The sequence below is a fragment of the Papilio machaon genome, chromosome 6 (genome assembly GCF_912999745.1).
Source record: "Papilio machaon chromosome 6, ilPapMach1.1, whole genome shotgun sequence".
NCBI classification, from domain to species: domain Eukaryota; kingdom Metazoa; phylum Arthropoda; class Insecta; order Lepidoptera; family Papilionidae; genus Papilio; species Papilio machaon.
The window spans coordinates 8,486,303-8,588,956 of NC_059991.1; the positions used below are offsets into that span (position 1 = coordinate 8,486,303).

At 33.1% G+C, this 102,654-nt stretch overlaps 7 protein-coding genes and 1 pseudogene across 7 annotated transcripts; 3 read left to right on the plus strand and 5 right to left on the minus strand.

Annotated features, from left to right (window-relative positions):
- Nucleotides 1-24,984: 24,984 nt before the first annotated feature.
- LOC106709883 (proton-coupled folate transporter) lies at nucleotides 24,985-36,941 on the plus strand. Its single transcript, XM_014501790.2, has 7 exons — nucleotides 24,985-26,134; nucleotides 27,956-28,115; nucleotides 28,396-28,497; nucleotides 32,192-32,329; nucleotides 32,742-32,825; nucleotides 35,879-36,035; nucleotides 36,837-36,941. The coding sequence occupies exons 1-7, from the start codon at nucleotides 25,346-25,348 to the stop codon at nucleotides 36,907-36,909; spliced, it is 1,503 nt and encodes a 500-aa protein (XP_014357276.1). The 5' UTR covers nucleotides 24,985-25,345; the 3' UTR covers nucleotides 36,910-36,941.
- A 366-nt stretch (nucleotides 36,942-37,307) lies between these two features.
- On the plus strand, nucleotides 37,308-42,429 carry LOC106709824 (proton-coupled folate transporter). Its single transcript, XM_014501707.2, has 8 exons — nucleotides 37,308-38,113; nucleotides 38,206-38,365; nucleotides 39,651-39,752; nucleotides 40,158-40,295; nucleotides 40,475-40,558; nucleotides 41,116-41,272; nucleotides 42,086-42,210; nucleotides 42,361-42,429. The coding sequence occupies exons 1-8, from the start codon at nucleotides 37,313-37,315 to the stop codon at nucleotides 42,420-42,422; spliced, it is 1,629 nt and encodes a 542-aa protein (XP_014357193.2). The 5' UTR covers nucleotides 37,308-37,312; the 3' UTR covers nucleotides 42,423-42,429.
- An 8,147-nt stretch (nucleotides 42,430-50,576) lies between these two features.
- On the minus strand, nucleotides 50,577-56,621 carry LOC106709822 (proton-coupled folate transporter). The gene is made up of 7 exons (XM_045678348.1): nucleotides 55,650-56,621; nucleotides 54,918-55,074; nucleotides 54,577-54,678; nucleotides 54,044-54,181; nucleotides 51,338-51,421; nucleotides 50,931-51,087; nucleotides 50,577-50,660 (listed from the first exon to the last, which is right to left on the minus strand). Exons 1-7 carry the CDS (start codon nucleotides 56,508-56,510, stop codon nucleotides 50,588-50,590), a joined length of 1,572 nt encoding a protein of 523 aa, XP_045534304.1. The 5' UTR covers nucleotides 56,511-56,621; the 3' UTR covers nucleotides 50,577-50,587.
- A 1,619-nt stretch (nucleotides 56,622-58,240) lies between these two features.
- On the minus strand, nucleotides 58,241-65,424 carry LOC106709821 (solute carrier family 46 member 3). The gene is made up of 7 exons (XM_045678346.1): nucleotides 64,350-65,424; nucleotides 61,771-61,930; nucleotides 60,895-60,996; nucleotides 60,185-60,322; nucleotides 60,020-60,103; nucleotides 58,782-58,938; nucleotides 58,241-58,454 (listed from the first exon to the last, which is right to left on the minus strand). The coding sequence occupies exons 1-7, from the start codon at nucleotides 65,169-65,171 to the stop codon at nucleotides 58,385-58,387; spliced, it is 1,533 nt and encodes a 510-aa protein (XP_045534302.1). The 5' UTR covers nucleotides 65,172-65,424; the 3' UTR covers nucleotides 58,241-58,384.
- Nucleotides 65,425-66,892: 1,468 nt separating this feature from the next.
- LOC106709865 (proton-coupled folate transporter-like) lies at nucleotides 66,893-74,394 on the minus strand. The gene is made up of 8 exons (XM_045678314.1): nucleotides 74,297-74,394; nucleotides 72,290-73,372; nucleotides 69,922-70,075; nucleotides 69,561-69,662; nucleotides 69,128-69,265; nucleotides 68,125-68,208; nucleotides 67,549-67,705; nucleotides 66,893-67,290 (listed from the first exon to the last, which is right to left on the minus strand). Exons 2-8 carry the CDS (start codon nucleotides 73,103-73,105, stop codon nucleotides 67,134-67,136), a joined length of 1,608 nt encoding a protein of 535 aa, XP_045534270.1. The 5' UTR covers nucleotides 73,106-73,372; nucleotides 74,297-74,394; the 3' UTR covers nucleotides 66,893-67,133.
- Nucleotides 74,395-82,813: 8,419 nt separating this feature from the next.
- LOC123721071 lies at nucleotides 82,814-86,910 on the plus strand (annotated as a pseudogene).
- Nucleotides 86,911-88,251: 1,341 nt separating this feature from the next.
- Nucleotides 88,252-93,966, minus strand: LOC106709884 (proton-coupled folate transporter). The gene is made up of 7 exons (XM_014501792.2): nucleotides 93,097-93,966; nucleotides 92,802-92,943; nucleotides 91,941-92,042; nucleotides 90,692-90,829; nucleotides 89,146-89,229; nucleotides 88,714-88,870; nucleotides 88,252-88,409 (listed from the first exon to the last, which is right to left on the minus strand). The coding sequence occupies exons 1-7, from the start codon at nucleotides 93,901-93,903 to the stop codon at nucleotides 88,310-88,312; spliced, it is 1,530 nt and encodes a 509-aa protein (XP_014357278.2). The 5' UTR covers nucleotides 93,904-93,966; the 3' UTR covers nucleotides 88,252-88,309.
- Nucleotides 93,967-96,094: 2,128 nt separating this feature from the next.
- LOC106709899 (proton-coupled folate transporter) lies at nucleotides 96,095-99,443 on the minus strand. Its single transcript, XM_014501818.2, has 7 exons — nucleotides 98,667-99,443; nucleotides 98,178-98,337; nucleotides 97,675-97,776; nucleotides 97,391-97,528; nucleotides 97,130-97,213; nucleotides 96,662-96,818; nucleotides 96,095-96,254 (listed from the first exon to the last, which is right to left on the minus strand). Exons 1-7 carry the CDS (start codon nucleotides 99,438-99,440, stop codon nucleotides 96,101-96,103), a joined length of 1,569 nt encoding a protein of 522 aa, XP_014357304.2. The 5' UTR covers nucleotides 99,441-99,443; the 3' UTR covers nucleotides 96,095-96,100.
- Nucleotides 99,444-102,654: the final 3,211 nt, after the last annotated feature.

Here is a 102,654-nt window from a genome sequence, read left to right on the forward strand (position 1 = left end):
TTCGCACAAAATGAAGGCGATTACGCGACCCAATTTCGGCTTTTAATAGCATTTAACCTGTCATGAATGTTGAATTGGTTTAGTCTGTTACAACTTTGGATAAGTTTAAAATGAAAAAAAAAGCATAGAACTTAGATATTTAATGTTAATAATCTGTATTTGGCCCTAGAAGCTGTAAATGTGCTACGTATCAATAATTATTATAACAAATTGCTATGTACCTAATTTAGTTTGTGAATATTTTTCGATAGGCGCGGGCCACGTAACTAAAATGCGTTCGAATCATGAATTGAATTACGTTTGTTAGCGGCGCAATTCCTGCCAGAAGAAATTGCTTCGACGTGATCATGTCACTAGGATTTTTATTATTGCTGATTTCATCAGTCAAAAATGTAATCAGGTGAATGGAAAAAAGCGTGTCTTTTTTTTAATAACACGATTTATAGATAAGGAAGAAATAAAAATTAGATAATAATCAATAGAACAAAAGATTTTTTGCAGAAAAGGTAACATAGAAGTGTAAAACGGAAAGAATATAGTACAGAAGAACAATCATAATTCAATTTATAGCAATCAATTCCAATCGTGAGTTATAGTCACTTATGTTCAGAAAAATAGTCAAAGGTATCAGTAAATATACTGTCACTCTTTGTAGCTTACTTGTAACTTTTGCATTACAGAATTCGATGAGATTTTTTAAATACTGCTCGGAATTGATACTGTCCATATGCTTATTTTGAAACTAAAATCCTCATCATCATCACCAACCCGACCTTATATCCCTACGGAGGGTCGGCACAGTATGTACTCCTCCATACATCTCTATCAGCCGTCATATCTGAATTCATCCCCTAACACGCATATTCTCTTTTACACAATCCATCCATACTTTCTTTGGTCTTCCTCTACCTTTATATATAATCTCATTACGTTTTAAATAAAATCCTAAGGGTAAATATTAAGGAGTAGAATAAATAAAGTTCTTTCATAAAATCCAAAATTCACTTGCAATATTCAATCTGTAAATGGTGTTATTAAATTTAACGTGCAGTATGAATACAGGATGCTCGGTGATTTGCGTCCGGACAGTGTTGCAGTAACCATTGCTTACACTTGCGGTACTTTGCGACTCGCCATAGTAAAAATTATATTTTATACCCTCATATATATTCTATCAAATATTAGAAGAGTATTGGAGAAGTCCATATTGAAAACTATATTTAGTACAAGATTACTTTTGATCCCTTAACTAGTTTACTTTTGCGGTCTTTTCTAGTAGTACAAAGTAGTCTTATTGGTTGTTTATAATGTAAGTCATAATTTTGTCATAAGCTTAGATCTAGAATTGAAATAAACTCGAAGTCTTTCGACTATCATCAGGGTTATCTGACGTCTTCGAGCGGACGTGGACTTGCGGGTATTTCAATAAAATAACTGTTGTAATAATTACCACAACTATAATTCTTGATGACACAATCAATGTATTTATTAAAGTAATTTAGGATTGTTAAGATAAAATTGGATTTAAGTATAGTAACGTCCACCGAGCAGGTGGTTGCGCGCGCACTTTATGACGGATCAAACCGAACTGACAGATTTGTCAAGATGGCCGCCCTACCAGTGATCGGTATTCGTTATGGGTACTGCGCTAACAAACTTATTATAATTAAAGGAGTATTGAGTGTGTGACGTTTCCCCGCAGACTAAACTGCGCATGTACATGTAATGTTACGTGTAAATAAAGCATCGAGACATGTATCTTTAAGTGATATTTTTTTTAAACCGCTGATTAGGACATCTTCGTCAGGTCATACACATCGCCACTGAGGTACTCGAGTATATCTAAATTAAGGGATGGCTAGGCAAATCAACCACTGTGGCCCGGATTGTTTCACCACACACATATCTTCGGAATTCGAATTTCTTCGACAATAGGGCAGTATAGTTAATAACAAATTGAGCCGGCTCTCCGGACAGTCTTGTATAAGCGACATTATTACCGCCATCAAGCGGCGGAAAGGGGAAGAATTAATGGCACGACTATAAAGGGGATAGTTCACGAGATCGTAAATATACTTTATGAGTTGGGCTCCGCGGCACATTTGATGGACACTCGTTTACTGTTTCAGTATTTTCACTGACCTTTTTATTTTTAAGCGTCACGAAAAAGAGATTATTAAAGTGACAATATGACAAGAGTATTCAAACTGAATTAAATTCCCGTTTTATTGCAGTGTTTTGTTTTCTTAAGTGTATTTTATTTCGGAAAAAAACTGACTTGCATACTTATTGATAAGAGATTAGTAATATAAATTGTAAAAAAAATATTTTTGTACAAATGACGACGTAATGACAAATGGTTCTCTTGTCCATAAAGTTTGTTTGTGACTTTAAGTTCTAGATCAAGTTATAAGTACTTTTTTCTTGATATTGGCCAAGGATTTAGTTCTGACATACACAGTCTTACTATAAGAAACCTACCAATCTGTACAAAGTATGACCTAAGTTGTGGAATTTTACTTGTTCTATATTGAAATAATAAACCAAATATCAAATGTTTGTTAGAACATCATTTGTTACAGTTTTAGTGAAACAAATGATGTTTGCACACCGCAAGCACAAAATAATGGTGAAATTAACACGCTCAGTTTGTACTGTTAGTAGCCGAAAATGTCGATTTTGAAAGCTTTTATATTATGTGCGTAGTTTACGTTAAAACAACTACGAAGAGAAAAATGATATATTAAAAATTTCATAGCACACACAAATAAAGTTTTTTTGTGCTTAATTACTGTTTGAAAAATTATAAAAAAAAATATATACATTTTTCCTAAATGAGAATGCTTATCAACATGTGCTCCAATTTTTTAATGAAAAACTGACAAATAGTTTTTGAGTTATCTATGTAGGATTGTAAGCGCCTTAGTTTTTCTAAGTAGGTATATAGTTTATATATTTATTTGACATTATTAGATTCTGGAGGGGGGTATAGTTCTTCTTTTTTCTCACCTTGGCGACCCTCATTATGATAGGTGTTTTATATACAAAGTTAACTTTGCCACTAAGATGTATTCTGTTTAGATATTTTCTTATAAATGTATAGCGATTAATATATATATATATAATATATATATGGCTATATATATATATATATATATGGGTATGTCTCATAAAGGATAAAAGGATTAGGTGAAGGACGATATGATTACGATGGGAGCGGCAACCGAAATTTCTTATTGACTGAATTGTTGTTTAACTAGATTTCATGAAAAAACAACCGTATAAATACTCCGCCAATATTTATATTTAACTCTGTCTACCTCATTGTGAAATGTTTTTTAACCTTTTTTTATCTGTCTTTTCGTAAATATTATTAAAATTTTGATATCTCCATTTTTAATCAATGTCATTAATTTAACAAGCTTCAGGTAATTTTAATAGGGCAGTTTTTATTCCCCTGCGAACGCATCAATTAGTAACATGTGCGGGGACCTTAAATTTCAGAAGGTGCGAGGGATAAGCCGCTTCCGCCATTTTGATGCACGTCTGGGACCGGCCAGTGATGTAAACTTATACTGGAAGTGATAAAAAAATTTAATTTAAATAAATACATAACATACATAGAGCGTCGGTGGCTCAGGGGTTAAGCACTTGACTTGCAATCTGCAGGTCCTGGGTTCGAATCCCGCCATTTACCAATGTGTTGCGATTTCTGATTTACATATGTACATTTATCCGACATTCTTACGGTGAAGGAAAACATTGTGATGCAACCTTCACATATCTGAGAAGTAATTCAATGATATGTGTGAAGTCAACCAACCCGCACTTGGCCAGCGTGGTTGACTATGGCCTAGTCACCCCTAAATTGGGGTAGGCTCCGAGCCCCTCGGTGGGGACGTATAGTGAGCTGATGATGATGAAATACAGAACAAATCTTGTGTAGTGGTTGTATTTTACAAAGATGATTAGCCAAAAACAATGGATTAATAATTTAGAAGCCTGTCGTCTTTATGATTTTATTTATTTCCATATCTATAGTTCAGTCCATCCCATAGTCACAGTCACAGGTAACTTAGTTTCCTTTACTATGCGAGAGACTAACTTTTTTATTAGGTCCCATTGCGCTTGTGTCGGTTAGTTAGAACCGAATCGACTGGAAACTGTTTCCCTCAGGTCCTATTTTGTAATTCAACCTTTACTGCATCTGTTCAAATTTGGAAGGAAGTTCTGAGGTACTCATATAGTTTATATGTTTCAGAAATATATTGGTTTGATCCAAACTTTGACATGACTTCTAGTGTAAAAGTGTAAACTTCATGATGAATTTGTTCTAGAAGTAGTTAGCTGAGATAAGCTAGCAGCTAAACCGATTACAAGGGATAAAACTTATGCAAAAATATGAACAAATGAGTTACTGTTTTGTCGCCTAAAAGCTTTCCATGTTGTTTTAGTATTTACCAATCTAAATATCCACCTATTTGGTGATTTTTTTTTTCTAATTTTAAGAACAAAATTTTAATATAACTTTTGCCAAAATTAACTATCGTATTGTATTTTTAGTTTCAATTTATTTCCAACATTGAATATATTGTAAAGAGCTTTCCCAGTAATGAACAAATGGTTTCGTGTTCATATTACTGCAAATCTGAGCATTTTAAAATTTGAATAAAATTCCTCGTCATTGTATAAAAAAGGATATTTTCATTTTGTAATATAGTTCTTTGTAGTTCAATATTAAATTTATCAGATCAGAAAGTGATTTAAAGAGATTGAAATTTTATTCAAAATAAATGTAGATAATTATTAAAGAATGTAATGTAATATTTTTTAAAGATGGAGCACGTGGAGCTATAACTTTAAAACATTTTCTAACATACTCAAAATTGACTAAAACAAAATCAAATATTACTCGTACACTAGCCCTCAATCAGCTTGTTTTCCGTAGATTAATTTTTGCGTATAACTGTTCTAGTAGTTTTTATATATGTGTTCATTTCCCAACGTGCACTTAAATAGCACGTCCCGAGCCACCTTTTGTTAGAACAAGCTTAAAGCTTCGTACCACACGATACAAATTTATACATGCAATAATAATAAAAATCTCCATAATTAATATAATATCTTGGATAAAAATAATTCCGAGCTTCATTTGTTTATAGGGAATAATTTAAAAAGTAATACTAATTTGTATATAATGTGAATTTTTATTGGTTGAAAATACGTAAGTTTTCAATAAAGTTTTTTTTTTTATATAAGAAAAGGGGGCAAAGGTTTGGCGTGAACACCAAGGTGATCATCGACGCCCATGTACATCCGCAACACTTGAAGAACTGCAGATGCGTTGCCGGAGAATATAAAAATATTATAATTTTTTTTAGATATAACGCCAAATATTATACATAAAAGGCACAGATTTTTTGCACGAAAATTAATTTCATTACATATCATTTATTTACAAAATTCGCACTTGGCAAAATTGATATTATGTGCAGTTATGTAATCTTACATAAATGCACATAATAAATGCGATTGTTTAGATGGATGGATGCATTCATGTTTGTTACAAGGTATCTCCAGAATGGCTTAACTTGTTTAGATGTAGAACATAGTCTGGAAGAACATGGGCTATAAATTAAGTTTTCTTTAATCCGCGCAGACAGAGTCGCGGGAGACAGCTAGTCTTGTCATAGAATATTATTAATAGTTATCAAATTAAAGGGCCTTCTAGATAATATAGAATTGAGACTTAAAAGACATTTTGCGATCGGGTTCAATTAATCATAAAAAGATTTAATTAATTAAGAAACGGCTTAACTCACGTTTTGATCGTCCGGTGGCGGCACCGACTAGTTTCGGACCCCCGATGTCTCACGAAAGTTTAAACAACATAAAAAGATTTTATACCAGCCTTTATGAGTGTCGCTTGATTTCAAAACAATTTAAAGAAATTATTTTGTTTGCAAATAATAAGCGAAAAGTTACAAATAAAGTATAAAATAATATTACATCTATATCCTTCATTTCCTCGGCTCTGTTTGAAACTCTTATGGGATTTAGTAGCAAAACTGTGTTGTCTCCTTTGAGTCGACTGCACGTCGTGGATTCTTAGTTTGTTTGTTGTATTCCGAAATATTTTGAATAAAAATATGTATTTAGTATCAATTTAACGAAGTCCTATTCATTCGACAAGCGCCTGTGTAAAGTTTCCGACGATAATGTTAAGGAAACGAATCTTGTTTGTTGCCGCATCAAACTTCGTAGGGGCTCAGCGAACCGCTCCAGTTAACGAGATAAACCAACGTAAATAAGCTTACCCACCACATCTTCTGTTCGAATTATTTGTAACGAACTTCCTTTAAAATATGAAGATTAAAAGTGTATTAAGCGACAACGCTATTGAAAAATTTCAAACGAAAGAATTGGTTTTTGAACTAAACCATTATTATTTTTTTCTATTACAATACTTATAAAGTTTGTGAGAAAATATTACAAAGTGGTGTTCCTACTTTCTCTAATTTATTGTACACTTACAAGATTTTCTACAATAGATTTACTTCTAGATCCCTGGTGTCTTCCGTATATTCTGTCTTTCTTTGTTTTCCGTTTTCCAAGATAAAGTTTCGCTTGAAGCTCTATTTGCCATTTATTTCTTCAAGATAAGGCCATAGAATAGTACGTAGATTGAGTAATAATTAAGGTTATAGTTTTAGATATTCCACTTCTGTTTAAACTGGCTAGTAATCCAAATGGGTGAAGTAAAGGCCGCTTAAAATTATTATAAAAGATATTTTTTTAAATACGTTTTTAATTTTTTTTGTCTGTTTTAATTTACCTTTAAAATTTAACTTTTTGATCTCATCGTGTTGAAAAATCTAACATAAAATCATACTCTCTCATTTACAAAATGTAAAAAAAAATATAGTACGTGCTTATTAAAGTTACCCAATTCCGGGCGATCCTTTAAATCGGTTCCTTATTTGCAAAGGATTACGAAGCAGGAAAGGCCTGACTCTCGAATCATATAACTTGTTAAAATCCCTTTCATTTATTTCGAAAAAGATTTATACGTACACATTTCATTGGATTTGATCAAACATAACATTGATTCATTTTTGTTTAGTTAAAAATACATATATATATATATTTATCTTCCTAATTTTACCTTTTTTTGCCGACTTCAAAAAGAAGGAGGTTATCAATTCGACTGAATTTTTTTTTTTATGTGTGTTACCGCGAATCTCCGCCCCTGGTGGTCCGATTTTGATAAAAAATATTTTAATCGAAAGGAAGTGCTTGCAGATGGGTCCCATTTTTTTGGTTTTTTTTTTTTTTAAATCACTAGAAGACTAGTAGATTTTGAATATAGCTTCAAAATGTGTTGCGAAAATTAGGGACATTTTTGCTTTCAGCGCTTACGTAGGCTAAACTATAAGACCTACATCAAAATGATGTATGGCGAATTGTAGCTCTTTAAATGTGCTAAATAAAAGTCTGCGATAGCATATATCTATCTTTTATAGTTTTCTCACAATAACCATTTTTTTCTTTACGAAACATTAATTAAATTCATGCCCTATTTCCGACGCTATTATTATACTTATATATCACATTTTTCCTCTCTGTGAAAAAAAAATTCAATGTGTTTACGTTTGACCTATATACTTCTTTTAATCTTTGGAATTTTGGCAGTAAGTGAATTGAGTAAGTTAAAAATAAATAATTGTCACTTATATTTTTGTATTATGAAAAATTCATAATCGATAAATTTACTCTAAAATCGAAGTGCGTAATCCGATGAAATTATTCAGCGAACTCATTTTGTATGCAAACAATGGTGACGGCTAACCACCTTGCCTAGTCTGTTGTTACATCGTAATTAAAATAACAACCGCCAATGCCCGACATAGATTATTTAATTTACGTCAACCTTGTGCCATAATAAAACATCGTTTTAAAATGTAAATAAAGGATGGGAAGGGGACGTGGATTTGACGAAGGAGGGGATGTATATCAAGGGAAATAATCTCTGAACTACCTGTCAATTTGAGGTAGGTAACGCATCTGCAATCGCGGATGTTCATGGGCAGCGGTGGCTTCTCTATTTCGGAGAATTCAGGTGGCTGCTCACTCGTTTGCCATCATATGATTTAAAAAAAATATTTTAACTGTCAAATAATATTTTTCTACAATATGATGTTCAATTAGTCTTCTATAGCGGTATTTTTAGGTAAGAGCTGGTAAATTCCTTACGTCTATTCGTAGTAGTGATGATTTGTTGCTATTTCTTGGAAAAATTTAATTATATTTATACTTTAATTCATCTATATTGAACTTAGTACGTTAATAGTCGATATATTAACGATCTGTTTTTTATATTCTTGTTGTTAATGAACATGATTGTGTTAACTTTTAGAGCTTCGTGTGCTATCTAGTTACTTTTTAATTAATAGCGATCACTAACCATACTAATCACTAACCATAATTAAATTTCTCTTGATCGAGGCAGGATTCCCTGTATAAAATGTGACAGAAAACACTTTTAAAAACATTTCTGTGACTTTACTTCGTTTAATTATTTGAAATTATATTAACGAAGCCAAGCCAGCCAGCCAAGAGAGAGGCGCCTAGCACATCCGGTACACTAAATATTGATTGAAGTTAAAGAAAATTTATAATTAAATGTACCCGACAACAGATGGCATTGTTACTAAAAGTACACTCAAAAAATCTCACGTTAATCATTGATTATTAGCCGACTTCAAAAAGAAGGAGGTTATCAATTCGACTGTATTTTTTTTTATGTGTGTTACTGCGAATCTCCGCCCCTGGTCCGATTTTGATAAAAATATTTTAATCGAAAGGAAGTGCTTGCAAATGGGTCCCATTTTTTTTTTTAATTAATTTTATAATGATTGGCCATTGATATGCTAGTACATGTATTATATATTAATGTTTTATTAAATGACATCTGTAAATAATAACAAACTAATGGAATTAGATCACGTAGCGACCCAGTAGTCTAACAGCGGTGGAAGCGAGGTACAAATTAACTGAATCCAATTTCCACAGTTTAAATGTGTCTACGTGAGCAATGCTGGTCAATAAAACTTTTGTTGACGTTATAAAGTTGTTGAACTATAATTATTTATTGATGACAGTCATAATAATGACCACTGAAAATATGAAGTAAGCGACATATGTACATATGTACTTATACCTATCAAATTATAATAATCAGTCTTTTATTTTCAAGTATACATTTTTATTTTAGTTTTTGTAATTTACAAATACAAATTAAAGTAAGTAAGGACTATAACTGTTAGGACTAGTGTACTTTTTTTATATCATAAGGTGGCAAACGAGCAAGTGACCTCCTGATTCGCTGAAATAACGAAGCGACCGCTGCCCATAGACATCTGCAATTGTAGATGCCTACCTTTAATCGACAGAGGAGGGGACGCACAGAAAGAGAATATATCCACTAGCTATGCGTCCCCTCCTCTATCAAATTCACTTTTTCTTCCCATCATTTCCTATTAAGAAAAGTGTGGAAAGGGAAAGTGGACTGAAAAACAAATTACGTTTTGTGTTATAAATAAGCTGGTCATTCTTTTGATCGATCCCTAAAACCGTTGACCATTAGTGAATGGACTTTTTATTATATAAAGTTACTCCATTTTAACCGCTCTAAATATTCAACGTATGCAATGGGTTTCATGTAAATGCGATTCAGAAGCGGGGGCAACTTTGCAAAGTATCCACTCGCCATATCCATTTGGATATTGAAAACAAATTTCCAATAAAAATGCATTCACCTATTCAATATTTTAATGCATCACGTTTTAGAATGATGTATTATAATAATAATTTTCATATTTATAAGCTTCGTTTAACTTTAAAAATTGTAACCAAAATACTGATGACATTATCAAAGACTATCGAAGCTATAGAGGTTGCATAATAATTTAAAAAAAATAATTTAGTCAGTACAAAATTAAATCTAAGCTTAAATGTGTTGCTTGCGGTTGCAATGAATTTTTTTATTGAGAATAACAAAACATAAAAATGTAGTTAAATAATAAACAGTTTATTGATACTAAAAACTGTGGAACGAAGCCAACGTCCTTAAAACAAAGAATACTTATTAAGGCCAAGAGAGTTTGGAGCTGTTTGGAGTGTAATTGTTTTCTACGCAACACTTTGAGTAGGAAGTTCTTTACTAGCGGAAGTTTTTCTTTACTTGTCCAACTAAGGAAATGGCCCTAACATCTTAAAGGTGTTACGAAATAGTTTTTAGTGCAGACTTTCATAATAAAGTTTTCTTTGTACAAAGAATTATTGTATATCGTCCGACAAAGTGACTAAGCGAATATCGCTATAAGTTCTGTCATAAAATGTAGAAAACCTTATTAGACATAGAAAACACACAAGAAATGTGTGTTGAAGAATTTTCTTAAAAGGTAGGGATGAGAATGGGAGCAAGATTTGATACAGCAGGGGACAAATAGAAAGCATAAATATGCTCTTTCTGTTCCTTTGTCGATTATAGGTAGACAACTTATCTGCTAATGTTGTCTAAGAGCAACGGTCACATTGCTATTATTTTGACGAATTCACATGCTCACTCGTTTGCCACATTTTGCTATAAAAATGCCAAAACACGATAAGCCAGTTTTAATTTTAATATGTTTTGAATTTAATACTATATCTTAATATATATATAAATCTCGTGTCACAATGTTTGTCCTCAATGGACTCCTAAACCACTTAACCGATTATAATAAAATTCGCACACCATGTGCAGTTCGATCCAACTTGAGAGATAGGATAGTTTAAATCTCAAATTATAGTCGCAATTTTAATTTATTGCTAATTATTTGTCTGTTATTATTTGACAGTCACAATTATCTGTTAACTCCAAATGATTCTAACAGATGTCGATACCTTTCGACTGGGTTGTGTAAGTAATCAATAGATGGCGCTGCTATGGTAAATCTACGAACGTGTCATATAAGCTACATTTTAACAGCATAATTTAACCGATTTTTACCAAATTTTATATGCGTATTCAGTAAGTCTGAGAATCGGACAACATCTATTTTCCTATTAAGTTTTTTTAACTGTGAGCGGACGGAGTCGCGGGCGACAGCTAGTACTTTTATAAGAAGCTTTCTTCTTGCTGTAAAAAATACTGGGAAAATTTTATGTAGCTGTTACGAAGTTAATTAAAAAAATGATTTCATCAAATCCAGACGGCGGAGGCGTGCTTCTGGCTAATTAACATAATGTGTTAATTGTGAAATGTTTACCTTGTGAAATGTTACAGGTGTAACAACGCTTCACGTTATCATTTCAAGTTTTTATTTATTTAACTGCAGTGTTCTTTTAAAGCGTATGATACTTAACATAAGCATTTCAAATCAAATTACAAATTACTTAATATAAGTAAATCTTACTAATATTTATAAATGTGAAAGTTTAGATGGATGGATGAATGTTTGTTTGAATGTATCTCCAGAACGACTTAACGGATCTTGATGAAATTTAACACAGATGTAGAACATAGTCTAAAAGAATACAAAGGCTATTTATTATTTTAAACCCGCGCTGAAGGAGTCGCTGGCGACAGCTAGTAATTATAGAAATAAAGGCTCTGGTGGCCATAAAAAGCAACAAGTTAACGAGTAAATGGCTCCCGGATTTCGCTTAAATGGCGAAGTGGCCGTTAGTCATAAACATCTACAAGTTAAGCGGTTGCAGATGCGTCGTCTAACATGAACAAATAGAGTAGTAGTAGGAGATAGAAAGAAGATACAGGATATATATAACTTCAAACTGTCACACAAACGGGAACGAGCTCAAACAGCCTAACCGTGGTAAGAATCCCGTTTCTTACGAACATGATTCAGGATATAGGTTTATTTTTCCCAGTTATGTTACTGAATGTGTTTGAAAACTGTTCTTTTATTTCTATATCTTAGTAATACTTGTTGTGGCACCGCAGAGGTTACGTCCATGTGGCCCTTTACCTTAAAAAAATGAGCAATAATTTGCCCTGTTAAAATCACTGTACGTGTTACACTATTAATTTACGCAATAGAATTTATTAACCAAATACATTAGACAATGAGATAGGCATAAGTTAGCGTAGCGTTGGTAATACAAACACGACTGATACCGGCTATTGTTATTCCACTTTGAAACTTCATGCCGTGTTGGTACAGTATAACATAAACTTCAATGTTAACATGTTCACTTCGTTGTTATACTGTGTTAGATTAATGTATGTCAGTTTGTCAAATACACTATTACAATAATGATATTATAAAAGTACTATTTTTTAAATATAGATGGCGTTATTTTAAATTTCAAAAGGCGTAAAGTACACCAAAAATGTCATACTAATTTTGTCATAATTGACGATACCAACGCGAAAGCGACTGTCACAAATATTCGTGATAGGCACACAGACGACAAATTAATGCAGTGGTCAGAATCAGTCGCAACATAAAATATAACATAGAACAGTATTGTTGTACAACAAAGAACACAACAGTGGCGTGATCACGTAAAAGCAATTTCTTCTGGCAAGAGTCGCGCCACTAACTAACCGAATTCAATTTTTTACTCGAACGCATTTCAGTTACGTGACTAGCGTATGTCGAAAACTTTGCAATAATTAAATTCTTGTTTTTTTTTTTTGTAATTTAATAATGTACAATAGGTTACATTATTTTGTGTACATTAATATTTTAAGTTGGACTTACACTAAATTAAAAATAGAACTTAAATTGTTTAAACTTTCGTGAGACATAATAATAAATTAATTAAAAACGGCTTAAGTCACGTATAATCGTCCGGTGACGGCACCGACTAGTTTCGGACCCGTCGGGGGTCCATCTTTTAGTCGGTGCCGTCACCGGACGATCTTACGTGAGTTAAGCCGTTCTTAATTAATTTATAAAACTAGGACCTGTAAAAATGATAATTGCCTATCTGAAATATAATAATTTGATTTGTGGGCTTATAATTTAGAGTTTATAAACCAAACATAAAGTGTGCCGTTTGTACATTGTTAGTATGTTCATTAAAAGCCTATCATAATGGGTAATTGTCTCCAATTTGTGTGAACATATACTCGTTTAACGAGTCAGCGAGGTCATATAAACTGCTGGACAATGTAAATAGCAATTAAATTGTTTAAACTTTCGTGAGACAGCATAATTAAGGTCCGAAACTAGTCGGTGCCGCCACCGGACGATCAAAACGTGAGTTAAGCAGTTTCTTAATTAATTAATGTAAATAGTAAATTGTTTTTTTTTTTTTCACTTGGTAATTACAAAAGTACGTAGATACAGATGATGAAAACAAAAGAAGTTGAAGTACCAAAGAAGTAAGAAACAAAGAATTTAAAGAAGTTGTACTTTTTATATTATAAGAAACAATGATTTTTCTATTCAGAAATGGAAACATCATTAGAAATTTTTGCAACTAGTAATGGTATAAAAACAGTATTCAACTATTATTTCGTCTTTTAATGTAGCAAGTAAAGTAAACCGCGTCGCAGTATTACACTCTCTTTAGCCTCAGCTTTAGATTTCTCTTCAGTATTTTCTGTATGCATTAGATACCTCTTACTGTACCTTTCTCTTAGAAAATGTTGAAAGCAGAAATAATATCATAGAAATACGTCTTAGAATTTTACAGTGAAATAGAATGTAAGATAAACTATCTTTATATTCCTAGTTTAAGGCCAGTTTTCTACGCAGTCTTAGGAACTCCGCACACAAGGCAATTTGAATCTTCGAAACAAGAAGATTTTAGTCTTTGGTTTTTTTTATATTATAAGGTGGCAAACAAGCAAACGGTCACCTGGATTCGCCGCAATAGCGAGGCGACCGTTCCCCATAGACATCCGCAAATGCAGATGCATTGCATTGCTTACCTTTAATTAACGAAGAAGGGGACGCACAGAAAGAGGATATTTCTTCTTCCTATGCGTCCCTTCTTCCTCCAAATCCACTTCCCCTTCTCATCCTTTCCTATAAAGAATAGTATGGGAAGGGAAAGAGGACAAAAATTAGGCGTCCGGTACCACACTCATCAGACGAAACGCGGAATTGCTTCCACTTCACGCCTGTCTTCTGTGTGGTCGTTGTATTTCACCGGTCGACCCGGCCAATTCGTGCACCCAACAAATATTGTTGTAGCGGGATCTACCACTGTTAAAAATGTTATGGAGTTTGGTACACAGAGTGCGTCGTCGACATTTTTATTCTTTCGTCGCCTGCAACCCGTTCGTCAAGATGATCGCGCAAAGTCGCCGTGATTTTCAAAAGCAATTCCATACAGTTGACATGTAGTAGCTATACCTGTACTGACCGAATAGACAGCTAGCGTCGATGAGTTTTTTATCACTATCCTTCCCTATTCGTAACTGTCAAAAGATACAGCTACTCGAATCTATCTTTAAAGTTTAGGTCCAATTTGTTCGATGTTTATCGTTTAAAGAAAATGACGTAAAAAATCTAATAAGAAGCAGGTGGGTTGCCAACTTTTTAATAGGAAAGCACAGATAAGGTTAAAAAGCGGTTGCCCTATCTAAATTTCACACACTGGTGCCAAAGCTTAAAGTAATTCAAACTGTTATTTTTATTTAAATTATATAGATTTTTTATTATATCTAACCTAGATGATTCTGAATATGATTTAAAATCGAAGACGAAGCTAACATTTATATAATTCTATTAACTAGGTTTACGAAATATTCTTTATGTTATTAATAATATTTAGCCAACTTAAATAAATTTAACCAATCGAAATTATGATACCAAATCAAACATTTTGCTCTTCAGATTTGTATAGGAATTAAACTACTGTATTGTTTTTTTAATATCTGGGCCAGGTTCGTATCTTAACTGGAAAGTTTAATATTTTTAATTGTTTTCATGGAATATTAATTTCACAATTGTTTGATTGATTTAATAAAGCTTAAATTTTTATTTTACTCACAACTTATATTTAATACATAAATAAATTAAAATCCATTCTTAAAAATCTGTTGTATTATAAGACACCGTTTTCCATCTTTTATAAAAAAATATTTTTAATTACATCCAGTACTAACGAATATATATAACTATCACCCGCGATTTCGCGAAAATGTAAAAAAAAACGTATTAAGTAGCCTATGTCTTCCAGACTTCCAGACTATGTTCTACATCTGTGCCAAATTTCATCAAGATCCGTTGAGCCGTTCCGGAGTTACTTTCAAACATTCATCCATCCATCTAAACTTTCGCATTTATAATATTAGTAAGATTGATTAGAAATAGGAATTTCATAGTTATTTGATAAAAGTAATCTTAACTTAATATATTGAAATTTACAGACATAATAATTAAGGAACGATAATTAAGGAAATTCACAGAAATAAGACTTGAAAGTTCTACGGAAAGCTCAAGCTCTTATGGAAATGGGAATTAAGTTCAGCAGCTGTACAAAGACTCACGAGTCACTCTATCCGAGTGACTAATTTCCAATACTTTTTAATATCCAACTCAAAGTTGAAATGTGTTTAACGCTAACTCCAAAATCTTACATAATTATAACTCAAATGGCAAATGTTAACGTAAAAAAAATTACAAAAGTTGAGAATAGTATACAACATGCGTTTCATAATTCATTATTTTTATAGTAGTAATAAATTTAATAAAGGAAAAGAGGACGACAAATAAAAAGATGGACAGATGAGTTACCAAAGGGATAGAGTGGTGTGGAAGAAACTAGGGGAGGCTATGTCGAAGGACATCCTGACACGCAACTGGATGCGGAATAGTAAAACTGTCCAAACATCTATATAAATAAAAGAAAGTCGTGTTAGTTACACTATTTATAACTCAAGATCGGTCGAACTGATTTACCTGAAAATTGATGGGGAGGTAGCTTAGAACTAGGAGACGGACATAGGAACTTTTTTGTTTTGTGTGATTTTTTTTATTCCGCGCGGACGGAGTCGCGGGTAAAAGCTAGTTGTTATATATATTTTATGTGTATAATATTGTTAGAAAATAAGTTGTAAATATTATAGAAGTGTACTATTGTCAGAGAATAAAGGTTTTATCTATCTATCTAGGTATTACTTTATAAGGAGCGTTGGTGTTAGAAATGTTATCTGTTTTTAGCTTTGGAATTCCAGCTTTTTTTCAGCGAAGCATAAAAGAATGTTACAAACTAGCTAAACAAGAATATCTGAATACTATTTTGTAGCAGTTCTCCGTAGAAAAGTTTTATCATTTCCGCTACAAACAAGTTTTAATGAGATATCCTTTGTAAGATAGTCAACGCATCAACCTAGGCGCATACAACACGACAATAGTCACAAGAACAAGTAGAAAACTCTTAATGAATTATCTAATTAATGAAAAAAGGAAAAATAACATACTCTATGGTCTATATAAACTAAATAGTATGCATACTAAAATAATATTTTAGTATTATACAGAATTATTACGTGCAGTGTACTTCGCTCAGGAACCTCACATTATTATATGTACAACGCCATCTAACTACAATTTATGTAACTACATACGCACAGCTTTACGTAACATAACAAATTGTTTTTGATTCATTTAAAAATATTATGAACATTTTCTTATCGTGAAAATCGAAAGTTGCTCACAAAGCACCGTTATTGGTGCTTCAATAAATATTCGAGTGGAAGATCTTTCTGTTACTTTGCCAGAGCTTTTTAAGAGGCTGTTACTTGAGTGTTATTGTTCTCCTCGCTTTTAATCTGCATTCATCTTTACAACGCCTATTTAATACGAATGATGTTAACTTCTTATGGACGTAGTTATTACAATTGATTGATAAGTTCTGTATTTGTTATATTAATTAAGTTTTAATGTTCTAATACGTTTAATTAGTATGTAAAGAAACACATTAATTTATTATTAAAGTTAACCAATACGAAGTATATCAAATGACTGACCAACCCAACTAAACTTGAACAGAAGTTTAAATGAAAAAACTTCTAGAGCGGTAAATTTAGTGAAGAAATAATTTATAGAAGCAAAGCTGCGATACTTAGCCTTCCAATGCCTTTAAGTAAAGCATTTATTTTAAAATCAAAGGGTGAAGTTTGTTTTCATTTATTAATAAGTTATAGTGTATAATGATTACATGTTTAATTCGTAGTGACAAATATAATAGGACTAGTATTCTAATGATGTTGAGCTCCTCAAATAAAACATACGTAAAGCAATCGTATATGTCCACTGATATATAAGAGAGGGTTTTCACTGTTAAGAAAAAAGAAAAAACATTCTTTATCTCAGTTTACTGTATGCAATAAAAATCGTATTTCGCGAATATGTTGTTCCTTATAACAAAAAATCATTTTTTAATTTTTGTCTATCTGTCTGTCCGCAAGTCCGTGTTTGTTCGGCTAATACTCTAAAAGACTTGAAAGATTTGGACCGGACTTTGAACGGAAGGCAGCTGTGAATGCTGGTATATTATAGGCTACTTTTTTAATTCTGTGCTGACGAAGTCGCAGGCAACCTTTAGTCTTGCTCTGAAATACGCAGATGTGTATAACATAATGCTTAAGAGCGCATTTTGTGTCTTTAGAAATTAATAAAATGAAAGGGTTAATCTACGAAACGTGTGAAATGAAGTGTAACAATTGGTCGGTAGAGTTTGCAGTAAAGAGTTGCATTGCGAGTGCATCTGGGGACCGTGCAATATGGCGCTTCGCAAACATTTGCCAACGTCGGCTTGTGTACAAATGTGAGATGAGTTTTTACTAGACGACCACTAAGAGCGAACATTTTGTTTTGCTTAGCTCACTTATAAGACTAGTATTTATGATAATATAAATATATATAATAAGACATATTTGTTAATGATAAAATTATTAAAATTTTATATCTTTTTACATAATTTATAATAATATGATTTTTCCTGTCGTATTCAGCGTCGTATAGAGCGTCGGTGGTGTAGTTGTTAAGCGGTTATCCAGGTTCGATTCTTGTCATGTACCAATATTTTTGGATTTTCGAATTTCATATGAACATTTATATGGATGGTAGGAAAACATCGTACTGCAATCTTCACATATTGTGGTGTGCGTGATCAATTCAAAGATATGTGTGAAGTCAACCAACCCGCACTGTGCCAACGTACGAGTATATGGCCTAGTCTCTTTAAATTTGGTAGCTCGTCACTAAGAGTAGATTAAACGACTGTTTTTTATTTTTTTGAATTACAAATCTCTGAGTGCTGCAGTAAATTGTTTCGTTTCGTTTGTTAATATTTTTGTAAATAAGAAAATAAATACTTACATATCTTATATATTGTATAAAAACGCCGGAAGAAAATCCTTTACTTGAAATTAGCTAAGATTCATAATGAAAACGCAAATGCGTGGTGTAGTAACGCATTTGTATGCGGAAGTACTCTGGCTTACATTTTATTTCGTCTCTACGATTGTATATTTGGTTATTAATTCGTATTAAAATCCTAAGGGTTTTGAGATACATTGGTAGTTCAGTTAGTAAAAATAGTTGTGGAAGTTAGTACATGACAAGTGAAGAATTTGTTTTAAGGTAACATACTTATTTTTTTTTACACATATAATTTGTCTTTTGTATTTGATTCTTCCAGCATCTAGAAAAAGATGTACTTGTGGTTTAAAACGTTGAACATATTAAAATACAGATCGTGTAGTGGGAGTCGAGTGTTGGAAACGAGGCTCGGGCGTCCCGCTGCGCCACCGCCGCGTCGCCTACAGAATTAATATCTTCTGTAAATACATGATCGCACTTTAAAAACGATCCTTTAGGATTATAAGGGTTAAGCTTGGGATATGAATTTAAATTACCGCCAGATTACTAGAGGTGCATCCATTTAATTCTTTTAAATATACTGCCCTTTTCGTATTTAAATAAATATTTGAATGTTTAACTTGAGAAATGCACGCGTAGATGTATGAATTTTATAGTTTTATAGTGTTTAAATGTTCACAAAAAACTAAATCCCTTACCAAAATAATCACAACATTAATTATGACATACTTATCAGAGATTCAAAAAAAAAAATTCAGTTAAGTTCATGCAGATCGAGTTCATTTTATGTTATATAAAATAAAAATATTAATTTATATTAAATGCTATTCGAGTATTCATATCGTTCAACTATTATTTTAATATAATGCTGTAAATATTTCAGAATAAATATAACTCAAATATTGGACTTAATATTAAATTAATGAAGCGAATGATTTCATTAACTTATAAATGTGAAGGAAAATATTTAAATTTCTGATAATTTACAATATGATAACACGTTGTTATGATATTTGTTATATCGGTAACTCTGTCTGTCTGTCGCGATTTCACGCCAAAACTACTGAACCGAAAATTGGTACACAGATAGTCTAGACTCTAAAGCCCGAGAAAGGACAAAGGCTACTTTTTAATACGAAAAAAGTGTTGAAAGGGGTTGATTGGATGGATAAAAAGTTATATAGAAGTATCATTTTTACAGTTACAAGATTATTTGTAAAAATTTTAAATAGAAGATGAAAATTTGTATGTAAATATGTATGGTTTGTGTCAATGAAATTCAATAAGTTTAATCATCTTCTACTTCTGCTTTTCCGCCACGTGACGACGGCTGCTGGGCAGATGTTTCCCCCACAGATCGCCACGATGATCGATCCTGTGCTACTCGAATCCAGAATACTCCCACAACCTTATTCTATTTTTTTAACTTACACATTTTAAAATTAACAGCCTCATTGTTTTTGCGACCTAATTAAGGAAAATTGTTCTTTAAATTACCTTCTTACATGAAGCAAGTTTCCTCATTAAAGTTAGCGCTGGCGCTTGCATTATCTGCACTAAATTAAGAAAACTTGTTGTTTAAGAATACCATTGAGAAGCGAGCTCGGTCACAACTGTTCTTTTGACTTACATTTTATTATGACTTAATTTGGTTAAAGTTTTGTGCTTTGCGAAATTTAGGTATTAGTTAGTACCTTACTAATATTATAAATGCGAATGTTTAGATGGATGGATGGATGTTTGTTTGTTTGAATGTATCTCCAGAACTGCTGCATGGACCTTGATGAAATTTGGTATAAAGATAGATCATGGTCTGGAAGAACACATAGGCTACCTTTGATACTGAAAATAGTTACTGTTCCTGTGGGATAGGTTTATTTTGTTTTTAAGTATTTACTCGATAATTCTGCAACGGTTCAACAGATCTTTTTGTAACAGATATATAACATAGTCTGGGCTAAAAACATAGGATAGTTTTTATTCCCGAAAAACGTTCCCGTGGGATATTTAGATTTTTGTTATTCATGTATTTATTCGATCAGACTACAAGGGTTTAACAATAAATTAAAATAGTATCGATATAATGTATAAAGAAAGCCGCATAATTGTTTACATACCAGCGAAACAAACCACACTCGTGTCACGAGCAATTCTGTTTAACAATAATTATAAAAGACTAAGTAAACCAAGTTACGCAAACATGAAAACAAAAGTGCAAAGAACCTCATGCTTGATTTCTTTGGAATGGAGGACTTAATTCAGCAAACTTGACATGTTCCAAACACATTTAATCAACGACTATTCACTTCATAATTTTAGATAACTAACAATATTTTGTTATTCTTAAGACATTTATGTTTTTCTTCATTTATGTAATGATGATGCTATGATGATGAAGGATTGATGACGATGAAGGGTTGATGATGATGCAGCTGTTGCTTTAGTATTCAATACCTTTGTGATTAATATATAATATTTTAATATAATTTACTAGATTATAAACTAAGATATTGTTTAATTTTTAAACGAGGAAGTTTCCGTTTTAGTTAATGCAAATATTTCTTTGAATGTTGAAATAATATTCTCACCATGTTCGAAGTATTTGGGATTTGTAAAGTAAATATTAATTTGAAAGAATCATCGTTTTGTAATTATTTGCACTATGTCAATATAGATATTAAATACTAGCTGTCGCCCGCGACTCCATCCGCGCGGAATAAGTAAAAACCTAATAAGTAGTCTATGTGTTCTTCCAGACTATGTTCTACATCTGTGATAAATTTCATTAAGTTCAGGAGAAACCAAATCAAACAAACATTCATCCATCCATCCGTATCCATATAAACATTCGATTTTATAATATTAGTAAGATAAGGCATTTCAAATTATTTATTACCAAACACTTTTAGCGCTATAATATAATATGCCTGATTTAAATTTAAATTTATACATTACATTAGAATACCATCATGTATAAAGTCGGTTTTAGATTTAAAAATATATTCTTGCTATATTTTTTTTTTACTTTTATTATTTGATATACTTACTGTTGTGAACTGAGCATTTGTAAGATGTTTAAAGAGCCGGGTTGTGTTACTCGTTTTATTTTTGCTTTAATTTGCACAATGGCGAGTTTATTTGATGACATGTGGATGAGTTACAACTTTTTTTTTCATTCTAACTTTTATTATTAAAGATATATAATATTTGATAACGTACTAGTTTTATGTAGTAACTTACTCGTGTTTTGTTTTTGAGAACAATCACAGGTTATTTTTAGACCAAGACCTTCAAGTTACTTGGTTCGCATTCAAGGTAAAAAAATTTTTACTTAAATAACATCTTACTTGTTAATGACGTGTAATGTAATTGTAGGGTCAACTTTATTATCTGGGGAAGATAGCAACAAGGCGTGGTCCCGTGTTGCCAATTGTTTGAAGGCGCGAGGAAGTATATCCTGGGGTAGTGCAGAAGCTTAGTGTAGGTTTCGGTGCGTTCCATTGGAGATCCCGGGTACCTCGCAGTTGCACTTGAGATCTCACATAACACTGTCTTTGCCCTGAAAAGGCAAGGCATCTTTTTGAAGATTTCCCCCTCGATAAAAAAGGTATATACATATATATATATGATACCACCATTGCATTTCTAGGTATAAATACATTAAATTAATACTGTAATAGATATTGAATTTCCTACGTAAGACTTAATAGAATATACGGATTCCTTCCTTCATATTACATAGGCATAAAATGCAAACAGTGGACGTAAAAAATAAATTCTAAATTAGTAAAAGTGGGCTATAATCTCAATCGGTATAACTTCTTTAAATTGTTCTGTAATGCAGCCAATAGATAGCGTTTTTGGTTTTTGTATATTATGGTTAGGTTATTTGAGTAAAAACTTTGCCAAATAATAATTTTTTCAACTTACAGTCCGAGCGCTAAATAAAATAATTTAATGGTATATTTTCTTGTAAAGGAATTGGGAGAGAGCTGTAAAAAGAGCTTTTGAAAGCTTTTCTAACTGAATAGTAATAATAAAAGCCAAGTTTTTAAAGTAAAAAAGCAATCTGATGACCCGATTAGAACTTGCAAACGTTTAGCATACCTACTTAGGTGAGGTGAGTGTTTTGATGAATAACCGTAAATAATTTAATTCCCGATTAGCTTTTAAATTCTTAATACATACATGTAAATGTTAATAAAATAATCTTTAGAACTCTATTTTCTATTTGTTTACTGATATACAATAAAAAAAACTTCAAGTACGTTTACGTTTATTGTGGTTTAAAAAAAATCTGTAAATAAACTAAAAAATCTGTAATTGTAGACCAAGAGTTGCGTCAATAACATAATTAGTAATTATAAAGACAGAAATAACTTACTGTATGTAGTGAAAGGTTTTATTTTTTAAGGATTTCGTTTGCGAAATCCTTAAAAAAAAAAACGTTTTGACGTGCACTTCGCTTTTAAATACCTCACACGTGCACTACAACAGCGGGCAATATTATTTTTATCTGAAATTACACTATTATTACTAGTCCGGTATTCGCGCATATCGCCCCGAAACAAATACATCGACTTCAGGTGATTCAGAATAGATTCATGCGTAGAGCCACGGGAGCCCCGTGGTACATGCGCAACAGCGATCTCCATATAGACTTGGACTTGCCCACCATTGCCCAACACCTGAAGTTGGCGTCGCGTCGTTATTTTGACTCTGCCGTCGGTCATCCTAATCCGCTTGTTGTAGGTGCCGCCACCTACAATCCAATCGCGCTCGGTAAGTTTCGTCGGGATTATCGTAGACCTAGGCACGCTCTTGACTTTCAAGACGATGCAATAACTATAGCTCAGACTAAGGCTAAACATCACAGACAGATCACACGTCGCAGTCGCTGTCGGCTGCGACAATCATTCTCGCGATACGGCCTCATAGCAGGCAGGTTTTCACCTATTAATAGTAGAAGCGTTGCTGGAGTTTCTTCCGCCACTTCTTCTCCCAGCGCTAACGCTTTCCGAAGTGGTAGTAATGTTAGCTGTATTAATAATAGCAATCAGATAATAGCAACCGATCAAGCCGAGGTTCGGCCCTCTCGGGCACCCTTGAATCGGAATGCTAAACGCGTAATGAGTGACAGCCCAAGCCGAGGTCCCCTCTCGGGGGCCCTTGCGCCCAGTCACTCCATGGAGCGTCCACCGAAGCGACCTAAGAGCTCGGTGACCTCCCAATCCGGTAATAATAACGAAGTAACAGCCCGAGCCGAGGCTCCTGAGGGAGCCCTCGAGCCCAGTTACTCATAAACGAGGTTTAGGCTAAGCGCCATCTGCGCCCGGCCACCTCAAGCCCGGTGAAGCTGTAAATGCCTCTTCAAGGCAAACAGTGACGATTCAGTCACAAAAAAAAAAAAAAAACACTATTATTATTAAATTAATGTTGAATAGAATAATATAAAATTATCTAGATTCGAGATCCTGCCTGATTCTTTCTGTCCCAATCTCACTCTACGTAGGATCTGCCGAAAAGTGGGCCTAGCACGATTATTTGTGACAATCGTCATCGTATCGTCAACGTCAAATTTTGTACTAAAATTCGTGCAGCCTCCATCGGGAGTAAAGTACGTCAAAAAACTCATACTAATTTTGACATAATTGACGATTTCTTAAATATTCATGCTAGGATTACAGGTTCTCATCCTCCAAATCGGCCTATCATTCCTCATTTCAGTCGTCAAATTCTTCTTTATTATGTCACCTTTCACGCAATGTATCCATATCTTCCTAGGCCTACCCTTACCGGTGTACTGCTACATTCGAGATACTAGTACATAATTATTTAGATGATGGTACTACAAACTAGTAAGAACCAGAATAGGTCAACAAGGTAATCGGTGCCCAGTATATCATCATCGTGTCCTACTTATGAATTGATTAAATGCAATTTGTTAGTCATTTTAGATTAAATCGTTATGACTGTTTAAATAATTATTGGCTCATCGGTTGACTGATTTGCTTCTCCATTTTCTTAAAGTTATACATTGTTCAGTAAGATTTCTTTAGGTACTAAGAAAAACATACTGTAATATTAAACAATATTAACCTTTTTCTCGTTCTGGAATGATGGCACTGGAATTGGTTAAAGGAATGAATGAAATATCGAGAAACTAAATTAGTTAAATGAATGACGAAACGAATGAAAGAATAAATTATCATACGTTTCCCTAGGAGCAGGATGTAGACGTTAGAAATTAAATGATGTTAAACAATAGGAACACTAGCGATGATCAAATTATCAAAGTTATATGTCAGAAGTATAATATAGACTGAAGATTACCAAGATAAGATATAAGATAATATAGACCAAGTATCTTGAAGAATAACAGCACTTTTCTAACCAGACCAAATTAATGATGCCTATCTTTTAGAAGTCAGCTCCACTGTCGTAGGTAACCACTAATATTAGAGATAAATCGTACCTTGACCGTGTACTAATAATCAGGAAAGCTGCCGTACTCACTGTTTCACGGCATAATGGCATTGCTCTAATGGGATAAACGGCTGCTTAGTGCAAGGTTGTGACGCGCTGAGCTCGGCGATCCTGCGGGCTCCGGGCCACTCCGCCGTCGCGAGCCGACACTACGGCCGTCCAATTGCCGCTAATGGCACCACTCCAACGCGTATCCGCTTAATCATCTCTTAAGACAAGAACAGGTCCCAGTTTATCTCGTGCTCTGTGAGGTATTGGTATGCTTATCCAGTGACAAGTTTAAAGACATAATTTCAAGTAATTGTGACGAAATTCCAAAATGCGGTTAAGTTGCCATCGAAATGTTACAAAGCTTTATTAATAAACAGGAAGCCCAGTGTTGTGTAAAATAAATTAAGCAAAGAAACCAAGATGGACTATAACAGCAAATTCATAATAAATATTTCACGTCCAAATACTCGATGCCTTTAACCTGTATACAGATACAAATATAAATATTAATTATAATGAACGGAATCAGTGTAACCTCAGATAAAGTTGGCGTGGAAGTGGAGACCAAGGAGAAATCGAAACCGAAGAGAGCAAGCATAAGGGAGAAGCTGATGCAGATAAAATCAAACATAACAGTAGAACCGATTATAGCTTGTTACATTATGTCAAATGTGTTCTCTGGACTTGCAGTTCAAAATTTAAATTTGGAGAAGGCATGTCGAGTCAATTTGGGCTACAGCGACGAAATATGCTCCGCTTTGAACAGAAGGCAAACAGAAAATTACACAATGGAGGAGGCGGAAGTGCAAAAGTTAACAGCATCAGTACAAGCTTGGAAAAATATCGTTCAAACCGCGTTTCCTTGTATTTTAGTGTTATTTGTTGGCTCGTGGAGTGACAAAACAGGAAGACGGAAAGCGTGCATTCTTTTACCGATCGTCGGTGAAGTCCTTTGTTGCACTAGTTTCATTCTGAACACATACTTCTTTTACGAATTGCCGTTGGAGGTCACGGCTCTCTCAGATTTATTTCCGTCGTTAACCGGAGGCTGGATTACCGTCTGCGTTGGTGTATTCAGCTACATCGGTGACGTAACGACGAAAGAAATGAGGACATTCAGAGTGGGAGTAGCCAATTTATGTATGTCCCTCGGAATACCGATCGGAATGTCTCTGAGTGGCATACTTTTGCAACAGATTGGATATTATGGTATCTTCCTGATATCGAATTGCCTTTATGTAACTAGCCTTATCTACGGATATATACGCTTAAAGGACCCGGTCATATCTCAAGATCGTCAAATTGTAAGTTGATTGTATTCTATTGTCCGCAAAAATGTGGAAGATTTTCTATTTTAAATTGTAATATTACTCGACAGCGCATTGTTTCGATAATAAAAACGGCAGATTGAATGTGAACAATTTGTATTGTCAATGCTCGATTGGTCCTACTACGAGTAAGTGATAAATTGCTACGTGCTCACAACGCAAATTCGATTGAAGGGGAACTTCGTAACGCCCTGTAGTTGTTTTACGCGAGGCTCAAATAGGTGTCGGGTACATTGGAAATATCGTGCCAGGACATTGTCTTCTCGCGGATGTCATGTCTGGCGCGATCATTGAATTTAATTGACTTGCTAGCAATACACGCCTATTCACGCGTGAATGTTTTATTAGGTTTAATGGTAGGGTAATAAAAAAATTTAAAGTCAAAAATTTTGAAAACTTTTACTTAGCGTAAACTGATAAAAAAAGAAGCCAAACATTGATGATGATGATATTTATTAACAAATAGCCAATTCCATATATTTTGCAAATGTATGCAATTAAAATATCGAATTCGGGTAATTCAGTAATGCAATAATATAAACGTGTGTAATTATAATGAATTTAATAATTATAATTATGTTATTAGCATTCATTCACAGATATAAATAATTCAAGTAATTGACATTCATGAACAAAGTCGTTAGAATGATCAGAAATCAAAGGGGATATAATCCCAGATGAATGACATAATGAATTTTTGATTTTTGGTTCTTTTATAGAAACGGTTCGCAGATTTTTTGATTTATCATCGTTAAAATGCAAATTTTATCACAATACCCTGAAGTTAATCTACTATTGGACAGTGTTTAAAATCTGTAACGTACTAGGCCAGGAAATCTTGTTGGTGGTAAAATAAATTTTCTAATAAATCCGCATTATTCGATTCGATATACATTACGTTTTACTTATACAGTGAAATCTCTATAACTCGAACCTTGTGTCGAAGAAAAATGCCTTTCTCTTCCGCAGAACCCTCAAATACTAGGTATTTCAAATTGTTTAGATTTTGTACCAGAAACAAAATGTTATTTCTCTGTGTAAGCATTTTTTTACCTATTTATAATCGATACCTCGTATTTCAAAAATCAGACTCTAGAAGTCAAAGTTAGTAAAATGTAGGTAATGACGTCTTTCTAGGAAATCCCTACCACATACTATATCTTGAAGTCAAAGACTCAATATGTCGACATTTTTTTGCATTTGACATTCGAGATATCGAGATCGTACTGTACTTTCAAAGAACTAGATATTGCTATAGTTAGCAATGGGAGAAATATTCTTATATTTGCATACAAAAGCTTTCAGCATTTTATTCATTATTAAGCTGCACGTATTGGGACTTATCGTTCCATTTCGAGCTGGATTACTCGCTTACGATGTTAAGCTTATTATCAGAGAAATTGTCTCATATGCACATATTCCTACAATATATTTAACATTACAGTTAAAACCGTATTCATTTATGCTTAATATTTTCTGCCCAATAAAAAGAAGAATTACACTGTATAAGAAATATTTTATTTGAATTTTTGATTTTAAATGGAAAATTATCAAAAAATTAAATCGTGTATATCAAAAAAGGATTATGAATGTAAAATTAGAACAATTTTAAGATAATTCACATATAATCCTGGCTGTACCGGCTAAAGAACTCGTGTCAGTGGTTCGAAATAACCGTTCGTAATTCAGAGTTGCGGTATCTAAAGTCCGATTCGATTGCCTTTAAATTCGCCGTCCCCTGAAAAAAGATGAGAGTTTAAGAAGAAAAAGAAGATTTACATTTTAATATTGTTTTAGGAACAACCAGTAGGTTGCCGGGGATGGGTGTGCTCATTCTTCGACGCGCGTCACGTCAGGGAAACGCTGACTGTTGCATTCAGGAGTGGACCCCGCCGGAGACGGCTTAGAGTTTCGCTCTTGATTGTTGTCGTTTGCGTTATATTTGGACCATTACATGGCAAGTTAAATTCTTTTATTCATTTCTACATATTTCAAATCCATACTTACATATATTACATGCACACCTTCACTATTGTCAAAATTGTAAGCAATCTAATAGTTCTATTTTTGAGGTTCCTCATCTATTATGATTTTATTTATTCCCAAGATACAGTTCAATCTCTGAATCAGCCTTCAGTAAGGATATAAGTTATTCATAGCTCTTGTTTATTGGCTCTTATCAGACTTCTTGACACATGTATCTTTTAGTTTAATTTTCAATGTCTCTTTTTCCGTAGGTGAAATGAACGTACTGTATCTCTTCATGAGGTACAGATTCAACTGGGATGAGGTGCAGTTCAGCATGTTCTGCACCTACAGCATCATCACAAACTTAGTCGGTATGTGTATTATACAGTTGATCATTACTTATTTTACATTTGGCGCAATAAAGAATAAGAATAGGTAAAGGTAATTTTGCAGCATCAAAACATTTTAGTTTGTCTAAGTTTAGTTGATGAGTTGGAACCTTGAATTGTGCATATTTGGGACGGTTAAGTAGCCAATCGGAGTCCAGTTCCAGGTATCGTTACAAAAATGTGGAGAACAACAAACGTGAACTTTAAATTTGAGGTTAAGCCTTGCTAGAGTCAGACTAAGAAACGTGGATTTTCTTGTTATTGAAGGCTAAGGTTAACTTTAAATATAGCTGCGCCATTCTAACTGGTAGATTGGGTTAACGTGGAAATATATAGCACATCAGTTATGCTACCAAGATTCTCGATGTATTTTTTACATCGATTTTAATAATTAAAATGAGAGGCTATAATTATTATAGGCTGGCTGCCTGGCTGGCCTGGCTCATTACCATTTTTATGACATTATAACTGATATTTTTAAAATATGTTTTTAAAGTGTAAATGTAATTTATGATGTTTGATTGAAATATTCTGTTCTTAATAGAAACTCATAATTAAAGTAATAACATTGTCTTTACTATTTTACAGTTGTATAATAACGAAATTAGTGTGGTGTTCAATCACAGACAAGACAAAATATTGCACAAGAATTATAAGTCGACACAAACATACACTTCCAGTTTTTTCTTTCTAAAAAATTCTTAAGCTATATTTGCGTTGATTTTAAAGTTTCAAGGTCTTTTCTTGATTTTTATAAGACGTTTAGAATTTCATACGATAAAATAATAAGTATTCTAGGATTTTTTGCACTCACAGATTTATTTATTTCAAATTATTTTAATACCCTACAAATATAAATTTGCATCAAATATTATTTAGAAAAGCGAACCATCTGTACAAAACGTTATCTTTGTTATCTTTTTTATTCAGTATGGGAGAGATGACAATCTTCTGTCTTTTGTTTTGTCCAAGAGTTATGACAATGGTCACTGACAGTAAAAGTTATAATTCACTAGCTGTTGCCCGCGACTACGTCCGCGCGCATTTAAAAAAAAAACTAAATGGGGGGGGGGTTATGAAAAATAGATGTTGGCCGATTCTCAGACCTACTGAATATGCTCACAAATTTTCATGAGAATCGGTCAAGCCGTTTCGGAGGAGGTCAAGTTCGAACCCCGTGACACGAGAATTTAATATATTAGAAGATGTTGTGTTGATATTAACAATTACTACATCTTGGCTGGAATTCGAAAGGAAAATTATGACGTCACAGCGTAACTAGACAAGCTATAAATCAATAATTCTGTATTATCCTTGAAAGTTATAAATAAAAATGAATAATAAAATTAATCCTTTTTAATTTAGTCATCTCTCCTTCATTGCCGTGTTGAGGTAGAAACACTTGTGACTAGAGCTTTAAATATGTATGTGGAGAGTAAACACTGGTATGGGTAGGTTTAAAAGATTTAGACGGATTGCGTGAAAGGTGACATGATTAATAAGGAAGTTAAGACTGAAATGACGGAAGACAGATCTGGAGTTCAAAGACTGGTTCATTTACCCTATGTGTATGGTATAAGGACAAAGAGATGATAATATTAATTTCAGATTGGATGCCTTTAGAAAAAGAATGCAATAATTATTTTATCACTTTTTTTGATTCTTATCTATTACATACATCTAGATTTTTTGAAGTATATAAAAAGTTTGGTTATCAATTTCGATTTCTAAAACATATTTTTCAGTATCGCATCTGTTAAATTAGTAATAAATCGTACTTAATTAATATTTATTCACTGACAAACTGAAGTGTCTCGCGCAAATAATTCAAAACGAAGGCCGCCTAATAAATAAAATTAATTATAACCCAGATTATGTTCTGAAGTATTAAAATTATTATACCTTTTATGATTAACTCTAAATTTACAGAATTATTAGTAAAGTTTTGAGTTATCGTACACAGATTTATACGGGAATATTTTACTGTTAAAAAAGTGTCAAAATTGAAAATTTAAAGCATGTTCCATAAAACTCACGAATACCTACCCAAATCGCTATAAAAGACATGAGTTAGTGCCAAGTCTCAGACGAAGATGTTCAGGACAGAGCGATGTGGAAGACCCAGATTAGGAAAGCCGACCACACCACTATGTGGGATACGAGCTAGACAAATAGATATAGAGAGATAGTACATCGCTAAATTTACTACATTTACGCTCATCGCTCTAATGCTAGTTTATGCAAGAAATATATATTTAATGTTTGAATGAAAATTTAATGTTCACTAAATCAACGACGGTTACATACTTTCAACTTTACTTTTAGATTCTTTAGAAATCAACTGAGATAGAAGCGAGTCTGAAAACGAGTAACACAACAAAAACATTTAGTCTACGTCCTCAAATTACTATCATAAAATAAAAGTTAACATAAATACGTACCTTTTAATAACAGTATTTCTTAGTTTCGTAAATCTTACCTACCTACATGCTAAGTAAGATTTAGTGGCTAATTTAGATTTAGAGGTACCACTCACATAGAAGCTCGGCGTATGTTACTGCGCTAATGAAATTCGGCTGTCGCTGTGTCGTAGTCGAAACATTAATCATGACTATTCCTTCCACCTTTAGTTGCGGTAAATTCTGCCGGAAATGTTGTTATTGTGACATACAATATATTGTTTAGTTGCCTCGTATATTATGAGAATTACATTTTAGCTTTACGGGGACATTTTTTAATATTTTGTGTATACTTTTTTTGCATGATTTATATTTACCTTAAGGTAAGGTAGGTAGGTAAGGTAGTGCATACCCAAATGACTTTAGAATATTTATTTAAGAATTAACAGTAAGCCCAATTTATTATACTATAATGAAATTGTGGCAGTTTTTAACACATCGTGTTATTCCTTAATAAACTTGTAATTATTAGCAAATTAATTATTAAACTGCACTATCACTGTAAAAGTTGTAGAAATTAAATGAAAGAGAATTTTCCTTTGTATAAAAATGAAAGATTACGCCAACGAAAAGATTATCATTTAACTTCAAAGAATTAACCAATAAAGTCCTCTGTAGCCGGAACTAATCTCTTGTTCTGCCGCTGCTGAAGGAAATTATGAAATAAAACGAGTTCCGCTCGCGACTTAATTTATTTCCAGGTTAGGCAATTTAGCTGCGTAAGAAGAATTTGTACGTTTTATAGTGCTTTTGAAATTATTAATGACGTAACCAATCGTAATAAAATAATTTTATCTTTTAGTAAATGCCTACTTAAAATATTTTACGTTTCATGACCACTAAGATTTCTTCGCGTGGTTTTCAATAGAAAGCATGATTGTAAGAGAAGTTTGTATAAATTAAAAAAAAGCATCACGGCAGCCAAAAATGCTTTTATTCGTTGTTAAATACTTATACTACCACTCATTTACATATTTACATTAACTATTCCATAAAACTCTGTTTACGACAACATTTCGTTGTTAGCTTCCCGCGCCATTTTTTTACCTATCTTTTTCTAATACGAAAGGCAAAGGTCTTGGTGCCCGGTATGCCACCTCTTTGGCAGAACGTAAACTCATTGTCTGCCAAAAAGATGGGATACATCATTCTTCACACAACAAAGTTGTCTGTTTGATTTTTGCAATTTTATATCAGGTTTTATTTTTTATTGCCAGGTACATTGTTCTCTATCAGTATATTTAGTGACTTCATGAAGCTTGATGACACCGTGGTTGGTATCATCTCCTGCACCAGTAAGATCCTCGCCTCCTTTATCTTCGCTTTCGCATCAACTACTACTGAGATATACATCGGTTAGTTTTGCACTTTCTTATTTTTTATTACAATTAGCGTGTGAGGGGGAAAAAATCAATAGACCTTTATAACAACTAAGAATCGCCAAATTTCTGATCTATTTTGTTTATAATTTTTATTGTTAAATTGAATGGCCTGAATCTTGATTTATAGGATTGGAAATTTAATTGAAAAAGGAAAAAGATTAAGTAACTGTATTATTAAAAGCATGAACAAGTTATTCCTCAGTAATATTTATGATGAATAAAATTTTAAAAGTAAAAAAAACAGTCTTTACTACATTAGTTTTGTCTAATTTTTCTTTCAAAGTTTATTTAATGATCTCAATAATTTGTGTCTAAAATTCTGGTAAATTAAATTAATTGTACAAATTTAATCCTCTCTCAATGTTATTGGTTATTTATTTTGCAGCGCCCCTCGTAGAAATATTCAACGGAACTTCGTTCATTGCGATGCGGTCTATTGCATCAAAGTTGGTTACGAGTGAAGAGTTGGGTGAGTACGATTGCTGAGTTGTAAGAAAAGGTTTTTTTTTGTGACTGCGGACTCTTGCTGCTTAGGTTGCAACAACCTTAGTTTCCGTAAGGTCTTTGTTCGATAACTTACGCTCTTCTTCGCAAGTAATATAATATATGGAATTGCCGACGCGAATCGTCTATTCGATTAGTACAGTTAGATGAAAATTATCTACTTTACAGGTGAAAACAAAGGTATAAAACACCTGCATATTCCTGTGTTTTAAATTACGTGACGCACAAACGTATATTAATATATTAAGGTTCACGAAGTGGCACGTAGAGTATTGTGTTTTAAATGAACCTCGTCATACCGCAGATAAGATTAGTAATGACGCGACGCGTGTACTTATGTCATCTAAACATTGTTACAACTTATTATCATTTTATTTATTAGTTTATAATTATATTTACTAGATGTCTAGTCTCTACTAATATTTGTGTCTTGTCTATAATTTATCGATGTTTACTTTTCACTACCTTATTTTATTTTAATATAATAGTACTAGCTGTCGCCCGCGACTACGTCCGCGTGCAGTTAAAAAAAAATGAAAAACAGATGTTGGCCGATTCTCAGACCTACTGAATATGCTCACAAAATTTTTTGAGAATCGGTCAAGCCGTTTCGGAGGAGTACGGGAACGAAAACTGTGACACGAGAATTTTATATATTAGATTTGTTATGTTTGTTATTATAAATTAATAGATGTCGTAATTTGTAGTTTGAAAATTTTGTCCTAATTATAATTTACAAATTACTATAATTTTTAAAATAACGTCTGATCGCTTAAAACAAGTTTTTCGTTTGCTTTTGCAATTTTTATCAAGATAACATTCGAAAATACATTACATTAGTTTTGCATTTAAAAATACTATTGCCGTAAAATTTTATAAAAATATTTGTTAAACAAATATTATTTATCAATATTAATTTTGTTAACTCCTATTAACTTTCCAGAATTAAGCATTGAATTAAATAAAGCAAATAATGATTGTGCATTAAAATGAATGCTAAATAGCTTGATAGATTATGACTAAAATTTAACCTTACTAATATAAATGCGAATGTTTAGATGGATGGATGGATGTTTGTTTGAAGGTATCTCTAGAACGGCTTAACGGATAACAATTAAATTTGGCACAAATGTACAGCATAGTCTGGAAGAACACATAGGCTACTAATTAATTTTTTTTAATTCCGGGCGGACAGAGTCGCGGGCGACATCTATTTTTTAATGAATAAATATTTATGAAATTCCAAAGGTTATTTCTATTCTTAAATTTTCTTTATAAGTAATGTTTTTGTGACGGTATATATTTAATTTAAAATCCTTTCAGTTTCAACGGCTTGATACATCTTGAATAGTCTACAGATTTTTCCATGGAGTCTCTTTAGTAAATTGGGCAAAAATTGGTTAAATTGCTAGATCTAAGCCAACTTTAAGCTAATTTTATCTTTAAATATCATATCATTTACATAGCAAACTAATTCAGATCTAAAAATATCTTTAGGATCGTAAAAATTATACTTACTAATTGGTATTTTAAATAAATATATTTTTGGAATAAAATATCAATGTAATTAATTTTAAATTTAAATTGTTTTGATAATAAAAGCTTTTTTAATGTAGCTTTGATATACTGGATTGATTGACAAATTAAATTTTGTATATAAATACATATATATGTTTAATACATGTTACCAAATATAAACTATTCTCTAATTCTTCGACAAAAGGTCATAGCTTTTATTTTTGCTAAGAATTCATTTGTCGTGTGCATAATTTTACATCATTAGTATTGCAGTTCTTTTAAAGTAACAGGTTTTGTTTGCCGAGTGTCCTGCTAGGTTATTTAATTAGCGACGGAATTAAAATAAATCCAAAGCCAAAAATATTAAAAAAAAATCATTCAAAAATTTCATTACACTGACATAATTACGCTGAACTGCATGAACTAAGTATATTGTAAATTATTGTTTTCCATTAAAATAACAACTATCTGGCATTTTATAGGTGGTTTTAAAAATAAAAATAATTTCTACGCTGTTTGGCCGTCAAACAGACGACAATCGTTTTACCTTGTCAGGTGTGCGACATAAACAGTCTTAGTAAAATGTTTCTTGTAAACATTCTTTAGCCTTTATATACAAAAAAAAAAAAAAAAACAAAACAATATTTTTTCTTTTACTAAAGTCTTTTGACGTAGGTAATTTGAGTTTTATTTGTATTGAACCCATTCCAATTAGTTGTAAGGTGTGTTCATTTAATACGAATAAACTTGTATTACGATGTTTTGTCAATCAACTGGTGCTAGTCCAGACTATAGCCTAGTCACCTCTAACATAGGGTAGGCTCCGAATCCCTAAGTGAGATTGATATGAGTTAAAATGACAGAAGTTTAACCGCAGCCTTCCATTGCCGAAAAACCTATTTGAAAACAAATGGTATATATCCGATTTTTCTAAAACAATGATTAATAGGATAAAAGGTTTAATTAAGTTAGATAGAGCACCCAGTAACATCTTTTGCACGAATGGACTGGCTCGACCTGTGAAATACCACGACCACGCAGAAGATAGACGTGAAGTGCAAGTAATTCCGCGTTTCGTCTGATCAGTTTCCTTGATGGAGGCCTAATTTTAGTCTTCTTCCTCATCTCTTCCTTTTTATACATGGAAAGAATGGGAAGGGGATGTGACTTTGTGTAAATATACTTTCTCTGTTGATTAAATGTAGACAATGCACTTGCAAATACGGTTGTCTATGGACAGTAGTCAAGTCACAATTTCCGCGGATAGCGATGGCCGCTTATTCATTTATTAAATTACAAAATCAAAAAAAGGTTTGTAGTTGTTTTCGGCAGTGAAAGCTAACAGTTAGATACTCCTGACGTATACACTTCACTCAATTTGGAAATAGGTCGAGCAATTTAAGTATTTTAAAACATTAGGTCACATTGAATCCGATAGATTTTATACCCGCGAAAAATTCGCCTTAAATTTCGGTATAAAATTGAAATTTTGATTTCCAGGTAAAGTAAACTCGTTATTCGGGTTAGCAGAGGCTATGATGCCATTGGTATATGGCCCGCTGTACTCAAGAGTGTATATGGCAACGTTGAACGTATTACCTGGAGCGGTGTTTCTACTGGGCGCTGCTATGACGGTCCCAGCTGTTGCTATTTTTGGGTAAGAAAAAATACACACTTGGAGGTCAAATACTACTATTATCACTACATTTGTCTAAATCAAATCTTTGTATGTTTAAAAAATTCCTAAATTTCAGGATTTTCCAAAAAAATATGGTTACTCAAATTTCATCTGCCTTCTTTTGTTATTTGTTAATTTAATATGCAAAAGCACGTAAGGATTAAAATTATATACCGATGTTTAACCAAATTTGTGATATCAGCTTATACGTTTAACCATAATAATGGTTTGCGTGTCTCTTATCTTGTATAGCTCTTGTAATCAAATCATTGAATGGAAAAAAATCAGTATGACTTCTAAAGCCGAATTACCAAAAACCGGATCAAAAAAATTGTGTTGAGTAAAAGTAATAAAATATCAAACCTCGAGCCGCATAAAAACTTTGCAGTCAAAAACTTTTTTGAGAATTACAAATGTATTTTCAAGGTGACCAAGAAATAAAATCGGTTTGGACAGCATTTAAATAATATGGAATACTTTTAACTAATAGCCTTTAAAATTGAAAAAAATAAAAGTATTTATAACCTGTGATAATTTGTATTTGAACGATGCGAGCATCCTTATTAAGCTAGTTAGTTTGATTAAGATGTTTTATTATGTTATGCAACTACAATACTCTCCGGTTTCATTTCGAGTTATCTCAAGTGAATAACTTTCATTAACGACGGCAAATTCAATTCATTTAAATTATTTAAAAACTTTAACACATGGTCAGTCTTCAGCGAACAGGCGTCACGACGTAATGTTACAATTTATATTAAGTTAATATTAATTTTCCAGGTGGATGTATTTCGAACAAAGAGAAGATAATAAATCAGTGGATGAAGTTGACAATTTGAATAAAGAAGTTTAGTGATGGCTCTTACTGTGTGATTTAATTGTGTAACAAAAGCTATTTTATGAATTTTAAGAAATGTAATAAAGTTTTGCAAATAGTGTTATTCGATTTAATTTTTCATTAGTTTAATTAATCGTTTATGTTGATATATCGTAGTGAATTAAACATCAATTACGTGTTCCGATACGTTGATACAACAAACAAAAGAGATCTTCCTCGCATAAAATCAAACAATAGACCGCTAGTTTTGATTTGTCGTCGACAGCTGTCCGACACACTTTACGTTTGAATCGAACAAATATCGTTTTACAATACAGTGGAAATGTGATTTTTAAAATACACAAACTACATTCGAAGAAATATTCACTGAAATTTACAAAATTTTATATCAAGAAGTTAGTGACAAATTAAAAAAAAAATGGATAAAGTAAAACCAAATAATAATGAAGGTGCAGTAGAGGAGACGCTTGTTAAATCAACAGATGAAATAAATATAAATGTAATGACACAGAAACAGAAAATGCAATATCTAAGATCTAATATTACAGTGGAACCAATATTAACGTTATTTATGGTGCCAAGTGTACTTTCATTGCTGGCAGCACAAAACCTTTACATTGATAAAGCATGTCGCGTGAACCTGGAATATGGAGATGAAGTGTGCCTGGACTTACGACTTCGGAAAACAGCAAATCACACGATCGAAGAGTTAGGAGTACAAAAGCTAATAGCATCCGTTCAAGCTTGGAGGAGCGTTATTTACACGATTGTACCAACTGTGCTCATGCTATTCGTAGGCGCGTGGAGTGATAAAACGGGAAGAAGGAAAATCTGCATGTTAATGCCAATCTTTGCAGAATTCATGACTTGCATGATCAATTTAATAAACACTTATTTTTTCTATGAAATATCTGTGGAATGGACTGTGATCTTGGACATTCTTTTTCCATCTCTCACGGGCGGTTGGTACACTATGTTCCTAGGTACATTTAGTTATTTATGCGACATAACTTCTAAAGAGACGAGGACATTCCGCTTAGGAATTCTTAGTCTGTGTTTAACGATAGGTTTTCCCATCGGTATGGGATTCAGTGGTGTACTATTAAAGTATCTCGGATTCTATGGTGTATTTAGTATTGCGGGTGGAATTCATTTGTTTAATTTTTGTTATCTCTACTTTAATATAGAAGATCACACTTGGCTAGAAGATAAGGACAAGGTGAGATTATAACAAATACATACATATATTACTTGTACCTCATATTGCAACATGTAACATATGTTTATTATGGCATATTTTTTTTTTTTTAGAAAAAGCGCAGAGGATTTCTTGGATTCCTATTAGAGTTTTTTGATTTCAATAGCCTGAAAGAAACTATGGGTATTGTTTTTAAGAAGGGAAGAAATAATCGAAGACTTCAACTGTGTCTTATTCTCACCTGCGTTTGTTTACATTTTGGTCCACTGATGGGTAAGTTAGATTAATATTCTAAATATTTTGATATTATAATTAAGATTTTCTCTTAAATGTCGATTAAATTAAATTAAAGACTTTAAATTATTTCACTTTTGCTTTAATATATAGCTCATAGCGTAAGTATTTGGCTTTGATAACTTTTTTTTTTAATTACGAGTAACTCAATGTCTATTATCTCAATTTTATATCCTTAAACTAAAAAATAATCAGTCCACAGCTAAGCATTTCCTCTTCCTGGCTAAAAAACTAGTATTAAAATACGTGTGGTAATACATATTATATTAATACTATTTAATATTATCTTATTGTCTAGGATCTCTGTCTCAAGGTTGAATCATAACGACCACAATTCTATATGCAAGCTTTCGCTTTTCGAATGAATTTAAAAAACCGTACAAAGCACACGAAGTGAATGTTTCTGTATATTTAATACATATTTTAAATAGAATTCATGGAATAATTTGTTTTAACAACATAAAGAATTCTAAGTTTATATTAAGTAAATGTAAAGTAAGGAGAATATGTTGATATAACATTCTTTGTTAGAACAATCTTTATGAACATAGACAAAAGAAAAAAATCTTTTGTATCATTCTATCGGCATTTGCGGTAACTAGAGACACGCTACGATTTCAGGCGAATACAACTAGTTTTCCTTAGTACTATTCAAACATTTCAAAACATTTACAAAATTAAATTCAAAATAATATTCAAAAAAAAAAATTAACAGTGGTAGACGCCAGTAAAACATCAGTTGCAAGAATTGGCCGGCTCGCCCGGAAATACTACGACCACACAGAAGACAGGCGAAAAGTAAAGCAATTCCGCGTTTCGTCTGATGTGTGTGTGCCGGCGGCCTAATTTTAGTCCTCTTCCCCTTCACAATCTTTTCTTAATAGAAAAGGATGGCAAGGGGAAGTGGATTTGGCGGAGGAGGGGACGCATAGGGAAGGGAAATATCCTCTTACTGTGCTTCCCCTTCTCCGTTGATTAAAGGAAGGCAACGCATCTGCATTTGCGGATGTCCATGGGCAACGGTCGCCTCGTTATTTCAGCGAATTCAGGTGTCCGTTTGCTCGTTTGCCACATTTTTATATAAGAAAAAATCAAAGCATTTTATTTGGATTTCAAAATCGATATCCGTATCATAGGAACTCTTTTGTTTAATGTATATAAAATGCAAATCTTTCAAACCAAGATAGCATAAATACTAAACCACATTAGTATTTATTTTGGTATTTAATTATTATTTGTAACAATTATTATTCATTTGTTTAAGGTGAATTAAGCGTGATGTATATTTTTGTACGCTATCGCTTCAATTGGGACGAAGTGAAGTACAGTATATATTCGACTTATAGTCTTATCATGCACTTGATTGGTAAGTTGCTTTATCAGAAGTCATAATAAAAAAAAATAGTGTTAATATACTGTTCGTAAGAAACGGGATTCTTACCACGACGTCAATCCGTGATCATGGCGCTTGCAACTATGCCGAAATATCGGGAGCTCAAACAACCTAATCGTGATAAGAATCCCGTTTATTACGAACAGTATATTAGAAAAATCTACGAAAGTTTGAAGTTATAAATATAAAATTGTGTTTCTTCAGTGGAATTCAAATGGGAAGATATTTAAAAAAAAAGAATTTAATTGTTTTTAATTCAATATCATAAAAGCTGGTGATACGAACTTTCCACATATGATTTGTGTAATATTTTATTTAAATATTTAATACATTTAATAAAAATATATTAAAAATATAATTATATATCTCTGATTACAGGTACGGTATTCTCGATAAGTATTTTCAGTAAGAAAATGAAAGCCCACGATTCTGTATTGGGAATAATTTCAGCGTCAAGTAAGATCGCCGGCGCTCTGGTTTTAACATTCGCTGTCAAAGACTATCAAGCTTACTTGTGTAAGTGATAATGAATTATTTGTTTACACTTTCCATCTTTGTAATAATTTAAAAGATCTACTTACTAGAAATCTCTTATTGTAGTCAAATTTTGACTACTATACCTCTTTTTGTATATATCAAGACTAGAAGGCGTCGTTCGTAACTAACAAAAAAAACTTTTTTCTTTTGTTTCGCAGGTCCATTAGTCGAAATATTAAATGGTACAGCGGCTATAGCTTTAAGATCACTATCATCTAAACTTGTCTCCTATCAAGAATTAGGTAATGTATTTTTATCATTATTACATTAGTTTAGTTTTCTGTAATTCAATAACTAGTGCATTTTGCAAATGTATTCATTCCAGATAGCCCAGCTCTCGAAAGAACCGAAGCAATCCTTTAAATTTGCTGGTGATCTCATGTATGGAATTCTATTGTCATGATTATGTGACAACAGTTAATCCCATATTTTGTTTGTGACAGATTTATTCATTGTATGCATAACCTTAAAAATATTAGAGTCATCATCATCAACATCCTCAGCCTTTGTCTGCCCACAGCTGGACATAGGCCTTCTCCAATGTCCACAGTATGCAGTTCTCCGCTTATACTCGTAGTCACTTCGGTTAATTCAAATATAAAGTATATTGGTGCAAGATTTGAATTCTTATACAGGTTTACAGTCCATGTAGTTGTTGACCTTCAAATATTTGGCTATATTTATACGTCCTTATTTTATTCGGTTATTTTTTGTTCACTAAAATAGCTTAATTAATTACTGTCAGTTGTAAAGCTTGACTCAATGACTAAATATAGAATTAAACTTGTTTTTGTTTCAGGTAAATTGAATTCGTTATTCGGAATGGTTGAAACTATCATGCCCTTGATCTATGCACCCATATATACCAAGGTGTATGTGGCATCGCTTCATATATTACCAGGAACTGTGTTCCTACTTAGTATTGCGTCTACGATACCCGTATTGGTAATTTTTAGGTGAGATTTTATTGCTATTTAGTTAATTTTAAAACTAGTTTAGATAGTTTTGACAGTGGTAGACGCCAGCAACTACAATATCTGCTGCACGAATGGTCCGGATCGACCGGTGAAATATCACGACCACGCAGAAGACAGGAGTTAATCCTCATGTCGTCTGATAAGTGTGTGTGCCGGAGGCCTAATTATTGTCCCCTTTCCCTTCCCATCCTTTTTGTATGAGTAAAGGATGGAAAGGGGAAGTGAATTTGATAGAGGAAGGGACGTTTAGGAAGGGGAAATATCGTTTCTGTGCGTCCTCTCTTCCGTCGATTATCCTTCCGGTCTCTTGCTCGTTTGCCACCTTATGATATAAAAAAGACTGGTTTTCATAAATCGAGCAAAACTTCAGCTTGATTTTCACCATTACGAAGCGTCAGATGGTAACTTAGCATCGTTTTTTTCATTAGTTTTAACTAAAATCATTTACATTATTATTTATGGTAATCTTAAGAACAACATGTTCTAGTCATAGATTAATATGCAATAAGAATTAGACGTGTTTTTTCTTAGTTTTTTTTCTATTAATGCTCAGTATAGCGATGTACAAAACTAGATTTTAATATCAAATTTCTTTACTGTGCTAAAAATTTATGCGGTCTCCAAATGTCAAAATGTAATTTTGACCTTAGTCAAACCGGTACCGAATGGCGATATTTTGAAAAACATTATTTTGGATAAATTTGATATTTAAATTAAATTAATTAATTTCGTTGTTCGTTAATGTTTTGTTTAAATGAGTTTTTAGTGAATAGAGATATGTTTATATTCTAGTTGGTTTTATCACGAACATCGGAAGAGTGTGAAAGAAAAACAAATGCAGATTTTAACAAAACCAGAAGAATCTGATGAAAAAAATGAAAATGATGCAATGCTCGTGAAGAATTCTCAAATTGAATGTAAGTAACAATTAAAATTATTTCTAAATAACGATTCAGTTGTCACTTTGTGTAAGAAAGAGGGAGTAAAGAGTAAGTAAGACATGGCAAGAGAATGCACAATTTTTAAACATTTTTAAACATTTTTAATTTTTATTTCTTTACTTTTAGGTTTGCTCCATGATGTTAAAACAACAGAACAATCGAATGGCCACGAAAGTAATAACGTTTAAAGAAAAAAAATGTATTTTTTGAAAAATACAATAATTATTTTTTTAAATAGCGAAAGAAATATACCATGTGAAATATTATACACATACCCTAGATATTAGGATTTCAGATGTATTGTTTTTATACTTTTGTCAAATAAACACTTGCATAAACATATATTTTAACTATAATTTTCATAACTTAATTACCAGAAAAAGTTTTTTTAAAAAAAAAACTCAATAAATAATTAATACAAAATATTTTTTTTAAATTTCCGATGAATAAATATTGATTTAATTTAATAATTTAACTATACATAGATACAAACATGAATATGATAGAACAGATTTTTTAACATATAATATAAATATATTATTGAAAAACTTTCCTCATGGATTGATCAAGATGTTCACTACAATTGTACGTCGCACATGTCATCAACCTGCCCTTATCCCTATGGAGTGTCGGCACAGTATGTACTACTCCTCCATACATCTCTATCAGCCGTCATATCTTAATTTACCCCCTTCTTACGCATTCTTCAATTGTACGTATTACATGTAATTTTAATTAAAAAAAATTAACAAAAGACGCACGTAATTATAAACTGAAGACTTGTACAAAATTGCCTAACAACACCCGGAAGGTAAATGAAAGCCGAAATCCATATTTCATTAAGAAAATCCTATAAATTAGAAAACGAGTGACATCACGCTGTTACTAAATACTTGCCGCTTACCCGTTAATTTAATTCTTGAGCCACATCAGTAGCGCCCCTTTTTTAATTACCAACGTTTAATGAATAAGCGAAAATTATCTTTTGTTTGATTCAAAAACCTTTTATGTAACGTTGTCGCTTATCTTAATGAGCTTTTATAATTTTATACATAACTTTGTTAATTGATTGACACTGGTTATACAAAAGTAACTTTCTGATCAAATAAATATTCTTAGTTGATTTATCGTTGGTTTCTGAGATCAAATTCTCTGTATAAAACATATATTATTTTTGTTTTTAGCCGACTTCAAAAAGAAGAAGATTATCAATTCGACTGTATTTTTTTTCTTATTTGTGTTACCGCGAAACTCCGCCCCTGGTGGTCCGATTTTGATAAAAAATATTTTAATCGAATGGAAGTGCTTGCAGATGGAACCCATTTTTTTTTTTAAATAATTAGAAGACTAGTAGATTTTGAATTTAGCTTCAAAATTTGTTGCAAAAATTAGGGACAATTTTGCTTTCAGCGCTTACGTAGGCTAAACTATAAGACCTACATAAAAATGATGTATGGGCGAATTGTAGCTCTTTAAATGTCCTAAATAAAAGTTGGCGATAGCATATATCTATATTTTATAGTTTTCTCACAATAACCACTTTTTTCTTCAGAAATATCAATTATTGTCCAAGATAATAGGAGCGATGTCGATGTGCTTTATACAGTGATTTTGGTCTCAAAAACCAACGATGAGTAAATTTGGTTATTTTCCCTACTATGAAGTTTTCATAAACCGTCACCTTTGAAATTTTATAAGTGTTTTATCTAGAACTTTCGCTAGTATTTTCACTAGATTAAATTTGGGCACTTTTTAAATAATTTCATAACAGTTTTTCAAAGTCCGTACACTCTAAATTAAATGTTTCCTTCTTTTATAGTTCTGTTAAAAGCTGCACTCGAAAATGGTACTTATTTACATGTAGTAAAGCGCATAAATTCAATTTACATACGATGGAATTTAGTACGCGACTGAGAGTATAAATAAGATTTAAAATTATCCGCAAGTTATTTCACTGGCTCTTTAACTCGTTGTGTAAGATAAAATAAAATTTTCTAAATAGTAAACAGTTAATTTTAGTAACACATTTTTACACTGTTTATTTTAAGTGGAAATAATGATATAAATCATAAGACTTTTAAAACAAATTGATCAATTAACAACAATCAACACAGATAATAAAATTCTCTTTCCTGTATCGCTCGTGGAAATTGAATTGCAAGTTAAATTGAATGAAAAATTCAATTGGAAAGCAACAAGGAACAAATAAATAAAGTATTTATAAATTTTACTAGTTTTTTTCTACGATATAAGACAAATTTTGATTTTCCTTATATGCGCCTGTGATAAAAATTGCAGCAAATCCTTAAAAAAAAATTATTGTCACCCTACTATGTCCGCTCATTTGGTCAAAGCTTAGCAACTAACCAAAGGATTACTGTGCGGTTTTTATTCTAAAGCTTAGGTTTCTTGCAGACACCGGGTTTAAATTTAATCTAAATGACGCAAGGGACTATATTATAAAATATAAATTGCGGATATTCCATGCTTGAATTAATAGTTGGTCGAAGATTTTTTCATGAAGTTTTGGATTACGACATTTTCAATTATTTTTATAAATACGTGTGAGATAAGTAACTTTTTGAGGTAATCTCAGGAAGGTAGTAACATATAATAACACAAATAAATGGAATATTCTAGAAAAATCTAATACTAAGTATCGCAACGAATAGTATTGTCGTGGGAAAATCGCACGAATTCAAGGGTTGAGTAAAATAAACCTTATTTCAACGAAATAAAAGGTTACACTAGCCAAGATTGTTACGGGGCTACTGGGACTATAAATAAGAGTTAAAATTATCCACAAGTTATTTTACTAGCACTTGAAGTCTTAACTCTCTATTCCGGTTACCATAAACTGTAACGAAAATCTATTTACGCGTAATTTTATCTTATTTTGATGCGAGTCTTTACTTTTATGTAAGACACTGAATTCGAATCTTTTGCGTTTAGACAAACGGGTTATTTAAACATAGGTTTTACTGTCTATCTCTTTCCTACAACCTAATAATTTTATTAATATTATAAATGCGAAAGTTTAGATGAATGGATTATATATGTATATTTGTTTGAAGATATCTTCGGAAAGGCTAAACGGATCTTGATGAAATTTGGCAAACATGTAGAACGGAGTGAGAACTGTTACGCGCGAACGGAGTCGCGGGTAACAGCTAGTCCCATAGTAAATTCAAAACATTAATTATATTTTCTAATCCACATTCCTTGCAGTTTTCATCACTGATGAACTCATTTAATTACGATTAATGACTAAGCAAAAATTGTCTTTTGTTCGATTCTAAAAACCCTTTTGAGCGACGCCCGCGCGTGTCTTAATGAGGTTTTCGTATTTTAAACACTGTTCTGAAAATAATTAATGACCTCTAGTGAAAGGAGCAAAGTTTAATATCAAACGACCTCCAGTATTCATGAGAGATATTTTAATTACGAAAATTATACTTGTAATTTAATATAGACATAAAATTTTGTGGTTTTACTGTGTCTATACTTGGCGGCAGCACAGTTCGATATTCTTTGCTAGTACTAAATTCTGACGTCTTATGTAAATTAATTGGACAACTTATTACTTCTAATTTTAATTTTTAAAGTACTCTTTTAGCCAACTTCAAAAAGAAGGAGGTTATCAAGTCGGCTGTTTTTTTTTAATGTATGTTACCGCGATGCTCCGCTCCTGGTGCTCCGATTTTGATAAAAAATATTTTAATCGGAAGGAAGTGCTTGCAGATGGGTCCCGTTTTTTTTATTTTTTTTTAAATAACTATAAGACTGGTATATAGGTTTTCAATGATTTAGACATCGTACCCTAAAATTACTATGACGCAGTGTTACATAATTACCTATTTTACTAGATGAACGTGCTGCAAATAGTGTCGTTAAAAACAAAAAATATACATTTTTTTAATTTGAAATACATACTTCGTAGTCTTCAGAACACCGTACCAAAGTTTCATCACAATCTTTGTAGGAGTAGTGTTTCATCTTAAATTGTATAACGTATCTGAAAATGAGCTCGGAAACGTATCAACAATCTCATGTCACAAGTTTCCGAAGCTGAAAGACAAATGAGGAGGAGTGGAAGTGAAAAGCAATGTTTTGCTCTGTGTGATTTACCTCCGTCCTTAATTACGGTCTGCGTTGCGTAAAATTATAAATTCAGCCCGTTTTGCATACGTAATGAATACAGGCAACTTCCAAAATGTTGAACTTTACTCTGACACACGAAACAGTAATTAGCAAGTGCGAATTAAGCAAAGGAATGATTTAAGACTTTTTGTCGCAACTGTTTTTCCTTTTTGATTTCTATTTACTCAAAATTAATAGAATGATTACTGATTATTTCATGTAAAAAAACAAATTCCTTTCAGTCATTTACGCTATTGCTATACTAAATATAAAAAATCTTACTTTTACATTTTTTTTATCTCTGCAATTCACAAAATTCACTTACATGTATTTATGAAATGAAGCCTACGATTTTTTATTTTTTTTCCAATTTTTTTGCCAAAAAATTTTCAGTAAAAGGTCAGAAAAATTGTAAAATAAATGACAATACATTTTTGAGATTAAATCGATGTAGAAATCATGCTTTTGGCTTAATTGCCATCCAATCGGATTGTCCGGTTGCCTTGTTTTTCTGAGGTACGTTCATATTTTATTTTTTTAAACTCTAGACTAATTGGATTGCTTTAAGTGGATTTGCCCTCTTCTGAAAAACGTTGAACGTTTCCAATATTTCTTCCTTAGCATTCGAGATCGAGGAAACGAATGTTTATTGCTAGGATTTTTTAACGATTCGGAAATAGGTTAAGCTTTACTTTCTTGATATTGGAGAGATTTAATACATTGTAGATTAAATAACTTTATCATTAAAGTAATTTGTCACGTGTATTTTTATTATTTTTTAAACTGAGAACTCTGAGGTTAAAACTTCAATTAACTGCGGAGTCCAATAATTGATCCTTGAGATCGATCCGATGATTGTTTCGATTGCTATTGTGCTGTTTAAATTGGTTAAATTTGAAGCAAATAAAATTATTCTACCGTTGGTTTCTGAGACCCAAATCTCAGTTTAAAACATAAAGGCATCCCTCTCATTTTCTTTGACACTCATTCACACTCACATTTTGGTCTCAAAAACTTACAATTAGTTAAGCAAGTGTTTCGTGATAAAAGATAGTTAATCAGTGAACTTTTCGCTTATTTTTTAATAAATAAATAAAGAACTTTTACGTGAAATGTAATTTCATTTAATTTTCCTTTACACAAATAGATATATTGAATTCTTAAGGTAAGGTAAGTCCCCAAGCCTCTGGTAGATCGCATTTTATCGCCGCAAAGGACCCGCGCCGAGGAAAATAACTTTAAGTTACTTAATGTAAAATTGTGACTTACAATTTAAGCTTCACACAAATTCTGTTAGGATGTTATAAAAATTAAAAGCTTTATGAAATATTATCGCCTGACATAACTTAAGTAGAGCTTTCAGAAATTGTATCGCCTTCAATCTTTGAAGTAATCAATACTGAAGTATTTAATGCTACTGTTTAATCTAAGTATTCTGTGGCGACGCTACCGTTTTATTTGGTGTTGTGAATGACAAAACACTCGTTTGTTAATTTATCCCATTAGTTACTACTAAATATAAAAACTTGAGAGGTGTCAAGGGACACCCGGATGGAACGAAGTTCCTTTCGATAAATTAGTGAAGGAACCAATGTTTATTCTATGATTAAAAAACTTAAGTCTTCACAAGAAGTACATTTTATTTCTATGCATTTTCGTTATATATTGTCACGTCGTTGCCATGGTGAAGTAGCGTTCATTCGTCGTTAACATACTTACTATAGCAAAAAGTGTCGTGACAACTTTTCGTAAGATTTTTTTCCGTCTAGCCCCCTTTCACAACGCGCGATAAGGAACTTCGTTCCAAAACTCAAAAAGCTTTGAATATAATATTCTGACACTGATATATGGAATACAAAACGAACACACATCGATCTTTTAAAATCCTCCTAGACGTTTATTTTACAGGTCACAATTGAAGTGACATACGTACCCTATAAAATAATTCAGACTGATTTAACAAGAAAAGAGTTTATATTTTGGAACGAAGTTCCTTATCGCGCGTTGTGAAAGGGGGCTAGACGGAAAAAATTCTTACGAAAAGTTGTTACGACACTTTTTGCTATAGTATGGGCGTCTCATGTTTCTCTGTCTCTCTCTCTCTCTCTCTCTCTTATAGAAAGCAAGCTAGATATTTTCATTTCTATTTCGCATTGAACAGTGTGGTGTCGCGACGATTATCTATATATATAAAAGAAAGTTGTGTTAGTTACACCATTTATAACTCAAGAACGGTTAAATCGATTTAACTGAAAATTGGTGGGCATGTAGCTTAGAACCAGGAATAGGACATAGGATAATTTTTACCCCGTTTTCTTTTCTTTTTTTTTTATTCCGCGCGGACGGAGTCGCGGGAAAAAGCTAGTTAATAATAAAAAAAAATATTATTATAACTTAAAAAAAAAATATTACAATTCCTTCACTAATTAATCGAAAGGAACTTCGTTCCATCCGGGTGTCCCTTGACACATCTCAAGTTTTTTTTCAATATGATTATGACACTTTTAGCAAAGCCCATAGATGTGTTAATTATGACAGTAACAATCGCTGTCATGGCGTACTCAACAAAATAAGGGCGTGTATAATAATAATATTATTAGTTACCCTCTTTCCTTATTACTTTGCGAGCTTCATCCTTATCGCGGCAATTTCATTACGATTAATGAGTAAACGAAACTTGCCTATTATCTCGCAGTAAAATCCTTTCGTTGAGAGCCAGCGTGTATCTTTATCAACTTTTAATATTAAACCTGTTAAGAGAATTTTAATTAATGAATGTTGAACGATGAGGGAATATTTTATAACATCATGTATCATCTACTTTTTTAAGATCACGTTTTGTTTGTTTTAAAACAGAAAAAAACCATGATGAAGTAGATATCCTGGCTTATTTTTCATTTGATGTTTCATTATGAAATTCGATCAACAAAAACGTATGTTCTTCTTTTATATTTACTTTCCTTAAGATACTAAGGGCCGCATACACGGAAGCGGTCGGCGTGGTTGCATACCGGCGCGGTAGTGTGCATTTTGTAGAAAACTGCAAACCGCGACCCGTGTACAGCATCCATCAATTGCTGATCGGCCAATACCGACTACTTGAAACTGTTAGTAACACTCTTGTGGACGACAAAGAACGATCTTTTTAACCGAATCTGTGTCGCTCTGTTCCTTAAAGCGGCAAAGGAATCATTACTCTAGAAAGCTATATTTATAACTCTGTGGTCGAGGTGATATTACGAGTGTTTTAAGTTATAAAATAATTTAATCTATATATATAAAAGAAAGTCGTGTTAGTTACACTATTTATAACTCAAGAACGGCTGAATCGATTTGACTGAAAATTGGTGGGCAGGTAGCTTAGAACCAGGAAACGGACATAGGATAATTTTTACTCCGTTTTCTATTTTTTTTATTCCGCGCGGACGGAGTCGAGGGTAAAAGCTAGTTAGATTTATTTAAAAAAAAAACCATCGCATATCACCGCAACTAGAATTAAAAAAATAATAATGCAAATCAAAGCTATTGAACATACAGCTAAATTACATTTGCAATGTTTTTTTAACCGCGAAAAATATAACCTGTTTCTGTAATAATTAAATCTGATTTTATACATTTGTAGTAACATTTGCTGCCAACTAATTGCGTAGTTTGTTTTCGCGTTCAGTATATTTAACCGAGGGTCTACTATGCGATGAAAGCTTTAGTTGAAGTTATTTTGTTTATAAACTCCCAGCTGTTTATAATTTAAAACAGTGCTAGACGCCAAGTGAATTTTAGTCCTCCATACTTTCCTTATGTGAAGTGGATTTGACGGAAAAGTCGAGAAATATTCCTTTACAGTGCGTCTCCTCCTTCATTGACTAAAGGTAACGCACCTGCAATTGCAAGCAGTGGTCGCTTCATTCGACGAAATTAAGTTGCCACTTGCCACCGTATCATATTTTTTTATCAAGCCTGGTAGTATGGTGTTTGTGGACATTAAATACGAAAACAAATCCTTAAAAGTACATATTTTAAATGGAAAGTTCCGAGGTCACATAGTCAAGGAGGTCACGATTTGGATGACAAAAACGTTTTGTGCCGACTCCACTTAGAGCACAATAAGGTCTGTCTGTGATTTTTACTGTATTTTTTTTATACATTTTTTATTTAAATCTGCATAAAATAAAATAACATCAATCAATGAATTAATTTTCTTTACATGTACAGTTTAATTTTTTTCAGCGTCTGATAAATTTTGTGCCGCCTTTCGTTTGTCCTTTTGATGTTCGAAATAAAGCCATCTGGAATATACATACAATATTACAGTGAGTTAACACGTTCATGTGACTTGTATGGACAATTATTGCTCTCTCTGTTTTTTTAAAGAGAATTTAAGATATTACAATTCAAATGTTTAAACATTAATTAAATTAAATTTAAAAAAATAGACTATAATAGAATATACAATTAAAGAATATCCACACATTTTAATTCGCACTGCTGGTAGTATATTTGATAAAAAAAGAAAATGTTTGCTAAGTATCAATAAAATAGATCGATAGTCATCTTACCCAAATATACCTATCGCTGGTAAAGTTAATAAAGCTCCCAAAAGGAAGACCGCCCCGGGCAAAATATTTAAAGTTGCCATGTACGTCCTAGAATATAAAGGTCCGTACACAATAGGAGTCATTGCTTCAGCCAGTCCAAATAACGAGTTTACTTTACCTGGAAAAATAGAATCGAATTTAAATGTCATTTTTTGTAGACGTACTTCTGATGATAATTTCTTCTTTCATGAAGATAAATGAAAAGAGTGATTTAAAGTTATTACATTCACATAATGTAAAACAGGCGGAAATGATTACTTTTTAATTATTTGATAATTAATAGCAACACATAGGGAGACAGCTCTACTACAAAAATTATACTGTCTCAGTTTTTTTTTTTCTTACTAAATGTGTAAAAAAATGCTTACCAAATTCCTGTCCACTGACAAGTTTCGAAGCTATGGATCTCATCGCTATAAATGATGTCCCATTTAGTATTTCCAGAAGTGGGGCTACGTTAAAAAAGAAACAAAAAATATTAATGAGTAAAGTTGAATAAATTAATTAGGAATATCTTAACTCACGTATGATCGTCCGGTGACGGCACCGACTGATCTCGGAACCGTCTACGGTCCATCTTCTAGCGAGTGTTTTTTTTTTTGTTTTCTTTGCGGTCGCGTCGCCAAACTAGTCGGTGCCATTATCGGATGATCATACGTGAGCCGTTTCTAATTAATTTACTAAAATATATAATTAAATATATATCGCTACTGTATAATAACGAGTAATTAACAATAACTTTATCTTACTGTTATCTAATGAAAGTTTAAACGAATACAATTAAACAGAAATAACTGATGACGATTCATATACAGACGAAATTTATATGTTATTGTCTAAATTCCTATAGTTTAATAATAATAATAATAATTTATTATAGAGGTTTATTTAAGTTCTGAACAGGTTCATAAGTTCAGCTAACATAAATTTAAACCGTTGAGCTACGGCTCAACAACTAAACTTTTAGCTCACAGCTAATCGTGATGTACTATAAATATGTGAGTCTACAAGCCATGAGCTGCATAGTGACTCGCAGTTCACAACTCAACAACAACAAATCATAACTCTACACAGGTACAAATTGAATTGAGCTGCAAGCCAGTTCACTGATGAGCGGTGAGCTGAGAGTTACTTACATCTCACTAGAAAGAATGGTCAAATAAATGACTCATTTGTAGTTGGTAGTTACAATTGTAACAAAAATCCAGATATACGAGTGTGTGGAAACTTTACACTATATTTGAAATTAAAACTATTTTTGGTATAATTATTAATGTTCCGTACAATAAAAAACAAACAACAATATAAATTTATCAAACTTTAATAATTTTTTAACCATGACATCATTTTACTACATTTATCGATATTATCAATTATGTGGATTTATGGTGACTGATTTAATTTATAATTTTTACTTAAAGTATTATTAACGATTATATCTAACTAATATTATAAATGCGAATGTTTAGATGGATGGATGTTTGTTTGAAGGTATCTCGGGAACAGCTCAACGGATCTTGATGAAATTTGTCAAATATGTAGAACATAGTCTGGAAGAACACATAGGATACTTATTAAGTTTTTTTTAAATTCCGAGCAGACGGAGTCGCGAGTGACAACTAGTAAAATAATAAATTTAGAAAAATAAAATAGATAATGAGTTATCATATAAAAATAAAGAATGAATATAGAAATATCAAATTCAAATAGATTAGGTTCATGCAAGCTTTAAAACGTTTGCCGGTATATTAAGTTAATACATAGTACCGTTTGTTTATATATATAACAACATATATATAACAGCAAGCTTTTGTAATCTATATCTACGCCAAATTTTATCTAAATATGTTTAGCCGTTTTGAAGTTATCAGCCAACAAACATCCATCCATCCATGTATTCATCTTAACTTTCGAATTTACAATATTCGTTAAAAATATTAGATAAAAGTACTCAGTAATTTAATATACTAGCTGTCACCCGCGACTCTATACGTGCGGAATTAAAAGAAAACGTAACAAGTAGCCTATGTGTTCTTCAAGACTATGTTCTACATCTGTGTTACATTAAGATCTGTTGAACCGTTCCATCCATCCAAACATTCGCATTTATAATATTAGTAAAATTATCATAACTATTTTATAAAAATTCAATAATGTTTCCAATTTAAACGGAACGTACCATGTATTATTTTATATATATGTTGATAATACATGTCAGAGTTATAATAATAATAATTCTGTGCTATGAGTTACTTCTTTTGTTTCGAACACACACACATCATACTTTCCTTCATTATTATATAGGTTAGTCTTTGTTATCAATAGATTAGAATCACGCAATATGTTTTAAAAGATATACTATTTCACGCTCAAAGCACGAACAAATGAATATCTAAATATTACATTTTGCCAGACATATTACATATATAACCTTATTAGATGTTGCCAGCGACTCCGTCCGCGCGGAATTAAAAAAACATACTAATGTATATATCTTTTATGTATCTTTGTATTGGGGTGACATTCATTATCTATAAAAGGGGAGGGGTGTTATGTATGGGCGGTCGGCTGTGCCCGACCTCTATGTCGAAGTGGCGTCAATAAAGCAGTCTGCACTAAACAAGCGTTGTTTTAGTTACTCCTCCACATACTTATCAATAAGTAAGCCTATGTATTCTCCCAGACTATGTTATACATCTGTGCTAACATTCCGGAGATACGTTACAACAAACATCCATCCATCCATCTAAACTTTCGCATTAATTAATAGCTGTCACCCGCGACTCCGTCAATGCCGAATTAAAAAAAATATATGATTAGCAGCCTATGTGTTCTTTCAGTTTATGTTCTACATCTATGCCAACTTTCCGCGAGATCCATTGAACTGTTCTGGGGATACCTTGTAACAAACGTCCATCCATCCAAACATTTGCATTTATAAAACCAGTAAGATAAGGAAAAAAAATTCCCTCTTGTTTTTGGATGTGATGCATTTATCCTCTTCAGTTACTTCAAAGTGATGAATAAACTGTCTTTTGTTTTTTAAGAACCTTGTTGTAAATATAAGTACTTACCTAAATATATTTCTAAATCATTTCTTGCAAATGCATATGCAAATGAAGCCACAATTTTACTCGTACATGAAATTATTCCCAATAATGTATCGTCCAATTTCAAATAGTTACTAAACAAACTAATTGAAAACAATGTTCCTGGAAAAGATATTTCAATTAAAAACATTCCATTGAATCACGACTATTATAAAGATACTAGAAAATATCCTCATCAGCTCTGAGGGGCTCGGAGCCTACCCAAGTTAGGGGTGACTAGGCCATAGTCAACAACGCTGGCCCAGTACCGGTTGATTGACTTCACACATATTATTGAATTTCTTCGCAGATATTTAGAGGTTGCATCACGATGTTTTCCTTCACAGTAAGAACGTCGGATAAATTATGTAAATCGATAGTCGAGAAACACATTGTTACATGACGGGATTCGAACCCAGGACCTACAGATTACAAGTCAAGAGCTTATCCCCTGAGCCACCGACACTTACTACGACTTACTTGTTTTATAGAAAGTATATTGATGAAATTGCACTCACCAAATAGATTCGTAACTATACAGTACGTTGTCCACATGCTGTACTGTATTTCATCCCAGTTAAATCTATATCTTGTAAACAGATACAAAATACTAAATTCACCTGCAATTAAAAGAAATGGAAATCTCTTTAAAATGCAATCCCTTTTATCTATCAACATAAAGTAAACACAACTTTGGATAGTCCGTTGTAGCAATAGCTCTTGCACGATTAGCCTGTCCCATGTAATACCAAATAGAAGAAAGACGTGAAGTGGAAGTAATTCCGCATGTCCTCTGTTGAGTGTCCATGACAGAAGCCTAATTTTAGTGCTCTTTGACATAATAAAGTGACAAAATTACCTTGTGATGGTCCAAAAACCACACACACGACGATTAGAAGAAGACACACCCTTAATCGTCTGTTACCACATCCTTTGCGGAATGCGACTTTAAAAGTGTCTACTACTAGTTTTGTATCGAAAAATTCCAGTATGTAACCAAAACATCCTTTACTTTTCTGGAATAGTTTGAAATATATAGAACATATTATTGTTTTCAATATCCCCTGGGTGTCCTTTGTATTGATAGAGATTTCTCATCTCTATAATATGAAGGGACGAACCCGGAAGATCTCTGACTCTCTTGCTTCTTCGACGTTTATTTCTTTATGAAAAACGATTTTAGATTCTCCCAATATCGTTATTAAGAAAAAAAATAATGTTAACCTATTTGACCTACAAACATCTGAGATTCCCTCAGACGAATACATAAATTTCCTTTGATGCACTTTCAAAACTTAACTTATATATTACTAGTGCCAAAGTGTACTAGTACTATTGACTTTTATTGAATGCTTTGTTCTCAACAAATCAGACTACTTGAAAGCGTTGATTCGTAGAAATGGAAATTTCTAAGATTACTTTGCTTGCGTAACAGTAATAAAAATAAATATAACCAACGCTGTTATCGCCCGTAGAATTGATAGCAGTATTATTTATAAAGCAAATAATTGTGTAAAAATTAATGAAATAAAATAACCTAGGACTTATGTAACTTGATTACAATGAAATTATATATCACAGTGCATCTTACCGATTCACATGTTTTTCTTTTAGTATCTTCCAAGTAAAAATATCCATAAATTAAACTGCATAAATATAATAATGCTGATAGTGAAAATACACCATAGTAGCCAATCCAAGTCAGCAAAAGTCCGCTTAAAGAACTTCCGATAGGGTAACCTAAAGACATGCACAAATTAACAATACCAACTCTATATGTTCTATCTTCTGTAGTAGTTATATCACCGATGTAACTAAAAACACCTATAAAATTAGTAAACCATCCACCGGTTATCGCAGGAAATATAGATTCCGTCAAAGCAGTCACTTCCACAGGCAATTCATAAAAGAAATAAGTATTGATCATGAATCCAATGCATGTTATTAATTCTCCTACAATTGGCATCAGAATGCAGATTTTCCGTCTTCCCGTCTTGTCGCTCCAAGCTCCAACAAATAATATTATCAGAACAGGTATTGCTGTTTGAACCACATTCTTCCATGCTTGAATACCAGCAATAAAAGTTTGTACATGATCTTCATATTCCGTATAGTTCTCCGTTTGTCTTAATTTAAGTGCATCACAAACCTCAGTACTGAAATTGAGATTCACACGACATGCTTTTTCTAGATTTAAGTTTTGTGTTGCTAAAGATGCTAAAACACTTGGCATTATGTAACCTGCCATGATAGGTTCCACTGTCATATTTTCTTTAATTAATTTTAATCTTTCTGAAATGGAAAGATTTTTACTTTTCACATTTTTCACATTACTTTCTGCGTTATCTAGATCTGATTTCAAAGGCGATGTTTCTTCATGTTCATCTTTAGCTTCATCGGTACTTTGCTTACTTTCTAACAAAATCACTTTATTTTCTTTATCAGAATTCATTTTTATATTTTTGATTTCTATATGTAGTATGCCTCCATGCGAAGTACGATGTAAATGCTGTTCACATTTCGAATTTGTTGTTCAACTAATGATTTTAGCGACAATTGTCTAAAGCTGAGCAATTAATGTATTATGAGTATTTGTATAATGATTATTTATATCATTATTGTTAGTAAATATTTGTTAAGTAGTATTGCGTGTTAGCGCTGATAAAAGGCCTTCTGCAAAAATATCAAGATGGCTTTGTATGTAACAAAGGCTTAATGTTAGAAAATAGTTATAGAACAGTGGCATCATAATATGATTGTGTTCTGTCTATCGTCTTTACAACTGATAGTGGAGGCTCGTGAAATATTATTGTTGTGTATGCGTTTGCACAGCGCATGTTTCCGAACTGGCGGCTACGCCCGCCGTCAATGTGACAGCATTTTGAATAAACAGTCTGCGCTAAGCAAGCAATCGTTTCATTACTCCCAATACGTAACAATTACATCCATGGAAAAGAATAACATTTATTTTAAGCTTAATTGTACTTTTAAATCCAACAAATTTTAATAAAGGAATCCGAGATATGTTTATTATTTTTAATATGAAACTCTGAAACTGACTGAAACTGGGAAGTAAATTTAAATATATTCGATAGGGATATACTCGTAGATAAAAGATACTTAGAAAATTGTTTGATCAATTGATTGTCTTAGTCGAGACGATCAAAGATATACATAAATGACCACGTGTTAACTTATCAGACAAATTTACAAACGTTTCATCGATGAAAATAGTAACAGATGTTACAATCTTTCCAATTGGGAATGGAAATTAAATGAAGGGAAGAAAATATGTTTAAATTTAATGGTACATCTTAATATTTTTAATGCTAAAGTATCTCCGGAACGACTGAACGGATCTTGGTGAAATTTGGCACAGATGTTGAACAAAAACACATAGGCTACTTATTAAGTTTTTTTATTCCAGGCCGGAGTCGTGCGCGACTTATCTGTAAGCAGAGGTCATTGGGTGTTAAGAGGTATTACCCCATTACCCCATTGTTAGTTGTTACGAAGGATTGTTGTTTAAATATTACGTAGTTGATCCCCATAGCAACTATATTTTGTAACATAAATATTGTCAACTAGCTATAGCCCGCGACTCCGTCCGCGCGGAATTAAAAATAAATATTATGAATAGCCTATGTGTTCTTCCAGACTATTATGTACATCTATGCCAAATTTCGATGAGATCCGATAAGCCGTTCTGGAGATACCTTCAAACAAACATGCATCCATACATCCATCTATCCAAACATTCGCATTTATAAAATTAGTAAGAAGTAAGATTAGTAAGCTCCAGAAGCGAGGTGTTTGAAATAGTTATGGATTATTTTAGACTTTTGTTATATTTAGAATGTGCTTAAATAAAATGAAAGAAATCGTATAACGAAAATTAAAATAATAAAAAGAGAAAAGATAATAAATATGTAAAAAATATTGAAAAATGATAAAGAGATATGACATATCAACATTATTGTGCATTCCATTACATGATTTTAAAAATCTCCAAGGGAATATAAAAAAAATTAAACAAATATCTCTTAATTAAACATTTAATTTCTAATATTAACAATTGTTTAAATTATAATAATAATTATTTATAAAACTAATCTTTGCTTTCGGATCTTTGACAAAATATAGATATCGATATGTTTTGAATTTTTTTGATTTTTGTCTCGGAAACCATCTATAAATGGTTGATTATTTCTTTCTTACTCTCTACTTATATCATTGATCAATACAATTTCGCCAATTAGTAAATATAAAACTTATTTTCATTACTTTAAACTCGTATTTCACAATGAGGTATATCATAAATTATTATCACGATTGAGTGTTCCCTTTATCCTTTCTTGATTTCCTTAACCCTCTTCTGTGCTCGTAGAACAACCATCTGCAACAAAAGGTACATCAATTACTTACTATAATGTTAAATTTTAGATACACTACAACAATATACGATATCATTTAATATCAGAAACTACCATTCAGTAATTTGATCATTCGAATAAAAAGGCTCTCTCTTCGGAAAGAAAGTTAATGTCTTCGGTTATTTCACGCCGGAGTCTGGACCTTGCTGGATGTCGAATCAACCCCAATGTGACTTTCAGTAACGTCTTAAAGTAATGTTAAGTCGGACAAACATGGAGTGCATAGATATTTCCAGTCACACTTTTAAATTCGCATAAACAAAAATATTTTTTTAATATTGAAAACTTACATGAACACTATTACAGCTGGCAGAGTAAGTGCAGTACCTAACAGGAATACTGCGCCTGGAAACACATCCATTGTTGCCGCATACGTCTTTGTATATAAAGGAATATAGAAGAGTGGCATCAGAGTTTCACTTAGAGATATCAAGGAATTGATTTTGCCTGGAAGTGATGTACAAAAGGTATTATTTATATTACAAAAAAAAAAACAGCCTTAGTTCATCTTCATCAGCTCACTATACGTCCCCACCGAGGGGCTCGGAGACTACCCCAAGTTAGGGGTGACTAGGCCATAGTCAACCACGCTGGCCCAGTGCGGGTTGACTTCACACATATCATTGAATTTCTTCTCAGATATGTGCAGGTTGCATCACGATGTTTTCCTTCACCGTAAGAACGTCGGATAAATGTACATATGTAAATCGAAAATCGAAAAACACATTGGTACATGGCGGGATTCGAACCCAGGACCTGCAGATTGCAAGTCAAGTGCTTAACCCCTGAGCCACCGACGCTCCTGCCTTAGTTACTCTCGCACTAAACTTCTACCTCCCAGTAAATGTTTAGTCAATCTGTCTAGCAGACAGCAAGCATCATCTTGTTCACGAAACGGGATTTTTTTGGAACGAAGTTCCTTATCGCGCGTTGTGAAAGGGGGCTAGACGGAAAAAATTCTTACGAAAAGTTGTCACGACACTTTTTGCTATATCACCATGGCAACGACGTGACAATAAATAACTCATAAAAATAAAATGTACTTCTTGTGAAGACTTAAGTTTTTTATGCATAGAATAAACATTGGTTCCTTCACTAATTAATAGAAAGGAACTTCGTTCCATCCGGGTGTCCCTTGACACCTCTCAAGTTTTTTTTTCTGGTTATTACATACATACACTTCAATATTATTAATTGTAAACATTCTAGATTATATATAACTTCAAACTTTCGTGGTTATTACTAATATACTGTTCGTAAGAAACAGTATCCTTACCACGATTAAGCTGTTTCAACAGTCAACCCGTGATCATGGCGCAAGCAACTGTGCCGAAATATCGGGAGTTCAAACAGCCTAATCGTGGTAAGATTCCCGTTACTTACGAACACTATTCTAGACTATGTTCTGAATATATTGTTATGACTTTATTTAAGTCCTTCAAAGGAAGGAAAAAAATCATTCTATCGCCATTGAAGATAATGATTGAAATTTGTAGATTGTCCTATTTTTTTTAAACTAATAACTTACCGAATTCATCGTCAGCAACCATCTTAGATAGCAACGATCTTAATGCCAAAAATGATGTTCCATTCAATATTTCAACCAATGGACCTGGAATTAATCTATTGAATTAAATTATAATTCTCTCATTAGTGGACTATATTTGTTATGACTAACCCCATACATACATACCGAGTGCAAATATCATTTGATTAGGTGCAAAACAGTATACAAACGAAGCCATAATTTTACTAACTGTAGAAATTATTCCTAGAAGTGAGTCGTGCCATCCTAAAAGCTTACTGAAGACGGTTAATGAGAAAATAGTACCTGAAAATAATAGTATTTCAATAATTATAGTTCAATTAATTAAAAAAAAAAACTTTGAAAAACCTTATAAAAGACGCAATGTATTTATTATTATTAGCTCATTTTACTTGTGTTCCTTCCTATGTTCCATTTCATTAAAAATAGTGCCAATCGGAAGCAGAATTTTATGACTGAAGGAACCAGAACCTTCTTACAATGCGCGCGGTTTTCAAAATAACTGCCTTCTGTATCTGGCTCTGTTTAGCGTTTATTTGTTTTGTTTCTTAGAGCGTTAGTCGAAGTTTTTCACTATTCAAAGATACGACTATCGGAATAATTACTTTTCTAATTTTTCTGTATAAGTTATAATAGCAATAAGAGTCAATAAATAAAAATAAATAAATAAACAATGGTAATCGATCTCACACGCCACATGGAAGTTATGAGTAATAGATAATTTTTTTTAAATATAATTAAACTTTCTGTAAGTGTGATGGTATAAAATATAAGAAGGTCCATTCAAAGAAAATCTACTTATCATTAATTACGGGTGTGGTTAGTAACAATTTCATATACTTTAGAAATGGACTTACCAAGTGAATGCGCTACAAAATTGTATGTTTGAAAAATGCTAAACTTCACCTCGTCCCAATTAAATCTGAACCTTGTCGATATGTACAAAATTGATATTTCCCCTGAAATAAAAACATATTTTTAAAACTTCAAACGTTTTTAGGGTAACTTTTATACCCAAATATCAATCAGTGATTGCTTATGGATTTTTTATTTATCTCTTAATAATAGTAAAAAAAAAAAAAAAAAAATTATAAATTTAAAAAGTATTAGCTGTCGGCCACGACACGGCATTAAAAAAACTTAATACATATGTTCTGTTCTTCCAGACTATGTTCTGTATCAAATTTCATCGAGATACACTGAGCCATTCTACAGATACCTTCAAACAAACATCCATCCATACATCTAATCTTTCGTATTTATAATATTAGTAAGATTAGGAAAGTACAACGCCGCGTGTAGCAGTCTTTGATATTTTTATTTATTCATATATATATCAGTTTCTTTATCACGATGGTAACGAATAATTTTCGAAATATCAAACATAAGTTAATTTATGTATTATCTAGAAACAAGGTGTTTATAATAGTCATTGATAACTAGCTGTGGCCCGCGATTCCGTCCACACGGAATTAAAAATCAACATAACAAATTGCCTATGCGTTCTTCCATACTATGATCTACATCTATGCCAAATTTCTATGAGATCCGATAAGTCGTTCTGGAGATACTTTCAAACAAACATTCATCCATCCATCTAAACATACGCATTTATAATATTAATAAGATTACTTCTACTAGAGATAACGGATTTCAAGTCCCCTCTTTTTATCTCTTAGTGACAATTTAGCTCTTGATGTGTTACTAGGATGTAGTAATAAAAAAGGTCTTACCATACATTGGGCCAAACAACATGGCGACCACCGCTAAGAAAATTATAACTCGTGCCCTTCTGTGATTTTCGCCTTTTTTGAACACTGTCTTAACAGTTTCCTTTAAGTTGGACAAGTCGAAAAACGTTTTACAGATATAACGAAAACCCTTACCCTCCTCCTGGCAAAGAAAGAAATTACGTTTATAAATTAGGCGGGATTAATTATTTAATTAATTTAATTATTTTTTATTCGTCAATTTAGATTATGACAACCATACTACAAGTTAACTATTTATATATAAATATAAATATATTTGATTGTTTCTTAGTTTCGATTAAAATTGAAAATCTTTAGAATCGAATCTCCAATTCATTACGTATACAGAAAGTATTATTATTTGCTCTATTATTATTTTTTGCAATTGCATGTGACTTTGTTAGAATTAAAAAAAAAGCTAGTTATACACTATGACAACCGGGGATACGAGTAGTGTAGATTCCCAACAGTGAAAAATTTTTCCAAATCAGTGCAGTATTTTCTGAGACCATTGAACTAATAAACACAATCAAATATTTTCTCTTTATTCTATTATAATAAATTATTTATATATTATTATAATATATTATCAAGTCTATTATCATAGTATAGATAACTTAGACTAATTTTTGTATTTTTTTATCATTTTCCTTAAGCGAAGATGAGTTACAATTAACCTCTAAAAGTATTGGTAGCAAAGCATTTAATTAAAAACCATACAGACTGACAAAGTTATCTGAACAGGTGGGCACAACTCAATGTTAATTACGACAGCTCGCTAGCGACAAAAATATAGCTAACTATTGTTACAAAGAAATGTGTCACAAGATTCTTTTTACACTGCAGCTGTCATGTCGTGTTTTTCTTTCAAACCATTTTCTATACCCATGTATGTTTTACATATTCTTTGATACAACTAGCCACGACAGTAGCGCCTCTCTCGTCGGGCCAGATATTCTTGTTTGAATATACTTTAAACGAATAGAAAAATATGATAATTTCTTTCTTTACAATTTACAATATACTAGCTTATACCTGCGTTTCGTCCGCGCGGAATAAAAAATGCACACAAGATAAAAAGTTCCTATGTCCGTCTCCTAGTTCTAAGCTACCTCCCCATCAATTTTCAGCTAAATCAGTTCGACCGATCTTGAGTTATAAATAGTGTAACTAACACGACTTTCTTTTATATATAGGTATATAGATTTAATTTCAAGTAGAACATGCCAATGATATGACCCTAAACAAAGTAGGTCTATCTTTATCTCTGTATGATAATAATTTGAATTCATATGAATTACGATAATAAAATAAATCTTTATTGCCTAGACATTAATTAGATTATAAACCCGGGATCGTCGTTATCGTATCGAAAGGTTTTAACTGATATTGTCTAGGTGCATTTGACAAAACTGTTTACCGAACTCTATTTTTGAACAAATAAACTAAATAACGTAATGTTAGATCTCTGTCGTATATCAGACTCGCCGTGCCCGCGACTTCGTCCGCATGAAACACTGTCTTGGGTTTATTTTAATCGAAATTCTATGCATTGATGTATGAATTTAGAAGAACCGAGAGAGGTGTGTCAGGACCGCGACAAATGGATGTCCTTGGTCCTCTGCTTATCCCTCTGGGTTACGGGCTTGTTGTGAGTTTACAGTTAGCGAGTTTTGTTGTTATTTTACTTAAACTTATAAAAAAATTACAAAAAAACATATTAAAATTACAAAACATTTACATCATATATTCCCATTCAAAATTTCATCTCCTATTCCCTATTGTTATTTAGTACCTTTGAGGGATTTTTGCAAACACTGAATTTAATAAGTTTCAAGCTTCTAACTGAACTGACTAAAATGATGATACTTCCATAAAAATTTTAACCCCTTACAACCCCTTTTTCGTGTTTAAAAGTAGCCTATGATCTTTCTTATGCTCTGAACTATCCTGTAGTTTGGTGTGAAAGCGAGTCAGACAGACAGATATAGTTACTTTTGCATTTATAATATTAGTAAGATTAGTAAGAATTATTGCCTTAGGGATTATGAAATACCCTCACTATTATCACCATCTCTATCATTTTCTTAGATAAATAGAGATAATAATATTACTTTGCCCGCGTGGTTTGTCAGAAACCCATCATTTATCAATAAATTGTTGTGTTTCTTTTATTGCGTTGCGCTGCGTCGCATGTTTTAGAATACTTAATACTTTAAGATTTGTCTTATGTTAGTTATATTAGTTTGTAATTAATTAATGGTACTTCTTAAGCCTTTTTGTGTATTATGTTATTTTATTTCTTCTCTGTATTATGGCTGTTCAGTACCTTAATAAAATAAAATAAAAAATAAAAATAAATACCAAATATATGCAACAGCGAGTCATGGAAATATTGTAACAAAATTTAGGTTTTTTAAATTTTATCAAAAGCTTTTTCCTTGAAGATTCTAATTATGCATAGACAATTATTCTTCAACTGATACAACTTTTTTTAACTGTTCAACATTTTTATAAATAAACATTAACTAAAAAAAAATTGATTTGTTCTATTTACATACCTTTGTTTGTTCTTTCTTTATCGTTGTATCTTTCAAGAATATTAAATTATAAGTAACATTAGTAACATGTAATGCACACGCTAGTCCATAACAACCGTAATACCCGTACGTTTTGAGGAAAAATCCACTGATACCCATTCCTATCGGAAAACCCGCTGACATACCAAAATTTACTAAACCCATACGAAATGTTCTATTCTCAGGTGTCGTAATAGAACTTATGTAGGAAAACACAACAAGAAACAAAACACACCAACTTCCAGCTAGACCTTCAAATATTGCCTCAAACAACACAAAATATTCGAGGCGTATTTCATGGAAGAAGTACGTATTTATCAAACCATTAATGCACACAAGAATTTGTCCCACTAGTGGATAGATTATAAATATTTTTCTACGTCCAGTACGATCTGACCATGATCCAACGAAAAGTGCAATAGCACAAGGTATTGTTGCTGTTAGATACGTTTTCCAAGCCATAGCTGATGCTATCAATTTTTGCGTCTCCTTTTCGTATTCATTTTGTGACTCCATATTCTGAGCGCGAAGAGAATCACAAATTTCACTTGTATAATTAAGATTGACTCTACAAGCTTTTTCAAGACTTAAATTCTGTGATGTTATTAATACTAAAATAGTTGCAAGCACAAAAAGCATAGCCGTAGGTTCTACTGACACGTTGTTAAGAACATTTAATATAGTATCTTTGTTCGATCTTTTTTCCTTTTGTTCTGTATCTTTTGTTTTACTTTTTAAAGGATCTATTTCACTAAACTCTGCTTCATTATTGTCATTTTCAGTATTTTCTTGTGCTTGAGACATTTTTATTAATTCTTCTAAAAACTAATTAACAAAAGCAGCAATATTCCGACAAAGATTTCACAAAACTGTCACTCGATGCACTAGCTTCTATACATTAATAGTAATTTTGTTTATCAATATTTGATAAACATGCTTGTAGTATTATAACTGGGCAATTAGTCAGTATTGTTAGTAACGTGATGTTTATATGTTTAAATCTTATCTTAGTGTTAGCTTATCGTGTAATTATTATAGCTTTTGTAATAATATTTGAGCCAATGTCATGTCCGGTCCAATTTCTCATTAGACAAACAAATATCAAATAAATTGAACGTAGAAGTGAATCAGACTTTGTTACACATTTCTTTCCAGGGGTTGCCACTACCAAAACGCCTGTGAACATGTTTTCATTTCTATCTCATTATCTTTTATAAAAACGGAATTACCTTATGTTTTTGAGTATGGAGGTTCTAATGAATAGGATAGAGCCATCTATGGTGTAGAACAAATATTCTTTAATTTTGGAATGTTAAATTTACCTAATATTAAACAAGCTCTAATGTTATGTTAACATTTTATTATTTAAAATCGATTGTCTTCTAAATCCGAATACACGTGTTTTAGGCCGATATATGAAACCTCATTCGTCAAAATCGGTTTAGTCATGTAGCTGTTATAATGGAGTTTATATATAATTCATACAAACCCATACATATAATAAATACAATCTTAAATAAGTGCGAAAAACATTGCCCTCTTTATCAGACGAAAACACAGTCTTAAATTTCTTTTAAAATCACAATGGCCACTGCATTTACGTCAAGCATTTTTTGTTATTGTTTGTGTATTTAAACAATATTACGGGACTTATACGTGATTTTCGCAAAGGACGATACCCTTGTTTTTCTTTTGTATCAACGTATTTAAGTTTACAATCACTAATTCATTTTGCCGTCTGTTAATATCAGAAATACAACGACTTTTGATGCATCTTATTATTAATTTTAACCAATACCTAAACTTGATTTTAAGGGATCATGTAAACACAATGCTGCCAGTACCTATAGTGTGTCACCAAATTTATGACATAACTTATTTTATTCGTATGGCAACATCGCTTGTGCTATGTATAATTGACGTCTGTCAGTGTCTCTGTATCTGTCAGTAGTGCGTGTGGCCGTTTGACAAGTGACATGCATGATCTGGAGACAGCGCCCGCGCAGGTGTGCGCACTGGCTGAATTAAGCAGTATCGGATAATAATATGAACCATTTAAATGACAATTCCTTGGCATTCGTGACATATATTTTATTTACACAAATTATATTTGTACAGTGCTCGACATTACAACAACCCCACTTGACAATACATTGACCTTATTATTATTATAATCTAGAATAATCTTATCTATTTGAGAATACAAGAAATATTTGCTTTATAATAATAACTTATTAATTTTGACTTACAACCAATTTTGAGATTTGTTTGTATGTACAATTTTGTCATTATTTTTTTTTTACAATTTTCAAAATATAAATATTTAGTTTTGTTTCATCATTAGCCCATTATACGTCCCCACTGAGAGGATCGGAGCCTACCCCAAGTTAGGGGTACACATACTCGTATATCATTGAATTTCTTCGCAGATATTTGCAGGTTGCATCACGATGTTTTCCTTCACCGTAAGAACGTCGGATAAATGTACATTTGTAAATCTAGAATCTAAAAACACATTGGTACATGGGTAGTTTTGTTTAAGTATAGTTAATAACATAAAAGGTTTCTTATCCCCTTTTTACATATTATGATACACTAGTTAATTTAAAGGACGCAAATAATCATTTGATAGTCACAAAGGGCGTCCTAATTTGTAGATGCATTTTCTATTAAATCTACATTAAGGAATTTCTTACTACAAGAGTAAGTAAGCTTTTGTTAATGCTACGGACATTTTATAATATAGTTACAATAATTATAAAATGTTTACAATTTTGACTTTTCAAATTCAGTCTCCATTCTTCCAATTGTTTCTGGTAAATTATTGCTTATTTGGGGTTTTTGAACATCTTTTTTCTCTTCGTTTTCTAACGCTGTTTTTCTGGCATTTCTCAATTCTTTTCTATGTTGCGAGTAAAAATATCTGAAAGAAATAATATTGTATGAAAATACTATAAAGAAGAAAGAATGATGTTAGAAGTGATTTTAATACAAAGACCACCACCGCAATAGTTACAATATTTTCCTGACATTCTTCTTGTTTATGGTATAAGCAACTAACTTCTATTGCGCCTGCTACACTTCATAAATCGAATAACGTTAATAGTTCAAGTATCATGTTCTAAATTAAAAAAAAAAAAATCAAACTGTAGTTTGATAGTGTTAGATGTAATAGACTTACGTAAGAATGAAAGCGGCGGGAACAATGAAGGCTGCACTAATGAGGAACACCGCCCCTGGCAGCGCGTGCAGCGTCCGCATGTACACCCACGAGTAGAACGGATGGAACACGAGCGAACCGAGCGTCTCAGTTAGAGAAAACAATGAATTCACTTTAGCTGGAACAAAGGAAACCATTATAATAATAGTCGTTAACATTTCTTGTCTCACCACTGTTATGTCCCACAGACTCGTATAGCGCAAAGAATTCTTACTTTGATAGGACAGTCAAAGTACAGTGGTTGAGTTCGCTACAGCATTAGCTGCTGCACGAATGGTCCGCTCGCCCTGCGCACTACTACACAGAAGACAGGCTTGACGTATTTCCGTTTTTGGTATAAAGAATGAGATGCCTGACACCAATTTTAGTCTCCAAGTATAATATGTGTTTTTACCAGTTTGTCGGCGCTGCCTAGTTTCTCAATCACCCTGAAGAAGAGCCTCTGATGGGCTCGAAAGTAATTGGTGCTGATATCGGATAAATTGCTTATTTTTAGTTTATTGCAATGTCTCAAGAAAGTTTAAATAATTTAATTACCAGTTTCTTGTTTTTCAACCAACTTCGATATGATTGATCGCAGCGATGTAAATGTTGTGGCATTCACTATTTCTACGACAGGAACTGTAAACATAGAAAAATAAATTTTAATAATATTATAAATGCGAATGTTTAGACGAATGGATGGTTGTTTTAAGGTATCTTTGGAACGGTTCAATGAATATTGATGGAATTTTGGCACAGATGTACATAGTGTGGCACTTAGGCATGTTAAGTTTTGTTTTAAATTCCGCGCGGACAGTGTCGCGGGCGACACATAATTAGTAATAAAATAAACAATATTGTTTATCTAGACAATGTTATGCAACTAAGTTAGTATATTTTCCGCACTTTAAAGACAGTACTTGAACAGTATACGTAGATCAAGGATATGATTGGAATGATATTAACAATATTGTCAAGAGCCCACCCATTTAGTATCAATAAGGTAGTTATAATTATTGAATACACTCCATCTATTGTAACCCTTGATACCGGTGAAGTCAACCAACTCGCATTGGATCGCCGTAATTGTCTATGGCCTTGTCACTTTAACATGGGTGGGCTCTAAACTTCTCTGTGGGGACATATGAGATGCAGACGATTTTAACTCTGGATATGTAAAACTTTACACTTCACATCTTATAAATCATCAAATATGTTTTATTAAGTACCGAACATCTCGTTTGAGGATAATGGCGTCAAAAAATCCGTATTAAATTAGATTGAAAGAGCGTAAAGTTTGATCTTTTATAAATGTGCATTTGATGTGTTAACTATTATCATGTGCAAACTACCAATTTGTAATTTTTATTAATCCGTTGCAGAATTATCGTGCTTTGAAGAGATAAAAACAATCTCCATTGATTTATTTACACTTCATTATAATAATAGTATTGTTGATATTCAAATGAGATGCAATACGTTTTAATGTTACTTCTTACTACTTATTTTTGTTATTACTCTAACAATTTTTATTTGAATTTCTACTAAATATACTTACTTAAATACATTTCAATATCTGTCTGTACGAATGCAGTCCAAATAGAGCCGAAGAACTTGCTGGTAATCGAGAGTAAGCAGAGAAATGAGTCGTCGATTTGCAGCCGTTTGCTTAGGATTGTAATTGAAAACATAGCACCTGAAATTAAATTAACATGTATTGAGGAAATCATTTATTATGATCACTAAGTGATTGTACATTTAAAATGAAGAATGTTCTCTAAGAGACTGCTTATGTAATCATGAAACGACTCTGAGTAACAAATAATAAATGAAAGTAAGTTTTATGTTACAAAAATAAAGTATTAGTGATCATATCCGAAGAAACTTGGGTTCATCAGATTGCATATTAAAGTAAGATTGCATATAAAGGAAAATTCAAGCATAAATATCCTTCAAAACCAGTTTTAATCAATAACAAGAAATAAATTTACCAAACGAATGCAACATAATGGAGTAACTTGCGTAGAGTCCATATTTGACCATGTCCCAGTTGAGGCGATTTCGAACAAAAAGATAAAATATTGTGTGCTCCGCTGAAATAAAAAAAGCTAATAAGTACATAAATAAAATAATAAATAGGTCATAATTGCCTTAATAATTTAAAGTCCAATAATTAAAAATATAAGTAATTTTTTACGTAACAAAACAGTAACGTTGTTGTTAATCTTAGAGTAAGTTTCCATTGTCAAAACACTATGGATACAGCTTAAACTGTAATTTACTTGTATTAAAAAACATATTTTATTGACAATGTGTCACTGCAGTGGAATTGTAGGGTAAGTTTGAACTTACACATCGATGGTCCATATAAAATGAAGACACTGAACAAAGTCAGAATAACTTTAACACGTCTGTTGGACGGTCGGCGACGAGTCGCGACATCGACTGTGTCAACTACGTGTGATATATTAAAGAATGACACATTTGGTGTTTCTGCACGTTCTATCTGCAATAATGACAAATTAATTTTATAAGTTACATTTAGGGACCATGTTACGGGTCTAGGTGATAAGCCTATTGTAATTTAGTACTAAGTTCTTAACATAATTCAACGTAAATCGTCTAAACTAATATTGTATGATTGCGTCGCAGGAATTAGGTTGCGCGCGCACCGTACATACAACGTTAAATCATCGACGCGTGTCGTCTGCTTGGTCAGTACAGGTATAGCGACAAATGTATTTGTTCCGCCATCTTGAAAATTGCAGCGAGTTTTATATTCATAGACAAATAGAAAAGTCGGCGAAGTACTCTGTTTAAGAACCTTTATGATGTTGCGCAAGTCTTGTCGGGTTTCGAAGATTTTCGTTTCCTTCTGTACGAAATGTCTTAGTGTCCCTATCAGGCGATATACTATAGTCGCTACTCCATTACCCTGTCTCTCATTTTATCTTCTTCTTCTTTCTCTTACTTATTCATCCTTTCTTATTTCTTACTAGCTTTTAACCGCGACTCCGACCGCGCGGAATAAAAAAAAATGCACACAAAATAAAAAAGTTCCTATGTCCCTCTCCTAGTTCTAAGCTACCTCCCCATCAATTTTCAGCTAAATCAGTTCGACCGATCTTGAGTTATATATAGTGTAACTAACACAAGATATATAAGATATATATAGATTTAATCCTATTTTACTCATCTTTCTCCAAAATAAGGCTGGCTACTCATCTGACTTGCAAAACGACAAAACAAAAAGGATGACAGGAGAGTAGCAACTCTCTTGTTTTTCTTAGAAGAATATAGCTACTCATATTCTATTAGATTATCAAGTATCTAATTTGTATAAAACATGATTATTAACACAGGAAATATAGGGTGTTGTGTTTGACGCATTTTATGCTCACTTTCTAATTACGCCTAAAATATTATCGTGGGGTTTAGTTCGAAAATTGCGCGAAAATATTCATATCGACATCAACAAAATCTTTAGAGACATTTGTGCAGCGCCCGTATCGGGGTGTACAGTACACCAATAAATCTCATACTAATTTTGTTGACGTTACGAATAATTTCTCGCAGAATTTCGTGTTAGACCCTTAGCTCATTAAATGTCTGTTACCTTGATAATTTTACCTTAACTTTCTACTCTCGAATTACGTGTATTTCAATTTCAATTTTGTCACCGAGAATGATAAAGATGACAATACTTCGTTGTATATTTTCTACAGTTTGAATCATAATGAAAATCTAATTGTTACAGAAACTGCTGACAAATCGGAAATAATGGTATAAAAGATAAATGGCGTTAACACAAATGATGGTGACGTTCAGCAATAAATTCATTATCGTAGGCAGAAGCATGACCAGATTTAAAGTTGAATAATGTTTTCAAAGTATCAAATAATAGATAATGTCGCTATAATTCACACTGCACTATTTGTCTGTGGTTATATTTAACAACGACTAAATTATTTGTAAAGTAAATTGCTTTTATCAGTTTTCAACTTTACTTTTGAAATAATTTATTTCTACTAAGTAACACCTACTTTCAGCTTGGTCAGTACTTCAGCGAGAACTTATGTATGTTTTCAATTTTCTAGGATCAGTAGTTTGAATTGAAATATCAGTCAGCTTATTCTTTGAATACATAATTATTGAATCAAAGAAATAATAATAATAACAATAATGTATCCTACAAAAATATTAATGAATTCACACACAACTAATAGATGTTTAAATGGACTGTTAGTCGCGATTACTATTTACAGCCATGAAAAAAATCTTATCTCGTTGTTCATTGCCTCTATCATTTACTAAATGTATGTTAATCCAAGATAAAATATTTCGTGATTGATATGTATAAATTTTTCGTTTTACCATTTATAGAACTTTATTAAAACATTCCATAAAAATGTATTGACGTAAACGTCTTGGTACCAAGACTACTACTACGTCACTATACAAGGAACACCTAGTGTACGCATTGAAGTGTCTTTATGATTAGGAGTGTCTCTTGATCGTACAATTGTAAATAGTACAGACAGATAATGTCTGCCTGTCTGTCTGTCCAAATTTATGTCGTTGTCTAATTGATTTTTTAGCTTTTTCTTATTATTATTATTTATTAACAAATGAAACTTGTATGTATGTTTATTTGTCGATTTTTTCGATCTCGAAAAATTAAAACAACTTGTTAAGAAATAAATATAAATAATTTACATACCACTGGGCGACCGTTGTCTCGTAGCCAGTCATTGGGTTCTTTCAAGAAGAAGCAACCATAAGTAAGAACAAGGAAAAATAGAACAGCAGTTACTGAAAATATTCCATAATATCCAAGTCTCTGTAAGAGAATTCCACTCAATCCAATGCCAACGGGTAATCCAGCTGTGAGGCAAAAGTTTACCAGACCAACTCTGAATGTCCGTGATTCTTCAGAAGTGATATCACTTATATAGCTGAAAACCCCCAAAAACATAGTCACCCAACCTCCAGTTATTGACGGAAATAAAGTCTCTAAAAATACTGTCACTTGCACTGGTATTTCATAGAAGAAATATACATTAATCAAGTTGTTAATTGATGTAACAAATTCTCCAAAAATCGGCAATAGGATACAAATTTTTCTCTTGCCTGTTCTGTCACTCCAAGCCCCCAAAAACATTATTAAAATACATGGCAGAGACGTATGAATAACACTTTTCCAAATATCAATTGATGAAATTAACTTTTGTACTTCTTTTTCCCAGACTGAATAGTTATTAGATGTTCTTTTTACGAGTGCGGTGCAAATTTCATCTCCAAAGTCTAAGTTAACTCTGCACGCTTTGTCCAAATTAAAATTCGACATTGCAAATCTTGATATAACACTTGGTATGATCAAACCTGCTAATAAAGGTTCAACTGTAATATTGTTTTTGATGTGCCGTAATCTTTCTATGAAGGTCTTCTTCTTGATTTTCTTATCGACATCATCGTTTAAAGGTTTCTCTTCTTTCTTTTCTTTTACTTTATCTTCTCTTTGTTTCTTATCTGCCATTTTTATGTTTGATATGTTCCTTCAACTTAAAGTTATTCCCATTTCTTTGTCACAAATATTAAGGCAAACTTCAACACAATACACGTCTGTTTAGATACAGTAATGGACTCTATTATTTGTTTGCACGATATGTTTGTACGATATCAATTAAACGTAGATAGTGATAAAACGTAGACTGTTGATAATTAGCTTTTGTTGTATTTAGCTGGATCAACGGACTACAATATGCTTTCTTGCATTACTTGTTGTCGTTGATAGTTACGATTTCTGCAAAGGAGGTAATAATTGTTAGTTACATAGAGATTTATCTATCCGATGCTTGACTGTTAACAAATTTCTTCTTATATATTACTAAAATTTTAATGCGAATTTTTGGAAGGATTGGCTCAATGGATCTTGATGAAATTTGGCACAGCTGTAGAACATAGTCTGGAAGAACACATAGGCTTATTACTTAAGTTTTTTTTTTTAATTCCGCGCGGACAGAGTGGCGGGTGACAACTAGTACTCGCAGATTATATATGTATGTGCTCTTGAAAAATTTGCCACTCGAAATCAGAGATGTCATATATTTACCTCATTCATTATAGTAGTTGTAAAACATGCACGTATTTTCATAGGTAAAATTCCGGCAATGATAAAAAAACCAGATGGTAATCAATCCTAAAATTAACTAGTCAGTGGTCAGCTACTGGTTTTTTACGAGCTAACAATTTTAGTAAACAACAGTTTACTTTTTGTGTACTTTGCCATTATTATGTCAACTCACAAAAACGTTTTTATTATAATGTTCTCTAATCTGTTACTTATTTTGTAAAATTTGTATGCATATTTGTTCTTCTACTAATATTTTTTATGAACTGATTAATTTATTCTATTTTGAACCTTATAATGAAACCTTATAGTGAACTATTAATGAACTTTAAATGTAAAAACGCATTAAACATTAATCTACTGCCCAATTAACTTTGATTATCTCAATTTTAAAAATTATCTAAAATTCACGGACGATACTTCAACAAAATACTGATGTTAAGAATTCTTAAATTAGCCAAATTAAAATACAAAAATATATGCTTGCTATAAAACCAGTTATTCGAGATTTTCGGCATATAATAAAATAAAAATCAATTTCGTAATAGAATCAATTAAGTTGGAAAAAAGAGATGAGATTATAAGATTTATTCCTACCATAACAGAACTGCAAGCACAATCACTTATAAATGCAATATTAAATATTTTTTTCTCACTCCGCGACCACCGATGTATGCGCTCTAAAGTAACCGAAGGCTGAAGGCAAACTGATCTTTGATAAACAAGCAAATGACCATTGTATAACGAGCAGCAAGAAAAACATTCGACATTTGCTAATTGATACATTTAGAAAGAGTATTGTCAATCCTTTACGCATCCCCACGTTAATCACTAACATCATTTAAAATTAAAACAATTAACTCAAAATGTTTTCAAATAACATACTTTGTTGATAATATTTGTACTTGAGAACACAGTGATATAGTCCGCAATAACAGTTTGCAATGAATATGCCCCACCTTATGAAATACTACTATGTCACAAAAGACCTAAGTATGCGAAGTAAAAAAAAAATGCCTGATGATTGATACTTAATCCTTTTTCTAATATGGATAAGGTGATGACCAGTTTATTTTATTATATAATAAGTTGGTAAAAGAGTAAGCGACTGGTGCGGTGGTATTGCAGATGCGTTGCCTACCTTTAGTTGACGGAGGACGGGACGCTTAGATAGGGGACATTTTGCCAGACTATTCATCTCCTCCTCCGTCAAATCCACATCATTATGTGCTATAACAATATAATATGAATATTCATTATGTGCATATAAGGTAAGGCCCTTCCCATTGGAAGGGCCTTACCTTTGCTTATCCTATCCTGTATTCATACTCGTATAATATGAGGACCACACCTGCAACTCATTTGGTAGCTAGTGCGTATCTTTGCTGTGGATATTTTTGGCGTATCAGTGGACTGCTTTGCTTGTTTGTCTTCTTCTAACTTTCCTATAATAAATAAGTATAAAACTCTTTTGCCTTATACACATTTAGATATTGAACTTGTAACGTATAAAGGATGTTCTGGTTGAGGGACAATTGCTTAAGTAGGTAATTGGAGACACAACTGCGGTTGATCCCAATCCAGAGAATCTAAGTGATATCAAATGGTCAATGCTATGAGTATTCAAATAGCAAGTACGATAGTCGACTCAGTTTATAATACTAAAGCTGGACCCTCGCAAAATGTAATATATAACCTACTAGTTGACGTCCGCGACTTCGTCCGCGCAGAATTAAAAAAATCTTAAAGTAGCCAATGTGTTCTTCCAGACTATGTTCTACATCTTTTTTTTTATAGCTAAAAGTGGCAGACGAGCAAACGGCCACTCGCCGAAATGGCGAGGCGACCGTTGCCCATAGACATCCGCAAATGCAGATGCGTTGCCTAGCTTTAATCAACGGAGAAGAGGACGCACAGAAAGAGATTGTTTTGTTGGATCGCACAATTTGATGTAAATAAATTAATTTGAACAAGTAGGTAATAATATTCCGGCAGTAGTAGTAGTAGTAGTTCCATCAGCTTCTCACACCATGTTTAGGTAGAGCGGCAAATGACATTGCTTATTATTTTTTAAATAAGTAAGTACTATCCGTGGGAAACACGAAAATGTCATACGGTTCAAAGCATATCATTATTTATTCCACTCTATATGCTAAACTATGATATGTACTTGTAAATATATTTGCTAAATTATTGGTAGGAAGTATGATATCAATAAATTGAAGATTATGAGATTATGTTTATCGAAGGTTAATCTGACATGAATTTTTAAAATGTCTAGTTTAAATTTATTACTACTTGTAACATAATAAAATTGTATACTTTTTTTTACAAAATATTCATTGAGGCCTGGGTGGGTGGCTATAATATGTAACAATTAGCATTAAGTTAGGGGTTTTAAACCCGTTAATATTATCAGAAGGTCTCTATACCGGATTGTACGAGTAAGTACATCAATAAACTCTTTAACGAAAATGTAAATTTGAAACTGTTATTTGTGTTCACCCTGACATCAAATATTGACAAATGACATTTATAATTCCAAGCATTATGTTGTTACCGTTGATTACTTTTTAATTTGTGATGTTTATTCTTCATCCTTCTTCTTTGGATGCCATCTCATGGCGATCATCATGACAACTTAATAGTTTGACACTGCAGCTCTAAATAAAAAACCTGTGCTCTTGTTATATATTACTGGTGAGAATTCTTTAGCCAAGATGTACGTCTTCTTTCTGGAGTCCGTTTTTCGTTTATATTTCCCTGTATTGTTAACTATAACAGTTCGTATTATTTTACAATGTACCAGGTTATTAAATAGTTACAAAAAAATCATTAAAATGGACCAAAGCAAAACTTGTTTCTATAAATATTAATATGATATTAATAATGACATTAGTTTTATGAACAGATCAGAGAAAGGTCAATATTATTAACACGTTTCAGTCGTATCTTTATTGCAGTAATTGTATTGTTACATAAGATTTTCAATACCACTATTGCGTTAAATCTAGGTTAATTTCTTGGAAATGTGGCTCTTCATCTTATGTTTCAATTGAGATCGGTTTAAGCCACAACAATCTTAAATTAATTAAGAACGCCTTAACTCACGTATGATTGTCCGGTGACGGCACCGACTACTTTTGGACCCTTTTGGGGTCCATCTTCAGGACGAGTGACTTCATACAGTCTCACTTACAAGATATAAAATATGTAAGAATGATAACGTGATTGCCATTAGTCGTTGAATATCGCTTAATAATATCGTATTAAATTACTCTATTACTTATCATTGTTGGGTTATACTCCAAGCGCTCATTCACACGGGCGCTTCTTTAACGTCGCTCCAAAACTCGGTGTTGATGGCTCTCAAGCGACGAAAGCTTTTTAAATCATATTTGTTCCGTTCGCCCACTGCTCAAAATTCAAAACTGCGCTATTAAAAAGCGTCGCTTTTTAAAAGGTCTGTCATATGAACAGATACATGAAAATGCATTTGGTACAGTTGAACGCTTTTTAACGCGATAAAAAAGCGCCCGTGTGAATGGGGGCTAAATGTTTGCATGAAATAGATATTTATAAAGTAAATTTTAGAAAAATAAGATTCTACGTATTTGTACTCGATTGTCTCAAAAAGGTAATGTTTTTCGCGTGTACGTATGTTTGTCTATGTGTATGTAAGTTTCATTGAGATGTAATGGAACCTTAATTAAACAACTAAATCGATTTTGACGAGTGCGGTGTCATTCAATTTGAATTCTTATCCTAAAAAAAACAACTGACTGTTTGTCGTACAGTCAGTTGTTTTTTTTTTAAATTTACAAATGCTTTTTTTAATATCATAGTTGTATTATTATATAAGTATGCATTGTCAGTGAACTCTGATGATAATATTTCAGCCTATTAAGTATTTTAGTCAACTTTCTCTTAAGTGTTTGACACTAATTGAATGATAACATTAAGTACCGTTATCGTTCATTGCTTTAAACATTTTAATTAAAAATATTATTTAGTTACCACAGCAACAGAATTTCCAACATCTTGGATTTTGGTCAAAAATTTTAAGATAGGCTAACAATTTTCTCTTATAATTTTTCCACCCCAATTATTATATTATCACTAGCGGCCTATGTGTTCTTCTATACTATGTTCTACATAAATGTCAAATTTCAAAGAGATCTGTTTAGCAGTTCTGGAGATATCTGGTAATCATCCATCCATCCAACCATCTAAATATTCGCATTTATAATATTAGTTAGATGTATTTCAATTTTATGATGGCTGATAGAGATTATTGTGAAGATGTACACCAGTAGGGGTAGGCTTAATAGATTGCGTGAAAGGTAACATGATTAAGAAGGGAGGGATGACAAAATTACGGAAGATTAATCGATTTGGAGGACGAAAACTGGTTCGCACACCCTTCATGATTGACATAAAGACAGGGAGATGACGATGATAGACATATACTGAAAAGTAGTACATTAACACCGTATTTTAATTTTATATCAATATAATATTCATGCAACTGCTTTGATACCATAACTAACTAGCTGTCGACCTTGACGCCGTTCGCGCGGGATTAAATAATAAACGCCATAAGTAGCCTATGTGTTCTTCCAGACTATGCTCTACCTCTATGCCAAATTTCATCTAGATCATTGAAGCCGTTCTAGAGATATCCATTCATCCATCTAAAAATTCGCATTTATAATATTAGTAAGATATTGTCTTGTAATTTTATAGAAATATAATTGGTAAGATTTTTCAAACAACGTCGATGTGGGAGAAATGAAATTAATTCAACCAGTAAAAGGGATTTAAACAATAGGCGATTAATGTTTCAAATTACATACAGACGACTTACAATCTTTTTACTTTTATTTATTGTGGTGTTTCCAGTACGAGAATTCTGTATAGGAAAAAAATTGTTATTTTTTGTGCTTTAAAAGATAATTAAAGGTATGCTAATATATACGACTCACAGTTAAATGGATATCAGTTGAAAAGCCAAAGTATATAGTTGAAAACTAAAGCGAAACGAGAATTAAAACAACAAAAATTACCATAACAAACATGGCATTGAATCGACATCTTACTAATATTATAAACGCGAATGTTTAGATGGATGGCTCAAATGCGATATAGATGTTAAATAGTCTAGAAGAACACATAGGCTACTAATTATTACTTTTTAAACCCGCGCAGATGGAGTTGCGGACGACAGCTAGTTATAATTTAGAAAACCAATATTGGACATAAAGACTGTTGTCCTTAAAACTATCCTTGTTATCTTTGAGAAAACAGAGATGAAATTTTATTTCTGTATGCAAGAAGTCACGACATTTAATTGCATATTATCAAGGTCATTTGATATAGCTGGTGTGCCTATATTTAATAGCCTTCCGGTTATTAGGTAGAGCGGTCATCTGTAAATTCTATGTATATAATTCTAGTGTTACACTGAGGCTATGATCAGTTGTTACCGCGTCAATTTACGTTCGTTATATAAACATTGTTATATGTACAAACCAATGCACCTAATTGTATATAATATGCATAGAAATGAGTTCATCAAAATAGGTGGAAATTTTGGTTGCTCATTTTGATGCTCTTTTGTCTACAAACCGGCAGGACCGGCTTTCAATTAGCTGTCACCTGTCACGTCTGAATGTACCTCCTTTTTATGTACCTTCTCTTTTATTCTATCCATACTAATATTATAAGCGGGTAACTGTTAGTATTTTTTACAAGTTTATATCGTATAACTAATAAAGAATTTTTTGCAATGGTGTGCTTTTCTTTCAGAGCAGATTTCTTCTCTGAAATAACAGAAGAAATCTGCTCTGTATATGTTGTATATATTATATATTATATTCTGTATATCTTGCGCCTAATTTTCTTAACACTCGTTAACAAACAACAAAGCAAATTGAAATCATCGACGCGATGCGGATTTGTTCAATAAGTTGGAACAGCTGTTTGTTCAATAACTTGTTATAACAGTTCGTAGTTTCAATTGGCTCGTAACTTTATCAGTACGAGGTGGAGGCGTCCTTTGCGGCTTTACAAGTGTTGTAGTCGGAAGTTATGTTGTCTTATTAATATCACTTGATTTACGAACTATGCGATTATTATATATACTAATATTATTTACGTATTCGAGTCTAAAAGTACTTTTACCTGCTAAGAAAATAAAATTTATTTATTTGCTTAGATTGACAAGTCATCGATCTTCAACTGCTAACTTTAAAATTTCAAGGTGTATTTATGCAAATACTAGCTGTCACCCGCGACTCCGTCTTAAAAAAAAGTAGCCTATGTGTACTTCCAGATAATGTTCTACATCTATGCCAAATTTTATGAAAATCTGTTGAGCGGTTCTGGAGATACCTTCAAACAAACATCCATCCATCTAAACATTCGAATTTATAAAAAATAAAAATAAAATAAAATAAAAATAAAATAACTTTTATTTCGGACCAGTTACATCCATAAAGTGTTAGTAGAAAATAAAAATTAAACAACAGATCCTACGACTATGTTAGTAAAATAAAACAGTTCATATTTAACACGTTAACTGCGGATTGAGGCAGAACAGGCCCAAAGCGTGACTTCTCGCTGGTGCGGCAGTCAAAATCGGGTTGTTTCGCTCTGTGCGGGAGGCTACTAGATCAGTATTTCTATGAGTACGACAGAGTCAAATATATAGAAATGTTTATCTTGCGATATCTAGCCCAATGGCGTAATTAGATAAAAATGAGGTCCTACAGGCCCCAAACGCACTGAAAAGAAATTAATTACGCCTAGTGCGGATTGAGGTCAAATCTATCTCAAAATTTGTAGGCCTCATGGCCGCACTGCACGAAGCGCGGGCGGCGCGGGCGCCGCGCATCCTAGCTTAGTGTTGTGGAAAGTTTCGATAACGTTTCGAGTTTCGAGGACGTTTTGGCAGGATTTATTAAAGATTGAGCGTAGAACTTTATTTTAAAATCCTTAACGTTTTAAACCAATAATACCAAATAAGTCAGATGAAGTACTCATCTGACTTATTTGAAAATGTTTATTGGAGTTATGAGAAACTATGTTGACCTCGGTAAAAATTTTACTTATACCATACAAAACCTAAATTACTGCAACTTTGAATTTTAAGGGGGTGGCCTGTGTCTATGATGAACCAAAAGTACATAAATCGGACACAGAATGTATTTACGAGCCAGAAACACAACACTAATAGCCAAGCTACTATTAACTAATTCTACTTAAATAGCACGATTAATACGTCTTATACTTAATATAATATTCGCACGCACGCACATTCACCACTAACAATACTCAATTATCATCATTATTTTGTTTTGCACATGGGTGTTGCCTTAAAATGTGTGCTCAGTTGTGGATTATTCTTCACTGTTATTTTAAGCAAGTCACAGTTCCATTCGAAGTTTAGTCCTTAGTGGCAATTTTTACCATTGTGTGCTGATCATCGTTTTTGTACAGAGAACGTTGAATGTTTTTGCTGATTATTCGCAACAGCTTTTGCTCTCGTCACACCATGACTAAAATCCAATATTTCAATAACAAAAATCCCCTTTGCAATTTTGCCCTTTTTTAAGTGTGGATTGTTTTACTAATGCTGCAGCATGTACCTATTACTCATATATTTTAATGTTATATTTATATTTCTGGTTTACAATTCCAGATTCCTTAATAGTAGGAAGTCTTATCTTCTTTTGGAAAGTTCGAGTTGTTTCTTCGGTGGCCACGGCTGCTATACTGAAATTAGTAAGACTAGGTACATACATACATACACACAGACCCACACTCTCACATATGTACTACGCGGTAACGTAAACGCAAACAAGACATATATTAGTATGTTATGCTAATAGGTAGCAAAGTTGATTATTGCGTGCGAGGTGGCATTGTTCAAAGGCGACCTCTACAAGAAAACCGAGCGACCAACAATCATCATGCTCCCTCATACGATGTTTTTCAACACACTTGTGAGTAAAAAAAAAAAGAAGTAAACGCAAAAACACTTACGAAATCCAAAACAAACAACAAAACTCAAATTAAAAAAAAAAGGAAATTTCCTTTCCTTTCAGGTATAGTAAAATAATTACGCGCTAGGGCATAATTTGTACCATATATGCCTAAAATCGATGAACGGATAAGTACACGCACAGACAAAGCCACGCACACACACACACATAAACACACACACAGACACACGCGCACGCACAAACACACACACACACACACACATACACACACACACACACACGCACGCACGCACACACACAAGAGATCTAAAATATATATTTTATTTCAAGATTTCCTATCGGCAGATGTGCTGATCATTTGTTCCAAAGAGGTGGTCAAAGAAAGCGCTGCGTAGGTTGCTACGAAAAATTAAGATTGACATTGAATGGCACGCAAGCTGCTAAGAAAACTAAAAAAATTGTGACTTTTTGTGTCCAGTGTGACAAATCTTTTTGTTTACCATGTTTTAATGAAAAACATTTTCAGTGATTAATACTCAATAAACATTTATCGTAACTACAACTCTCTTTTAATCCCATCACTAGTCGAGGCATTAATTGACCTTCCTTTCAGTGCGATTTGAGGCAGAACCGATGACAAATTTTTAATTTTACTTTATTCATTAACGAAACGTCCTAACTCCAGGCGAAGCTAGATTCATATTATGCACATATTTAAGATCATAAGAGTGAAGTTTCAAGCAAATATCGTCTAATTTGGACTTTTTAAAAATGTTTTTCGAAAACATAATTTTGTGAGGCAGGAGAGGCCTCAATAGCACTGGAAAAAAGTTCAACTTTGCCACGAACAGACCTCAAACGCACTGGCTGAAAGTTCCGCCAAAATGGCCTCGCAGTTAACGTGTTAAATTATTTTGTTACTGTTATGTATGCGCATGCACAATGCATATATTGGAACGGTCGGCTGCGCCCGACCGCTATGTCGAAGTGACGTCAATAAAGCAGTCTGCACTAAGCAAGCGTTGTTTTAGTTACTCCTACACATACTTATCATTGGCGACGAGAAACCAAAGTACCCGCGTAGTGAATATTTTTTTTTTTTTTCAAAATGTCTGTTGGACAGTTTGGTGTTTTGTCTTGTTTCGATCACTGTGAACAGACGTGGAAAACGTACAAGAGTCGCATAACGCAATGGTTTATTGCTAATGACATAAACCATTTAACCGATGCGACGGGAGTAAAGCGACGCGCGATATTGCTAAGTGCATTCTCAGAGGGTACCTATAAATTAGCATCGGACTTAGCGTTGCCAAAAGAGCTGCAGCAGGTTCCCTACCCGGACATCCTCGAACTATTGGACGCCCACTTCACTCCGAAGCGCGTCGGCTTCGGGGAAAGGCACAACTTCTACGCGGCACTACAGCAGCCCACCGAAACGTTTACTCAATGGGCGGCTCGGCTGCGGGGGCTCTCCGCACACTGCGGGTTCAGCAACCTCGAGGAAGCTCTTCGCGACCGCTTCATTATGGGCATGCAGCACGGAATCGAGAAGGAGAAGATCTACGCCAAGGATCTGAGCGGCCTGACTCTGGCAAAGGCCGTTGAGTTGGCGGAGAATATTCGATGCGCGCGGGCGGGCGCCGCCAGCGCAGCCGCCGCGTCTTGCAGCAGCGCCGACGTCGCCGCGCCTTCGGATGCGCTGTATAAAATCGGACATTCCAGTGCTAGTGTACAAAGTGCTACTGAAAGTCGGTCGAAAAAGGTGAAGTGTTCCGTGTGCGGTTATAACCACAGGTCGGTAGACTGTCGTTTCTCCAACTACACCTGCAAAAAATGCAATCGGAAGGGTCATCTCCAGCGAATGTGCAAAAGAGTGAACCAGGTGACATCAGCGGTGACGAATGAGTCAGACGAGAACGACGACGACGGTGAGTGTTTTCATATCCGATCTTTTAAAGGGGAGCCTATGGTGGAGAGTATCGAGTTGAATGGGGTTAAATTAAAATTTGAAATAGATAGCGGGTCCGCAGTAACCGTTATTTCAGTAAACACCTATAGACGGCATTACAGTAAAACACAATTGTTGCCAACTAGGAAAAGGTTACTTGGTTACTCGGGGGAAACAATTCATTGCCTTGGTGTTATGACCCGATCGCATATTTCGTATGGAGGGCAAAACCGTAGTTTAGACGTATACGTGGTACGTGGCGGGGGCCCGGCGCTCCTCGGTAGGGACTTTATTTCGAAATTTAATTTACAGTTGGCTCCTGTTAACTATTGCGACTCATCTCTGTCATTAGAAAAGCTCCAAGCTCGGTTTTCAAAAACGTTTTCGGATACGTTAGGTAAATTTAATAAATATAAAATCAGGTTACTTTTAAAAGAACAGTCGAGACCACTATTTTTCAAAGCCCGTCCGATAGCGTTCGCTTTGAAAGAGAAGGTTACTAAAGAAATCGACAGATTGGTCGATCTAGGGGTATTAAAGCCAGTAGATCATTCGGAGTATGCGTCGCCTATAGTGCCCGTGCTAAAGAGAAATGGCTCCGTGAGGATATGTGCCGACTACGCTGTGAGAATAAATAAACAGTTAGTAGTTGACCAGTATCCTCTGCCTACGGTGAACGAACTGTTTTCCAAATTACATAGTGGCGAACAGTTCACAAAATTAGATTTATCGAGTGCGTATAATCAGCTTTGCCTCGACGAAGAGTCGCAAAAGTTAACGTGTATCAATACACACCGGGGACTGTATCAATATACGCGGCTCGTGTTCGGTCTGTCCTCCGCCCCGGCTATCTTTCAGCGCGCCATGGAAACCGTACTGTCGGGGCTAGAAGGCGTGTTGTGTTTACTCGACGATATATTGGTTACGGGCAGAAATAGGGAAGAACACTTGGCGCGATTAGATTCGGTGTTGCAGAGACTCGAGGAGGCAGGATTGACGTTGCAGAAGGATAAATGCGAATTTTTCAAAGACGAGATTAGTTACTTGGGCTACGTGATAAATAAAAATGGATTGAAAAAATCGCCCGAAAAGGTGAAAGCGATTGTGGAGGCACCTGTGCCGACTAACGTCAGCCAGTTGCAATCATTTTTAGGGCTGGCCAACTACTACAGGAATTTTGTGCCCGGCGCATCATCTATACTTAAGCCCTTATATGATTTATTAAAAAAAAAAATAATAAATGGGAATGGTCTCAGGAGCACGCGAAAGCGTTTGTTTTAATAAAAAACAAACTGGCGTCGGATTTAGTGTTAGCGCATTTTAATCAAAACGCTAAACTTATCTTAACGGTGGACGCTTCTCCCACTGGTCTCGGGGCGATATTGTCGCAGGTGGGGGACGACGGCGCTGAGCGGCCGGTCTCGTTTGCGTCGCGCACGCTCACGCCCGCCGAGAAACGGTATTCGCAGATACAAAAAGAAGCGACAGCGATAATATTCGGCGTCCGTAGGTTTCATCAATATTTATACGGCCGTACGGAACCCTTCGTTTTACGAACCGACCATAAGCCATTATTATCTATATTCGGTCCGCATAAAGGAATACCGGAAGTATCTGCGAACAGGTTACAAAGATACGCAATGTTTTTAGGCGCGTACAATTACAACATAGAATATGTTCGTAGCGCTGATAACAGCGCAGATTATCTGTCGCGCGCGAGCTTGGCGGGTGTGAGCGAGAACGGCGCGGGGTCCGCGGAAGTGGGGCGCGCGTCTTGCGCAGACGCCACCGCGGCGCTGTGTGATAGGGCCGCTTATGTTTGTTTTGTCGTCGACGGCTCGTTACCGATTACGATTGGCGAATTAAAAAATGCAACATCGCGCGATGTAATTTTTCGGCGTGTTATAAATTATATTCTTAACGGCTGGCCTAGTAAAGAATCCGATTCCAATATTAAGCCATATTTTTTGTGTAGGAACCAGCTGTCATTAGAAAATGGGTGCTTGATGAGAGGTCATAAGGTCGTAATTCCGGAATCTTTACGTCCGAAAATTTTGAACGAGTTGCATTCGTCACACTTAGGCATCGTTAAAACCAAAGCTGAGGCTAGATCCAGGTTTTGGTTCCCGGGCGTTGATGACGCAATCGAACGGCTGATAGGGTCGTGTGAGATATGCAACCGGTTAAGACCTTCGCCACCGCGGACTAAGTTGGCACCGTGGAAGTTCCCACCGCAACCATTTCACCGTTTGCATATTGACTTCCTAGGTCCGCTGAATGGGCACACCTATCTGGTTGTCGTCGACGCGTATACTAAATGGGTCGAAGTGTACGACATGAACGCTAATTCAAATTCGAATGCAGTAATAGAACGTTTACACGATTTCATGGCACGTTTCGGTCTTCCGAAAACTATCGTTAGTGACAACGGTACATCATTTTGTTCCCAACAATTTTTAAATTTTTGCGCGGGAAATGGTATCACTCACCTAACGACGCCGGCATATCATCCTGCTAGTAACGGTCAAGCGGAAAGTTCAGTAAAAGTTATTAAAAAGGGCATAAAGAGCAGCCTTTTAGCTAGCCGATCGGCGAAAGAATGCAAATTACGACTCTTAAAATTTTTACTTGATTATAGAAACTCTGTTCACTCCACCACAGGCCTTTCTCCCGCCGAGTTAGTTTACGGGCGAAAACTGAGGACCCGATTAGATTTGATTAACCCTAGTTCACCGTCGTCTTCGTGCGTTCCCCTTGCTGAATTTGTAAACAAAAAGCAGTGTTCGCAAATTGAAGCACACCGAGGCTGTAATAAACAATTTTTTAAACCGGGTGACCAGGTGTTATATAAAAAGTTTGCAGGAAATAACAAATTCACCTGGCATCAAGCAACTGTGTTAAAGAGACTCGGAAAAGTTTTATACGTGGTGCAAGACAACACTTCGTCTATTAAAATAAAAAAGCATAAAAATCAATTATGGCTATACAAAGGAGACGTCAAGATAGACTCGTGGGACTATGACGATATAGGCTCAGAGAGTCCCACATCGTCGGTGTCGTCTGAACAACCAGGGTTGGCAGACGCGGTTCAGGACTCCGCGGTCGTTGGCTCATCGCGGGGGGAGGATGAGGAGGCAAGATTGCCTCCGGCCACGCCACCGTTCAACCACCCCAACGTGACGATTACTAGAGGGGTTAGACGCCCCAGGCTCTCAGACGAAGAAGTATAGGGTTATCTTAACTATGTGTTGTGTCCTATTAATGTATCTATCTTTTTATGTCTCTATGTAAGGGTTACATTCGTTATCTAAAAGGGGAGGGGTGTTATGTATGCGCATGCACAATGCATATATTGGAACGGTCGGCTGCGCCCGACCGCTATGTCGAAGTGACGTCAATAAAGCAGTCTGCACTAAGCAAGCGTTGTTTTAGTTACTCCTACACATACTTATCAGTTACTAGGTCATTGTTCGAAATGCATCTACGAACAATTCCTAGTAACAGCGGAGAGTCAAATCTCCATGCTATGGTGCCCAGGATGGAGTTGGAGCTAGCTCTCAGTCTGCAGAGCAGCGAAGCAGACTTTTTTCTTATGATGGCATGGCATCCATCAACTTCTGCCTGAGCAAGCATACCAGATGCACTGCAGAAACGAGGCAGCCCCATCAGCATCCTGAATCCATTATTGTATTGGACGCGTAAAGCACTGACAGCCCGCTGCGTATAGTTGGTCCAAAGGCTGCACGTATAGAACACTTGACATTAAGCTTTGAAAAGCGTTACTTTTACTTGCTTGCTACAACGAGCAAACCTTCGCGCCACCATATTACATCGGACTGCCAGCGCCCTACGCTCCCTCTCTATATCCACTTTTTATAACATCAGTAAGAAAGATTTAGGTATTATAAGGGTCATTCAACGAGCTGTTGATATGAATATTTTTTTGTTTCCAAACGTTAATCCACATTTTTACTTTAGGAAAATAAAAATGACACAGTAAATGTAGAGTAATTATGAAACGATTTTTTACAGAAAAACTTTATTTTACAAAAATAAAATGACATAGTACAAAATTCTTAAGATAAAAATACGTTGGATTCTAAGTTTTACATGAAACATATGGTTGTATTTAACTTTATTTAGTTCTTTGTTGCATATAAATTTGAGTTTCGATTATGTTTAAAATTATCAAATTACAATACAGTCTACGCCACAAGAAGATCTGACATTAGTATCATCCTTTGAGCCTAGAACTTACTTACTCAATATAATATGTCGATACTCATTTATTGGTCATTTAGGTTACATGCAATTCAAAATTAATTTATCTTTCAACTTCAATATTGAAGAAATAAACACATGACTTGAAGAGATCAATTTCATTCCTTAGATTTTAAAAGTTTTTTTGTATAGTTCGAAATTAACCACAGATAATAAGTGTCTATACTTTATACTTCGTTTTTAGTATTAGTACAAAATTATTTATAAAAAAATTATAAGGCAACTCTAAATATTTCTACATTTATAAAATTAAAACAAAAACAAAACACTAACTTCGTTCACAATTTAAAAATAGGTCTTAAATTAAATGACCTTTCAAATATTCCAACTTAAGTAACAAATATTACGAACTAAAGAGAAGTCTGCTGCGCTCCATTACGTTTTTATTTTTTTATTCGTACTCTGCATAATATCACAAGATGTAGCTTGCATTCTTTTAAGTCTTCTATCTCTGCGGTGTTGGATAAACAACCAACTAGAAATAAAAAAACATTATGCCATAAGTAAATATTTAAGAATAAAATTGAATGTAAAACACCATATATAATACCAGTCCATCATCAATAAGTCGTAAAAGTATTGTTTCTGTGGATTTCTGTGCTTTTTCACTGACAAACACGTGTACAAAAATATATTACCTTATCTTTTTTTATAATAAGAAAACAGTTGCTTCGCCAGTAAAAACTGACAAATATAAAGACAAACTAACGTTTCATTTTCTTATAAAATCATTAACAATAAATTAAGAATTTTAAATAAACATTGGGGGTAAAACTCACATCAACATAGAGATCGGAGGTAGAGTCATGACAGCGCTGAATATGTAAACGGTCCCAGCAAATATCGGTATCGTTTTGGAATACAGAGTGGAGTATGTCGGATCGAAGACCAAAGCCGCGAGTGTCTCCACTAAACTGAATAAAGAGTTCGTTTTTCCTGAAAAATTATACCTTTAAAACACGCAATAGTACGATATATAAAAAAAGGTTTTTTTTCTGTTTTTTCTTTTGTTGCCATTACTGAAACATACATTGAAAATATAATAGAGTTTAAGAATAAATTTTAATGATTTTTTTCATTTCATTAATAACAGTGGTAGCTTTTTTTAACTTATTTACTTGATAGATAACTGTAACTCGGTAACAAGAAGTGACGTCATTTTAATTATAGATCATAGAAGTCGTAGTATTAAAAACAAACAATATACATACCAACTTCCTCGCTTAGGACCAATTTAGAAATCATAGACCTCAGTGACGTAAAAGTTAACGCGTTTAATATCTCCACTAAAGGCACTGAAATTGAAAAAAAAAATATATATTGTTAAATAATAATTCCAACTTCTAACATATTTCCCATTTCCAGTATCGAATGATTTCAGATTGATGCATAATATCAGATAAGTCCCTACCTAGTTCATGGATAAAAGAAAAATATATGAGCGACTTGGAACCTTGTTATAGAAATAAAATCTTAATCATGTTAGCATAGCAGTAAGTTGAGTAACCCTTTTAAAATACATATTGTTAGTAAGTAACTCTATTAATCATGCATCTGTACTAATATTATAAACATTTCATTGCTTGTTTGCAATGAATAGGCGCTACAACTACGGAATCGATTGGAAAAAATCCTACAATATTAGGAACTTACATTATCTCCGCGTAACATAGGCTATATTTATACTAGGTTTTTTTTTAATTCCACGCGCTCAGTCTCGTACAAAGGAAATTCGAAAGACCGGATTGGAGAAAAGGAGAACCGAAGGATAATTTTGCAGCGTCTAATACAACTAGTTTTATTATCAGCCTTCCGATCATAAATTTACATACGTGATACGAATAAATGAACATTAAAATTGGCAACATTTATTTTTTCTTCACATTAAGTTGTTTGTCCGGAACAAGATAGATTAATAAGAGAAAAGTATGAGCCATTTTTAGTTATGGTTTTATTTTGATGGCAGAACGTAATTTAGTAAATCCAGTCTGGTTTTACGAGCGAGCTAAATTTACTGGATGCTTTGAGTTGTATTACACTGTAATATTCTCTAAGGCAGTAACATTTTGGTTCTTATCCTTATGTTTACCTCAAAATACTATCCCTTCTAATCTTACTAATATTATAAATGCGAAAGTTTATATGGATGGTTGGAGGTTTGTTTGAGGGTATCTTCGGGATGGTATAATGGATCTTGATGAAATTTGGCACAGATGTAGAACATTATCCGGAAGAACACATAGGCTAGTTAGTAAGTTTATTTTTTTGACTCCGCGTGGATGAAATCGTGGGCAACAGCTAGTACTAAATAAAGCTAAAAATACCATAGGAAATATATATATGTGCGTAACTTGATATGGAATTTCAATTTACTATGTGTATATTTATATGATTAAGAAGGGAATGACGACTGTTAGTTAATCTATATATATAAAATAAAGTCGTGTTAGTTACTCTATTTATAACTCAAGATCGGTCGAATTGATATAGCTGAAAATTGATGGGGAGGTAGCTTAGAACTAGGAGACGGACATAGGAACTTTTTTTATTTTGTGTGCATTTTTTTTATACCGCGGGGACGGAGTCGCGGGTAAAAGCTAGTTTTGTATAAAGGATGTTATACAAAATTGGTGGACGAAAACATAGTGCGGTGAACCCTCATAGAATCTTACTCAAGTACGGGGATGATAATTATGTGCCGATATAGCAATCTCGTATTACATCTGATTATAGTTGCAATTTGTTTAAGTAACTTACCCATAAACATTTCGAAGTCAGTTCTTACGAAAGCAATACACACTGAGCCAGCTAACTTGCTAGCGATAGAAATGAGACATAGCAAAGAGTCATGAAAGCCCCATCGCTTACTGAAGACGGTTATAGAAAATAGTGCTCCTGCAAAACAACGAATAAATTCAAATTAATTAACCTCAAATTAATAAATCTAGTTAAAAACTAAACATAAGAAAAGAAGTCGAATTCGATTTATTTTTCATATAAATTGCATAATGTAAATGATAAAACTAGAGGCCTTTTTTATCTCGTCACTTTTGTGCTCCGGAGTAGGTATCTATAGGTCTGTATCTATCTAATAATAGTTTAGAGACCTGCAATTCTTTTGCTTTAAATATGTATAAGAAATAATAAACTAGTAATCTTCAACATCTAAATTATTGGATTGAAGTACAATATTAAACAGTGGCTATTATTTTAAGACGTATGATACCATATAACTGATAACACGTGGCAACTTATCTGAGTTTAGTTTTCTTATCGGTCAGTTTGAAATACTTCTAATTACTACAGTTAAACAATTTAACAGTGATAGATCCCGCAACAACAATATTTGTTGGGTGCACGACTTGGTCGGGTCGACCGGTTAAATACCACGACCACACAGAAGACAGGCGTGAAGTGGAAGCCATTCCACGTTTCGTCTGATGAGTGTGGTCCCTGAGGCCTTATTTTAGTTCTCTTTCCCTTCCCACCCTTTTCTTATTAGGAAAGGATGGGAAGGGGAAGTGGATTTGGCGGAAGAGGGGACGCTTAGGAGGGAGAAATATCCTCATTCTGTGCGTCCCCTTCTCCGTTGATTAAGGGTGGGCAACGCATCTGCATTTGCGAATGCCTATGGGCAACGGTCGCCTCGCTATTTCGGCGAATCCAGGTGGCCGTTTGCTCGTTTGCCACCTTATGATATAAAAAAAAATGTTTTCATATTTTTCAGAGTGAATGAAAGAGACCACAGTATGTTTCTGTATGTGTTTAGAATATCTCCGTAGTGTAGTGTGTTTACAGTTTTATTTAAAAGGTAGAAAGTCAATTAAATAAATAAGTACAATCGTGATCAAATATTTGTTTATCCTTAAACGTAAATGCGTCATTCGTTGTACCATAGTCCTCTTTGATCTACTCATATATTTATCATGATTAAACATAAGTCTCTTTGTATGATAAATAAATAAGGAAAATATATAAAGAGTTTTATATAATTACATTAGCTTACCTAACGAATGCGTGATGATACTGTATGTTGAATAAAGACTATACTTTACAGCATCCCATTTTAAGCGATATCTCACAAACATATATGTTATAATTCTTTCACCTGAAACATATAAACTCATGAGTCTAAGAACTAAGGACTTTAATTTGTAGCGGAGGGTTAGCTTTATTCCTTTTTTTTCAATTTAAAAGAGTGGCTATATTATCCAAGATCTAAAAATATCTTTAACTTTTGATAGACTTTAACAGCAAATAACTAGTCTCGTCTGTGGTACTAACGAAAGTCGTCAAAGTGGGGGAAAATTTAGACATATAGCCAACAACAGAGTGTCAAAAGTGTGTACGCCTTTTCGGCCCTTCGTTTAAAAGAAAGGTATCTTTTGGAATTTGATGTTCACAATTTCAACAGAGGTACACGCCAGCAACAACAATATCAGTTGCACGAATAGGTCGGTTCTCCCGGTGAAATACTATGACCACACAGAAGATAGGCCTGAAGTGGAAGCAATTCCGCGTTTCGTCTGATGAGTGTGCGTGCCAGAGGCCTAATTTTAGTCCCCTTTCCCTTACCACCCTTTTCTTATAAGGAAAGGGTAGGAAGGGGAAGTGTAATTTACAGAGTAGTACGCAAATGAAGAGGATATATCGTCATTCTGGAAGTTGCCTCCTCCGTTGATAGAAGTAACACATCTACAATTCAATTAAAGGAACACATCTACAATTTCTGATATGTCCATAGGCAACGATCGCTTCGCTTTTTCGGCGACTTCGGGTTGACGCTTGCTCGTTTGCCAACATATGATATAAAAAAACCTCTTTCAAAGTAGTTGCACTTTCAGAATCGTTTAACACATTTACATACCATGATTAGGTCCATAAACAATAGCAACTGTCAATAGCGTTATGATAATTTTCTTTCTTGTTTTACCATCTCGTTTCTTAAAAGCAACTAATACTGTTTCTTTTATTAATGTAGCAAGTTCTGATATTGTCACAGGTTTCTTCTAAAAATAGCAAAATCACTTATTAGTAATGTCTCCCAAATTCTCCCAAAAATAGAATAAGCTTAAAATTACGCTACGCGGATCGCTGACGAAAGCTAGTATAATGATAAATTCAACAGAACTTAATATACTAATATTGAAAGTATACTGTACCTCTTCATTTTCACCGGAACTTGGCTTTGAATTTTTCTTAAGGTAAAATAAACCATATGATAAAGTAATCACATATATAGATGCAGTAATCGCAAAAATACCATAATAGCCAAGTAATTTGAGCAAAATCCCACTGAGCGCTGTGCCTACAGGAATACCGGCGGTCATACACAAGTTGGCAAGTCCAACTCTAAATGTTCTGGATTCCTCACTGGTTATATCGCTCATATAACTGAACACACCCAAGTAGACCATCACCCATCCTCCTGTTACAGCTGGAAACAAAGCTTCGAGAAACATTGTCACTTCAACGGAAACTTGATAGAAGAAAAACGTGCTTATTATATTACTAATGCACACAAGGAATTCCCCAAAAATTGGTAAAAGTATGCACAATTTCCGATTACCAGTTCTATCACTCCACGCACCCATAAATATAACTAATAATGTTGGTATAGCAGTCTGTATGATACTCTTCCATGCTTCTATGGACGATATAACTTTCTGTACTTCACCTTCATAATAAGTTAAGTTACCATTCCTCTGTAGTAAGGCATCACAAATTTCTTCACCAAAGTTAAGCTTCACTCGGCAACTTTTATCAAGATTTAAATTTTGAACCGCAAGGCGAGACAATGTAGATGGTATAATCAGTCCTGCCAGAATTGGCTCTACAGTAATATTTGATTTTATGGCACATAATTTTTCGAAAAAAGTTTTATCTTCAAATTTATCTTTGATTTCTTTCTTTTCATCAAAAGGTTGTTCTTCTGGACTAACAGAACTTTTTTCTTTAGTTCCAGACATTACTAAATACTTTGTACGGAATGAAAGCTCCAATCGCACTAATGATAATTTGTGTTTACCAGTTTCTGAGGTTATAACTTATCGTGTTAAATATGAAGCTTGATAGAAAAACAAAACGAAATATTATATCAAATATCTAGTACAGGGTGTCCTATTATAAACGAACGTATTCATTTTAAATGTTTTTTATCTTGTAATTAAGATAATATTACACAATTAAAATGTCATGTGTCATAAATATGTCATGGAAGATGTACTTTTCTTTTCGTATAAGAATAAAATAAAACAGCGATGCCATAGATGTAAACAACCTCTTCTCTATACATTTTATAATTTCGGGAAAAAATAAGAATATTTCCCTTCATGGTTTTATTTAACTTGTTTTGATTACTAAATCAGTAATGTTCATAAATTAACTTTTTTTTTTTTGGACGTGTTAACATTTTAGTCAAATAAAAATATCTTGAAGAAAAATTACTAAAAAAAATCTTTTCTTGATTCCTAACAAAAGATATACAACAACATATGTGTTGGAATAAGCTTCTTATGTCAAATTTAAATTCTGGAAAATAATACAAGTGTACGAAACGATTGACTTCGCACTCTTTGGAATTGATCTAGATTTAAATTTAAACTAGGTATCACTGTCGGAATTAAAAAAAAAACTTGATAAGTAACTTATGTGTTTTTCTAGATTGTGTTCTACATGTATGCCAAATTTCATCATGATACCTTCTAAGAAATAACCACACATCCATCAATCTAAACTTTCACATCTATCTATCTATATATATAAAAGAAAGTCGTGTTAGTTAAACTATTTATAACTCAAGATCGGTCGAACTGATTTACCTGAAAATTGATGGGGAGGTAGCTTCGAACTAGGAGACGGACATAGGAACTTTTTTTATCTTGTGTGCATTTTTTTTATTCCGCGCGGACGAAGTCGCGGGTAAAAGCCAGTTTATAATATTTAATAAGATAAATGAAACATACTGTAGCAATATTATCATTATTAAATACACTCATAATTAACTATTTGCACTGGATGTTGACGTTGCCTCTATATCGACCATGAAGTGATAAAGATTTAACAAGAGATCGTTATAAATTACAACACCTCACATAATTGCATTACCGCGATGTTTGCACTGGAATAATGGACTTCTGTCTGCTACTAAATAAATACAACGGCAAATAATACTTTTAACATCTACTAAACGTTATCTTGCAAAGAAAAGTATATTTTAGATAAAGGAATCCACCAGCCACTTGGAGTTTTCTTAAAAAGAAAATGGCTTCTTATATCATCATCAACATCATTACTGTGTGTTATTTATTAGTTTTTAATTGATTTTAGTATACTTAAAGATTTTTTGAAAGAACATTTTTTAAACACATTGTGGGTGTGCATGTTCATATTAAACTACAAGGCACAGGCGCGAAATATATGAGAGTAAACTTTTATTGCATTTATAATTTAAGATAATGAAATTAAAATGTGTTTTTTGAGTTTTTTCATTTATTTTTTAAGTAAATTATTTTATAATGTTATTAGTCAACGCTGAACATAGGCTTTCTCAAAGTCTTCCACAGTACGGGATCTTTAGCTTTCCAACCTCTTATAGATGATTCTAAATTTTATTTAGCTGTATTTTATAATCAAAACCTTTCTTTATTATAATAATGCAACATTCACTATCTCCGTTTCCTATACAGTCTAATCTGAATAAGTGTGAAATCACTATAAGCGAGATAAATATCGCGGTTTCTCGGACTTTCGCTTATCCAGGTTCGATGGTATACTATCTGTTACATATGCATGAAAATATAAATTACTAGCCTTTACCCGCGACTCCGTTCGCGCGGAATAAAAAAATGCACACAAGATAAAAAAGTTCCTATGTCCGTCTCCTAGTTCTAAGCTACCTCCCCATCAATTTTCAGCTAAATCAGTTCGACCGATCTTGAGTTATAAATAGTGTGAATAACACGACTTTCTTTTATATATATAGAAGATGGTACACGTAAAAGAATTATGCAAATTTTCCTCTATTAAGGAAAAGACTAGAGGAAGCATGTTTTTATAGCTACCAATATAAAGGCATTCGAAAATATTCTCATAAATTTTTAGGATATGAAATGAAGAACACTTTTAGAAATGTTTTCTTTTAATATATAAAACGTCTCACATAGTTTATTCAATAAAAATTTTATTGTCCGTTAAATCAATACTGCTGAGCAAATCGTCCTTCTTCTTTTCTTGCGCATTTTTACTCATATCTTGCTCGCCAGCCGTTTCTTTACTTCTTTGTTGCTTTAATTGTTTTCTTTTTTGAACGAAAAACCATCTGGAATGTATTAAAATAAATTATAAAATCATTAACTTACCAATCGGATTTGCACACAAACATATAGGGAGAGGCTTGAAACATTTAAGATGTGGCGTTGGAGGAGGTATCCATACTCATCATTTAAGAAAGAAACAAAAAGGAGCTATTGCTCGACTCACTCGAAAGAACAATATTGAAAACAATAGAGAACAGGACAGAAAAGATTTTGGGTCTTCTGATACAGCACGAAGATCTTATAACCACAATAATAGAAGGAAGAGCAGAAATGAAGGGGATGGGGGATGACCTGGCATAACGTATGGTTGTATCAAGAAGTCAAGAGAATAGCACAGAAAATGTGGAGACTGGTGGAAGATGTTTCATTGACAAGTGCAGCAGCATTATAAAGATGGTCTATACTATACCCAAAAATCAATATAGGTGGTACAGTGAGAACTGTACTGAGGTAGAACACGATGCCGGCATCTATCTTCAATGTCATCATATACAGCCAGGAGTAGAATGGACCAAACATCATCGATGTTAGCACCTCCATCAGATTAAAGAACGACGTCATTTTACCTTAAAAATATCAGTACGAGTTTAAATGAAAAGTCAAAGAGGTCACTATTAAAGTAAATGACGTTAAATTGTTTTGCATGGGTTTCTTTTAGAAAGGAAAAAAGGTGTGACTTAATTAGAGAAATCAATAGAGCCGCAAAAAATGTAATCTCATAAAGTATGGACTTTCTACTTGACGCCTGTGACGTCATCATCAATCTAGTTGGCAAATAAATGGGCCTATCCAGGGAACATATTATCTTGTTCGATCTAGCAATCTTAATTTATAATTAACTAGTGTCGGAGTGTACAATGTAATAAAACAACCAAACCCAATTCATCACTCGTGACAAGTTTCGATGAGATCGATCTTAAAGCTGTAAATGATGTTGCGTTAAACGTTTCTACTGCCACAGCTGAAACCAATTAAAAAAATGATTATTGGAGACTTTATGTCTCATAACTATGCAGAGTACCAGATGCTTTCGTCTAAAGTATAAATCTGTCCTTGATATTTCAAAAGATGGCGCTGTTACAAAACAGTGTTTATCTAAGTAAAAAACTAAAATTGCTAGGAAAGATAAAAAAATCACCTAAGTACATATCTAGGCTGTTTCGTGATAAACCAGTCGCTAAACCGCCGACCATTTTACTTGCATTTGAAATAAGACCTAACGTGGCATCGTCCCATTTAAACTTCCGACTGAAAAGGCTTATGGATATAAGAGCTCCTGAAAATTTCACATGTTTATTATAAATATTGATGAAACATATAATATGAAATTTATAAAACAATGTCTAAAATGACTTATGTTATAGTGTACATAATAAATGGCAAATCATATAAAGCAAGTTTATATTAATATATAATACGTACCGAATGCATGAATGCAAATATAAAAAGTATTGTAAAAACTGTACTTTACGGCATCCCAGTTAAAACGATATCTTGTAAAAAGATATCGTATTGTATACTCGCCTGAAAAATTATTTGGATAAACATTAGAATTAAAAACAACACACCAAAATAATATTAAAATGTTTAAACTTTCGTGACACATAATAATAAATTATTTAAGAACGGCACCAACTAGTTCCAAACCGGTACGAGACGACCGCGACCGCGAAGTCCTCAAAATAAACAATCGCCCTGAAGATGGACGCCCGACAGATCCGAATCTAGTCGGTGCCGTCACTGGACGATTACAAGTGAGTTAAGCTGTTCTTAAATAATTTACCACAAATGATATGTTTTTATCTTAAATCACAATTTTGATAGAAATGGAGCAAGCTTTTTATTGATAAGTGTGTGTTTTTTCATATCGAGGCTTAATAACAGTTTCTCTTAAAATTAGTTAGCATTAAATAAAGAAATCATACCATAAGCTGGTCCATAGATAAAAGTTATAGACGCAAGGACGAGAATTGATTTTGTTCTTCTTTTGTTTGGACCCTTTTTGAAAGCAACCGTCAATGTGTCTTTTACATGCTTGATATCGAAAAATGATTTAAGAAATGTTCCCAAGCTCGATGGTGTATCCTGTAAGATTTTTTTATTCTTATTTTTACCTTACCTTTTACCTTTTTGAATCAAAAAAATTACTTTATAAAAAAATCCAAGAAGTATTTTTTTTTGTTTGTCGACAACAAGCTTAGTTTCAGACGATAGTACTAAGGAGTACTTGTAAATTCAAGCGTCTTAATTATTCAGAGAATTAACACTTTTTATTCGCTTTGCCCTTTCTTTGTATAATACTTAAATCAAAGAAATTCCTGTGTTTCATCGTCATCGTCATAATCAACCTTTATCTGCCGGCTGCAGTTATATACATTTTAATATCCGAAGTTTCAATAAATTTATAAAATTACCTCTGCGTTCTTTTCTAGCATTGGTCGTTCAGGATCCTTAATATAAAACATGCCGTGTAATATACTACAAATGTACAGAAAGGAACTCAATGAAAATACTCCATAATATCCAATAAACTTTAACAAAATTCCACTAAGAGCAGTTCCTATTGGTCCACCGGCAGTTAGACATAAATTAGCAATGCCCACTCTAAACGTTCTTGTCTCTTCAGAAGATATATCACTGATGTAACTGAAAGCACCCATATACGTTGTTATCCATCCTCCGGTGATAGCCGGTAAGAAAGCTTCAAAGAACATCGTAACTTGAACTGGCAACTCATAAAAGAAATACGCGTTCAAGATATTACTTAAACAAGCCATTAGATCTCCGAGTATAGGTAGTAAGATGCAAATTTTTCGTTTGCCAGTTCTATCGCTCCATGCTCCTATAAATAAAATAAGGAAACAAGGCAATGCTGATAAAATAATATTTTTCCATGCCTCCATTGACGCGATTAGTTGTTGAACTTCTAATTCTTCTTTTTGATATCTGTTTCCTTCTTTCGCGATAAGTGCATCGCAAACAACATCGCCGTATTGTAAATTCACTCGACATGCTTTATCTAGATTCAAATTTTGTGTGGCAAGTCTCGATAACACTCCTGGTATTACATAACCAGCTAAAACAGGTTCTAAAGTTATGTTCTCCTTTATATACTTTATTTTTTCTTTCAAACTTTTCTTTTTTACTTTAGCTTCCTCTTTCAGAGGTTGTTCCTCGCGTGTTACCATTTTGAATTTGTAAGCAGAACTGAATTTTCTCTTATGAAACTATTTATTTGCAATGTTCAAATATTAGTTTATGATAGAAATGTTTAAATATAGAAAATTATCTGCAATATTATAAATGAAACGGCAAATATTGTGTTGCATTTATTTTGCAACATAAATCACAGAAGAGATTAAGTCGTTCGATAACTGTGGTAGCAATACCTTATTTCATTACACGCGTTAAATGATACAATAACCAAAAAATATTCAGTCCAATAAGGAAATTGAAAACGGAAATTAATTAACTAAGAACACATATGATCTTCCGTTAATGGCACCAACTAGTTTCTGGCCCGTTAGTGCGTGACCCGATGCGCCCGCGAAGATTTCTAAATAAACCCTCGCTCCGAAGATGGACCCCCGACGCCGATGCCGTCACCATCATGAGAAATGTCGACGACGATCATACGGTTAAGCCGTTCTTAATTATTTGTTGTCTTACGAAATTTTTAACAATTTAAGAAAGTTCAGTTCAAGAACTGTATTTAGGTAAAATTTTAATTAAAAATGAGGAAATTTTTTTCTACTTAAGCGTGCAAAAAAGAAATCCAATTGTTATTCAATGTGTTATTGAGTACTGTTCCATTCATAACCGTAATCGTTAACGGACAAAAATTTGAATATGCCTAGAACAGTCCGTATTAGTCTGGTTTCTGTATTATTTTCAAATATTACGGATTATACGTAAAATGATTTAATCCTTAATCCGTTTAATGCCGTATATTCTTTTATAAATATCTTAGCAATCAAGTTGCCGTCAGGTCCGCGTTGCCATTGCTTCTTAACTTTATTTTTCTGCCAACATATTTTTCGACGAAAAAAACCCCCATCATTGAAATTATAAAATAACTATGTATTTTTGCTGTGCCTAAAAAAAATTATTTCTATTCCGTCACACTCATAATGGGGAAGTTTATAATTTTTACCAGTATTTTCATTCTTCAAACACTACAGTCATTTAATAAAGGAATCATTTAATTAATTAAATAATAATAATAATTATGACTTTAACAATATATTACTAGACTTTTGAACTTTAAAGTCCAGTGTACTAAGTGTCCTAATTGTCAATCGAATGTTAAAATATTTTGTCTGTTTTCAAACCAAATAGAAATAAATCTTAAGCAGTGGATGAAATTATGCTATTTCGCACATTAAATAAATGATAGAGATTTGACGCCTGTCTAGATTTAACAGATATCGCCCTCTAGCAGTAATCGGCGATCATAAACATTGGCTTTCCTAAACATTGTACCGGAAGACAAAGTGAGAATCATAAAAAAAAGTTTTTTTTTATTTACTTTATGGCAATGAACGTGAAAGCGGCCATTTGAAGTCGCCGAAATAGCGAAGCGACTGTAGCATATAGTTATCTGAAATCGCAGATACCTTGCCTAGATTTAACCGTAGGAGGAGATGCACAGAAAGATAATATATCTCCTTTCTATGCGTTCCCTCCTCCTTTAAATTCACTTTCCCTATCTATCGTTTCCTTATAAGATAAGGGTGGGAGGGGAAACAGGACTAAAATTAATAAGATCAATCTGGAAGATTTATAACCGAACACAACATTCGATCTCGAATCATATTTGTTTATCATAGGTATTTCAAAATAATATTTTAAATGCTTTGCATCATTATTAACCGATCTAACAATCGTATTAGCAAAAGTTATAAAAATAATCTTAGGATCGATCTTAATAATAGATAATAGATTCAGGACGTCGATCTTGTGTAAAAATCTTCAAAAAAATAAAAAGTCTTGTAAAAATGTCTAGACAATAAAATCCGCCAACACGATGTTGTGAAGACAGCTTTACACTACATCCCGAGCGTATCTGTCATCGCACCGCTTGTCAGTCGGATATCCGTCGGAATAATGTGTCGTAATTTCACCGTAATACCTGTAATTCCGCACCCGTAATATTCCTAAGTTGTCGTGTGAACGGCAAAGATTTAGCGTTAAACTTCACTGACGTGACAATTGTATTAATACATATTGCCATCTCTTGTTGTTTCTGTGACAAAACTGAGACAGCAATATGTATTGATACCAGTATTACAGTGGAGTTCTACTATTACACAGTCTCGCTATCTGAATAGGTGTTACTTTAATTGCTCGAGATAATCTTGTTGTGTTTGAGATTTGAGTGCCTTTTGAATACCGGAACATTAAATTCTTATAGACAAATTTATATTCAAAGTTTGAAATGTTTCTGAGAAATGTTTTAACTTTTTAAGTGTATGCCGATAGACTGATAATGGGGTTGATTTTACATGCGTTGGAATTTATAAAGGCTATGTAGGTTCCTTTTAAAAGAACAAAATCAGAATGGACGTTGGAACAAAAGGGCTTTACGTATTCCTAGCGGAGTAAATAGTGGGTGGTGGCCTTTCTAATCGAATTCTTTTGTTTTTTCCCTTCCTTTTTCTTTTGTTATTTTTATCAAATATACACATTTATTAAATATACAAATATACACATATTTAATGACTTGCTAGAAAATTCCATAACTTTTAGTTACTTCTTGATTTATATTTTTATTAAAAATGTAACGAAAGAATTCAACAATGGAACAATATACATATCATATACATATGTTACAGACACTTCAAGACAGTAGAATAAAAAAAAGAAAAACAATTTTGTTCTGATCATTTATTTAATATAACAGAGTTCTTTAAAAGAATTAATTGAGCAAATAAACGCAGAGCACATAATCTCATCGTATAAAATTTATACATAGAATAAATAAAAAGATAAAGCTATCAGCTTTGAGTACAACTTATTTTTTTTCCCTCCTACCAGTGACAAATAACATCAAGTAACGAGTTTTTAAAATATCACATTTTTACAAATCTATTAGAAAAAAAGGGTTTATTGTATAAAATGAAATAAATGATAGATATTTTTTTAATATTCCTTAAACAAATATTGTCTACGTTTTAAATATGTTTAATTAGAATAATTCAATATAAGTAATTGAAGAATGTTTTGGCGACAATAATTGAATTTTGCTTTAGTAAAAGTCATCAATTAGTAATTCTCAGTTTATTTACAAACAAAAATTTTAAATTTAAATTAGTCAGTACTGTATCCATCATTGACATTCTTTATTTTAAAAAAAATTAATGGCGGTACTTATATTGACATATCTATAGTCACCATTACCTT

What these genes read in the sequence shown, in the direction of transcription:
- LOC106709883 (XM_014501790.2), top strand. Translation starts at nt 25,346, where the DNA reads ATGAACGGAATCAGTGTAACCTCAGATAAAGTTGGCGTGGAAGTGGAG. An exon ending in CATCATCACAAACTTAGTCG is followed by an intron (nt 28,498 to 32,191) that starts GTATGTGTATTA and finishes TTTTATTGCCAG; the next exon opens with GTACATTGTTCTCTATCAGT. An exon ending in GGTTACGAGTGAAGAGTTGG is followed by an intron (nt 32,826 to 35,878) that starts GTGAGTACGATT and finishes TTTGATTTCCAG; the next exon opens with GTAAAGTAAACTCGTTATTC.
- LOC106709824 (XM_014501707.2), top strand. Translation starts at nt 37,313, where the DNA reads ATGGATAAAGTAAAACCAAATAATAATGAAGGTGCAGTAGAGGAGACG. An exon ending in TCTTATCATGCACTTGATTG is followed by an intron (nt 39,753 to 40,157) that starts GTAAGTTGCTTT and finishes CTCTGATTACAG; the next exon opens with GTACGGTATTCTCGATAAGT. An exon ending in AGACTATCAAGCTTACTTGT is followed by an intron (nt 40,296 to 40,474) that starts GTAAGTGATAAT and finishes TTTGTTTCGCAG; the next exon opens with GTCCATTAGTCGAAATATTA.
- LOC106709822 (XM_045678348.1), bottom strand. Translation starts at nt 56,510, where the DNA reads ATGAATTCTGATAAAGAAAATAAAGTGATTTTGTTAGAAAGTAAGCAA. An exon ending in AAAGAAAAACATGTGAATCG is followed by an intron (nt 55,075 to 55,649) that starts GTAAGATGCACT and finishes AAACTATTCCAG; the next exon opens with AAAAGTAAAGGATGTTTTGG. An exon ending in TATAGTTACGAATCTATTTG is followed by an intron (nt 54,182 to 54,576) that starts GTGAGTGCAATT and finishes TATCTTTTCCAG; the next exon opens with GAACATTGTTTTCAATTAGT.
- LOC106709821 (XM_045678346.1), bottom strand. Translation starts at nt 65,171, where the DNA reads ATGTCTCAAGCACAAGAAAATACTGAAAATGACAATAATGAAGCAGAG. An exon ending in GTTGTTTGGCCCAATGTATG is followed by an intron (nt 60,997 to 61,770) that starts GTAAGACCTTTT and finishes TTTTTATTTCAG; the next exon opens with GGGAAATATCAATTTTGTAC. An exon ending in TTTTGTAGCGCATTCACTTG is followed by an intron (nt 60,323 to 60,894) that starts GTAAGTCCATTT and finishes TATTATTTTCAG; the next exon opens with GTACTATTTTCTCATTAACC.
- LOC106709865 (XM_045678314.1), bottom strand. Translation starts at nt 73,105, where the DNA reads ATGGCAGATAAGAAACAAAGAGAAGATAAAGTAAAAGAAAAGAAAGAA. An exon ending in CATTATGTTGCATTCGTTTG is followed by an intron (nt 69,266 to 69,560) that starts GTAAATTTATTT and finishes ATTTAATTTCAG; the next exon opens with GTGCTATGTTTTCAATTACA. An exon ending in GGTTGAAAAACAAGAAACTG is followed by an intron (nt 67,706 to 68,124) that starts GTAATTAAATTA and finishes CCTTTGTTCCAG; the next exon opens with CTAAAGTGAATTCATTGTTT.
- LOC106709884 (XM_014501792.2), bottom strand. Translation starts at nt 93,903, where the DNA reads ATGTCTGGAACTAAAGAAAAAAGTTCTGTTAGTCCAGAAGAACAACCT. An exon ending in TGTTTATGGACCTAATCATG is followed by an intron (nt 92,043 to 92,801) that starts GTATGTAAATGT and finishes TATATGTTTCAG; the next exon opens with GTGAAAGAATTATAACATAT. An exon ending in TGACTTCGAAATGTTTATGG is followed by an intron (nt 89,230 to 90,691) that starts GTAAGTTACTTA and finishes TTTCAATTTCAG; the next exon opens with TGCCTTTAGTGGAGATATTA.
- LOC106709899 (XM_014501818.2), bottom strand. Translation starts at nt 99,440, where the DNA reads ATGGTAACACGCGAGGAACAACCTCTGAAAGAGGAAGCTAAAGTAAAA. An exon ending in CAGCCTAGATATGTACTTAG is followed by an intron (nt 97,214 to 97,390) that starts GTGATTTTTTTA and finishes AATTGGTTTCAG; the next exon opens with CTGTGGCAGTAGAAACGTTT. An exon ending in TGTCACGAGTGATGAATTGG is followed by an intron (nt 96,819 to 97,129) that starts GTTTGGTTGTTT and finishes GATATTTTTAAG; the next exon opens with GTAAAATGACGTCGTTCTTT.